The sequence below is a fragment of the Rhamphochromis longiceps genome, linkage group LG13, assembly GCF_057381845.1.
Source record: "Rhamphochromis longiceps isolate RC_006_pf linkage group LG13, R_longiceps_female_GT1.1, whole genome shotgun sequence".
Classification (NCBI taxonomy): domain Eukaryota; kingdom Metazoa; phylum Chordata; class Actinopteri; order Cichliformes; family Cichlidae; genus Rhamphochromis; species Rhamphochromis longiceps.
The window spans coordinates 24,899,121-25,021,016 of NC_140569.1; the positions used below are offsets into that span (position 1 = coordinate 24,899,121).

General features: G+C 41.1%; 2 protein-coding genes across 3 annotated transcripts; one reads left to right on the top strand and one right to left on the bottom strand.

Annotated features, from left to right (window-relative positions):
• Window positions 1-63,260: 63,260 nt before the first annotated feature.
• Window positions 63,261-107,767, top strand: LOC146655912 (phosphofurin acidic cluster sorting protein 2-like). 2 transcript variants are annotated; one of them, XM_085428648.1, is made up of 24 exons: window positions 63,261-63,573; window positions 80,967-81,054; window positions 88,354-88,443; window positions 89,155-89,280; window positions 90,928-91,085; window positions 92,390-92,486; window positions 92,666-92,746; window positions 93,086-93,145; window positions 94,558-94,709; window positions 95,825-95,918; window positions 96,790-96,873; window positions 98,461-98,627; window positions 98,788-98,920; window positions 99,047-99,151; window positions 99,407-99,513; window positions 100,630-100,784; window positions 100,869-100,979; window positions 102,176-102,278; window positions 104,182-104,224; window positions 104,329-104,371; window positions 104,581-104,719; window positions 104,857-105,080; window positions 105,820-105,933; window positions 106,045-107,767. In XM_085428648.1, exons 1-24 carry the CDS (start codon window positions 63,362-63,364, stop codon window positions 106,158-106,160), a joined length of 2,802 nt encoding a protein of 933 aa, XP_085284774.1. In that variant the 5' UTR covers window positions 63,261-63,361; the 3' UTR covers window positions 106,161-107,767. The 2 variants fall into 2 exon arrangements, with proteins under 2 accessions (XP_085284774.1, XP_085284775.1); XM_085428649.1 differs by having other exon boundaries at window positions 98,500-98,627.
• Window positions 107,768-108,851: 1,084 nt separating this feature from the next.
• mrpl2 (mitochondrial ribosomal protein L2) lies at window positions 108,852-111,421 on the bottom strand. The gene is made up of 8 exons (XM_085428650.1): window positions 111,312-111,421; window positions 110,887-110,977; window positions 110,621-110,792; window positions 109,808-109,949; window positions 109,613-109,728; window positions 109,421-109,531; window positions 109,247-109,320; window positions 108,852-109,164 (listed from the first exon to the last, which is right to left on the bottom strand). The coding sequence occupies exons 2-8, from the start codon at window positions 110,956-110,958 to the stop codon at window positions 108,955-108,957; spliced, it is 897 nt and encodes a 298-aa protein (XP_085284776.1). The 5' UTR covers window positions 110,959-110,977; window positions 111,312-111,421; the 3' UTR covers window positions 108,852-108,954.
• Window positions 111,422-121,896: the final 10,475 nt, after the last annotated feature.

Genomic DNA, 121,896 nt, shown 5'->3' on the forward strand with positions numbered 1-121,896 from the left:
TTAATATTCACAATAAAAATATTAGCCGAACATCATGAAGTCTGTATGTGTTTCATAGTGTCGAACAACCTTTGTACAGTTAAAGCCAGCAGTTACTACATGACGGAAACACCAACGTTATCTCTTTTATGTGTTTATACACAGGTCACGCTGATTACTGAACAAAAACCCAAAGATCAGATGTTAAACAGATTTATTTGCTCTCTCTCCTCCTTAAACATGTTTTTAATGTTAGTTATAATTCAGAATTGGCGACTGAAACACGTAGGACACATAAGAACATCAGGAAATAAAACATCGATAAATATAACCTCAGTAAAAGAAGTCAGCGGGGGTTACTACAGCTGTGTACCGGGGCCTGCGCTTTGTCGGTGGGATTGCTTGCGAGGCGAGCGGGTCTATCCCACGCTTTGCCGTGAGACTGGGCAGACATCTCCGAAATCATCGAAACACTTTTGCAAAGAGGCTGTATCTTGACAAACCGACCAGACACATGAAGATTAAACCACTACATTCTCGGCTAAAAAAATATTAAAACGGTATTTGGTAACACACAAACAGGGTTTTTCAAAGCTCAGTTCTGTTAGCTTCCACATGCCGGTTGTTGTGTGCTAGAAACAATGGCCACCAGGCCAAAGCAATGGTTTTGACTCGATCAGCGTTAACCCCGCCCCCTGAGTTTGATGGGTGAGGCTGACAGATAAAATTATTTCATGATGAGAGCCAGGCGTCAGGACTGCCAAAATGAAATAAATAAATATATCATTAAATAATTAATTAAATGTGTCAATAATTAATGAAATGTGTCAATAATTAATTAAAATGTGAAATACATAAATAATTAATTAAATGTGTCAATAATTAATTAATTACATGTGTCATAACTATTTATTTAATTAATTAATTCCAATTTTAATTAATTATTGCCACATTTAATTAATTATTTAATGGTGTATTTAATTAATTCATTATGGCAGTCCTGGCGTTCCATAACCCTGTGCCTCCATAAAATGAAGGTTATAACAGAAAATCTGTCGCGCTCTCTCTCTCCGTCTTTCACTCACACAGACACACCACCACCATCAACTTTGCTAAATTGCTAATGAAAACATTGATCAGGCAGCTGTGATTGAGCAGCAGTGTAAATCCAACTATTTTCACGGTTGTTGTGGTCGTGATAATTTTGTGATGCCACATCGAAAAGGCTCGGATGAGCTTTTTAAAGTTCTACAAGTTGTGCCTCCATCGCTTGTGTCCATATCACACGCTGCACAGCCGTGCTGCTCCGTCTTTTTCACCGACGTTTATGTGTTTGCGCGCGAGCAGTGTGAGCGGCTGTGGTGAGACCCTCACGAGCGATTGATGATCGGGAGCTGGTCGTGAGGTGTTAATCACTTCTCGTTACCCCACGTATACTACACGACGCACGATGAAGGCCAAAATCGGTCCGATCACTCAAAAATCGTCTCAAAATGGGCCTAAAACCGCACAGTGTGAGCCCAGCGTTAGAGCAGCAATGTTTGTTCCCCTCAGAGAAAGGGAAAAATGGGAAAAGGAAAACACCTGGCTGGAAAAAGTTAATATGGGCATGTGCAGTGAATATCAGCGCTATGTGGCCAGAAGTGTGATAATATAACTTATTTTGTGTAATAAACAACTGCAAGGATAGATGATTACAACAAATAGATGACTAATACATAAAAGTAATACATAGATGAATAATGATGATGAGTTAAGATGTGTAATCATGGGAACAAGCGGGTTTACAAACAGGAGCAGCTGATTAGCATTAGAAAAGCTGAAATAATACCTCAACTGAAGCCAATTGTACTAAATGCACTAAATGTGCACTGTTACAAGAATATTTTTCTTTCTATTGTTTTCTATTATTTTAAGTTAAGCAGGACAGAGTTCTTTTAAAGAAAGATTTACTTATATTCTCAAAAGTTAAGCATGACAGGCTTCTGTTTACAGTTTTTTACAGACGCTAGGACACATTTCTCAATACTTAGGTCACGTTTGCAAAACTCCTCACACAGTGAGCACAACAGAAGTCTATGTGGGCTAAACTGAGGACCAGTTATCATTGTTTTGGCACAAAATGCATTCAATGACTACATCTCTCAAATTTCATGAATTATCTTCTCACTCAGACACAACAACTGCCAAAAATCTTTGTACAGACAGGACATTTTGCATGTACTTACATACTGTTTTCAAAACTGTTAAACTTATGGCCAAAACAATAACACAATGCAAAACTTAAAAAGACAGCAAAATGCAACAGCAATATTTTATTGAAACATATTTTAAATCTAAAAATGCAGTTTAACCAGTCACAGCTCATTCTCATTGTAGATGAACATCTACACAGGTGTTACTCCTTCAATTTTACAACTCCTTCAATTCTGGCATGCCAGAAGATGCTTTCCTAGGTGTATTGCCCTAGATGACATGAGATGTGATATGGATGAGAACCTGTGGCCAAATGGAGGAGACCGAGTAGATTAGCATTACTATTGTATGTGTATCAGTGGATGGTGTGTATACAAATTCTTGTATTTTGGGATTTCTTAGTGCAAAAAAATAAAAATACAGAAACAAATATTACAGTTTTTCTCAAATGTTAAAACACAAAAGCCAATCCTGTAACCCAAATGACCAGTAGTCTAAACACATTTACTAAATGTAGCCACCATATTCCAGTACCATAAACACATGTCACATGAAGACACAATTCACAAAACACAACCCTCTGTACTCATAAATCTAAACACATTTTTCCTTGCTAAAACACATGTTGCAAAACAACTCTGCTCATATCCTCAAATGAAAGCCCATGTGATGCAAAATGCTTGCCACAGTCACCAATCTTTGAACACAGGGAACACACCTGGCGTCATTCACTACACACAATGACTCAAAATTGAAGACACTTGTTGCTAATGCTGTACCCACATGTAAAAGCAAGTTCAGAGTGCACAGTATGCTGAAGGTTCCAAACAAACACAATGGATGAAGGCAGAGTCAGGGGAAGAGGAATTTGATGCAGAGGAGGGAGAAGAGCTGGCCCTGGAAGAAGAGGAGCAGGCCAATGAGGAAGAGGAGTTCAAATGAGAGGAGGAAGAGGAGCGACCAACGAGGAAGAGGAGAAGGCCAACATGGGAGAGGAGAAGGTCCAGGAGGGAGAGCAAGACAACCTCGCACCATCATTACGGACGAGATGCGAGCAACAGCTCAGCGACATGATGCCGCACAGTGATTGTGGTGTGTGTGTGGTGTGAATAACGTAAATAAAAAAACTTCACACCCTGTTCATGTTTTCAAGATTACTGTTGTGTGCAATAGATTCTGTTTTTGCATTGAGTTGTGTTACAGTAGTGTACGTACATGCAGGATTTTCTATAGATTTATACTACTCATATGAAACTCACAAATCTAAATGCCTAATCCTCTGCAGAGATCTACGACGATCCGTTACTGTATAGCTTCTAAAATATGCATTGGCAGTTATGAAACAAAGAACCTTCTCACAAATTGAGCATTGTGTTTTCAATTGTTTTGCTGTAGTGTGTAATGCTGTGTATAGTGTTTACAGTTTTGACAGCTTCGAGCTGCTCTCTTGGTGTGGGAGTTTGAGTTTTGCAGTGGGAAGGTGTGGTTGTGTTTATGTAGCTTTAGAGAAGGGTGTTGTGTTTGGACATTGGGGGACCTGGTGGTAACGTTTGTGAAATGTGTTTTAGCATTTGAGAAAAACTGTAACGAATTCTGCATGATGTCTGATTCATTCCAGTAACATATATTGAAATTATAAACAGAGATGTGTCCTTGTTTCACACAAGAAAACACTGTGTAATGCTACATGTTGTTAGTGTTTTTTAGGTCATTGTTTTGTGGGTGACAAAGTGTGTTTGTCGGCTGTCAACCTTTGCTAGTGTTCTGGAAGAATGAGTTTATTTGAGACCTGAATGAAGTGTTTTGGTAGTTGTAGTGCATTTTGAATGTGAAATGAACTGCTTTGCCAAGCTGACGGTCAGTTAGGAGGATTGTGTGAAGAGTTTTGCAAAAGTGACCTAAGTATTGTGACATGTGTCCTAGCGGCTGTAAAAAACTGTAAGAAGGAGACCTGTTTTACTGTGTTAATGTTGTCATTTTGAGCTAAAAATAAATGGCTAAATTATCATTTGTTTCACATGTGTTCATATCACAAAGAATACACATCTACTTAAATCAAATTCAAGTCAAAGGGTTAAAAAAATAATTTCACACACAAAAAAAGAGCTAGAAAATTCACCACACTGGGAAGGGTGAAGACAACTGGGTCGCCCGGCCCTGGCCACGAGGTGTCCCTTATTTATTTTTCAGGGAGTTGGCAACCCTATCTACCTCAGTTCATTTATTTCTCACTGCCATTTATTCATTCAACATATACGCAATACAAATCACACACTCATAGCTAAAGCATGACAGCATAAAAGAAAAATAACCGATTTAGCATTCACACAACCTTTCCCCACATTCCCGCCATATAACCAATCTGGTCTTTAAGTCTGATGTCATTATGCATCCCTGAGAGTTAAAAAAATTCTTTCATCTGCAATAAAATGCTCTACCAGGTGTAGCAATTAAGTTTACAGTTTTTGCTCGTTGCTTGAACACTATAAACCCATGCTTAGACTAAAGTAACACAACTTGAAGCTTTTGTTACCATACCTCAAACACATGTACCCATACCTTAAACAAAAGTGCTGCTTTGCACTCTGGTTGCAATTATGCAACACACTTACTCCTTTATGCAACACACATGGTCCTGCATACTACACTCTATTTCATACATAAGACACTTCGTTCAAAAATGAAATTTCAGGGTGCCATTTGGAAAACACATGTATCCAAAATACAAAACACATCGGGTAATTGCAACCACTCAAATATACACCTGAAGGCACTTACTTGCAAAACTGAACACCAATTAGCCAACCACAAAAAGCCCTCAGTTTAGCCATTTCAAGAACTTTGCAAGCATGGATGGAGGGAGAGCAAGAGGAAGAGGAGGAGGAGGTCAAAGAGGCCATGCACGGACCCATATTTCTGATGATATAAGAGCAACTTTGGTGGACCATGTCATCAACCACGGCCTGACTATGAGGGAAGCTGGGCAGAGAGTCCACCCACATCTAAGCCGCTTCACAGTGGCATCTGTAATAAGAAATTCCGACTAGAAAACAGGTCTGTCTTCATCTCACTGCCTTCTACTCTACTCAGATGGTTTTCATAGTACTGTTCTACAGTTACCATATCAAGTGTACAGGGTATTGCAGGGTGCTAATGCTCCTTTTGCAGCCAAAGTGGTAGTTTCTGTGAAACATACCATGATTACTTATATTGAAGTACAGTGTTGTACAGTGGATGATACAGTATATACAGTAAAGTACTGTAAGAAAAATAAGCAAACCGATGACAATATGTGGTTGTATTTCTCTAGAATGACTCGAAGACCTTCTGGGGGAGGACGCCAACGCCTGTTCACACAACGGCAGGAACTTGCTGTTGTGGACCTAGTGAGGGCAGACAATGCCATCCGTCTCCACCAGCTACGACGGAAAATACTTGCAGACAGGCGAGTGTTCAGCAACATAGACCATGTGAGCATCACCACCATCAGACGCATCTTGGGAAAACACAGCATCACCATGAAGCAGCTCTACAGAGTCCCATTTGAGAGGAACAGTGACGGGGTCAAAGGACTTCGAGCTGAATATGTACCAATATGCCTTCTGAATGAACAATGGAAATCAAAGACTGCAGTGCTTTATATAAAGTAGACTAGTGTGTTCCCCCTGCTCTGTAAGTGTTTGCATATGATGCAAGTATGTGTCATTTTGTCAACAGAGTTACATTTTGACAAAGGAATGTTAGGTTTTGATAGCAGAGTTTAGGTTTTGAGAGTAGAGTTTCAATTTGGTGCAGATGTGAATGGTATATTTCCCAGTGTTGTGTCATGTTTACTTGTGTTTAGGGTTTTGGCACAATGAGCAAAGTTTTGCAAAATGTGTTCAGGCAACGGGCAAAAACTGTAAACACAGAGTAGTTTGGAAACTAGCTTAGGCTGTAAATGCTGTGACGTGTTGCCTGGTTTTCGTCCCTATGTAAAAAATAAACTAAGCTGAATCGCAAAGCTTACTTTCATCTGCAAAGCAGACTCTGGACCACCGAGAAACAGTCCAAGTCTTTATCTCTTCAGCCCCAGGTTAGAAGCTTCTGAAGCTTTGTCTGGTTCAGGAGTGGCTGAGTGATACTAAGAATGAGTCTGTCAGCCTCCTTCCTGGAGATGTCTGTGGGTGGTAGCTCTTAATGCCTCAGTCCTCTACTTGTGAAGCGCTCTCAAGTTAGGTCTTCCAGTCAAGGCTGGTTGTGCACGTTTTCCTACCACACTTTCCCCTTCCAGTAAACCTTTCAAAAATATGTTTCCAGCCAGAGTTTTCAGCAGTGACCTCCCAGTGACTGTAAAATACAGAGTTATTTCTTTCTGTATTTTAAATACTCATTTTCAATAAAAGGTTTTTTAAAGACACAATTTTTTACAATATTTTGAATTCTGAATGCAAAATGCTCTATTTGTAGACACTATATTAAACATTTGCAAGCCAGGTTTACAAATCTGAGTAATGAGTAAGAGGTTTAAAAAATAATAATAATAATAAAAACTTAAGAAGAACTTGAGTTGTAAACAGCCATCCCCCGCACTCCTTGAAGCTGGTAGATTTGAATTTTTTTTAAGAGGAAAGCAGATTGTGTATGTATTATTATGATGAGTTAAGAATGTCTGTTCATGAATGAAATGCCTTTTATTTAAGGCAGAAATTATTTGGCGCACCCACTGTGTGACAGCGTGAAGTGGCTGCTTAATTTAAACTGCAATAAGTTAGTAACCTGATTTTGAAACACTCAAAAAAGACAGGTTGAATTATATTTTTAGTATTAGTGAGTTACTGTCAGCTATTTTGCTAATGACTCCACGGTGGTTGATACGGGCAAAAAGATCCTTCAGGTTGATCCCAGACGGAAACAGGAAGGGCATCCAGCATAAAAATCTGACAGATCAAATATGTGGAGCTGCCTGCTGTTGCAACACCTTGTGAATAAATTGGCTCCAGTTTATTTTGATTAAGTTATTTAATATTTATACAATAATATAATCTTATTAATCATTTATATTTGAAGGTTATAATGATATCCAGATGTTTGCAGTTCTCGTAAGCACAACCTTAGATCACCTTTTTTAAAGAGTCAGACCCAAACCCTCATGTCGAGAAAGCATAGCTTCTACCTCATGTCTTTTTCATCCACCTAATGCAGGACGTGTGTTTTCACACACAGATCCAGGCCTTAAGGGGTGTTGCATTTTTAAGCGAGTGTGTTTGCACTTGCAGCGTGCAGTAAATGCAAATGAACGTGTGAGGCGGCACACCAACGTGAATGCGCCTTGTTTGTGCAAGCGTGAAAAAGTGCAGTCAAATAACTGATATCCAAGGAGATCTAAAGACAAATAGCTGCAAAGGTAGCAGCACTAGCATGACAAGTGTAGATAAGCGATTATGCGTTGGGTCTCTCAGTGAAGCAGGTGATCCCTCGGGCCCGCGGGCGGGGGGATTGGGGGGTGAGGCGTTTCAGCAGCATGGAGAGACCACGGGAACATCAAAAACGCAGCGAGCTACGCCTTCCGAGATCAATGATAGGGGTTACATCTACAGCTGTTCTCACAGGAGGTTTTGTTGCTAGAAGTGTGAAAAATGAATCACAGCACTGATGCGGTGTGTTCATTATGCCCACTTTTGATGTGGGAAAAATGAAATTCATTAGTAAACATGAGAAAAGGACCTGGGAGAGACTTGGGTCACCAAAAGAGCAGTTAAAAGTTCAAGGGGAATAGCTGATTAATTGCAGAGAACACTCATTGGTGTGGTTTGTGATTGAGAGTGTCAAAAGTAATTAAAGACTGTTTGTTAACATAACACAGAAGGTCTGTAGTTCTTTTTAGCTGCAGTACCTCACCGCCGCGTCCTGTTGATGAAGCCACAAATCTGCTGTCAGCATGACCGTACATCCTGTGTCCTCCCACTGCGACAAAACTTAAGGCTCACATGAATAATTTGTCCTTCTGGGAGCTGTCTTTTTAGCATAACTGACTCATCTATTCAGGCATGAAGCACAGTGCCAGTCCTAAGACTGCCACCAACACACAGTCCCAACTTTCTGCACATTTTTCTGGACGATTTTACACCAAATAAATTTCACAGAGAGAGTTTCTGCTGTTTTTTGCCGATCGCAGCTACATCAAACTGTCGGTGAAGATGCCACCCCCTGATGTATGAACAACTGAGCCATATCGGGATGAAAGTAAGATGTATGACACTCAGTTGGTTTCCATATGGCAGTGATGCTGGATAATTATGCCATAATTACCTTGAATGTTTGCACTCTGGACCATTTACCTCACCAGCTGTCATCGCGGAGGCATCTGCTGGATATCGCGGTGCACAGGGGCTCGCACCTTGGTCCTCTTTTGACCACCCAGAGAAACACGCTCATTAACCAACGCATTAAAGCCACCGGCAGCAGTGTCTCTACTAGAGATGGCACGATACCACTTTTTTATGTCCGATACCGATACCGATATCATAAATTTGGATATCTGCCGATACCGATATGAATCCGATATAGTGTTTTTTAATCAACAAAACTGTTTTTTAAAATATCTTGCTGCATTTTGCAAGTCTGCAAGTTCATACTCAAGTTTAAAACAACAACTACACTAAAGCTATTCTGTTATACCTGTATACAAAAAAAATATTTCATAGTTCAGCAATACTGATCAATCTAATAAACTTAGACCTACACCATCCTCCCTATTCTGGTATTTTAAAGAGTACTTAGCATAAATATTAAGCAACCTAACTAATAGGGTTCCAACTCCCAGCAACAACAAAAATAAATAAATAAAAAATAGGGAACCACCCCTCACGCTCCACCTCATGATGCTTAATCAACGTAATCAACCTTAATTTGATGCAGTGTGAAAAAAAATGCACAGAAATCAATTATTTTTCAAGAAATATTAAATAGATTCAACATCTTTCTTCAACAAAATTGCAGACTGCACAGATGGTACCTTCCCAAAGGAAAATGTACTATAGCTTACTAGGGTATATATATTAGACTTAATAGTCACTATATACAGTAATTGACTTCTATTCATTTTACATCAAATTAAAACTTTGGGTGTCAGATAATTATTTATTAAAAGCTAGACATTTTAAATGAGAATAAGAAAGAAAAGTATGTCTTTGTGCCCCCTTTTCCCAGTTAATGCCCTATCGGCCCCCCTGGCTAAACTTTGCTAGATCCGCCCCTGCACAGTTACCAGCCGTCAGCTACATAGAAAAAGATCCTGGTGTAGAAAGTAATATTAAATACATTCTAACAACAGCTTATCAAGCTTAAACGTGCTGCTGTTGTTCAGCCGCTGGTTTCCTCTGTCTGGTGCAAAGTGGACCAAAAACAAACAAGAGAGACTCGCGACAGAAAAGCCGATCAGCTGATCAGTTTCACGATTGAAGTAGCAGCCGGAGAGCGAGAGGCAGTCGCTTGTTAAGCTTAACGTGGGAATGCTTTACAAACATTCAGAGATGGACTTACACACTTGCTTTACTTCTCTCGGGGATAACTTTGTCGGAGATGAAATGCCAGGTTGCTAGCGAAGCTCCAAATGCTATCCAGACCACCGACAGGTCCCGCATGCCACAGCTGCTCTATCACGTGATGCATACTGCTCCGACGTTCTGAGGCGAGTTACGCGTGTTGCAAGTTTTGTGAGGTGCTTTCGTGATATTTAATGGATCGGATTACATTTTTTATTTTTCTCCGATATCCGATCCAGTAATTTAGGTCAGTATCGGACCGATACCGATACGTAATATCGGATCGGTCCATCTCTAGTCTCTACCTCCCTTTGTGGCCTATTTGTTCCTTCACTGCATTGTGCGCTCGATAAATGCCACATCTTCATGACTTAATTAGAGCTCCAGCCGCATTAAATCTCAGTGACTTCATCTTTAATAAGCAGCAGCTACTACTTCATCTGCCGAGCTCCTACTGCAGATAATCAACAAAAGATCATTTACATCACTGAACGTTAACGAGTTACGTCCTGTATTGTTGTTATTGTTGCTTTAACAAGTTTAAAGAAGCATCTTTTCACCTTGAGGCAGCTCTTCAGTGCCCCGCCGCCCTCTCTGCCGGTCAATGTCCCGCCTTACCAAGTGCCACTCATTTTGACAAGCTCTCTCTTATGAATGCATCTAGCCTGAGGCTGAGGTAAGTGCCATCAAACAAGGCACCACGGGGATTGTCTGTGAACACCGCTGATCTGCGGGAAGTGAAGCAATTCTGATATTCATGTGGCTTCTTAGCTCGGATTCCCACAGAGAGCACCGTGAAAAACAGTAAAGAGAGACTTGGGATTTATGTTTTGGCACACGGGGACATACTGTATATTTACTCAATACAGACTGTCAGCCTTAATTTTAAAAGTTGCTTGTCGCACCTGTAATGTGGCCTAAAAGAATGAATGTGTAGCTGTCTGACAGACAGAGAAATATTTACCGCCTTCTCCGCTTTCGGCTGCTGAATGATCTCGGAGGCCTTCCTGGCTTCGTATCTGACAAACACATCTGATTTGTGTTTTGAAGAGAGTGCCGTGTTCTGGGGGGACAGGTGTAATTAGTCTGGATCTCTGAGAAACCGGGTCTGCATTTTTCGTGTGCTCATTTTTTAAGAAGGTGGAAGACGTTGGATTTATTTCTTCTTGTCCTGCTTTGTAATGTGGAAGTGAGGTATTGCAAATCTGTTGGCCTGAAAATCACTTTGACCTATGAAATGTTCCTAATTTTCCTATGAAACACATTTTTGCACTCTTTGTTATAATCCAAAAAGAAATTACTACACGATCTTCTCATGTGAGGAACATTTGACACGATCAGCTACTCTTTCTGAGTAATGTGTTTGTCAATAAGTCACTCTCATCCCCCACTGGGCAAGAGCTTATTAGTGTTTTGTTTTTGAAATTTTATCAAAGAATCAGTGGGAATGAAGTGACATCTAGCCTTTTTGTGAAAGGCTCTCTCTGTTTGAAAGAGCTGACGCACTGCAAACAGCGTTTATGCGGCGGAAGAGTCTCATAATTGTTCTATTGATTCTCAGTTTGTGAGGCTTTACATATTTATGCAGTCCGCAACTGCACGCAGCTAATCGCTCAGGCTGGGAATCAAACTGCCAATCACAGCACTTGTGTATTGTGACTATCCTACACGTTGTTGCAGGAAACAGTCAATGTGCCACAGCAGGCGCAGGGCACGGCTAAAGAACTGCAGACAAACTCCTCTCTGTGCTCCCAGTGAAGCAGAGGGATGTGCAGAACAATATCATTTGATTTTCCCACAGTGCGGCTCGCAGGCACGTCAGACTGATTCTCCACACTCCCTGAAGATCAATACTCCACGGCTCCTCAAGCCATGTGACTCTATGTGTTATCCACCATACACCAAAACCTTCCTGTATCTTAGGGAAAAATTGTGGGGCACTGTTAGAAAACGTAGCTTCATACCACTAATGGCAAATGTCTGTAAGCTAAGTTTGAAGACAGAATGAGCATGAACCTATATTATGTTCCCAACTCCAACTCCAAGTGCTGAAAAAAGCAACCAAATATGTACAACTGCAAGTAAGAAAATAACTGCTGTCAAACACCAAAACAGGAGAATGTTGCATATAATTACATTCCCACCACATGCATGCAGAATTAGGTTATCATATAAAGCTGAAGCAAGAGAAAACAGCATATTTAAAGAGCATGCCCAAAGGCATTTGTCATTTTTCTTATTAGTAGGCTCATATCTTTTTTAATCAAAAACAGTGACAACACTACAGGAAGTCAAACAAGGCAGGAAATTCCTCCAAAAGGCAACTAACGCTATGATTTCTTAGACTTCTTTGTTATTATTCTTTTATAAACCCGTTTCTGGGGAATTTATTGAAACATGTAATAACACATGGAAATACAGCATATAAGGCAAGAACTGTCTGTACAAAGCTAAAGTCAATATTTCATGTGACCACCTTTATTCGCTAACACAGCCTGAACTCTCTTTCTTGTAATTTCTTTAAGTAATCGTCAGAAATATTCCCCAAGCTTGTTGAAGGACATTCAAAGCTCTTCTTTGGATGTTTCTTTCAAACTCTTCTAAGATGATCCCACTCTGCTTCAATAATGTTGATGTCTGGGCTCTAGGGAGGCCAGTCTATGATTGATAGTGTTTTTTTAGCCAGGTTTGTTTTTACAGTATTGAAATGAGATGAAACGAAAGATTTCAAATTTAGTTAATCACTTTTTTTCTGTTGTTCTGGTGTAATTTGGCATTCTCTTCCTTCAGAATGGCTTAATGGCAGTCACTCTTCAACTGAGACTACCTCTAATGAGGCTTTGGAAAGCAGTAGATGGAGAAGCATCTCAAAGGTCCCGTGTCAGGTCTTCCCTGGATTGTTTTCCTATTTCTTAAGGATATGACTTTCAGATACTGTTCAACTAGTGTAGTTGTTTTTTGCTCATCTCCTTCTTCTTTTATCCTTCACTTACCCAGTTTCCGTGGATTTTGCTGCACACAATGCCGAGATATGCTAAATGTTCACCTAATAGCTCTTTGGGAATAACCCTGCTGATGCAAAAATACTGTTTTATGTCTATTTGTGTTGTCTATTTTTATAGAATCAACTAAAGAAATAAGAACAAATCACGTTTTTATGGTAACAAAGTGCCAAAGGTAAAGATATAATTTAAAACTGTCTCTGTTTTGTGTAGACACAGCACTAACTCATCATTTGAGTTAGGTGTTTTTTATGGTTGAATTAGTCATAGGTAAATGTCAAGTGGCTTGAAAAAAAAAAACAGAAAATGTGAGACCCAAAATAATGAGAACGATGCTTTAAACAGAAAGAAACATTTAATTAAGTGATTTTACTAACATGAACTGACTGAGACAGTTTTGATTAGGATGCATTAAATCCAATCACCTTTACTTTCTGGCAGAAGACACTGTTCCAGATGTAATGGCATAAAAAGCAAAGAGTCAAGGTCAAAGGTACGGCTAGTAATCATTTTGACTTCATGTGCTAGACTTTGTAGAAAAAGAAAATTAGCCCAGAAAGAGTCATTGTCTGGGAGAAATGACCACAAAGGCCTTTATGCACTCAGTGGTTCCAGCAAAAATACAAAGAAATCCATAAGGTCCCATAATGTCAGATTTTAAAAGGAAAAAAAACTGTTGGTGGATATTCATTTTTCCACCACTCCCCACTGGCTCCATACATGGCTGCACACAGTGAACTTGGCATGGAGAAATTAGAGGATTAATGGTTGTATGTGGAAGCTGAAGGTTGTTCTGTAGAGCAGAGGTCAGAGTAAATTACATATAACATGCTGAATGAAAATGTGAGGGTATAATGAAGGAAATTGTAAGCCACACCTGAAATGAGATGAAGAAGAGGTTTGAAAGGTAATTATAGTTCATTAGAAACGTGCTTTTGGAGCAGAACTCTGACATTCCCCTTTAGGGGAAATTTCAGGGAGCGTTCAGAGGAGCGGCATGACTGGCTTTTGAAATGGTTTCTGTGGTTTTGCTTTTCTGGTTTAGCTTCCCCGGGGAATGAATTGAATGATGACATTTTATGTCTTGTTTGGTTGTTCTTAGACCTCTTCCGTTCTGCAGCAATAATGCTCCACTAAACATTGCACAAATTTGCTTTGCTTCTCATTAGGAATTTATGCACTACTAAGCACTGGCACGGTAATTTGACTGTGGAGAGAAAAAGTACTCGTCCTGCATTATCTGTACAACAAGCATCAATACGAGGATAACTCTGGACACCGTGGGCTACGAAATAACCACTTGTTGACAACTTAACCACAGGCGTGCACTTTAAATACTTCATTGTGACGGCATTAACGCTGGGAAATTATAACACATTTTGTGGTGCTCCAGTGAGATCGCTCATATTCCACTGGCTGTTGAAGGTTCATTCATCCGTTTGATTGCATTAAAACAAAACGTGTAACCAAATATAAAAAAGGCATTTATGGATTTGGAGGCTAAGAAACTGATCTTATTCTTCTGCTAAGCAGCTTTGCTTCTAAATAAAAAAGAAGAAGAAGAAGACTGCAGACTACAACAGGCAAAGATGCATTTAAAATCAAAAAATCTTTTAGGAGTAACATTAAGTATATTAGAGATTGTGGGATAGCAATGGGAGCATAAAGCAGTCTTTTATTTCACCTCTTTGGAAGGCTTTTCTTGGAAGCTGCAGCATCAGCAAGACTCTGCACATTAAAAAGGGACATAAAACAAATCCATTAAGCAGAAGAGCAGTCTGCCGAAAGAGAAAAAATATGAAGTTGATGCGAAATTTAAATATTAGAATCACACGCAGCAAAATCCACAGGGACAGGTTGTTTTCGAGTATCAAGCCCATTAAGAACAGACAGGATGATGAAAGAAACACAATCAAAGAAAAGAAAAACAACCTGACAAACTGGCACCGCTCCTTCCTCTAGGCTCTGACAATTATTCTGACCTGATTTCACTATTATTCTTGTGATGTGTAATAAACACTCTTCTCGGTAGTTTGTGTCTCACGAGTCAGGTTCGTCATGTTTTATATTCCACCGACGTGCTTTGTAGAAATCACACCTCAGCTGTGCTTGTCTGTAAAAGTTCCGGTCAGTACTGATGCCAAACTATCCAACATCAGCATTATTTCTGAATATCCTGTCAGTAACTGCAGGAAAAGATCTCAAGGTTCTTACTCCTAAAGCTGCACATTGTGGGACTTGTTCTTATTAACAAAGTTGAAGGTTGAGACTGCCTCATGAGGCATTTTGCTGTTAGGCAGACAGGTATGATTCCTTTTGTTTCCATAATTCGTCGAACAATGAGTATTGCTGCTGAGTATCAGCATGTTTAAATGCATGAAACCATTTTGTAGTAATTTATTCAAAAGAATGTATTAAAAAGAGGAAACATCAATTTCATTTTTTAATCCAGAAGAAAATCTGTAGCTGTAAGTGTCATCTTGTTAACAGGTAAAAAAGATTTGCACTAATATGCGTCAATGCATACATGATACAAATCCTTTAATACTACAAATACTAATGGTTTTATATGTAACAGATTTAACAATGATGACAAATGGTGACAAATTCACCCCAAGGTCAGACCATGCAAGGCTTAGAAAAACTGCAAAAAGCCCATGAGCTACATCTCAGACTCGTCTCAGACTCTACAGGCCTGTTAAATGCTAACATTCAACAGTACATTTACAAAATAACTGAGCAAGTATAGCTTTTTGGACAAGCAGGAGAAAGTTACCTTTACTCTAAGAACATGCTGGCACAGATTAGATTTGCCACGTTGCATCTGAACAAACCACAGGATTTCTGGAAAAACGTCCTTTAGGCAAACAAGACCAAAGTGGAGACGTTTGCCCCTAATACACAGTCCCATATTACAGAAAAGCTACATATTAGCCGCAAATCAGCACAGACTCCTCATACCAACTGTTAAGCACGGTGGTGGCTGGGTGATGATTTGGGCTTGTTTTCAGCCACAGGGCCTGAGCCATGAAGTCCTCTCTATACCAAATTATTCTGGAGTCAAATGTAAGACCGACTGTCTGACAGTTAAAGCTTAGCTGAAATTGGACTCAGTATCATGGCAAAGTGTGAAATCGACACAGATTTAAAAATTGCAGTAAGTTGCAGTAAGCTGCAGTACCAGCAGAGGGAGCAATTTTATTTCTGGCGTAGAAAGACCCTGGAATGTACTTCAAATATTCCTTGGTCACCAGCAACTTCTTGGTTCAAATATATTTGGATATATCTGGTACTGCAGCTTCTGCATGTGGAAAGGCAAAGTGTGAAATGGACATGGTGGACCGGCGTGTCCACAACACGTTTTGCCGTGATATCGCGTTGAATTGGATCATGAAAGAGGACACTGATCCCAAACACAGCAGCAAAGCAGAACGGCTAAAAATTTAAAAATTAAGGTGGTCAATGGCTCAGTCACAGTCCAGACCTCAACTTGATGGAAATGCTGGGACCTTAAGAGTGCAGTGTATGTGTAAACAAATGAAGTAAAACAACCCTGCAAAGAAGAGTGGGCCAAAATCACTCAACAACAATGTGAAAGACTGATAAACTCAGAGACAAAAGCATTACTTCAAGTCCTTTCTGCAAATGTGCTTCTAAATAAATCATGGGTCATGCTTAGTTTTTCACACTATGGTTCTGTGAAACTTTTTTCGCAAGACCGTATATATAAAGAATCGTGAAGAAGAGGACACAAGAGAAAACTAACCTTCAAAGAAAGAAATGAACAAACCAAAGGAGACATATACAGGGATGAATATTAGCAACAACAAGGGTCACTAGCATGGAAACAAGACTACTGACATTAACAGACATGACCAGCAAAATAACACATAACTAAATTCATCGCTAAAGAGACATATACACATACATGGATGGCGGGGACTTAATAATATTGTTAGGAATCAATCTCAAAATAAACGAATAAAGCAATATGGGCTCAAAATGTGGTCATAAATATTTTGTACTTGTAAAAAAGATTTGTGTGTGTAAAAAAGATTTGTGTGTGCGTAAAAAAGATTTGTGTGTGGACTTAGAAAAAAAAAACCCTGCAAGTTACAAGTACGGATTTTGACCCTATTTTTCTTCCTTTCATCTGATTGGTCAATGTCATGTCAATCACAAATGTAACAATCCAATCAGAGAGCAGATGGGTTTGGCTGTCGGAGGGGCACTTTTTTGAACTGCAGGTCCTTGAAGGGTGATACAGTTTGAAGCTGGAGGATCGCTATATAAATATCCGATAGCAGCTAGGTCCCCTTACTTTCAGCAGCTGTTGAAAGGATAAAGTTGTGGTATATCAGTGGTTAGAAATACCATTATTACTTTAGGATTAGTTTAACACAAAGTCAGGGCTGACCCAGGACCATTGCTGTGAGTCACAGTGCGCAGCATAAAAGTCCTTTCACATCGGACGCAGGATGTGCTGCTAATGCTAACTGCTAACTAAAAGCAAAGGATCCAGAATTTGTTACGCTGGCTGCTGGGCTCTGTGGGTTTTTGCAGCAGCTCTACCTGTACTAGATGCACCTGCTCCTTGTCTTTTCTATCTCTGACTTTATGTCCTCTACAAGAGTTTGTTTTTTTTGCTGGTTCTTCAAATGTTCAATAAAAACATGTATGCTAATTCATAACGAAGAAAGCTTTGTAACGAAGACTGTCATTTCCAAAACACTGCCCGCCCCCACCCCGCGGTCCGCAGCGCTGTTGAAAAGGCTGTGGAAGTCCCTGTATTAAACACGTAGACCTGTGACACAAAAATCACCAAACTCGGACGACCACAGACTGTTTTCCTTCGTGGTGATGAAGGAAAACGCTGGGTTGGCATGTAAAAGGGCATTTATTCCCTTCAAAGACCTGCAGTTAAAAAAAAGCGTCCCTCCGACAGCCAAACCCATCTGTTCTCTGATTGGATTGTTACATTTGTGATTGACATGACATTGACCAATCAGATGAAAGGAAGAAAAATAGGGTCAAAATCCGTACTTGTAACTTGCAGGGGTTTTTTTTTAAGTCCACATACAAATCTTTTTTACGCACACACAAATCTTTTTTACGCACACACAAATTCTTTTTACACATACAAATCTTTTTTACGCACACACAAATCTTTTTTACACATACAAATCTTTTTTACAAGTACAAAATATTTATGACCACGTTTTGTATGGGCAGAAATCTGTGCCATCAGAAACTGAATTTGAATAAGTTCAATTTGAATTTGAATTGCTCAGATTGAATCTGAATTGTAACTTGAATAAATGCTTTTGAAAACCGAATTTGAATTAGTCTAATTTGAAATTGAATTTATGGTTTGAAAATGATCATCACTAAATTGAAATTGAATTTTATACTTTGAAAATGAATTGATTTGCTTTGAAACTGCATTTTATCCTTTAAAAATTCAGCTCTCGAATAATTTCAGTTTCACTTCTCACCATTCAGTTTCAGTTCTACAATTCAATTTCAATTCCAAAATTCAGTTTTTTGGAACTTACATCCGGTTCCGGTTCAAGCGCAGATTAATAGAACTACGTTTTACTAGCGGACCGAAAGTGTTACCGACGGGAATCTACAGCGTCTTGAGCTGAATTAAGACTTCAGAAGTCATTCGTCATGTCGAATGACCAGCGGATAAACTCTCAGGTTGGTAATAAATGTACTACATGTATAAGAACAAGCGTCATGTTAAGAAATGATAGCCGTACAGTAACTTTTATGCTTATTGTAGCTGTTAGCTAAAAACGCTAATTTAGCGTAGTTTGCCCTGAATTCAGCTTTGACAACAAATATGATCGACTGTTTCTAGTAGAATTCCAAAGTTGTCATCTTGGACCCTCTCAGAGTACCCCCTCTGTATGCTTGCAGAGACCCCTACAGTAGGGAAACATGCAAAACGGTGTCCAAACCTTTGTATTTTAGCTTTATTTATGTCTTACACAGCATCCCAACTCTTTAGCTAACTTAATAACTTTAGCTAACGTGAATAGTTAGTCTAATTCATTAGTGCAGCATTACTGGATCACCTCTGTTTGAAGTGATATAATATGATATACAACTATCACTGTGTTTAACTACCATAATAATTCTACTTAATTAGATTTTTTTTTTTTTTAAAGCATACTGCTCCATTAATATGTTTGACAGGCTGAAGTTGTCGGGTCACCTCCTAAATCGACCATCTGTTACAGGTGTTTTGTGCCAGAAATGGATTGTCCACTGAAGACTGAAGATACTGAATCTCTACGCCTTGCCATCCATCCCTCTTGTGCCTTCATCTAGACAAGAGACAAACTTAACCACTCTCATATGCTCTGTACCTACATCACCTTCCCTGACAGTCGTAGCTTGGCTCATCTGAGGGTGAAATTATAAGAATGTGTTATTTTGCAAAGTGCTCTCTAGGGTTCCTAAATAAAATATGGCATTGAGGTCTTTTGAATTAATCCCTTCTTCTGAAATATAAGAACCTCTCCTGGTTTTAATGGCACTTTGGATTTCCTTACTTTCTATTCCACTCCCAACCCCAAATAGATGCTGACAAGCTGCCACAGTAACATGGAAGAGGGAAAGAAGTTGGAAAGGACTACTACAAATAAACCTAATGCCTAACAATGTAAAATAAGAACAATAATAAAGATAAGATGAAGTAACAAGTTTTTAGTTTTTTGTTTATTCCAAATGATCATCCAGATGTCTGTGACATGTGATGACAAACACCATAATGGAAGGCCTTAGTCATCACATGCTTAAACTCATATATTTTTGCATATGCTGAACAGGCAGTCAGACATGCTGTAACTGTGGGGTAGAAAACAGCATAAACACCATACAGCAGGGGTCTCAAACTCCAGTCCTCGAGGGCATGAAAAAGTTGCATGACACTGGCCCTTGAGGACTGGAGTTTGAGACCCCTGTCATATAGAATATGACAGGTGTGGTTGAACTGCATGAAGACTCTGAAGCTTCTCTTCTCTTCTGGCAGGACAGGAATGTGGCCTTGTCCTGTGAGCCACTGTAAGGATGTACTTAGAGTAGAACTGGACTGTCACCGGCCTCAGGCTCTTCACCCTTTTCAAAGACAAAGCAGTCATTTAGATAAAATATTAGATATTGTTTACCTGTAAATGCACAAAGTAAATTTAGAAATGTAATTATTGTTAAGAGTGAACAAGCACTGATAGTGTAATCTACAGCTGTGGCCAAACGTTTAGAGAATGAGAAGTGTTGTTTGCTTATTTACAAAGTTTGCTGTTTCAGTGATAGCTGTATATCATATTATATCACTTCAAACAGAGGTGACCCAGTAATGCTGCACTAATGAATTATACTAACTATTCACTTTAGCTAAAGTTATTAAGTTAGCTAAAGAGTTGGGATGCTGTGTAAGACATAAATAAAGCTAAAATACAAAGGTTTGGACACCGTTTTGCATGTTTCCCTACTGTAGGGGTCTCTGCAAGCATACGGGGGGGGGGGGGGGGGGGGGGGGGGTACTCTGAGAGGGTCCAAGATGACAACTTTGGAATTCTACTAGAAACAGTCGATCATATTTGTTGTCAAAGCTGAATTCAGGGCAAACTACGCTAAATTAGCGTTTTTAGCTAGCAGCTACAATAAGCATAAAAGTTACCGTACGGCTATCATTTGTTAACATGACGCTTGTTCTTATACATGTAGTACATTTATTACCAACCTGAGAGTTTATCCGCTGGTCATTCGACATGACGAATGACTTCTGAAGTCTTAATTCAGCTCAAGACGCTGTAGATTCCCGTCGGTAACACTTTCGGTCCGCTAGTAAAACGTAGTTCTATTAATCTGCGCTTGAACCGGAACCGGATGTAAGTTCCAAAAAACTGAATTTTGGAATTGAAATTGAATTGTAGAACTGAAACTGAATGGTGAGAAGTGAAACTGAAATTATTCGAGAGCTGAATTTTTAAAGGATAAAATGCAGTTTCAAAGCAAATCAATTCATTTTCAAAGTATAAAATTCAATTTCAATTTAGTGATGATCATTTTCAAACCATAAATTCAATTTCAAATTAGACTAATTCAAATTCGGTTTTCAAAAGCATTTATTCAAGTTACAATTCAGATTCAATCTGAGCAATTCAAATTCAAATTGAACTTATTCAAATTCAGTTTCTGATGGCACAGATTTCTGCCCATAGTTTTGAGCCCATAAAGCAATTTCAAAAATAAATATATTTTCCATCACTAGGACAGAAAGTCTCAGGAGAAACTCAAATTTAAATACATTAAAAACAGGAAACAAGGATGCCAACTGGAGATGGTGACAGATAATATCATCATTTCTCAGTGGTCAGAATGTAAACGGTGCTAGCATGATTAAGAAGATTTTCCTCAACCAGATGGAAGAAGAAAAAACTATGACACTCCATCTTGACTTGGTTAGACAGGAAAGCTGCCAATAGTGTACTCCAGTGGAACCAGTTTCCCATTTGGCATGTTTTTATTTATTTATTTATTATGAGGTTTTGGTGTTCTTACATATTTTGTATGCTTATAATGTTTCTGTGACATGCTCTTATTGGAAAATTGTTCAGAATTTTAAATCTCCTCTCCCTGATTCCTCAGTTAAAGGACTAAACAAGTAATAACTGCTCAGTCCGCTCCCATGATAGACCCGTGATTACCAGCCAGAGAGACTCTCACTAAAGCTGGAAACATTAGTATTCCTGGGAGGTGGGAAAACTGTATGGGGGACAATGGAAAAGTGACAAAAGAGAGAGAGGAGGGAGAAAAAGAACACGAGTGAGAGTGGAGCAGACATTATGGATAGAAATAATAAAGTGTGACTGGAATTATATGGAGATGTTTTGCAGTTCGGTGAGTGCCTGGCAAAGTTGCATAACAAGCAGCAGCAGTTGCAGCACGGGGCAAATGGAGCACAAAGAAGTCTGCAGCAGGGGTGTGTTATGGCAAAGAGAGCCACAGACCTATATGCAGTCGGTGGTCCCCATTTTAAGAACCTGCTCACAGTGGGAACGACCACAGTGAAGGAAATGCCAGTTGGTTCTATGGGTCAATAAACTTGGAGGCCACAGACTATTTAAAAGATCCACTTGTCAATTTAAAAAAAAAAAAAAGTTGTCCAGTTTTAGTTTTATCAAAATAAAAATAAATACATTTTGCTCAACTTTTGGATTTGATCCTTAAAAGTCTTTTTAGAATTTATGTCATCCCCTCTGTTTTTCATTCTTCAGTGAGGCCACTGTCCCTCCTATAGGATGACTATAAGATGCCCTCCCTGACAGTTACACAAAATGTGAGGCGTCACGGTAAGCAGCAGACTTCACAATAAAAGCATGCAAAAACATCAAGGAAAATTAAGACCATACAAAACACACAAACAATAAATAAATAGCATAAAAACAAAAATATTTCTCCCTGCATTAAGCATGCTATTGAAGCTAGCTGGTATACTTAAATGTAACACGATCTCCATTTGCAAAATAACTATAGCAATCCAGTACATGTCTAAATCGAATGGTAGATGGAAAACAGAACTTTTAGTCTAAATGTAGCATGTTGATTTTCTTAACCAAAGAGGTGTTTACCCTGGACAGGTCCTCAGTATTGATATTGATTGATATTTAGCATGAATCCCATTGTTAAATAAAACGATTTAGTTGCGCTGATATCAGTTAGTTGATTCTAGCTTTGTTAGTGTTAGTTGATATGATGGAGCAGCTAACACAGATGTGTTGAAATGACATTGAAGAGGCTCAGCTCATCACAGGGAGACAATGAGATCTCCCCCCTTGCAGTAAAATAGGTGGCTTACTTTTCAGCCATACCACACTTTCATACCGTTTGATTAATAACATCAAAGTTGAATGTGTGAAGTTACAGTGGAGAGATGCCCAGTTTAGAATTTGGGTGTTAAATAAGTAAGTCTGTACACAAGAAGGTTCTGCACTGAAATAAACCTTCAAACAGCTGGTCTGATGAGATGCTACTACACACAGTATATGACAATTGATTGAAGTATCACGCTTTAGCCAGCGACAGTAAATTCTGAGTGACCATGAAATGAAAAAGATTCACTATAAAAAAATGTTGAAGATGATTCAAAGATGAATCTTTTAGCATTGAAAGCTAACCGCAGTTTATGGCAGCAGCTCATGTGATTTGTTGAATGATCTCTCTCTATAACTTAGTTATATCGTCAACTTCTTTGCATAATATTACAAATACAGATTAAAGAACTACACCAGATGAAACGACTCCACTGCAGCAGTTCATATGCACTTATTAGGTTGGGTTGAGGGTGTACTCACACTAGGCTTGGTTGTCTTGTACCGTGCCTTGAATGATTGTCCCTCCTGTGCACTCCTCCTCTTGCACTCACACTGCGTTTAACATTCTGCGCCCAAGTACACTTCAATTTCTCTCAGCATCTCGACTCCTCTCTTGCACACACACTCACACACACGTACACACACTCACACTTTTTAAAAGTGCTCTTGCAGGGCATAAGGTTCATGATTTTATGCATTTAGAGGCTTAATTGGAGGGGGGGGGGGGGGGTAGTGACATGCTGTCCTCACCCATGCCTTATAGATTTGTTAATTACTTAATACAGCAATTTTCACAGAGTTCTGTGCTTGAGCGCAATTAGCAATTACGCTACATGCATACCATGCCCAGATGAATGGCCCGGGCTCACCTCGTCAAGCTTCCCAGGGCTTAGTATGCAGCGATCACATCAGCCACAGAAACCAAACTTCAGGCACGCTTTGGATCCTCTACTTTAATTACACAGTCTTAACACAGTTTGCACTGAAAAATAACTGCAAGTGACCATCTGGATGTTCACCTGCTGATGCATCCTATTTTTACCCATCTAAATCCTTTGTAAAGGTATGTTTTAAAGGTACTCTACGTAAAATCTTACAACTAGATACTAGCATAATCCTGGCTTTAGGACAAACATACTTTATTAAGCCAACAGAGGATGAAAACATTAAATTTAGCCTGTGTCTCGTAAAGCCCACAGCTGGCTTTACTGGCCGTCTACAGCTTTGCCTCAGATGGGTGTCCATGCCTATTTATTCTAGAGGAAGCTGTAAAACTTTGTTAAAGAAGCTGATACTAGTCGATGAGTCAGCGAAACTCACTTCTGTCCAATGACCACGATACTAAGCTGAGTTTTTGAAGATATCTGGAACTTTTCTGTCAGTGAAACTTTCTTTGGAGTGGATCTATGACTGTTTGACTCAAACATATTGAAAATAAACTCTCATATAATGAAGAATGTAATCAGACTGTTTCTCAGAGGGAAAGTTAGATTTTTAGGACACTTGGGTCTAACATAAGCTCTCATAATGTTCGCTTATAACCAGCTGTTGTTGTTGTTCGTTGTCAGCTCTCCAGATGCCAGATGGGAGAGTCACGTGTCTAATCTGCTTACAATAAGTCAATGCAACAATACATGTTTTCATGTTTTAAAGTTCTGACTTCAGGAGGTGAGGCTTGAGGTGAAAAGGAAGAGTATATGATGGAAATGTGGAAGGAGCAAGAGCAGTGATGGAGGAGCCAGATGAAGAGTCATAATAAGAAAGAGATGATGAAAATATACATGTATAAATTAGTACTGTCAGCGTTAATCTTGTTAAAATGACCTAAAATAACCCGTCAATGCGTTAGCGCCGTCCAGCCCCATGCACAGGGCGATCCACACTAACTCCCCAATGCAGTGATGGCATTAATGTCATTTAAACTACAGGGTGGGCCATTTATATGGATACTAGGGCTGCCACGATTTGTCGACTAGTCACGATTACGTCGACTATCAAAATCGTTGACGACTGATTTAATAGTCGACGCGTCGTTTGAAACTTTGTACGATCACAAAAGACGCAGGAATAAGTGGCAGGATTTAAGAGTGTAATAACGGACTGAAGCAGCTGTGTCCCAGAATTCATAGCGCGGCCCAGCGCAGTTTCCAACAATGGCGGCAGCTAGTTAGTTTTAATGTTACTCTTATTATTCTTTCTGGGTCACAAAATAAACGTTTAACATATTTTCAGGCGAGAATGTAGCTGTGTAAACCTCAAATATCTGCTCAGTTTATCAGGACACCACATATTTTCAAAAGCGCTCCGACGTTTTCGGAGACATCTGTTACCCACTAGCTCGTTAGCGAGCCGGGGGCTAGGCTCACTAGCGCCGTGAGAACACCGGACTCCCCGCAAATTGTTTTCAAACCCACCGCCGTCTTTCGCTACTCAGGTTAAATACACTCAACAAAAATATAAACGCAACACCTTTGTTACTGCTCCCATTCCCCATGGGATAGATGTAGAGACCTAAAATTCATTCCAGATACACAATATAACCATCCCTCCCAAACAGTGGTCACAAATCAGTCCAAATGTGTGGTAGTGGGCACATCTGCTATATTGAGATAATCCATCCCACCTCACAGGTGTGCCACATCAGGATGCTGATCTGACATCATGAGTAGTGCACAGGTGTACCTCAGACTGCCCACAACAAAAGGCCACCCTGGAATGTGCAGTTTTTTGCGCTATTGGGGGTCTGGGGACCCAGAACCGGTCAGTATCTGGTGTGACCACCATTTGCCTCATGCAGTGCAACACATCGTCGCATGGAGTCTATCAGATTGTCAATTGTGGCCTGTGGAATGTTGGTCCACTCCACTTCAATGGCTGTGCGAGGTTGTTGGATATTCGTGGGAACTGGTACACGCTGTCGTATACGCCGGTCAAGCACATCCCGAACATGCTCAATGGGTGACATGTCCGGTGAGTATGCTGGCCATGCAAGAACTGGGACATTCTCAGCTGCCATCTGCCCTGAACAATGTGAACCATGATTCATCCGTGAAGCGCACACCTCTCCAACGTGCCAGACGCCATCGGATGTGAGCATTTGCCCACACAAGTCTGTTACGGCGACGAACTGGAGTCAGGTCAAGACCCCGATGAGGACGACGGGCATGCAGTTGAGCGTCCCTGAGACGGTTTCTGACAGTTTGTGCAGAAATTGTTTGGTTGTGCAAACCAATTGTTCCAGCAGCTGTCTGGGTGGCTGGTCTCAGACGATCTTGGAGGTGAACCTGCTGGATGTGGAGGTCCTGGGCTGGTGTGGTTACACGAGGTCTGCGGTTGTGAGGCCGGTTGGATGTGCTGCCATATTCTCTGAAACGCCTGTGGAGACGGCTTATGGTTGAGAAATGAACATTCAATGCACGGGCGACAGATCTGGTTGACATTCCTGCTGTCAGCATGCCAGTTGCACGCTCCCTCATTGCTTGTGGCATCTGTGGCATTTTGCTGTGAGACAAAACTGCACATTCCAGGGTGGCCTTTTGTTGTGGGCAGTCTGAGGTACACCTGTGCACTACTCATGATGTCAGATCAGCATCCTGATGTGGCACACCTGTGAGGTGGGATGGATTATCTCAATATGGCAGATGTGCCCACTACCACACATTTGGACTGATTTGTGACCACTGTTTGGGAGGGATGGTTATATTGTGTATCTGGAATGAATTTTAGGTCTCTACGTCCATCCCATGGGGAATGGGAGCAAAAACAAAAGTGTTGCGTTTATATTTTTGTTCAGTGTATATATGAGTCACTTAGATAACTTAAAATGTTGTTGTTTGGCTTTTTTTTTTTAGTATTTTATTTGTTCCTGAGTAAATCAGTTTGTCTGAGATTAAAGTTATAGTTTTTACACAGCTGAATAAACGTCAAGCAGACAGCTGATTATCAGAAGTGTGAGATGCTCCAGAATATACTCCAGTGTCCTGTTATATTTTAGATAGCAAGGAGTTTATTAAACTTCACCGAAACAATCTGCAAATTTCATTAAAATTTAATAAACTATCATCTTGTCTTTATTTTTAGTTAGCACAGACCTTAAACACTTAAAGCTGTAAGCTAATGATAGTTATATAAGAGCAGATGCTGCTGGTGCAATAAGCTGTAGTTTTACGTCTAATGGATGATGATCTGATTAGTCGACTAATCGCAAAAATAATCGGTGACTAGTCGACTATCAAAATAATCGTTTGTGGCAGCCCTAATGGATACACGGTAATAACATGGGAATGGTTGGTGATATTAAAGTCTTGTTTGTGGCACATTAGTATATGTGAGGGGGCAAACTCCTCAAGATGGGTGGTGACCATGGTGGCCATTTAGAAGTCGGCCATCTTGGATACAACTTTTGTTTTTTCAATAGGAAGAGGGCCATGTGACACATCAAACTTATTGGTAATGTCACAAGAAAAACAATGGCGTGCTTGGTTTCAACGTAACTTTATTCTTTCATGAGTTATTTACAAGTTTCTGACCACTTATAAAATGTGTTCAATGTGCTGCCCATTGTGTTGGATTGTCAATGCAACCCTCTTCTTCCACTCTTCACACACTGATAGCAACACCGCAGGAGAAATGCCAGCACAGGCATCCAGTATCCGTAATTTCAGGTGCTGCACATCTCGTATCTTCACACCATAGACAATTGCCTTCAGATGACCCCAAAGATAAAAGTCTAAGGGGGTCAGATCGGGAGATCTTGGGGGCCATTCAACAGGCCCACGATGACCAATCCACTTTCCAGGAAACTGTTCATCTAGGAATGCTCGTACCTGGCACCCATAATGTGGTGGTGCACCATCTTCTGGAAAAACTCAGGGAACATGCCAGCTTCAGTGCATAAAGAGGGAAACACATCATCATGTAGCAATTTCAAATATCCAGTGGCCTTGAGGTTTCCATTGATGAAGAATGGACCCACTATCGTTGTACCTCATATACCACACCAAACCATTACTTTTGTTGTTCCAACAGTCTTGGAGGGATCCATCCAATGTGGGTTAGTGTCAGACCAATAGCGGTGGTTTTGTTTGTTAACTTCACCATTCACATAAAAGTTTGCCTCATCACTGAACTAAATCTTCTGCGTGAACTGAGGGTCCTGTTCCAATTTTTGTTTTGCCCATTCTGCAAATTCTGTGCGCCGATCTGGGTCGTCCGCGGTGAGATGCTGCAGTAGCTGAAGTTTGTAAGGGTGTTGTTTGTGAATAGCTAATATCCGCCGAAGGGATTTTTTTGTTTTGTTTTGTTTTGTTTTTCTCTTGCCTGTCCCGTTTGGCTCTTTTGCCATCAGAATTATTGTCTAAAGGCAAAGAAAGATGCCCAACGGATTTACTTTACCAAATGGACCACCCCAGCCTTGCCGTAATGGTCTATTTGAGTCACCTTTTATTGTTTATTTTATTTTATTTTCACTTGTTAAATAGACTGACTTGACTGGGGAAAAGAAAGGGGAGAAAGAAAGGGAAAGAAAAACAGCGGGGAAGAGGGACGGGGATAAAGGGCAAAAAACAAAAAACAACAAAATAAGCAGACAAAAAATGCATATATCAATCACCTGGATCACCTGTTGAAAAAGAAAAAAGAGAAAACAAGCAGAAGAAAAAAAAGAGCAACATAATAAACAACATCACGATGATCTATGGGAATGTAACAGTAAATACTAAATATTAAACATTATTGTGTAAGATCAACAGCGCACAGTGTGCTTTGAGGTAGGAGCCAAAAAGGGTGTAGTTTGTATGTGTGAGCACCCGTGTGTACACCTGTGAGCATGAGCGCGCTTGTATTTAAAAGGTTCCTTCATGTAATGATCTGCTAGAGGGTGTGGGGGGGGGGGCCACAGCCCCGTCCTCCAGGGCATGAAGCAGGTATGGAGGAGATCAAGACTCCAGACATCCAGAGGCCCCCAGAACACAAGAGACCAAGGAAGACCAACAGAGGGGCAGCCGCGCCACTGTCCCAGAAAGAGCTGAGGAGAGTCCCAGATGAGGGGTGAGCCGAAGGGATGTTCGACTAATGCCACTCTCCAGTGACATGTGGCGAGTGCTACACTGTGGGCTCTTGCTGAATGAAGCTAGGACAGCCACTGATGTTTCTTCATTAGTGACAGTTTTCTTGCGTCCACATTTTGGCAAATCCAACACTGAACCAGTTTCACGAAACTTAGGAAGCAGTTTGCTAACTGTAGCATGGGAGATGGGTGGTCTCGTAGGGTGTCTTGCATTGAAATCTGCTGCAATGACCCGGTTACTGCGTTCACCAGATATCAAAACAATTTTGATCCGCTCCTCACGTGTTAACCTCTTCGACATGTCAATGGCTGTGAACAAAGAGAAACTTGTAAATAACTCACGAAAGAATAAAGATATGTTAAAACCAAGCACACCATTGTTTTTCTTGTGACATTACCAATAAGTTTGATGTGTCACATGGCCCTCTTCCTATTGAAAAAACAAAAGTTGTATCCAAGATGGCCGACTTCTAAATGGCCACCATGGTCACCACCCATCTTGAGGAGTTTGCCCCCTCACATATACTAATGTGCCACAAACAGGACTTTAATATCACCAACCATTCCCATGTTATTACAGTGTATCCATATAAATGGCCCACCCTGTAGATTAACGCTCACAGTACTAGTATAAATGTTAACTGGTCATATCTAAAGAGCAATTTGATCTTCAAGATCTTCAAATTAAAAGTAGCTTATAGAGCGTACAAAGTATGTGGCTGGTCTTTATCCAGACATGACAACGCTGAACGACCACCTCAGTCACTGTGTTCAAGACGGTGGCTTCCAGTGCCTGCTCCTATGAATTTTAAATTGAGTAATTTTAAATTTATGAAAATGCATCAATCTGTTGGACGATGCAATTACACAATGTATATTTAAGAGTGCAATATTCTTTTTTCTTTTAAATAACCTCAAAAACTACTAAGTGTAACTTAAAATAGTATCTAGTTAAAATATCTGTGTCAGCATATGAAAGCAAAGTTATAACTTTAATTAGCAGCTGCTTAGCAACTATATTATGTCAGAGAATGTCATAAACCAGAGCCAGTGGGAATGCTTTTGTCATCACTACTCTTACCTGGTTTTACAGATTTGCCACATACTGCACCTTGTAAGATAACGGTGATGTAATCTGTGATCCGATTACTGTACATGCTCATGTTAGTTTCAGATATGTACCATAAAAGAAATCAACCCACTTGGAGCAACATTTCAATAAATTATTCAACTGCACATGCTATGTAGCAAGCTTTTTCCATCATTTTTTTCTTTTATCATCATTTTACCTGAGGCCTAGTTCAATTTTCAGGCACGCTGTCTGGTCTCTGAGGGGCTCTTCTGCCTCAAGGCTTTGCACACATCCCCTGTTAATTTCCTGTGTTAATCAAGGTGAAAAAAATCAACCGGCTACCAGACAGATAGATCCCAGCTAAACACCTCTTTTTGTTTCTTTCCCTTTTCTCCCCATAGTCACTGTCCTCTTCCTCTTCCTCCCTTTTTCTCATGTCAGTCCCTCCTTCATGTGAGAGACTTTTCCTTCTGATCTCATGGCTGCAGTTCTAGGCCCTGGGCACACTTGGCCACAGCGGTCTCTTGGGTCCCCTGTACTGTCAAACTCTCACTGAGCCTTTCTGCTTCTTATCCTCCTTCAACCCACCGCCGTTCAACAATGCTCATTTGAAGGAAGTTCATTCATTATGTAATGCTGTCTTAAATTATTTATCCTCCGCCGAGCTTCCATTAACATGCAGCGAGCTCATCCGTTTCCACTGTGTTCAACAGTGGTGATTTGTGTGGTTGCCACCTTAAATGCTAATAGTTGTCACGCAGTTTGTCATACAGCTCCCTGCAGACCAAATACAAGACTTACAATTCACACCATGTGTAAAATCGTTTTGAAGCTTTCCCCTTTCCTGTGTGTGAGTGTTTCAAGAGGTTTACTATGTGTGAGAGTCAAATAAATGCCAGCTTTTGCATCATAATCATTAACCCTTGTGTATTAATCACTTGTGCATTTAAAAAGCCTCTGTAGCCTCTTACGCTGGACACCCAGTTCTGTTATCTGCCCAAGTCCGCGGGTTTAAGCACTCTTCTGTGCAAGCCAATACTCTGTTTATAGGATGTGACCTTAAGTTTCTCTTTAGACTGCTGTCTGCTCATAATTTTTTGTGTTAGAGCAATTTGAGCCAAGTGATGTGGTTAAGTGTTGGATTCCCGCCAAGAAGTGGTCCTCTATTGATTTGAGTCTTTTATTGTACCATCAGTAGCCATTAGTTGGGGTTTTTTAACTGTGTTTTTATTATATTTCTTCATGAAATGGTTTCATCTAAAGATGCTGTGGAACTAGAACTAGAAATAACTCAGTTTTGTTGAAAGTTGGATTAAATGTTATTGTTTTTTGGTTGTTGTTTTGTTTTCAATAAGCTATCCTGTCAGCTGTACACACTTGGATCCTTTTCTTTTTTGTTAGTCCAAAGGCGCTGTGTGACCGAATTCAATGTGAGCACTGTTTAGTTTGCACATACAAATCGAGCGCTGTTATCCAGTGAGAAAGTTTACAAGGGTTGGAGTTACGTTTTGCTATTTTCTTTGTCGTAAAATCAATATAAAAATTGTCCCAAAAAGAAGTTAAAATTTGGCTTGAAGGAATGTGAGACTGTTTGATGTTGGGTTAAAGAAACAATAAAGAGAGAAAAGTGTTTTTCAGGTTTTTGTCTGATTTTCAGCTGAGTTTGATATTTTTTAGCGTCTCTGTCGTCTGTTGTCTTTTGTGTAAGGTTCCTTCTCGTGCTTTGTTGCACCATTTTCACCAAGTAAACTGTTTTTTTATCATCTGGCCTCTGTTTTCTTTTTTTCATCGTTCAAATATTCCTTTTAGTCGTGTCTTGCTGCAATTCCTTGCGTCTTCTCACTTGAGACATTTGGTCTTGACAAAGAAATGCACATTTTCTCATGTTTAAACGTTACCGCAGCAAATAAATATGCTGCTTTGAGCTGCCTATCAGGTCTTTGAAGAAGCCTATCTCAATGTCATTTCACTATAGAGGCATGAAGAAGCTGAATCCAACAGAGTTCAATGACATTAATAAAGATCTTATATAAAGAAAATTCTCAGCAAGCACATTAATGACTTAAGGTATTCCTATTATATATTGAGAACCTACCATATTTACTAACAAATAATGAGTGTTTTGTGGTCATGATAATAATTTCTAATGATCTAATCCCTGAGAAAATCAGACTACATGTTTTGTAAGGTTTGCATTTTGTATGCTTTTTTATGCTTTCTACAGAACTTCTTTACCCCAACACTAAAAAATATGTCTCCAATGTGACTTGTGCCTTTGTAAAGTCAGTAAGAGAAAAGTTTAGGATTAAAGCCCTCTGTGTAAAAGGGGTCAGGTGAAGAGTACAGCACCTGGGCCAGAATGAAAGCTAGAATGTCATGGGAGATTAAGCCCTTTTCTGTCAAGGTCTCTAGCCCAGAATACCACAGAGTGGGCCTGTCATGGAGTTACACAGTGTAGGCAGGAGGTGCTTTCGAATGCATATCTAGGGACCTCTATAGGTCAACACTTTGAGATTCAAGTTTCTCACTTTTAGTGAGGATCCAAAGGACCTTGAAGTGCTAAAAGCAAACACAGGCGTTTGGCTCTATGGCCTTGGGCAGGAGAAGCATGAGAATAACATATAGAGTCTGACAGCAGCCTGAAACTGTCTGATGGCGTGGGACATCCTGTACAGCACAAGAGCGCCCCTGGGGCCAAAACTAACAGTTTGACATGTTGCTCCAGCAGGAATTGATGTGCCCTGGAATGTGTGAAAACCCTTCCTGAACTGTCTGTTCTGGTGACCATAAGCAGGAGTGAGTCCTGGTCTGATTATGTTTGAGGGGAGTCTAAATCTTGGTCTACTTAAAAAGTTATCGCCAGATAAACTGCAGTACCACTTTTATTGTCAGTGAATCTATCCTGGCAAACCAGGAGGTCGTAAGCAGAGCAAACAATTTCTTACATTTTCTGTCTCTCTCACACACACAGTTTAAGTGCAATAATATCATATAACAATAACATTCATTTATAGATTTCCTTAGATTTGGTTCACTGATTGGCCTGCTGAAAATTACAACTTTCTGTTGGAGGTCACTAGTCATGGTTGCCTGGCACTTCCAAGGGGGTACTTTTGTTTTATTGTTATAAAGACATTATTAGTAGCATTACTGGTTTCAGCAAAAGTCCAGCGCCTCCTAGTGGCTGCTGGAAAAATGGCATGAAGGGTTGGGTTGAGATGGATTGTCACTAAAATTTTCGATTTTTGTCATTTAAGGTTCTTGTTCACTCCCACTTTCCCAGTGTTTACCTTTCAAACGTGAGTACAATTCTCAAGGACCTTAATGGTGGTTCTCGTTTTTTACTCATTAAGATAAAGGTAAGAGTACAGTGTGTTCCCTAGCCTTATCCAATGTTGGGATTATTACTGAAATAATAGCTAATTACTCATTACATTTTATAAAAGTAATGCTCTATGTAATTTAATCCTTCCAAAAAGTAATTCAATACACTGTTTGTTATATTAGTTTTCTGTTACACCACAATACAGCCTGTTCCAAGCCCTCACACAAATCTCTATCCCAATGCAGACATATACAAGATCTTTTAGTGTTTAAATTTTAAAGTTGAAAACTCACAAATTATTAACAGTGGAAATCATAGCTCCAATCCAACGAATGCTTTCTCCCCCTTTTTTTTTACCTGCTGAAAATTAGCCTTTGGTTTGGGGCTCAGCAGCAGCTTTCCCGTCCTGCTTTGTCTGCGGTTCTTTGCTACTAGCTTTGTGTTAGGATGCTGTCTCTGCAGATGCTCGCAAAGATTCAATTTCCTGTTACTGGAGAGGTGTTTCTAGCCTGGGCAAGATCTGTGCGTCACCTTTAGCTCTTCGTCCTTTTGTGCAATAAAAATGAATGTAAAGTCCATATCTACAGTCTTTAAAAGTTGTAAGGTTTCTGCTCCTTCCACGCAACGAGAAGCCCGCTGAATGTAGCACAAGTGAGCAGGGTAAAACATTAGATGGGTGATTAACCATAACTTACAATAATCTCAATTAACTGTAATGTGATAACTGAATTTTAGCATGGTAACGCTTTCCATTTTTACTTAACCCAAAAGTACCTTTACTGTGGAGTTTTTGGACTTGATTATCCTTTGAACTCAAGATTAATATCATATGTCAGATCATAAATAAAGTATTTTTGTCTTTTTCTATCAATTCTATCAAACTTGGTGTTCATCTGAACAATAGACTGGACTGGACTCATAACTCAGACGCCCTCTACAGGAAAGGGCAGAGCAGGCTGTACCTGCTGCGGAGACTCAGGTCGTTTGGAGTGGAGGGCCCACTCCTGAAGAAATTCTATGACTCTGTTGTGGCTTCTGCTATCTTTTATGGTGTGGTCTGCTGGGGCGGCAGCATCTCTGCTGGGGACAGGAAGAGACTGAACAGGGTGATCCGAAGGGCCAGCTCTGTTCTAGGATGCCCTCTGGACCCAGTGGAGGTGGTGAGTGACAGGAGAACGGCGGCTAAGCTGTCATCCCTGTTGGACAACATCTCCCACCCCATGCAGCAGACTGTGACAGCACTGAGCAGCTCCTTCAGTGGGAGACTGCGGCACCCACGGTGTGGGACGGAGAGATTTCGCAGGTCTTTCCTCCCCACTGCTGTCAGACTCCATAATAAAGACTTTAACTGATCAAGCACACACATCCATACATATGCAATAATACTAAGTGCAATAATCCTTTCTGTCATCGTTGTATTTTTACTCAGTTGTATATAGTATTTGTATTTGTATTCTATTTTTATCTTATTGTATATTTATTTTATTTTATTCTACTGTATATAGTATTTTATTTTATTCTATTCTGTACAGTTGTGTACTGTATTTATTCTTATTGTATTCTAATTTTTGCCTCATAACTTTTGCACTGTCCACTTCCTGCTGTGACAAAACAAATTTCCCACGTGTGGGACTAATAAAGGTTATCTTATCTTATCTTATCTTATCTTATCTTATCTTATCTAACATTTTACTCAGGAAATGAACCTCTCACTGAAGCATTACAGAATTATTAAAAACCATTATAAAATATGTATCTATATAGATTTTAAGTTACTGACTGACAAAGATGACATTTTTTAAAATGCCCAAGTTCCTTCAATGATTCAAAAAAGAAGGAAGTCAGAGATTGTCAAGAGGAATCAGCCGAGGGACATGAAGTCATTACTATTTTTCTGTAACTGGCAGTTCTGCATAGAATAAAAATAATGTAATATTTCAGAACCTTGTGGTGATTTCTATCAAAATATCAAAATACCTACCAAATTAGGTATCACAGAGCGTAGACAGGCCCCACTCCTACTGGATTCATCCATCAGTCAGTCCATTGTAGTGAGTTACTATGAAGACGTGCATGCGGGAAAGTGGCCAAAAGAATCCTTTCTTGCACATAAAATAGATGTCCTTAAAGGTCCCTGCAACATCTGAGAAAGACTTCTAAAAGCGCTGACCCCCGCAGTCATCGCAGGCACTTAAGAGCCGAGGTCACCTCTCTATATCAGAACAAAGTTGTCTGGCAGGCAGTGCCAAAAGTGAAATGGATTCCGAGTCCGTTTAATACCCAGCTTTGACTCCGCTTTGTCTATGATCTCTTCTGAGTGCCTTGAAGCCATGGGCCATCATCGCAGGGTGAATGCAAACTTTCAGATGACAGGGATGGATTTGGTATATCAGGAGAAAGCACTGAACGTTAAATTTGAAGACCTGTCTCATCTATCAATTCAAGATCGACATACGTGAGTTAACGATAGCACATCCCTCTTTTCCTCCTTTATGAAATACACCTCCGTTTTTCTTTTCTTTTTGTGATGTGTATGAGATATATCTGGAGGTGACTTTTTGGTGCAGAGAATAGTAGGGGGGATTCTTTTTTTCTTCTTTTGAGAAAATCAGGCAGCAGTTAAGAAACTCTATCCCTTTGATATGAGCCCAGGATAGACAGCTCTGAAGTAAAAGTAAGCTGCAAAGTATGGTAAAACTCCCAAGTAGTCGCAGAGTGCCAGGGAAAGAGAAGAGTTTGTTGAGGTCATTGTTAAACCCTGTAGTATAAGCTTCTCAACAATAGATTAAGTGGAGGAAGGGGGAAAAAACGCTTTACAGGCACAACACTTGGAAAACTGCACACACGGGGGAGAACTCTTGTTGTGCTTTAAAGTGCTAAAGATTTCACTGATCCCCATTTTCCGGACAGACGTGTTCAAAAACAAAAAAGAAAGAAGCAACTCTAGGCTGTTATTATGTCTTTCACAGATGGTGCCTATTGTTCGCTCCGCTCTTGCTAACAATGCGGCTATACAGATTATTCCAAACAGCATCACCAAATCACAAACTGTTTCCACCTCACCTTCTCTGTTTGCGCTCTCTCCACCTCCTGCCTCGCTCTCCTCATCACTGTAAACATGGCTTATTAAGGGTAGAGAGACGTTACATTTGAATAATTAACGCAAAACCCGTCTCCTTGCGTATTGTGTGTTTTGAAGGGTGTCTGTTTTGAAGTCTTAATCTACTGAGCCGCATTGTTGCAGAGTGAGCCGCCTGTATGTTGGCAGTGACTCGGTGTCAGTCAGTCAGTGTGAATTCTGCTGACTTTGTTCTCCTGGCGAGCATCAGAACAAGCAGGGGAGCGAGAAGATAGAGACCTCAGAACTTTGCACAAGCAGCCAGCCATACAAAATGGGGAAAGCAGTCTGCAGGACCTTGAGGGAAAGCCCTGATAAGAATTGTGTCTTATCATAAACCCCACAACTGAATTATTCATGTGCTGCAATTATATTCAATCTCTTATTTGATTCGCAGGAGAATGTGGGCGTGAAAGCATTTCTTTGAAGTTTGGAAATGTTGGCCGTTGGCTTGGGAAACAAGTTAACAAAAAAAACATTTTTGCATTAGCGGTGGATGCTGCTGTAGCCTGCTTTGATTACAAATGACAGCTGCCACTGATTGTCTCATATTCATTCAGGACGCGCTGTTTTTCTAAAACCAGCAGACAAAATGACAGATAGTGACAGATGGTTCAGGAGTTAAGTGATTTATTTTGTTGTATTATAAAAACACCAGCAAAACATGGCATCAGTGATGTTATCAGCTGTTGTGTGCATGTATTCATGAAGCTCAGTCTACATAGCTTTTAATGTAGTGTGCCGTTAAATGTATGACAGGTGTCTGTATACACATACACCCAGAAAAAAGCCACATGGGAGAAAAAAAGCCACATTTTATGACAAGTTCCCAAACTTTATTGCATTCACATAAGATAAATCCATTTGAGTGCATGTGATTATTTCATTCCTACATTTCACTCAATTGTGAGCAACATATATAGTTGGTAAAAAGTACGTCTTTCAGTGCTAATTTTCACATATGCATCAGGATATGATAAAAAATAATAATTTGGTTGCTATTAGGACTAAAAATCAAATGAATACAACCGCAGATGGACAACTACACATGATGGTTTTATTATTTATTTAAGAAAAACTAAGTAAAAATCCAGAGGCAGTCTATATTTCCATCCAATGATTCAGTAGTTTGTAGAACCACCTTCGGCAGCAATAACATGAAGTAATGGTGACTTCATCAGTCTCTCAGATCAACGTGGATTACATTTGGCCCACTCTTGAGGTTTGCAGGTGTTCATTTATGCACAGCTCTCTTAAGGTCCCATCACAGTATCTCAGTGAGATTAAGGTCTGGAATTTAATTGGGCCAGTCTAACGCCTTGGTTCTTTTCTTTTTCAGCCGTTATGTTATGCTGCTGTGCTTGGGATCATTGTTCTATGATTAATGACTGCAAGGTATCCAGGTCCTTTGGCTGTGAAACAAGCCCAAATTATCACCCCTCCACCACTGTGCTGACAGCTGATATGAATTATTTGTGCTGATATGTGGTGTTTTATTTTGTTTATTGCAACCAAACATCTCCACCTTGTTCTTATGTGTCAAGCGGATATTATTTGCAAACCTAAGTTGAGACAAGAGGCTATGTCCTCAGAACCTTCTAACCAAGTCTTACTTTTTCAGCATTTTTCTAATTGTACTGTCACAGGATCTAATATTTAACATGCTAAATAAGGCCTATAGAGTTTGAGATGGATCTCCCTGGGTTTTTGCAGCATTGTTTTAGCATTGCACAGTCTGACCTTGGGGGGAATTTGCTGGGATGTCCACTCCTGGGAAGATTGGCAGCTGTCTTGAATGTTTTCCACTTGTGAAAAATCTTTCTCACTGAAGAATGATGGACTTCAAATTGTTTGGAAATGGCCTTATAACCCTTCCCAGGTTGATGGGCAGCACCGGTTGCTTCTCTCTGATTTCATGGCAGATGTCCTGTCTATTAGGCTTTGAGCTTCCACACACCAGAACGCTGCAGACCAGCAAACTGCCAAAACTTCTGCTTTTATAGAGGTGCTCACACTCACACTGATAATCAGGGATTTAATTAGGAGCGCCTGGCTGTTACTTACCCTATTAATAGCTGTGAAAGCAGTAAGGGTGCACATAGTTTTTAATTAAACAGATATTTACACAGTGTAGAGTGCCATGTTTTGTTGTTATTAGGTTGAATTCACTTCATTTTAAGACTTGCTGAGAACCAAATGATTTTTTATGTATTTGATTTTATTAACATATGATATTCATATAAATATTTACGTATTTATTAATTCCTCATACATTAAAACTTAAATAAGAAATGAATTAAAGTGTACTTTTCTTTAAAGTGAAGAAGACTGATGGATGGATGAATATATATGGAGCTCAGCAGCAGCCATGAAGGGATTAAAAAACCCTGAAGATCACAGTTTACTACAGCATACAAAAATACAATTCATACATGTTATTCGTTTTACTATGACTAATTCATTCCCATTTTCAATTAACTTGCTTGCATGATGAATGCAGATGAGTGCACATACAGCTGATTCACCCTCACAGCCTGTTCCAAAATACAGTGGAGCCTGTCACGGTCGGATGGTCTTCCCGGACGACCTGCTTGTTTGTTTGTTTGTGTGTGTGTGTATGCCCTCCTCTCTTTCTCTCTCCCTCCCTACTCTGCGGGTCTGGCTGCCGAGGAACGGCGTCTCCGAGAGAGTGAGAAAGGCCGATCTCTGACCCGGAAGTGTAATCTTCGGCTCCAGCTGCCGCTAATCTTTCCTCACTAGACGGAGGTATTTAACGATGTGTCCAGACGGCAGTCGACGCTGGATTGTACTCGGAGCTCGGTAGCTAAGTGTGCGCGTGATCTTGTCACCCGCGTGGCCAGGCAAGCCTTCTCATCCATTGTTGTGTTTGCTCGACTTTCAGATTGGAGAAGTACGGGACGGAGGAGTGGAGTAAAGGATTCACTGGTGTTTTCGGGAGGAGGAGCTCACACGGAAGGAGCGCACACAGACCTCACGGGAAAACTCACCTTCACCACTTCTGGGAACTGAAAAAGAAAGGACAATTATTGGATATATTGATGTTTAAGGACTATCTTTCACGCACTTTAAATAAACGCACTGTCTGCTTCAACCCAGAGCTCCGCGCTTGAGTCCATACCTTCCATCAGCCGTGACAGAACAATCCAGCCAGCAATGGACTCAGCGGACTCTACCCCCCTCCAGCGCGAAATCGCGCTTCAGGCTGAACGATTGGAGCGACACGAGACAATGCTGCAGCATGTCGCCAAAGAGCAGTCCGCATTACTACAGGTGGTATCGGAGCTAAAAGGTATGCTACTCGCTACACCCAGGGCACCCGTTCAGCCACAAGGGGGCCCTGCGCAACCACAACCACCTATAGCCTTGCTTGACGAAGCGGCGGCGTCTCCCCTTCCGCCGTCTCCACCCCCGCCACGACGTGAACACGCGTTGCCGGTGCCTGAGAAATTCGGCGGGGACCTGGATAAATGTCGGGGGTTTTTGATTCAATGCTCCTTGATGTTTAGGCAGCAGACTCAAGCGTATGCTTCTGACATTACCAAAATCACCTTTATGGTCGAGCTACTGACGGGAAGGGCTCTGCAGTGGGCTCAAGCGGTGCTGAGCGCTCAGCCCTCTATCTCATACAGTAACTTCTTAAGCAAGTTTCGATGTGTATTTGATAAGGGGTCTAACCCAGACAGTGCTGCTCATCGTTTGTTTGCATTGAAACAGGGTCGGCGGACCGTGGCTGACTTCTCCGTGGATTTTTGGATCCTGTCCGAAGAAGCCGGCTGGGAGGAGAAGGCACTCCGAGGGGCCTTCTTGAACGGCTTGAATGAGAACATCAAACGTGAGTTGGCATCCAAAGAGCTACCTAAATCATTGAGTGCCTTGGTGAATTTGTGTATCAGTCTGGATGACCATATGCGAGAGTTTGGGAGGCGATCTGGAGATGGGTGGAGGTCAGCAGGGGGCGTGGGAATTCCCTCGCTGGAATGGAGGGAGGAGGAACCCGACTCTCCAGCTGATGAAGAGCAACCCATGCAATTGGGGCGGACTAGATTCAACCGGAGAAGAAGACGACTGGTGGGTGAGTGCTTTGAGTGCGGGAAGAGGGGGCATTTCGCGGATGCCTGCCCCTCTCGGTCAAAAGAGTCTGCCCGTCAGTAAAGGTGGGGATACTGACGGGTGCACCTGCAAGTTCGGTTCTCCACCTTAGCTGTCCCGCGAAATTACAGTTTCTTTCCTGCATTCACCCATGTAACGTTCTGATCGACTCTGGGGCCGAGCAGAGTTTTGTGGATGAGGCTCTGGCCTTCAAGATAGGTTTGCCAGTCGTCCCTCTCCCTGAAACGCTCGAGGTTTCGGCGCTTAATGGCAGCACACTAGCTTCTGTCTCTCACCGCACCCAAGAAATTACTCTCACCCTGTCCGGCAATCATACAGAGAGGATTCGCCTGTTTCTCCTCAAGGCGCCCCACACCCCCTTAGTTTTGTGTTTTCCCTGGCTTCAGCAGCATAACCCACATATAGACTGGGCTAGGGGGTGTATTACTGGGTGGAGCACGTATTGCCACGAGCAGTGTTTACGCTCTGCAGTGCCTGTCTGCGTGACTACTGATCCGGCCGGGCTGCCCACTCCACCCGATTTGTCTTCTGTACCGGCGGATTACCACGACCTGAGTCAGGTGTTTAGCAAGGACAGAGCCCAATCGCTGCCGCCCCATCGCCCGTATGACTGCGGAATAGACCTGCTCCCTGGTGCTCCCTTGCCCTCAAGCCGTCTCTATAACATCGCTAAGCCCGAGCGTGAGTCTATGGAGCGCTACATAACTGACTCCTTGGCTGTGGGCATCATTCGCCCATCCACTTCTCCACTGGGCGCTGGGTTTTTCTTTGTTGAAAAGAAGGACAAGACCCTACGCCCTTGCATAGATTTCCGGGGCCTGAATAAGATCACGGTCAAGAACAAATACCCTCTTCCTCTTCTGGTGTCAGCTTTTGAGCTCCTCCAGGGGGCCACCGTTTTCACCAAACTCGACCTCCGCAATGCCTATCATCTGGTTCGTATCCGTGAGGGGGACGAGTGGAAGACTGCTTTCAAAACCCACCTGGGCCACTTTGAGTATCTGGTGATGCCTTTTGGGCTTACAAACGCTCCCGCTGTGTTCCAGGCGTTGGTGAATGATGTTTTGCGAGATTTTCTTAACCGCTTTGTGTTTGTCTATCTTGATGACATCTTGATTTTCTCCAGGACCCAAACAGAGCATGTCAAGCACGTCAGGCTGGTGTTGCGGCGTCTGCTGGAGAATCGCCTGTTTTGCAAAGCTGAGAAGTGTGAGTTCCACGTTTCCTCTGTCTCTTTTCTGGGCTTTATCGTTGAACAGGGCCGATTGCGAGCGGATCCCGCGAAGATCAAGGCCGTTCTGGAGTGGCCGGTGCCCACGACCCGGAAGAAGTTGCAGAGTTTTCTTGGTTTCGCCAACTTTTACCGGCGCTTCATCCGGGACTTCAGTAAGGTAGCCTTGCCTCTCACTCAACTCACCTCACCCAAACAGTTTTTTCTGTGGTCTCCAGCAGCTCAGCAGGCCTTCGACCGTCTCAAACGCCTGTTCGTGTCGGCTCCCATTCTCGCCCAAGCTGATCTCGCCTTACCGTTCGTGGTGGAAGTGGATGCTTCGGATTCAGGGGTTGGGGCCATCCTCTCACAGCGCTTCGACGGTAAACTGCACCCCTGTGCCTTTTTCTCCCGTCGTCTCACCCAGGCGGAAAGGAACTACGACGTGGGCGACCGGGAGCTGTTGGCCATCAAGCTGGCGCTGGAGGAGTGGCGGCATTGGCTGGAAGGGAGCGAGCATCCAGTAGTGGTTTGGACCGACCACAAGAATCTCGTCTACCTCCAAGCGGCAAAGCGTCTGAACGCCCGACAGGCCAGGTGGGCGTTGTTTTTCACTCGGTTCACCCTGACCATTACCTACAGACCCGGGTCCAAGAACACGAAACCGGACGCCTTGTCACGCCAGTTCGCACCTGACGTCGACCCGGGGGAGAAAGAGAGGCCCATCCTGCCCGCCTCCTGCTTTGTGGGGGTTCTTACCTGGGAGATCGAAAGGGTGATCCGGGACGCCCAGCGACAGGAACCCGACCCCGGGACTGGTCCGGACGGCAGACTGTATGTTCCCTCGGCGGCCAGGTGTAAAGTTATCCAGTGGGGCCACGCCGCGAGGTTCGCCTGCCATCCGGGTAAGAACCGCACTGTCACTTTTTTGCAACGGTTGTTCTGGTGGCCATCTCTTTCTCAGGACGTCCGCGACTATGTGGCGGCATGCCCAGTGTGTGCTCGAAATAAGTCATCGAACTCCCCTCCATTGGGACTCCTCAGACCGCTGCCCGTCCCCGGCCGGCCATGGTCGCACATCGCTCTGGACTTCGTCACCGGCCTTCCGCCATCCTCTGGTAACACCGTAATACTCACGATTATTGACCGTTTCTCTAAGGCTGCCCATTTTGTTGCCCTTGCCAAACTCCCCACCGCACTGGAAACCGCCCGGCTCCTTACCCAGCACGTTTTTCGCCTTCACGGCATTCCGCAGGACATTGTCTCGGACCGTGGGCCCCAGTTCACCGCTCGGGTGTGGAGGCAGTTTTGTGCGGAGCTGGGAGCCCAGGTCAGTCTGTCTTCTGGTTTTCATCCGCAGACTAATGGACAGGCGGAGCGAGCTAACCAGGAGCTGGAGGCCTTGCTGCGCTGTGTCGTCTCCTCCAGCCAGTCCTCCTGGAGTGACCAGTTGGCATGGGTTGAATATGCCCATAACTCCAGCACGTCGGCTGCTACGGGGTTCTCTCCTTTCGAAGCCTCCTTGGGGTATCAGCCCCCGCTTCTCTCCATCTCCGAGGGCGAGGTGGCTGTGCCTTCCGTCCAACAACACATGAGACGCTGTCGACGGATCTGGAGGGCGACCAAGGCAGCTCTTCTGCGGACGTGCGGACGTAATAAGGAGCTCGCTGACCGTCGTCGCGTTCCTGCACCGGCCTATCGGGTGGGCCAGCAGGTATGGCTTTCCTCTAGGACTATTCCCCTGCGGACCGAGTCCAAGAAGCTGAGTCCCCGGTTTCTGGGCCCGTTTTCGGTGCAAGCTGTCCTGAACCCAGTTACGGTCCGGCTGGCCCTCCCGCGCAACATGAAGGTGCATAATGTGTTTCATGTTTCTCAACTTAGGCCGGTCCGGACCAGCCCGTTGTGCCCGCCTCCTGAGCCCCCGCCGCCCGCCCGGATGGTCGCTGGCGCCCCGGCTTATGACATTACTCGCATTATGGATGCCAGGCGGCGCGGTAGGGGTTTTCAGTTTCTGGTGGATTGGGCTGGGTACGGTCCGGAAGAGCGTTCTTGGGTGCCGCGGTCTGCGATCCTCGACCATGGTATGGTGAGGGAATTCCGCCGCCGGCACCCGGATAAGTTTCATGGGTCGCCCGGGGGCTCCCGTTAGAGGGGGGGTACTGTCACGGTCGGATGGTCTTCCCGGACGACCTGCTTGTTTGTTTGTTTGTGTGTGTGTGTATGCCCTCCTCTCTTTCTCTCTCCCTCCCTACTCTGCGGGTCTGGCTGCCGAGGAACGGCGTCTCCGAGAGAGTGAGAAAGGCCGATCTCTGACCCGGAAGTGTAATCTTCGGCTCCAGCTGCCGCTAATCTTTCCTCACTAGACGGAGGTATTTAACGATGTGTCCAGACGGCAGTCGACGCTGGATTGTACTCGGAGCTCGGTAGCTAAGTGTGCGCGTGATCTTGTCACCCGCGTGGCCAGGCAAGCCTTCTCATCCATTGTTGTGTTTGCTCGACTTTCAGATTGGAGAAGTACGGGACGGAGGAGTGGAGTAAAGGATTCACTGGTGTTTTCGGGAGGAGGAGCTCACACGGAAGGAGCGCACACAGACCTCACGGGAAAACTCACCTTCACCACTTCTGGGAACTGAAAAAGAAAGGACAATTATTGGATATATTGATGTTTAAGGACTATCTTTCACGCACTTTAAATAAACGCACTGTCTGCTTCAACCCAGAGCTCCGCGCTTGAGTCCATACCTTCCATCAGCCGTGACAGGAGCCAGGGGAAAGGGCTCTTTTAAATATTTGGAGTATACTATTTTTGTCATACATCTCTACTTTTTGCAGATCTTGGGGGGAAAAAGTCAGAAATAAAGTGCTCTACATTAAATAAAGTCTCTCCCCTTCCATTATCCAAGCCCTTCTGACATTGAAAGAGCAACAAAGCATCTGCTTTTCATTTGTATTCCTAATCTTATGATCCATATTCTTACTTGGGGCTTCATTTATAAATTAAGAGGCACCAGAAAACAGAGATGATGTTGTTATGGCAGGTCAGAAACGACAACAAGTCACAGGAATGCACTGAAAAATAAAATCTGCAGTGCCTGAAGAACAGGTGGAAAAAACAGACAAAAAAAACTGTCATCAAAAGCAAAATATTATTTATTTACATTTAGTAATCAGAGCATTCACAAATATCTCTCGAAGTCAGCGGGGGGGAGGCGTGAAGAAACAATTGTTTAGAACTTGTGGCAAGCCTCGACGGTGACAAAGCGAGAGAGCTGCTGTAGCTGTTTCTACAATCTGTATGATCCCAGTCGGCGCCTACCTCACAGACAAACACTGTGTTTCCTGTGGCTTCTTCACAACTGAGGACTCTCCATACCTTTTGATGTGATGCAGCAGGTGTTGAAAACGTGGAGTTTACTGCATTAGCAGTAACACAGCTTTGAGCGTGTGTAAAGAGGCTGCACTTTAACTCTTCCACCCGCAGTGATGACACTCGACGACCTCCTCTGTACCGTTAGCGACATTTTGACCACCATTAGAATAGTTTCGGGGTATTTCCGAGGGTAGCTACATAGGCAGAGACCGCCCTTACTGGCTTCAAGGGTTTCTCCAAGTAAGCTTTCAAGGGGCAAACAGTTAAAAAGAGATGCAGATCAATGACGCAATATCACACTGGACTGCAATTCATGCAAATTCATTGTGTGAATCTATAGCAGAAAATGCACTGATCGTCATTTTATCCCACTGATCTGATTAAAGTAAAAAAGTCCGACTTTGCTGCTTTCATTTATGAGACCAAGCTTGTTTATTCACACAGAGCTTGATGACGCTTTGAGATAAAGAAGATCAGTTACACTAGTTTATTCTGGATTTTAGCTTGTTGATTATGAGTATCATAATCTTACGTGTTAGGAAGGATTATGTATTAGACGCCCCTGAGCAGAAACCTGCCCAACGGTGCTCTGTAGTTCACGTATCAATTTGCTGTTTGCACTGATTTTTTTGTATCAATGTAAACAGCAATTTCTACTTATTAATATTCAGCTGGTATTATCTTATAAACAGAGCAGCAAAAGCCCTGATATCATTAAACTATCACATAGTACAAATACACACAGTAGGTCAGGCATTTTTTCTCATCTCATCTCAGAGGCTTCCTTTATGATGTTAAATGCATTTAATATTAAAGTGAGCTCAAGAAAACTCCTTTGATATTAGAATACTCTTACTGTCCAGCTTTAAATTTAATGTATTAATTTTGTTAAGGGTGCACAGCACAGCTATATTTTTGAGAGCGTACGTAGCCAGATTAACCTTCTTAGCTTGAGTGTTTTTTTTTTTTTTTTAATGACCCGTAAAAAGTGCATCAAAAGGTGCAAGGTCGTCACGCTGAATGCTCCATATTGTGCACATTTTCAGCAAAAGCAAACAAGGACATTCCAGTTTCTCTAACCCCCTCATCGCTTCCCTTTCCAAAGTGGAATAGGTGTTATGCTATGTAATAGTGTAGCAGCCATTACGCTGAGAGCTGGTATAGTCTGAGCCGTCATCTGTCCTCATGACACTCAGGTTATGAGCGTGTGCAGAGTCTGATTGCGCTCCTTAATATGCAGCTCCAGTGCACTGAATTCCTAGGAATGAGAAAACAAATGGAAAACCAAAATACCTGCCTCGCTGGGACAAGAAAAGATATGCACTGCAAATGCGAGATAAGATCACACATAGACAGCTGGAAGCCAAATACATAATATCCATAGGACTGTAAGGATCACATGTGCAGATTCAGCCTGCTAAAGCTGCGGAGGCAAAGCAGATTTACTTTGTTTATATCTTTGGCCTGAAGGGTGGAACTAAGACTCCCTCTGCGAGGGCCGGTCACAGCAGCACAGTATGGCATCATAGAGTGGAATGAGAAATAGCTGGAGAATTCAATGCATCTGCTGCGTGGTGATTTCAAATCGATTACTGAGTTCTGTAGGGGGAGTTATCCAATTGCTGAAAAGTCCCCAAACAACCCACTCCAGTCACATCTAATAACAGGCCATTTGTATTGATCCTGTATATGGAGGTTTTGTCACCGCCTTTGAAAATCCGAACTTATCTGACTCCATGTGGACAACGATAAAATGAAAAAGATTTTTTTTTTAAAGTTTGGAGAAACAGGAGCTATAGCATAGCATGTGGCAAAACTTACACACTCTGTTATACATGCTAGGCCCTTTAAGGGGAAAATATGCACACGAGGCCGTGGTTCGAGCTCTGCAAACAGGGACAAGCTTTGCTAAGCTTGTTACTATGCCTGTGTGAGGGACATGCACAAAGACTGACACACACACAGAGACGGTAAAAGGCTGTGTGCTCCGAAAGTCACTGTGCTGCATGGTCTGTTTATCTTTTACCAAGATGTTTCTCTTTGCTGAAACATTTTGGATTTTCAGCAGCCCCACTGCCACTCAATTTGGACTCTCAGAAATGTCAGCACTGAGAATTCTGCCAGTGTTGCACACGTTTGCTTCACCTGCACCGTGAGGTCTTTCATTTCTGTTGGGATTACACTTTGAAAGTAAAGATGGGCTAAATTGTTGTAATCGTGGGCCAACGGTAGTTTGAGGTATGCCCTTTTGAATTTACAATAATCATAAAAAAGCATTTAAAAGCATTTCTCATGGTGTTTGTTTGCCTTTTCAGCATATATGAGCAAGCAAATACTCGATCCTCTTTAAAAACCAAGCCATAGGATAAAGTTAATTTTCTAAATGACACATTAGACTGACACTGTGTAGTCATTTTCATAAATAAGTAAACAAATGAGCGAATCATTCAAACAGACAAAGCAACTGCATTAGATTAATCACAACGTCAAGCCATAAATTTGAGTCAGAAGTTGCAGATTCTGTGCCAGCAATTAGGCAGTGACAGATGAACCCTGTTTTAATTAAAGCGTTCGCGTGTCCGCTCCTTTCCTTTCAGTGGAGGCGTGCGGTGTTATATTGCCAAGATTTCAAGAGCTCTCTAAAGTATGGCTGTACGGCTGGGAGGGTTGGGGTTTTTTTTTAAACGAATCTTTGTACTGACAGAAAAATCTTGCATTAGATTCCAAATGACTACAGATTGTTCAGCCCCAGCAAATTCAGCCCAAGAGCAAAATGTTTGATGTGAGAAGAAACCCACACGTTCAATCCTGGATCTGCAGGTAACTCTTACTCCTGTTTCTGTCAGAGTCTATATGTCTACGATCAGAACGAGAGAGCACAGGTTTGAGGCCTCCAAAGAAGGTGGCACGTGAAAACTGAACATTAGAGCGAAATGAAAATTTGCCAAATACGTATAAGCAGCCCAAAATGTTTGAATAATGTCCTCAGATGGACAAATCAAATATAGAGTTGTTCGACTACATGAATGGTGCACAGGCAGGACAAGAAAATCCTCAAATACCATTCAGCCGATGAAAATTTGTATGAAGGAGAGGTTAAAAATTCCAGCAACTAATGTTGGAGACTGTTGAACAGTTGTGCAAAAGAATACGATCATTTTTCTCTGCAAAACATCTTTTGATCATATTGATCTTATATACAGTATATATAAATTGCCCAAAAGGCCTGAAAAGTAAATGATTGCCTTTACAGAAAAGTAAAAACCTTTTTCACAGGCTAAGTGATACTTCATGTGTAAAATCTTCAGACTGACCTTTTTAGCACAAACCTAATTAGGTATAAACTGAAATAACTGGGGATTTAAAACAAGGCTTTATAGTCAATGGGAGGTCTACACAAAGGGACCTCAGAAATTTCAAAATTACAGACTAATTGCCACATGGTGAACTGAGCCTCAGGCAGCCCTGAGGATCATGGGCCGCAGGGTAGCTCCCCAATTTGCCTCCTCAGTAACCCAGTCCCGACTGTAGAGTCAGTCACTTTGTTTTTATTGGATCCGTACTTCTGATTTGTGGACAAATACTCTTGACAAGTATACTCACCAGCCACTTTAGTAGGTACACCTGTTCAGCTGTTACTTAAGGCAAATACATAATCAGCCAATAAGGGGGCAGCAACTCAGTGCATTTAGGCATGTGGTCAAGAAAACCTGCTGAAGTTACAGTTCACAGGAGCTCACCACTATTGGACTATAGAAGATTGGAAAAAACATTACATGATCTGATGAGTCTTGATATGAGAATTTGGCATAAACAACATGAAAGCATGGATCAGTCCTGTCTTATATCAATGGTTTTCTCTGGTTGTGTTGTACTGATGTGGGTTTGTTTTTTTTTTCCATGGGACGCTTTTGTCTCCTTAGTACCAACTGAGCATCTTTTAAACACCACAGCCTGAATATTGTTGCTGACCATGTACATCCCTTTATAACCATGACATACACATCTTCTGATAGTTGCTTCGTGCAGGATAATGTGCCATGTCGCAAAGGAGCTGTTTATGTCCGACAAAATTTTCACGGATCGGCCTTTAAGGTGTCGTGGATAAATACAACAAAATAAAACCAGTAATGGTACCAAAAAAAACCAGGAGATTTATTCATAACACACAGGAAAAGACCCAGGGAAACTGAGTTAAATATAAAAACGATTAAAAAATAATAATAATGGATACTTTATTGATCCCCATGGGGAAATTACTTGTTTTTCTCTGCATTTGACCCATTCACTCAGTGAAGCAGTGGGCAGCCCACTAAGCAGGCGCCCGGGGAGCAGTGTGTAGGGACGGTACCTTGCTCAGGGGTACCTCAGGGTAGCCGTTAAGTGGATTCGAACCGCCGACCTTCCGATCATGGGGTGACCACTTTACCTACTGAGCTATCCCTGCCCAATATAACGATAAAACCCCTGAAAACCATACATTTCACATCGGAGTCTCAACTGTCGCGGCCCGGTACCAAACGACTCACGGACTGGTACCAGTCCATGGCCCGGGGGTTGGGGACCACTGCTCTACAACAAATCTCAATCCAATAGAGGACCTTTAGGTTGTGGTGGATCCAGAGACTCCCATCATGGATGCCTATGATGGCAAATTTACAGTAACAATGTGAAGCTATCAGTGTCTCCAGCACCTTGTTTATGCCATGAAGAATGAATGCAGTTCTGAAGGCATAAGGGAAGTCCAACCCCATACTAGCAAGGTGAAGCTAATGAAGTTGGTGGTGAGTCACAGCATTGGTGAAGCACTGGTAGAAGACATCACTATTTATGACCATCTTGAGAAAAAGTCTTTCTGCATTTCTAAGTTGAAGCTCACATAACCTCACAAAAAACTTTTCAACCTTTAAGAAACTGCTCTAATTACAAACCTTCATATAAAATAAATGCAAATGCAGTCTCAGTGACAGACATTTGGCCTCAAGTTCACACAAAGGAGTTCAATCAGCCAGTGGCTGCTCCGCAGGTCTGAGGCTTTCTCTTCAATAATAGATGATAGAAAGGTTCTGCTGGAGTGCTGGGAAGTGGGCTGGCAGATGGGGGTGTGCAGTATGGGGCTCAATAGGGGATGGTGTGTTGGTTTGTTAGATCCTATGGAAAGGTGCTGTGTATTTGATCTCATTCACACACACACACACACACACACGCAGAGAGGGGCAACAGTACAACACTAGTTCTTTGTTGCTGTCTTTTGTTTGTTTTTGGGGTTTTTTTGCTTTCTTAAATTATGTAATTTGAGGTCTTCCAACATTTTTACTGGATAAAAATGTATTTGTGATCTGCTCTGAAACTGTTTGAACAGCAGACATGCAATAATAAAACACTAGTATAGCATGTGGGGTCCGTGTATTTCACACAGCTCTCTATAAACTGTTGTTACTTCTGCTACACTTCACTTTAATTCCTATAATCTGGTGCTTTCATTCACAGGGTTCTTTTGTTTTGCCATATTTGGCTCGAACAAAAGAACAGAAAAGTTTTTATCTTCAGCACCTCTTACGTCTTAGTTTTCAACTTTCTGTATTGACAAAAATGACACAGCAAATTGTTCTAAATAGAAGTGATGCATGCAGGGACAAATCATTGGCTTTTATTTATTTATTTCTTCTTTTCCATCTATTCATTTACGGAGTGAAATATCTGAACAACTTAGAGATTGAATGAATACCCAGGCAATTCTGCACTGGCATTTCACTTTGTGTGGTTCATGGTCCTTGGAGAACGAATCACACAGGTTTTTGGTGATGCTCGGACTTTTCATAGTCAAAAGAGATTCTCAGTACACCGGATCATTATCAAAGCGTTGTCGTGTCTGAGCAAAAGGCAGCCTGTGGGGCTGAATTGAAGGCAGCACAAAAGTGCCAAACAGCAGCATTTCCTTCACAGGCCATTGGAGGATAGTTTTTAAAGCAGCTAAATCACCACAGACGTCCATCCTGAAACTTTACAGCAGAAATAAACGTGTTCACAGCCTGGTAGAAAAAAGTAAACCCCACCAGCAGGCGGCACAGGCACCCAGGTTTGTGAACACAATAACACAAGAAGGCAACGTAGAAGGCAACGTAGAAGGCCATAGATGTATCTACTAAAAATCTCAGAAAAGTTTAAATACCAGTGAAAAGGTCGAGTTTTCTAAAAATCTTCTTGAATAAGATAACTCGAGAAGATATAACCTAGGATTTTCAAATTGGTGCTATAAGCGTATCTATTAACAATCTTGGATTATTTAGAATCTTAGTGGTATCGACCTCTGAAGGAGATCAAAGGTCAAGTTTTCTTTAAATCTTGTGACTGTGATATTTCAAGAAAATTCACACCTTAAGTGTGTCTACTAGAAGGATGAGGGGTAGTACTGGCGGCCATTAGAATATCCACTATGTGATTAAGAACTTTCAGCTTTAATTTATTTAATAATTTTAATTATTAATGCAACTTGCTAACCAAACTAGCATGCTAGCTCTACGCTCTTTCTCCAAATATTGTCGTGTCTGATTTGATTAATTTGATTGATTTCAAATAAACCACTGGTGCAAACTAGCCCAAATTATTTATTGGCCAACTGATATTATCTGTATAGATATTAGCTATTTAGCTATCTTTGGTATCTTCATTTATAATGGCCAATGAATGAAAATGAAAACAGTCAAAGCAAACAGGTGAGAAACACAGCCATGAATGTTGATTTGCATTTTTCTCCAACAGAGGGAACTCTGCAGCTTCCTTGCTGGCACCACACAACAGCTAGCTGATCTGAGTAGAATCAAGCAGAGGAAAAGCAAGTAAAGACACAACTATGCATAACAAATGTTTGGGATATGTGCTTATATATGGGAATGTTGTGCTTTAAAAACACCAAATATCATTACCATATTAGTCTCAAAAATCCCTTATCATCCAGGCTCTAGTGCAGATCAAAAGGTCACAAAGTAATGGCTGCAGTCACAGTGGTTGCGTCTATCTTTTATGTGCCTTAGTACAGCCTCACAGGGCTGCTAGCATGACTGCAGACACTTAGTTCTGTTGAAATCATAGAATACATGTCAGCAGAAATCTTGGAGATATCAAAGAATTAATATCTGCTATACATAGGACTGCCTTTTTCAGAAAGCTCCATATTTTTGGACTTCCGCTTTGGGATGATTACCCAACTAGAAATATCAGGCTACTTATTTGACATGACCCCATTTACATTTGTGCATTATGCGACAGCTCCCAGGATATACAGAAGTCTAATCCCAGTTTATTCCCTTGTTGTTCCCCTGGTGGCTTGGATAATTCTCAGAGCAAGGACGAAAAAGAAGACGACACCAGCTCTGAGAATTATCCAAGTCGTCAGCTCTGATGAAGCCTGTATTGATTAAATAATTGGGGGATTTAAGGTGTTAATGGTTGCACGCATTTGTCAGATATTTGCTTTCTTATGTGACAGCGTGGTTAAATGGCATTTTGGGCGAATACCAGCTAAATGTACCAAACTGAATAAAGCCTTTAGTTTGTTTTTGCAGCTTTGTTGCTTTATCTGACATTTGACTCACTACCCATTATATTATTTGATAGGTGCATCTGTCAAACCATTCAGAATCTCCCACTTAGGAGATAAAGCCAAACAACCATTAACCATTTCTTATCCTCAAAGTATGGCCAGATAAATTCCCCATCTTCCCATCAGCTTTAGAACTGCAGTATGAAAGTTAATAACCGGAAAGTCATTGCTGGAATTCAGTGATATGTTTATGGTGATAAGGAGTTATGAAGATTGGTGTGAGAGGGTAAATGAGGTGACGGGAACTAAGCTGCTTTGTGACTACGCATTGGGCTGAGGAAGAAGCTGAGTCACTGAGGTGACAGTGTGTGGAAGAGATAATGAAAACTTCCGTAATATCTAAGAGGGAGAGAGAAGGACAATAAATCTGTAAGCTGTGACCCAAGATGTGATAACCCATTACCCACATAAAGATAACATCTGGTCCCCACACTCCTCCCTGGCATGAGATAACAGACCATTTTACATTTGAGTTTATTCTTTTCTAATCCCTCAGCATCGCCAGTAAAAGCCATCCTAGTAATCATCTGCACAGCCACACATAAACAAACTCCTAATCCTCTCCAACCCAGAACTTCTGAAAATTAATAAGGCTCGTTTAATGTGAGCGTTCAGGTCATTTTCGGTCATTTCAAACGGCTGGCGAACCGAGACGCTACTTCAAACCGGAGCTGACGTATCTCAAAGCAAATCTGGAAACCAAAACCTCACCTCCTCGTTGTTACTTTGACACCCTTTCCTCTGTATGTTTTGGTTAAAAAAAGTATAACTCTGGCTTAAAAAATACATTCTGATGAGTCCATTCAACATTTTGTGAGAATCTGAAATAGCTTTCTTTCTTTCGCAGCTCCCAACTCTGTACTTGCTTGCCTTATTTATACACTGCCTTCAGCAAGAACCTGAAGTTGAAGTCATTTTAAGCAGCAGTGTAGGTGCACACAGTAAAAACTCTGTCACAAGAAAAACATTCTTGAAGGTGAACTTTGCGAAAGTTTTGTTCCCTATTGTGAGCTTTTTATTTGTCAGAGCTAACCAAGTCAGCACAAAATAAATCGAGACGAGAACGGTTACCCTTGATGGGAGAAGAATCTAGCCTCCAGCTGGAAAGGCAGCAACCTTGCAGCTCCATTGTACCATGTGATGAATTTCGTGGGTGTCTCTATGAACAAATACACAACCTGTCATGATTAGGCTGTGTGCAGGCAGGATGAGGACCCAAACGCAAACTCAACTCAAAATACAGCTTTATTGCTGACAGAAGTTAAGGCGATACAAAATAATATGAAACAAAACTGGGAAGTCATAAAGGAACTGACTCACGAGGAACCACACGGAGGGGCGCACAGTCGTGAGGGAGAACACGACACTGAACTGAGGGAGTCGCGGACATAAATACACAGAGGGTTAACGAAGGAAGTGGGAGCACACGGGGAACACAGCTGACACAGATAATCGTAATGAGACAGGGCAGGAGTGAAGACAACATGACGCATACTGACGAGAGACTGTCAAAGTAAAACAGGAAGTACACGGAGGTTCAGACAGGAGGAGAGAGAGCACGGGGAGAACACAGACATAACGGGCTAGGGAAAACATGGAATAAAACACAAGGAGGGGAAACGAGGGCTCACAGATACATAGAGGGGCACACAGGGGGTAATCAAATAAGGAACATCTTAACAGAACAACCTACCAAGGCATAAATAAGGAAAAAATACAAAACACACGAAAACTAAGAATACTGGGCCAACCAGGACCATGACACAACCCACTCAAAATTGTACTGCTGAGGAGTTTTCAGTTCAGTTATGTGCAGGATTAACAGAATATGATTAAATAATAAATGCCTGGGACTCGTGCTTGACATACCCTGCTGCTTCAGATATTCTGTTTTCATATCTAGGTCAAACATCCCACTGAGAAGCTACCTAAGCTGTGGTTTCTGACAGATAGGGTTCTTTGATTTGTTTGGTCTGTTTGGTTCCTCCCTTTTCAGGTTTTTGCACTGTTCAACTTCCTGTCACAATATGTGCCAGTGCATGTGACTTCCAGATTAAACAACATACACAAAGAAAACCAGACTTTTTCTTATCAATTCCACAATAGCAACATATGCTGTCTTAAAATCGTATTCATGTTGTAGAAAAATAGAAAAAAATTCCACTTAATGTGATGCATGAAGTGCAGGGTTGCTTTAAAATTCTACTCAAGCCTGGGCAAAAATTAGCTTTGGGCACCATATATGTATTGACCACCTATACTCTCTTAGCATTATGTCTGTATTGTATTTCACCGGGGTTGAGTCGATGCTTCAAAATACCAAGGACCTGTCATTACTGTGAGGGTTGCCAGGGGAGTCGACCACTCCAGGAAGTCTTTGTGCACAGCCAAGAAATAGTTCCAGAACAAGAAACACTCAATAAAACTTTGTGTGGATTGAACCAACAGCAATAACATATAATGTGCAATGTCAAGTAAAAGCATTGCTTTGGCTGTGTGGTCCATTTTACTGTCTACTTTGACAGCTACAAGATATTTCTGCTGTTTATTTCCAGTTTTCTATGGCACACACCCTAAAACATATCTCTTATTTAAACATGTGCTTTTATTTTCCCTGGAGCTAATGTGGAGGCTTACAGGTCACACACCGAAGCACAGCTTCACTTTGACGGCGTTTAGTTTTGACAGGGGTCAGGGAAAATGCTCCCGACATTTAAGGCTCACCGACAAGATAAAGCAAGTACTGTTTTTCCGTTGTGGCCCTCGGGGTAGTGTTTGCAAAGTGATCCCTTCCCCATTTCTGTTCTGCTCTGTCTGTGAAATTCAGATATCCTAGTTTTTCCATGTTGCCTTAACCTGTCCACAGGCAGAGCGGTGAGAGACGTCAGTGACAGGTTAGGACAACAGTGAGGTCAAAGCATGGCCTGCTGACATTCAGAAGGTACTGCATGCTTCCTGTCACAGCTCAGTGCCTGCTGAAGGACAACGTGAAGCAAGGACAAGCAGTGCAATAACAGCTTTATCTGGTAACAAGGACCAACATATTCTCTCGGAAACAGTGGCACTTTTATTTCATTACTGGCAGCTTGGATAAAGGGATCATATTTACAGCATCTCATCAGGCTTAATCACAGATATTTTCTTCTTGTGCCCATCCATCCTTTCTCCACAGTTCAATAAGAATGGACACATGATCAACTATTCGTTTAATAACACAGCAGTGTTAGTTATCGTCCTCTCTGTTGCTAAAATCTTAAAGCGTGAGTTCTCTGACCTACAAAGCCATGAACAAGGCACTCGTAACTGAGGACTGAACCCAAGTCTCTCTGATGATTTGTGATTTGTACAAAGCAAAGTAAATGTCTGCTGGTACTTAGCTTCTTCTTCTTCTGCCACAGTGGATCATCTGTATCCACCTCATCCTGTTTCTAGCTTCCTTTTATCTCGCACCAACCCTCTGCATGTCCTCCTTCACTACATCCATAAATCTCCACTCTGGTCTCCTTTCCCCCTTCCCTGGCTCTATCTTCAGAATATCCACTACCCCTCCTCTCCACATATCTAAGCCATCTGAACCTTGCGTCTCTTGGATTGTCTCCAAACTGCTCAACCTGAGCTGTCCCTCTGATGTACTTGTTTCTAATCTCGTCCATCCTAGTCATTCCCATCTTCAGCTCTGCCGCCTCCAGCTTAGTTTCCTGTCTCTTTGTCAATAACAGCGTGTCCAAACCATGCATCTTAGCAGGACTCATTGCTGTCTTGTAAATCTTCCCTTTCACTCTTGCCTCAACCCACACCACCTTGCATGCATGCTCTTTTTCACCTCTCCTTTTTACTGCCCCCTTCTTTGGGTGCATTTAAGCTTATCCACTTTCACTACCTCTAATCCTCTGCATGTTCACCTTTTCACCTTAGTCCCTCTCATTCACACACATGTATCCTGTCTTATCTACGGTACTTACATTTATGCCTTTTCTCTGCAGAGCATACCTCCACCTCTCCAGGCTCTCTTCTACCCTCATTTTAGATCACAGTGTCATCTGCAAATTCCTTCCGGACCTCATCTGTCATCCTGTCCAACAGTAAATAAGTAGGGGCTCAAAGTTGTTGTCTTGAGTAGTTAGAAAATCCCCTTCCTTATTTTTCTTTCTCAAAATAAGCTGCAGTTGTATTTTCAAGGATTTTATGTCTTAAATCTTTCGCTGTACTTTTGAAATAAGGTTTCCATGCAGTTGCTCTTTTTTAGACATATCAGACAGGCCATTGAAGTGTGTAGTTCGGAATGCATACTTTAAACAACTACAATTGAAATGCCGCTGTTCTCGGGGGGAATGTGCAAGAAAAATACATTTATTCTGAGTAAGTTGCCATCCCAGCATCACAAAGAAACTCTGTCTGCCATCACAGAAAATAGTCATACTGCACAGAAATTGATCTCAGCTTTTTGAATTGAAGTCTATCTTTGGATGGGCACGATAAACAATGTGCAAAGACACAAAAACACACACATATAAACAACACTGGCTGTGTTAACCGCATGTCGGACAGAGGGAGCGGTATAGCCTCTGTTAGCATCGCAGTTTGCATAAGGCATTTCAGGACTTGTTTTTTTCAGGGTTTGCTTCTTCTCATCAGATGGCTTCAGGGAGTGTTGTGATAGGCAGATACCTTTTTTATTTAACAGTAAAAAATAGATGAAGTTTGTTTTTGTTTGTTTTTTGGGGGGGGGGGGGGGGTTGTGTGATTGCAGTGCAAGTTCAAAGGACCAAGGAAGAGCAATCAAATGTACCCCGGGGCTGCCATTTTAGATATCTGGGTTAAAAACATGGAAAACACGCGCTAGCAATTCCAGCTACGATTCAAATGCAGAAAAATAATCAAGCGAAGCTTAAAAGGACTCGTTAGGAAATGTTTTCTCTGCGAGGAACATGTCGGCAAGCCGGGAGTTTCCCCCTGTGCCTCTTGTTTTACCCTGGGAAATATAAATGCAAAATGCTTCCTTTCAACAAAGGTTCCCATCTGAGCATATTAAGAAGAAAGGAGGAAGGAGAGCGAGATGGCAGGTGCATTTCCTGCTTCCACTTAAATGGTAATCTTAATGGCTGCAGAACATTTCCCCATGTGTTGGCCATTGTCCAGAGTTGCCCTTTGTAAGGCTACCTGGCTTCAGACCTTCAAGGCCCTCACGTGAGATGCTGCAGGTCTTAAGCACTCCTACAGGGCTTTTTGTCTTGCCTGCTTGTCTATGCAGCCGATATTGATGCAAATGGATTTTGTAGCTCTCTGCTTTCTTGTCTTTTTAGGCTCTATTGTCCACAGTGGAAACACAATATGTGTTGGGAGGGGGGGGGGTCTGCTTGTGTATTCAGTGAAGCTACACTGGTAACCACTGAGAGACTTCATGTACTGCGAGTTTTGAAATGAGATTTAAAGCCGACACATGATGTCTCCCCTTATTTGCATATTAGTAAGATCCAGCAAGATCACGTTTTCATTTTCCCCTCGGCCAGCTCTCTTTGTTTATCATCTCCTACTATAACTCTGTTTCTTAAGTACACTGTTATCACTCTGAAGGAAAAAAATGGAGAAAAAAAATGACTTTATTCCACTCGAAATGTTAATGCGCCCTGCGTAAGGAGGGTTTCCATAAACAACCAGCACAAATGCATCTTGGCTAGATGGAATGGGAATGTCTCTGTTATTCATGTGCAAATACACAATAAATGTACCGAGTTGTTAGGAACCTCTATTCACAGATGCATTCTTGCCTTGGTTTATTTGTAAGATGATGAAGGGCTTGTGTTAAAGAATCTCATTTCACTCATAACCTCCAAATGGGATTTTCTTTTCAGTGATAAGTGGCAATATGAAGTATTGAATCTATCCCTTTTTTCGCTGGGTTGCAGTTTATTCACAACTGAAATTAAAATACATTTTTTGAGAGTATTTGAGACGTTCCAAAGATCTGTTTTGTAAATTTGATGCCATGTTCTCTTTTCCGAGGATGAGGATGCGTAACCCCTCAAAAAAAGCATCTACAATAGTGGTTTCATTACTGGATATCCATCTTTTATATATATATATATATATATATATATATATATATATATACATATTATTTTGAAGCTGTTTTACAATGGGGCAAAAACACAGTAAAAAAAGGGGGAAAAAAATTGGCATCACCCAAGGTCACATCTTTAAATCTTGGCTAATGTACCGATACAGCTTTTACTGTATATAATGGTACATACCGAGAGGGGAGGCAGATTTTAATGTTGTTGCAATACGTTTCCTAGCTACGTATAAGGTGACCTCTATAAATTTTACTTGGTGTTTGTTCACAGATCGACTGACCACGTTTCCCAGTAAACTCAATTCAGGATCTAAAGAAACAGCGATTCCTGTGATATACTCAATATAATTCAGAGGTCATACCAGAAGGGGCCACTTTTATACAGAGCCAGGTACAGTGTACAAAGAAATCAATATCTATACCACACCTAAAGCACATAGAAGAAAGTGAAGACAAAAGAGGTGTTTGTCAATTGTTATGTTCCAGTCTGACTCCCACATCGCTCTGGATTTATGCAAATCTGGTTTGAGGCTCTAACACTGTAAAAAAGGAAAATGCTTCTTTTCTTAATAAATGTAGAGGCTACTTTCCTCTTTCTTGTCGCTAATCCCTAAGCAAAGATCATAAGTGAAAGACAAGGCACAGCAACAAAGATCTTGGGAGCATATGGGAAATTAGAAGGGTGAAATGTAGATAATAATGTTAACGATGAAACATTCATTTGAGGTTCCTTTGAAGGATAATCAGTCAGTCACATACCTGCTCTACTGGGTTACACTCAGTCATAAGACTAGTCCAAATAAGTACCGTGAATAGCGTGACACTCCTAACTCCTACAGAGAGGTATTCACATCACATGCAGTCAGGCAGCTGGTTTTCAAAGAAGCATACTATAGTATGCTATAGTATGCTGCTAACGCTATAAGGACGTTCAACAGCCATTCAGCTGTATCACCTTGCGTTTTACCTGCTAAGACTAAATAACTCCTATTTTCATAAAGAAAAAAAAAAGATGGGAAATAGATTCAAAGTGGATTTTTGGAAATGTTGATTTAAATGAGCTTTGCCACTCAGGTTTAAATTCCTCTGGTGCTTTAGTTTATTTTTTTAGGGATTTTTTTTGTGTGTGTGTGTTTTTCTTCTTGCTGTTGACAGATTTCAGTCATATTTTCTCATTTGTTTTCAGACTCGATGGGCTTCAGTTTCATCCCCCTTACAGATGCTTGCAGCACACAAACTCAAACCAAGCACAGGATTCGTGATAATACCTGAGATCAATCAAAAATTCTGGAAATTGTACGTCAAGACGATGTAATCCAAGAAAATAATATCGTTAATGTGCTGGGATTGCAAAACCTTAATTAGATCAGCAGCTTATCTGCAGCTGTTAGTGTTTTGAAGTGTTATTAGTAGCGAGAGGTGTACAGAGAGCTCATGAAGACGAAAGAGATACGCTTTGGCTTTATCTGCTCTATACACTGTGTCAGGCCATGCGATAATGTTTTCAGCAGATTACAAATAGACAAGGTCTTTAAATTGGGCCCGACTACTCACCAAAGACCAATCACCGCGAGCCGACACCGGAGCCGGCTGTAATATGTGTGTGAAATGAGAACCATCACAGTAACGCTGTGCACAGCTTCCCTGATGAACGAGACCCCCTTTAAACTAATGTTAAATGGGCTGGCTTTGATAGAGCAGAAAGTTAACCCTTTTTTCCTCTGCAGACCTTTACACCGAGCACTTCAATGAAAGCACAGATAGCAAACTCGGTTAAAACCAACCTTTTTTTAAGATCCTTTCTGTTTTTAAACGGTACAAAACACCTCTGAAATGTGCAATTAAAATTAGAAAAGATGGAGCTCTTTTCATCTGTCTCTTTTGATTGTGTCCACTTAACATCTTTATATGCACAAACTATAAAGTGTGTAGGAAGGCAGATGCTGACTCTGCCTCCAGAGGCACAAACTCAAATAAACACTCTTTGCTGCAGGTATCATGCTGCTCCCACGCAGTATGTTGTGCTGCAAATGAATATCCATACTCTTCCGCAGCACCACGCCACTGCGCACCTCGGGGGTCAGCATATGGCTGGCAAGAATTTATTCTATGCCCCTCAGCGTGCCCTAAACACTTCTAATTAATGCACCAATATGGTCCAAATTTTGCTGCATACAGGCACCCACTTGTGAACAGATTGACAGTGCTAATATATTCTCTCTCTCTCTCTTCTGGAACAATAGCCACATTATCAGATTTGATTCATTTGCATTGTATAGCCAAACTGCAGTGAGATTGTTGGAGATATTTAGCTTACTTCCTATTAACCTCCTATTCATTAGACAGAAAAACAGCAACAACAACAAAACAAACTGCTGGCTCCCATTTCTTGGAGAGAGATACAAAGTTTCCTACAAGTCTTGATAACTTTACAAGTTTTTGCAAACACTAGGAAGAAAAGAAAAAAAAGACTGATGCCCTTGAAGTTCTAAATTTAAGCTGGAACATGTGTGACTGGAGCCTGCGCAGTGATTGAGGCGAGTGCTGTTTTTAGCTTCTAATGAAAGGCTTGTTCATTAAAAATGCCTGACTTTGATGGTGTGGAGGTGGTACGCAAACAATGTCACAAGTCTAGAACAATAGCTCACACACCTAAAAATAAAGATGTGCTTGGAAACATGCCTTTGCTTTTTATCACTCTGGAATTATGAAAGATGTGTGGTTTTTATTCAAGGAATAAATCAGTGTTACCTAAGAGACAACACGTTGTTCACTGCCTACAGTATAGTGGTGACGTCAGAGAGGTGCATTGCTATGTTCACTTTCCTGTCTTTGCTAAAGCCTGTCAGCTGTCAGTGCACTGCAGGATCTCTCCTTTCCCAGATAGTTGTTCTCCTGATATTAAAAGCGGAACAATTTCTTTAATTTTGAGGCCGTACGGCTGTCACTGATCAGGTGTTTATGTGACAGTCTAATGGCTGAGTATTGTAATTCTTGTTGCTGTAACTCAATAAAGGTGAGAGGCTTGGTAATAAAGTGTCAGACTGTCGTGTTGTGGAAACATCAGCAGTGTCACAGTGTCAGAATATATGCATCCACCCACTCACACTTATAGGAGGAGGAGGTTCAATCGAGAGAGCGAGACAAAAAGAAGAAGAGGAGAAAAAGGCGCAGCTTTCTTGTAATATTGATCCATAAATGCAGAAAGTGCGCCATCTATTGGGTGAATTTCAACTTGCAACCATAGCTTTTTAAAGTGTCCAGATTTTTGCTGGATGTAGAGCTATTTTCAAACACTAGGTGGCGATGCACTCATTCAGTAATGCATTTTTATACTAAATAGCTTACTAGTTTTCCTTCTTTTTATTCGGATTTCTATACGCACACTGCCTTAGGGTGGAAGATTAATTCTACACTGTTTTATTGTAATTGATCAGGATTTTGACATGTGAACCATAACATATTTGACACTGTTTTATGTTTGCTACCCTCAGTCGGAGATGTGTCTACTGTCAGGTGTGATAAGGTTAGGTTTGCAGGCAATAAAGAAGAAGTTCTTTCATTAAAAAAATTCACATTTGTTTATCTGTGCGAGCTCTGACAGTGACTCATTGTTGTAGTGAAAGACTGGAAAAAAACTCTATGAAAAGTAGTTAAAGCCAAGGTGAATACGCCAGCAATGATCGATCAGGAAATCCAGAATGACGTGTTAATATTACAAAAGACCACAGAATATTTCAAAATAGAGAAAGGTTTGACAAATGGAGTGTGTGTGTGTGTGTGTGTGTGTGTGTGTGTGTGTGTGTGTGTGTGTGTGTGTGTGTGTGTGTGTGTGTGTGTGTGTGTGTGTTTTCCCGGTGCTTTAAACAGGCTGTCACACTCGTTACCCAACCCTCCTGAGCATGTTATGTCAAGTCAGGTTTCTAGAGTCTTTAGTCACAGTTACACTCAATGCGTTTCCCAACAACTGCCTTATGAGAACAATAACTGAATCAGGTATCATGTACCAGGTGTTATTATGCAATAACTGACTCACGGTAAAGACTGATGATAAATCTTGAATAACATTTCAACAGTTATTTGAGGAGGAAAAAATATGCACCTGAAAGTGGGCAGATTTTGAATTAAAATTTGAGTACTGAAGATAACTGAAAAGATTTGGTTTGTGTCATTGACGCGCAGTGCTTTGATATTAGTAAACAATTTAAACACATTCACATGAAAATAAAAATAAAAAACAAACCTAATCAGTTTTGGTGGTATTTAGGCTGTCACCTGCTTAGATTCCGTAGATATTAAATGAGGTAAAAGGCTATTACCTAGCTGAATGTTTATTTTGATCTTTATTTTAACTCATTATTTGCACTTTTTTTGAAAATGTAAAAGAATAGATAAATAAAGGACAGTAACGAACTGGATTAAATGAAAGGATAAAAAGACTAAAAAGTCCAGGCTGAACTTTTAATGTAGGCCAGCACTTTTACCCAGCTAAATGGAAATACTAATTAAATTTCACCTAAAACAAGGCCAGAGATAGATTAGTATTTTTATGACGTGTATTTTTTTTAATGTATCTATCGTGTGTATGCTAAATTTCAGTTTAATAGTAAGCATGTCCCACCCTGGACGCAGCGACGTGCTCTATCAGTGGTAACAGGCCCCGCCCCGACTATCAGCATCTCCAGTCAGTGGGGAGCAGCTGGGAGTCAGTGTGGAGGAGCAGGAGCAGGTAGCAACGGAGTTCAGCGGCTCCCGCGTTCGTCCGACACTTAGCTAGGGCTGCTCCCCAAGCAGTGGTGGTGATGATGGCGGCGGCTGTAGAGAGAGGGGGCGTCCGTGCCGCTTTCCTGAACCCGAGCAGCGGTGGCGGTGGTGGACCAGCGCCGACGAGCCTCCCGACCGGAGCGTTGGCCGGGGCTGTGGTCCTAGGCTCGGGCTCCGGCAGCATGCCTGTGCCCATGAACCTTTTTGCGACTTGGGAGATAGACCGATCATCTCCAAGCTGCGTCCCGAGGTAACGTTAACATTGGCATGTTAGCGTGAAAATACCACAAATCACAATGTTTGCAAGCCTCCATAACGTTGAATAAATCTTTGGCTAACGTTTGCTTTAACAACGCCCTCGCTGAGTGGAACGTTAGGCAGGACGGACGAGTTGCCTCACATTTCCAAAACACTGTTGGGGAGCTAACTGTCAAGCTAACTAGCAAGGTGGCTAATGCTAAAGCTACCTAGCAAATGTTTTGAAGTTACTATAATGTTTTGTGCTAAATGCACATTTGTTTTGCCACGTTAAGGTGCAGTGCGCCAAAAGTACCAATGTTAAAATTTCCATTTGTATCTTAATAGCTTAGACGAATTAACAAGCCTGTAATAATTTATTAACACTCGGTGTTTTTAATGTATTTCGACCGTTATAACTGGCTAACAAAAGTTCAGCTAACCAGTTCATCTGTTAGACGGATTCTACTAGGTTTCCTTTATGTTCTTTTTATGGTGATGAAGCTTTGCACATAATAAATGTCCGGATAGGCCTGTAGTTGATTAGGTATAAGGAATGCTTGCCACCCAATAGCGGCATAACTATCTATAAATACAGTGGCATGGATGCCGTTCGTCTCATAAGCAACAGACATCCTTTTTATCCTTTTGCAGCCCTATGTGTCATGAGCTGCCTGACCAAACGAGCAGTTTTGCAGCTGCCTGGCGATTTGAAATTCCCAGAATTTTTAAGTTCTTATGCTGTGGGTTGTGTTGTGATTACGTCTCTATAGATCGGAGTCGACTACCCCGTTATAGACAGCAATAAACAATCACAAACAAAGCGACTCACAGTAATGACGAAACAGCGGATATGACAAGAAATTAAATACTTTTGATTGTTTAATGTTATTGTTTTCCTGTTGCGTTATCAGTTATCTGCGACACTTTGCGTTAGTATTCTTCAGCAGTGAGCAGGCATTGGTGCCACCTGACCAGAAACCTCTCGGGAGCTGTGGGCACATTAATCAGCTTTGACCTAGATCTGTTCCACTCATTGGGATAGAAGTGGGCTTGGAGGGGAGGGTTTCCTCTACAGTCAATGTGCCGTATGTGTGTATATGTGCCTGTGTCTCTATAGTGCCTGCATGAGCATGTATGTACGAACGGAATCATTGCATGTGGGAAAATTCCTGATCTTTCAGATCCCTGTGTGAATGTTGAATATTGTTCTGTTTGGCTGTGATGGTTCAAACGATTTAAAGCCAGCTTGAATGAGAATGAATCGTCTTTGAAGTGACAGCACTGCTTTTAGATTATACAGCTCCCTGCCCTTTTTCATTGTAGTCCTGTTTCTGAAAATGTGATTTCACTATTTATTTAGTTCCTGGACAGGCCACAGCAAATGCTGCACAGTGACTAATGCATGAGATTATTTTGGATAGTTGTATCTGTTAAGTTTTAAGACTGGATTGCAGAAAACAGCATGTTGTGCATTCATACAACATGCCATACTATGTACATTGATTTCCTACGTCTGTCATTACACTGTTCTCTGAAGTGGATGATGTACAAGGCACTGTATCCGAGATGAATATGGGTGAGGATCACAATGAATTATTAATGAGTTTTACAGTGAAGGTACACTGTTACTCGACCCACAGCTTTCTTGTTGATGAATGGGATACTTTGTTAGATCTGATATGTATGGAGAAGAACTTATTAGGCATATTAATTCATGACACAATTATTTATTCAGCCTGAAAAGCCTTATTGTAATTATTGTTATATGCGGTGGCTTTGAGGTATAGTGCTCACAGGCTATTCTGCTAGTGTAAGCTAGTGTGAAAAGTCCTGTATGAAGCCCAACCCAAGGCTTGTTTTGGGGATTCTGCCTTGGCATTCTTTCAGGGGCTGGGCCATGTTGTGTGCAGCTGTTTGCTCTTCAACTGGCCTTTAGCAAATGTGGGTGTCCAGCTAAGTGGCACGGTTTCAGATGAGGCCACGGGGCTGTTACCAGCTGAGTGTTTTTTATTGTGGTACTCCAAAACATCACGCACAGCTGTTGTTTTGTAATAATTACAACATGGTAAATAATCCTAAGCCCTTCAGCTCCATTGAAAGCCATGCTCAGGAAAGGATGTTTTTGTCAGAATGGAAAACATGTTGTTAGCTTTTATATGCTATTATATTAGCACAGATTTATGGTTTCTAACTGTGGAGCTGGATGAAACAAAATTCATATTTTAGAATCTTGCGCTTGTTAAATTCTGGGTATATCCAAATGCAAATAGAGTTTTATTGCAGTGCACCATACAGTATTCTGGCTCCTACCTGTTGGACGTAGTGTTGTGACAGCTCCATCCTTAACAGGCTTGTTGGAATAGTTAGAGAAGCATTGTTTTGATTCCAGCATTGCCATGCCTGCCAGTCTGCCACCCTCCAGTGAAATACAGCGTGCTGTTCATATTGCAGGTTATTTCTTATAAGCTGATAATTTTTCCCCTTGTTTTTCTTGTTTTTATTATTATTGCAGTGGAGGGGGGAAGTGCAGAAGTCTCACCTGTTTTCCCCTCTTAAAAGAATAGACAACTGCTTTGCTGATGTTTCAGATTTACCAAAGACAGCTGAGGGACATAATACCCACATTATTCATCTTCATGTAACCTGCTTACTGGACACATTTAAGTGTCTCATTGATATTTTGGGAAATTGTGCTGAATATAAAGTTATGCATGTAAAACTAAGCTTTTAAAAAACTGGGGTATTTTTGTACTAGAGTAGATTTAAAAATAATTTAGTCAGTGCTCTGCATGGTGGATGATGTGCTTTCTTAGCTGTTTTGACCCTAACAGTTTTGGTAGAGTGGTTTTATTTTTACCAATCCTTTCCCCTTTATTTAAGCATACGAGAATAATAAAGAGACAGGTGTAGCTGCGGTTACACAGCAGAACTAAAGAAGTTTAGTGGCCTGTTCAAAAATCCAGCTGAGCTGTCTACAGGCAAGAATTTGTTGAGGTAATGATGTGGTATTTGCAGGAATGGCACTAATGCGACGGTCAAAATATGGTCCTGTGTTTATCTTATTTTGATAAAGAATTTTCAGCAGGATGAGAGCATTGGCTTCTTGCCAAGTTCAAAATAGAGGACTTTTTCATAAACATCTGCACTGATAAAACCCTAAAAGAGCTGAAAATATACTACCTGAGACTAAACCAAGCCCAGACATTATTTGAAAAGTGGCACCTAGCTCAAATCTGTTGCAACATCATCTCTACACACGAACAAGCAGCGTGCTAATGTGTCCATAAAAGCTCTCCAACCTCCATTGTGTCCAAAGCTTTAGGTGCATTATGAAGCTATAACTAACTTACTTTCAAGCTGACAATTTGTCTGCTTTCAGAGTAAACATCATCCTCTTTGGGTTGCTAAATGGAAAATGTTTTGTAGATCTGAAAATGTTGGCGTGCCCTTGATTTTCTTTTTTAAATCCTCTGTGTATAAAGATCCCTCTATTACATTTCTCTGGACTCAGAGAAGTGAATACATCTCAGTTAGCTCGCAAGCTACGAAAAAACGTCTTCCTCTTCCCGTCTGATGTTTATCTCTGCTGAGTAGTGCGTCCTTCTTTCTGTCTGTGTGATTCATGTGAGTCCCAAGATGGCTTTACTCTCTCATGAGCGGCAGAGCCTTATCTTGATAGTAATTGAGTGTACTTTGCAGACTCTGGTCAGATGTTTGTATCTTCTGCCTCAATCTGTAGTGTATCAAACAGATTTGTGTTGTGTATGGCAGATATAGATGATAAACGAAAACAAACCCGGGCTCAAGTAGAGCAACGTTATTGTGTCATATTTGTTCTGGGTCAGCAGAGATGAAGCCATCAGCAAGACATTTTTTACTTATCCCTTATGCCTTTATGCTGTGATGCATAAGGGATATGTAAAAATATCCCTCATGCATAACTGTTAGCGTGCAGTTTCTAGTATCATCCATGGCCTTAATCTCTTAGATTTATTTTCGAGTTTTCTATAAATTCAGTGATTAACCCTTTGCTGAGACCATTAAATCTGGGTACAAGTAAAGAACGCCTGACTGTCAGATAATATGATCTAAATTCACCCTTTCACCTCCTCAATAAGTGTTTCATCTCAAGGCATGGGTATTGTTTCTCTTAGCAGGGGAGCTGCTGTAATCTGATTTCATAACAGGAAAAGAGGAGCTAGTAATCTCATGCTGCACACACACTGTCTGCTTAATCCTCTGCTTCCTTTTGGAATCATATACATCAGCCGCCTCCAGTGCCCTTCAGGATTGTGACACAGTCGCCACATCTGTTTGCACCATGTTTACAATCGTTGTTTGACACCTGATGCTAAATGTTCATATTTGATATGGTATTTTGAATGATGTAAATGAAGCAAGCTTTTAGGCTGAGGAATCATCCCCAAAGAGCATGTTGTTAATGCTCTGTTACAGAAGCAACATTTGACTTCATGGCATGATACTTGGCAAGATGCCCATGCAAAATATAAACAACTCAGAACAAAGGTGCATTTAGAGGGATGACAGCTCCATTTTTAAAGCAGATACTGAAAGTGACAATATTGCAAATGTAACTGGATCGTGACGTTTTTATTTTTCTTGTTAGAGAAATAAGAATCCATAATGTGGCTTTCTTTTAAGACATGTTTCATATTTTAGTCACATTAATAGTTAAACTAGTTCCCTTTTGTTTTATCATGTCTTCAAATAAGATTTCAACTTGGCTCCATGCTGTCCATGCTGTTCACACACTTTGCTGACAGAAGACCAATCAGCACCTTCACGCCCCTCTTTTTCGTGCTTACTCCCACTGCTTGATATGTGTCAAAATTCTCTTGGTTTCCTTCCCTGCTTTCCTGGAGGAGGAGGAATTTCCTTGGGAAACATTCCACATTCCTGGCAACTAGAGAGCTGCTGGTGCAACTGAAATCAGCCTCCTTCAGTCTGGTTTCAGTACCCTTCTCCCTTCCGTTGTTGACTAACAACCTGCTCTCTGGAACGGAGCCAGGATTTGAGCTGTGGATTGTCCACTCTATTGAAAAGTTTTGCTGAATTGGCCCTGAGCTTTATGGTGATCAGGCATGCACTGAATGCTCATGTTGAATGTCTCACAAAGGGAAGAAAGGTTTGTTTCCCCCTGCGTGGACCTCAGTATGGGAGCGAGGCCAGATTCTTCTGTGGGCGGATACTGGGGTCTCTGCTAGTGAAGAGATCCAGCTTCCTGAGCCAGCAAGCGAGGCGAGGAAAGTGTCCTCTGATACAGGGAGGATCCTGTCAAAATAAGCACACTGGGGACAGCGTCTCTCAACTCATATTTTCTCTCTTGTTCTTGCACTGTTTATTTCCCACCTCTCCCAGTGAGGCATTTCCTGAGCTGTATATGCCAGCAGCAACACAGACACCATTATTTCAGACACAAAACATTTATGATGTTGATGAATGAGAAAACATGACAGACCGTTTTAAAACATGAAGATTTGTCATCATGGCAGTCTGAAATCCTGTACTACATTTCTAGCAGAGTCTTCTCTTGTAAACAAACACAGACTGGCAGTGCAGTTATATTTATCCTTCGTCAAATCACTTTACCTTAACTGTCAGCCATACTCAAAGAACATTTCTTTCATCTTACTGAGTCTCATAAATAGAAGATTTTTTTTCCTTGTTTTGGCTAACAGCCCCAGAAAAGAATCAGCATCTTTGCCTTTTCTGTCTGGATGAGGACATAACAGTCCCTGGAGTGAGAAATCTCCGATAACATGGAGTTGGATGCCCTGCTTGCTTGCTCGTCTAATCACAGATTAAGGAGTCTGAACTGTCTGGATTCCAGTTTCTGTCCATGCGCCTTTGATCAGTTGACCCACACTGCAGTTGTGCCACCTTCTCTTTTTCTGTGCATTAAATTCAAGCAGCTTTATTTTAACAAAGAATTAAGTTAGATCTGCACTGAGGTGAAATTAAATTAAATATGAACACTTACTTGGTTAAGGACAAAAAATTGGATGTTACTGTTTTAAATCTAGGTGCCGCAAAGCATTGCACATGAGAATTTTGTATTACATAGTCTAAGATTAATGTTAAAAAGATGGATCGTTAACATAGATCCAACATCTCCCATCTTCATCTCACAAACTGCATTAATTAACGATTCACGGTATAAAAATGGGCATTTTTCATACTGCGTTCACATGCTTATCTGTGGTAATGGAAAAATGACTGTGCTTGTTACTTGGCAGCAAACAGCGTCAGCCTAATTGGCCTCACCTCTCTATTTTTACTCACCTTGCTATCACTGGTGTTAAAATTACTGCTGAACTGATAAAAAGGAAAAACATGATCTGTGTGCAGAATCTCTGAAGAAGCTGGAGCACGGATACAGTTACTCCATTAGTCATTTGGATGTATAAAATGGGGGGTGGGGTTGTGTCAGGTTTTTAATCACTTTAGGGGGGAAAGTGAACTATTTGCTGATGCTGACCGTTGTATAGTTGTTTGCACAATTCCCAGTTCAGTGTCCTGATCATTTTTCTTTCTTGAAAGTCTTGTCTACTTTGCAGAAAATGGTACGAGTCAGTGCAGGTTTGGAAGGGTGTTTTTGTCAGCTGAAGTCCTTCTAGCATCATTAGCAATGACAACAGGCAAACCTTGCTTCGTCAGGCAATATTTTCTACACTTGATTTATCATACTGCCATATCTGGTTCAGTTACCATAGAGCTCAATACAGACGCGAATCATCTGTAGAACCTGAATAAAGTCGATTTCTTCTTGTTTCTTTTCTTAGGAAGCTGAGGGTGTTTCTAAATTCCCAGATCATTAATGAGAGCAGACAGATTCGGTGTGGTGGATGCAAGAATTAAAGGGCAGACCTAATCCTGTCTGATGCTCAGCAGAGGCACCATATGTCAGTATTAAATATGTATAGGAAAGCTGCACTGATCCTTTAGATGAAATGTCAGCAATGCTTAAATGTAACTGAAAGATATCATCAAGTTCACTCAGTTTCAATGCCGTGTCCTTACATTGGAGATAGGAGCAGCCATGTACATCTTTGCTGGCTAGGTTTTACAGCTTTGAAAATTGATTCTGCTTATTCATATTCATATTAAAGGTGGTAGATTGTCAGACTGCATTAAACAGGACTAAGGACTTCAGATTTACTGTACAATATCATGAAAACTCAGCTGGGGTCTATTCTGACGTGGAGCAATGGATGTGTCAAAGCTCTCGGGGTCAACGCAGCGGTCTGGCTGGCTTTCCCTTGCCAGCCCTTTCATTGCACTTTCATCTTTTCACAATGCAGCCCATTCATCATGGCTTTTAAAGATGAATCATTGTTGTTTTTTTAAAAAGGCTTATATAAGCTCAGCATGCTATAAATCCAGTCTCCTACAGGCTGTGTACATTTTAATATATTCATGCTGTTTAATGCCATTCCAAACATTTCTTAGTATGTATGACGATACAATAAGATTTGCATTATACTTCTTTGTGGATGTGCACATGGACTGCTTTAGTCACGAGGAATCCATTGTCATCCTTATACTACTTTCTATTTGCCTTTGAGGGCACATGCTCACTTGGTGTCCTTGTTAGTATAGTAGCAGTCATGACAAATTGGAGGGGTACAGAAACCTTATGGAGCCTTGTGTACATTCACTGATCCACTCTAGCATCAGAAAGTGATACTTATATAATGAATAAAATGATATCCAGTAATATTGTGTTTTAAAATTATCAAACTATCTCTGCCAACAAATAACAGTCCCAGATTTAGAGGAAACTGACCTAATGTTAGCCCTGCCTTCTTTTTTTTAATTTAAATCCTCCATTGAGTTTTTTCAATATTTTGTTTCTTCTTTAAAAAATCAAAAACTTGAATTTTCCTGATCACTAGGCTGGACAGAAAGAGTGGAAGAAGGCTTCGCTACTAAGCTTTTGATCAAACCAATAGAACACTTGCAAAAGAATATTTCTAGCAGGAATACTATTCACCTTTAATAGGATTTTAAAATTTAGCCACAACATTGTCAGTGGCAGTTACCATTCACCCGTATCTATTGGAGTAGTGAATGAAGAGTCACATGGAAGCTACTGAATACAGCAGACAGGAACTTATAAACACTTTTATTAAAATAATCTATCATCAGTATCATCTGCATGCTAGCAAGATACTATCTTCCTTGTTATATTCTTTTGTGATGATGATGATCTGGTATCTTTGGATCTGATATTGCCTGTAGTCATGCCATGTTTGGTCTTGTCATGTCTTGCATTTCCTCTACAAACATCGGGTTGCTGACCTCACCAATATGTGTTCAGGGCAGAGACAAAAGAGCTGTTTACCACTGCAGAAACACAACAAAGGATGACAACTATTTACTGAGCTCCTGAAAATTACTGTCAGATCACTGAGGTGTGACTGCAACAGGGAGTTGTATTTTTAATTAGTATTAAAGAGGCTGGAGAGTTGAATAAGAAAGTAGCCTGAAAGATCCCAGTGGGAGTGTCTGCAACTGAAAGCTTTTGTTTCAAGGATTCTTACTTGCTGACTCACAAATCATGTTACTGGGTTGTGTTAACCCAGTTAAGGACCAGTTTGGTAATTTGGTAGATTTCCAGTACAACTGGGAAAAGTGCTTTCTCAGTTGGTTTACTGCGTGGTAAAATATAGGGCCAGGTTAGATGTAAGCATGCATTTCCTGTTGTCACTTAACAGCAAGCTTTGCATTTTTTGACTTGCCTCTAACGATGGTTTTCCCTTTAACCCATATTTATATCAGCCAGGAATATAAACTTGCTACCCATTATTTTCAGAGGAGTTTACCAGAACGTCCTCACAACAAGCACATACTGCTTAAACCTCTGATTTACACTTCTCAGACATAAATCTTTTTTCATCTGAGTATTTGAGGTAAAGAACTGAAGGCCTAACTCACCAAACTGAAATAAAATCTAGCACTGAGCTGCAGTGTACCACTCACTTGTAAAATTACCTAAAATTAATCCCGCAGTCATATTGTACCACTGCTCAGGATAGCCTCATGACCAAGAACTTCATAAAGACCTAATTACAGAGTGTTATGACCAATCCCTCCCCTACCTTTGTTTTTTTTAATCACATCTGCCAGGGTGCTTTCATACCTGACTGATGAAACCAATGGAAAGTCATGCATCAACTGGCTTTAGAAAGTAAATGTTCAATTCAGCAGTGACTTAAACTATGTATTGAATATGAATGCTTCCTAAATGGCAATATTTCTATTTTGCACAGTAGTAATTATAACCTGTACACTGTTTGTGGTTTGAATCTGTGTAAGATTTTTTTAAAGACGTATTTCCTGTCTCTTGGGGTTTTCCCAGTGGCCGTGTTCCTCCAAAAATCCAAGGAAGTTGTGCACTTAGCCATAGTTTGTCAAAATATGATTTATTGAAATAAACGGAGCATGCAGCCGGAGAAGAGAGAAACCAAAGACAGCACCCTGTTCGACAAGTCTTTGATGTTTCACTTGGAGCTTGATAAACATAGTCAGCTGATGTTACTGATAAGTTTAGGTTTGCTATTTTTATTTATAAAATTAAATGCAGAAAAGTTGATTTGTGTCCTTTAGCGAATTTCTTGCAAATTCCTTAAATCGTGCATATAGACTCAGTGCCTGTGAATCAACAGTTGCAATGCTATCAGCACTTCCTATAGTGGAGTATGCATCACAACTGAGCGGACCTTGCTTCAGAGTTGAACGTTGGCTTCATGTTATGTTAACAGTTTCCGAAATACATTAATGAGCAGTTCATAGAAAGATTGAGTTGTTTTAGTTTTCAGACTTATGGCTGTTATATGTTTTACTACCATAAAAACTGGGCAGTGGATTTAATCACAACAGGAGTTGACTTGTTCTCTGCAAGCTCAAGTATTTGATATTGAAAAGATTTGAGCATTTGATTGCATTGTAAGGATTCTGACTTAGTGAAGTAACCTCAGAGGGGTATACTCTGAAGGTCAAGACAGCCAGAATTACTTTGTGTTAGCTGGCTTGACAAAGCCTAAATTCTCAGTTGGAGATAACAGTTGTCAACTTTTCTGTTTAGCCAGGCTTTCTGCTTAGGGCCTTTGCACACTCACAAAAAAGGAGTTTCACAGATTATATGAGTCTTCTTACATGAAAAACGATCCCTGTGAGTGCACCAAGCTCCAATCAGGGATGTTCAGTTGAGCAGATGATGGTGATGATGATAAACGTGTGATTAAAATTCTATCAGGATCTTTAACATAATATAACGCAACACTGTTATAAATAAGATGAGATTAATTCTGCAGAAAAGTGTTTATCTTGGGATTTATGACACCGGGTGGTAAAATAAACATTTAAATTCAAGTTAATTATATTATGGCTGAGTGGACTCTTGGTGCTGTTCTTTATTTCTACAGTGACAGCTGCACATTAGAAGTCTGAAGCGTTAAACTGGATACATTTAAATATTATATATTACTGTCGCAGCGCCTAATAAAAGATGTGGGAAGCACTTCAGTTGGTTGGCAGATCAAATTAAAATTAGTGTTAATGAGGCAGTATTCATGGTGTGTGCTCTACGTTCTAGTAGTAGTTCCAGGGGTGTAAAAGATACTTAGCAGCCGATTAGAGTCAAGTGTAATTTGATCAATACATTGTCTGCATCACCATTTGTATACATGCATATTCCTGTGACAGTGCAACAAAAACAGTTTGCACTTCTCGCAGTGGTTTTAGAAAGGGCATCCATCCATCCAGCAGGAAAAAAATCTATAATTCACTTATAACATGTTGTGGATAAAAAAAGATATATGTTCTGCATAACTTAGCCAGGTAAAGAGAGCTGCTTTTGTGACACAGAAAACTCTTGACTTTAATCTTGACATAGCTCACTAAGTCATTAATCTCGCTTTGTAGTACACCCCTCTGTTAAGGGATAAGCTGCCATCTCTGTAATGTCTGACTCAGTTCTGGCCTTTTGACATTCAACAATGTGCTGGTATAAAAATGGACAGACAGCACGGTCCCCCAAAGTCTATGACTGCAGCTTTAAAACCTCTTTGGCACCATACACACCACTCTACGAAGAGACAGTCTTATCAAAGATATGTTTGCTTCCAATTTTATATTGTTATGGCCATGTGTGTTTTTCCTCACACAAATACTACAGAAATCAGGTTTTACCAGATTAATTGCTTCTCTTGTTCCCTTTGTCTGGTCAAAGCCTTTTCCTGCTCTGTCACTGTGACCATCAGAAGATTTCATTCAGGGAATTAAAGCCCAACCAGCATATGGCCATCTGGCACAAACAACTAGATATTTGGGGGCTAAAATAGCTTTTGCATGCAAGCCTAAGTGCAGGCTAAGCTCTCATGGCACATTCTACTTTTTGAACTTGTTTAAACTAATATATTTGGTCTCATGTATTAGTCCTCATCAATCATAATTTATATTTGTATTTAAAAAATACTCTAGCAACTTTCAAATGTCGTATCACACTTACGTTTGCCACTGCTTTGCAGCCTCTATTGCTTTGTCATATTTGTCTAAACTTTAACAAATGTGAAACAGAACTTTTAAGTGGGTGTGTTGGAGTTTAGATCAGCGAATGCAGGGCTTTGTTTTGTGCCTTTTCACTTTCGTTGCAGTTTGATTGAAAGATGATGAATAAAATATTAAAAAGACAGAGAACATAATTGGTTTGTGGCCCAGACAAACTCAGGAGTTCCATAAGTGAACCCTCTGATGAATAGACTTTTCCTTGTTTTTTGCTGTAAGTGAATGAAATATTAAGTAGAAGTAGCTTTTATACTAGTGTAACTTTTATTTGGGTTAAGTTATGCAACCAGATGTGAAAAAATTATAGTGTTGTTGAGGAACGCAGTGCTGTAGCTTTTCTCTTCAGGGACATGGACTGCAGAGAATTTTGCTTTTTGTCAGTCCCCCATGTATAAGCTGGTACCATATGCAGCCTTCTTAAGAATTTCATGCACTGCATTATGCTCAGCGGTGCTTTATTAGAATGAATGCAACTGCATTTACATCTCAGCAGAGAATACGTAAAATAATACGTTAAACCCACTAAAAGCATTCCCCCCCCCCCCCCCCCCCCCCCCCCCTTATCTGGAAGCCCCCCAGCACATATCCACCATAGACTGTTTTTTTCATTGAGCACTCTGTTACATCACTCATCCTCCATCTACCACTTCCCTCTGCTTTGTGCCACTGACAATTGCTGTGCAGTGATCCGAGGGCATGGAACTGGCAAAACATCAACTAGAATGCTGACCAAGGGATTACAGGATGAATTACAAAAGTGTGTTTTTGTTTAGGCAGCATATAGTTAAATTCAGAGGTTTTGTTTGCCTCCCTTTCAGCACCATGCACATTTGCACATTCATTTGTGTAAAGAAGCATGTCCATATTTGCACAATAAACCTTTTGATGGTCCTGTATATGTTTAGATCTTCTTCTTTTTTTTGGTCACTGGAAAAAAAACTGTCCAAATTAGAAAGCATTGAAGAGCTACGGGTGTTTGTCATTTCAACTGATACGAATGTGCATTGGAAAAACGTGAAGAAGCTGAAAACCCAGCTAGAGTCATCCTGCGCAAGCACCGTTATCAAAATAGGGCTTCTATTTTTCTTGGAATTTTGATTACTTTAGCTGCTGGCTCTTTAAAGGCTCTGAAATTTAGAAGTGTTCTTATCACCTGTGACATGCAAATACAGATATCCAGGAATAGTTTGGTGATAGTAACTGCATGTACTCCTAAGGGGCAGTACATGTTGGGCAACCAGTTTTCAAAGATGTTGATGTAGACAGAATGAACGCCCGTTCACGCCAGAAATACACTTAACTGATGTTGTGATGATGTATTTTTCTGTAGTAAGCTGATTGTTGTCAGCCTAACAGTGGAACTGCATACAGTGGAAATAATAAATACTTTCAGCCCCAAGATTTCCATTAGACATGCACTAATTCCAGTTTTTGTTTTTTTTATTTTGAGTGATTCAGTTTTTCTTTCTAAGATGGCATACTCAATCATTCCTGTAGCTTATCTTTAATTGACTGATGACTTAAGTTTAGTAACATTTATCCTTTGATGACTTGCACTCTAAATCGGCGAGTTGAACAGATTGTGTTTGAGTTTAAGCTAATGAATGTTGAACAACTTTACTGAGATTCTTGCAAAAAGAGAGGAGACTTTGGAATGAATTAAGTCTACGCAGATTTCTAAGAATGATCGAAATGAGGAATCGGATTACTGACCAATCATAAGGTGCATGTCCATTTCCAGTCTTGTGATGGGAAGCTAAGGTCCATGGGGTTCCAGTCTTGAGTTTTAGTTTCTTTTTTTTTAAATACCTTTTGAAGTCAGTGAAATATAGAGTGTATGTGACATAAGCAGTCTCCACACAGTCATATAATTTTACTAAAGTGTCAAACTCAAAGAGCTGACTCCAGAGGAACCTGTGTCAGGCCTCCTCGTGAAAGAAAGCCAGCCTGGCTGCAGAGAGTAGATAACAAAAAGAATTATTAGCGGTGCAGAATATGTGTTTGACTGACTGCTACTTTGCTGTCCACCTTTTAATCCACCTCTCAAAATTGATTTTCCTCTGATGTTCATACATCTCTTTGATAAGGGGTGAACCGAAATATTCAGTCTTTAGAGGTAGAGATGGATTGGCTTGACTATGACTCTGCAAATTCTGTTGTTATTTCCTTATTCTGGGACAGGTTGAAAGGATTATTCTTATACAAAACTGAACTTTTAAAACTTCAAATGTGTCTTTTACTTCTGTACCTTTATTTGTTATTAGCAGAGAGAAAAGATAAGATGATATGTAAACCCTTCCACAACCCACAATCACAGGGCTCTTATCTGGAACCAAATATTTGGCCACAACTGTTTGAGTGGACTGCCTGATAAGTTGTTTTGTTTGTCCAACACAGATAAAAGTGAAAGGATTCAAGTGTAGCTACAGACAGACCGTCTTTTACAACAGCAACTTCACAGTTTATTTTGCATCCGAGGAAAATTAGAAAAGATTGGTTAAACCTAAAACCAAATACAGCAAAGAGAAACATTTGATCTATAAGGTACATTTTTTTTGCCAGTTCACAGCGTCCATCTGTCTCATAAGAAGTGTTGATTATATTGATTTTTCTCATTGCAGTAATACAGTTTTAGTTCCATGGTTAGACCAGAAAAAATTGATGACTGGCAATAAACTACCAGAGAAATGAGGTTGTGTTTATAGTTGGCAAGGTTTGTTGTGTTTGCTATTTCAGCTACAGAGATTTCCATGCAAATCCTTTATCTTTCCTCTGCTTGTCTGAACAGTTCCTTGCTTGTCTGGATAGTTTTACTTGCTTAACACAAATGGAAACATTTGCCACCTCCATAGTTTTGATTTCCTTGATGATATCTGAACGTCTGCTTGATCTAAAAGGCGGAAATGGCCATGCAATCTAATGACCTTGCTCTACTTTAGAGGCAGAAAAGGTTAACAGTTAGTAATGGTGCAGTGAGTGACTTGGGCGCGCTAATGGACTTAGATGGAGAAGCATCATGCAGCTGAGTGATGACATACCAGCCGGGCTGAAGCAGCCAAAATTATACCAAAGCCACCACGCTCCAGCAGTTGTGACATCATTTTTGACGTGCCATTTGAAAGGAAGTCATTGGTGAACTTAAGCGTCCTGCTAGGATTTGTACAGTCTTTACGCATAGCACTATTTGAACTTAGCATTCTTAGTCCACTCTTCTCTGTTGAAGGTAAAAATGATGTGATGTATAGAGTTTGAATGCCAGGTCAAAACCGTGAGTTTCTTCTTGTGTTTCTTTAGCTGTTTCAGAACAGTTTGTGTGATGTGACAGGGCTCATTAGTCTACCAGTGAAGGTCACTGCTATGGTAGATACACGACAAATGTATAAATCCTTTCCTAACATTCAACTTTTATCAAATAACTGTCTGAGCAGGTGTCGATTCAACCTTCCAGTCATTTTGTAGGCTGTAATCCCCTCTCAAACTCAGCCTGTAAAGACCTTATAACCAGGATTCTAGCATAAATAAACTCAGTGTATCACAATGATAACTCAATCAGAAAAGCTTAGCAGGCAGTTTATTGGCTGAACCAGCACAAGCATTGAAATTGAAAAGAATTTCATGGACTCTTATCAACTGGGAAACAGAAAATATGTCACTTATCTTTCCTTTCCACTGCCTGTTCACAGAACTATTGAATTGGAGACTGTTTTATAAATTCTGCACTCACCCTGCCTTTCCTTATGGATTGATAACACTGTTTTGCTTTGGTCCCATTTGGCACAGACAGGCGTGCTATGATTCCACCCCAGGGTCTCTCTGGGAATGTGGGAATGTTGGGAAAGAAAAAAAAGGGAGGATTAATGCAACTTGTGAAGGGCTCCTGCAAGCCCCTATTTTTATCTTGAGCGTGTGCCAGTGTCTACTAAGTGGAAGGGAGACCACACACAAATAGCAGCCCCCCCCCTCTTCTGTTAAATCACACACTGTCACAATCTTTTCTGAAACTAGTTAAAATGTCCTTGAATCATTGTGTACTACTTATTTTACCACACTGATTAGTGTTTTTGTGCTACACCTGGTTTGTCACTGAAATCACAGTTTGAGTGGCAAAGTAAACTGGCTCTATGTAGGAGCACAGGGCCAGCCTGGCACCAGGCCACAACAGATGGCCATGAGTTTCACTTACAACACAACACACTGGCAGGCAGGAGTGGTGATAACACTTCTAATAATAATAATAAAAAATAAAAAAATTCCCAGTACCCTAGGTGACCCCCTTCAGCGCCTGAAGCTGTTTTGATTACATGTGAATCAGAGTCTGGAGAATGAGTGTGTGCGAGGAGAGATAGCTGTGATGGGATAGAGATGTTGTTAAACCATCAGCCCTACTTTCGGTCTCTCTCTCTCTCCTTGTGTCCTGACAGAGAGCTATGGCCGACTGATGAGTCATTCTCACAGGAAGGCAAGCTGAATCCGTGCATTACCTAGAAGATTTACCATTTAATTACTCCAACCTCAAATAGATTTGCAACTGTTATTCCAAGGCAGATGAGGTACTTTATGTAGCCAAGTGGACTGTCATCACTAAGTGGGCCTAGAGAGAGTCATCACAGGAACACTGAGTTCGTGACCTGTTCAGATATATTTTTTAATTCATAATTGAATGTGTATAAATATTTTGGGACACTTGGAAAAACCTCCCTTGGAATTTATTGGTCTTTATCTCATTTGAAGCCGTATAATAAATTATAGTGTTATTATACAATTTGTTCTTAAAATCTTATTTTAAACTGTTATTTTAATTGTTAAAGCTATCTTTGAGCCTTTAGCAGCAGTAAAGACACAAAAACAAAAAAAACAAACAGTGTTCGTCATCCTCCTGCATGGAATAATAAACAACCACTCCATTTTTGTCATCTGCAACACCGCATTTTTCTTTGTATTGAACAGTATGAGTCTTTGTGAATCATAGTCGTCTAGCAGGAAGTGCCTGGATGAAGTGAGTATAGCAAAGTGGCTCTTGAAAAAAAAATTGAGTGATTGATTTGTTTTTCTTTCTTGTCTGCATCTCTGGCTCAAGCTGATCACAATTTAATCCAACAGGGCTGGTGGGAAAAGTGGGTCAGGAGGAAGTTTAGTAAACTTGGCCTAAGAGTTGTTGACTTTTTTGTGGAGTATCTCACTGCAGAGGGAAGTTTCCTTGGGGGGGAGCTGGTGTGGGTGAAAGGAAGCAGAATTGTGAAATAGTTGTATAGCCGTGAAAGAGGAAAGGAATTTTGTGTGTGTGTTTGTGTGCATTTTCTTTGTGTGTGTTTGTGTGGGTTTTTTTTTCCTGATTAAACATTATGTGTTACTGTGTTCGATTGCTTCGTTGTATTTCACCCATCCTGGATCACAGCTTAACAGCTCCCACTTAAAAAAACCCCCAAAAAAACAAATTTTTCCTCATCTTATTTAATCATAAACACGGCAGTGAATCCCATAAGCCTCTCTGCTCAGCATTTTAATGTGTATTATCATGCTCAAACAGCATTTGCAGGCTTCACTAATGGTACTTTGTGGCTTGTCAAAGCATCTGTGCTATGCCATCTTTTAGAAGGAATTTGCCCATTAACCAGACAGTATGAATTGTAAAGCAGCAGTACTTTTGTGTATCATCTGTTTACAAAAAGGCCATAGATTTTTCCCTAAGGGGACACAAAGCTGAATAGAAGTAGCCTTGAACACTGAGATTCCTCATCAAGTAATGAAGGTGCTCTTGTACTTGTGCCTTTACTCGGGTCTTTTTCTCAACCTCTGTTGTTTTCTTTTCCACAGGCTTTGCACCCTCACACTGAAAAAGCTGGTCGTCCTCAAAGAACTGGATAAAGAGCTGAACTCTCTGTCTATAGCTGTCAAAATACAGGTGGGTGGGTTAATCTCCCTAGTGTGATTGGAATAACAGGCTCAGTTGTAAGATCGCGGTGTGTCACCATCTGGAGTCTGTGCTTCACTGCTTCCTCTTTACTTGATGCTGTTGAATGTAATTGCAAAGCCTAGACACTGAGAAGACAAGCTAGTAATCCTGCTGGTTGATTAAAAAGAAAAAACCTCCCTAGGTGAACAGGAAGCTGTGGTGAGTCACGTGCTCTCAGGTTCCTTAAATGGCAGACTGGCATTACCATGCTAAGCAGTAGCATTAGCACCTTAAGACGGATTGTGTATCTTTCATTGATTGCTTGTGCATGCACGCCTCGCCTAATCTCGGTGTTATTCGGTGTTATTCAACATTTCCGTTCAATATATTGTATGGAGGTTACTTTGTGTGTGATTTTAATGTCAGGTTTAAAAAAGCTGAGTGTTTTGGACAGTTTTTTTTAAACAAATTAATTCTCTGTCAAAACAACGACCCCTAAAATATATGAATATGAACAAGTGTTTGTTTGGTTTTTAGACCAAATTGCATCAACAGAGACCTCACTTAACATGATGAAGCCTGGGTTTACATGGAGATTAAAGTACAAAGTTGTACTGTCATGTTTTTTTTACTATTTCCAGTTAAATGTATGATTTATATATATATATATGTATGATTTATTTATTTATATATATATATATATATATATATATATATATATATATATATATATATATATATATATATATATATATATATATATATATATATATATATATATATATATATATATGGGGTGCAACGATACACAAAATTTTCGGTTCGGTTCGATACTTTGGTGTCACGGTTCGATATTTTTTCGATACAAAAAAATGTTCATGCATTTTTAATTTGTCATTTATTAAAATTATAAATATATATTTTAACTCAAAAGTACAGTTTTTAAATTTAACCCTAACCCTTGTGCGTGTTTTTTATTTTGACAGCGAATGCGCACCTGCGGACCACTTATGTGCACCCCTGGTTATTTAGCTCGTCATATTGCAGCCACAGAAATTCTTTTGTCCATGAAACCATAAAGCTGCACTTTCTTTTTGCCTTATAGTCTGATTTGTCATAACTTCTCCGTTTTGTGGTAAGCTTTTCTTTGGCTGTCACTTCTTCACCCTGACCTGTCTTATTTGGCTCAGCAGAACTGAAATGCTTTTACACACGCACTCACATAAGCTCAGCAATTCTCTGCACGATCAACCTCTCACATGTTTAAGCTTGCTGCGGGAGATTTCACTTGTCATGTTTGCATAGTAAGCTAACGATTAATAAGACGATGTCAGAGGAATTGGTGCGCAAATTATCATCACTCACAGATCAGTGCTGTCATTGCAAAGTGAAAGCAAAAAAACAAGCGCAAATTCAAACGCGACTTCAATATGTCACATATTGACAGTGGCTCACCGATGCCAATGACATAATTACCCAGCTACATTTCTGAAAGAATGCAAAAGCATTGACATATATTTTTCCTACAATAGCCCGACGGGCAGGGAAGAGATAGATTTTGGTAGCCCGACTGAAAAAAAATCGTCGGGCTAGCGATATTGCAAGCCCTGTATCTGATTGAGGAATCACTCATCTTTGGAAAAGAGAGTTTATTACAGAGAAATGTCTCTTTCCAAAATAAAAGCTATACTATCCGCTTCTTCTGGGCTATATTCTCAGCAGCATAAGGAGAATCATGTGCTAACAGCTGTCTAAATGACTCGGCTAAAGTTAGTATCATGCTTGCTTTTTTTTGTCTGCTTCCACTTGTCTTTGCACTACGATGATGTCGGCATAAATGTGCAGTCATATTCGTTGTGTTCCCACTAGTGCTTTCAGGTTAATCTCGTTGAAATGACCTTAACGCCACAACACGGCAAATCTCCGTTAACGAGCTACCGCCGATCGCCCCGTGCATGGGGCTAGACGGCCAACACGTTAACGAGCTAACTGCGCTAACACACTAGTTCACACCAATGTAATTGAGCATTGCATGGCACATCCAACATACTGTTTTACTTTAGTCCATGACTCGCTTACCTTCAGGGTCATACGTCACATGAAAACCAAAATAATTCCAAACGCCAGATCTGAATGAGGGTGGGGGAGGTCCATGTGTCTTGCTAGCTTGCCCTGCGCTCTTCCTTCTGACTATGCTGTCTGTGTTGAGCGCTCAGTGGATCTGCGCTCGACAGTGCAGCCTAGGCGGAGTAGTCGAACACAGATTCACTGAGCGCTCAACACAGACAGCATCGTCAGAAGGAAAATTGATAAAATAAATTACAAATGTTGTATTGTTCGATACATATGCGTACCGAACCGAAAGCACTGTATCGAACGGTTCAATATCGATACGAATATCGTTGCACCCCTAATATATATATATATATATATATAAATAAAAGACACTTTATTTTAAAAAAAAATCCACTCTTCGTTATTTGACCTTTTTTTTTTTTTTTAAATCCCATTCTCAAAAGTACCCCCCCCTTTTTTTTAATATATATGTATTTAATTGAAAATTTGTCTATGTAGTACTGGACTGGACAATTCTGTTCTAGAAGGAACAAATCATCCTCTCTTTACTGTCATCCTGAAGGAGAAAGAAAGCAACCACATGTGGCTTGATCCATGAGCTACACCGTCTCCAGAGCGTGAAATCTCTCCATTTCTGCTGAGCCGCCCGGAGGACAGCAGAGCGAAGCTCTGTTCACAATGGCTCTGGAACTGGAGCATTAAATGCAATTTCTAGCAGGTTTGGTTAGAGAGAACAGAGACATTGAGGGTATAAAAGAGACAGTCGGGGAGGATGACAGAGGAAAGGAACGGCTTTGTTTTCAGTCAGTAAATGACAAAGCTTCATTACTGCATGTCATCGGGTTGTCTCTGCAGCATGGTCCGTGGCCTTCTCTATTCTTTCTCTGGGCCTCATTAGGTTAAGTGGTCTGCATGCACGCACAGAGCTCATGTAAAGACATTTGGATCGTCTGCTTAAACTGAAGCAGAAAGAATGATGACGTTGCATTTTAGTCTGCAAAAAGTTGTTTTTGGTTTTTTTTCTGGCTCTTTTCAAGTAGCTACGTGTAATACATATTTTTCCATATGTTGCTTCTACGTATGTACTCCATGATCCCAAATTTTTTCCTGTCTTTTGTGTACAATTGACTGAGGCTGTGGGCAGGCCTCAGTGTCATCTGGATTATGATAGGAGAACATCATTCAATTCTCATTTTAGTGCAAGTTGTTGTCCAAAGCACTTCCATTTGCAGTATACTTAGATATGATCCAGTTATGTGTTTGTGCATGTTTGACTTACACTGTGTTGGGTAAAGGCAGAAGCCTCAAAACCTTTAAAATCTATTTAATACAATTTCACATTGAGCTCTCATCCCTACCCTTAATCCTTCTCATTACTGCAACAAAAAAAGGGATGGGGGTCCAATTAAGGGAATTGAAAATGTCTAAAAAGGAAACCTTGAGACTGTATAGTTGAACTTGTTTTCACAGGCTTGTAAAGCTTGGGAGAAGGTCTGTAACATAGCCCATCTGGCCCCAGAAAGACAGTCAAAGTGTGCAGCAGGGGAGCGAGGATGAGAGAAAGGGAGGGCCAAAGGACATTCAGTACAAGCTTTCCTTGCCAAGGCTCTGTATTGTTAATGCATGTCATGCAGTTTCAGAGTGTTCTGCTTTTGTGCCTTGATTCATTGTACTAGCCAGTAAGCATGAGGGTGCATATAAGGCCTTTTTATAGAGCTCAAGTTAGTGACAAGGTCAGACTTGGACAGAGATTTGACCTTAATGTTTTATATAAATATATCCATACTTAACAAAAGCTGCAGGTACTGTTGAGGCACTGGCAGCACGTTCCTCTCTGGAGCATATCGTGCCATTAGGTTAGATAGAAAAAGAAATGAATGATTGTTAAGAGTCAGCAACGGTTAACATCCTTAAACCCTCAGTCCTTTAAAGTTTTGTGTCTCACCTTCTGCTTTTTAAATGCACATTGTTCTCTATCGCCTTTTGTGAGTTAAGCTAGAACATTGCATTGTGTTCTTGCTGCATTGAGTTTTAAAGACATAGAAGTACTTAAACCAGTTCTGGATGTGGACACAGTGGAGTGCTTAACAATTATTTTATGAAGCTAAAAAAAGAAAAAGAGTTCTTGTACCCCGGGGCAATGTCATATTAAATATGTTAAACACTTACATAAGTGATTTTCCTACTGCCATCCCACATTGTGTCATAGAAAAATAGTTTATTACCCTTTATTTTCACATGATTGCTCAGTACTAGAAACATAGCAAAAGGCTTTAAGTGTGTATAATGCAATATATGTGTGTATGCATGTGTGTGTTGTGGTGATACATATCTGCACCATTATATTGCTAAAACTTTAAAACGATGAACGAACAGTCCGATCATCTAATTACTCTTTTTTTTCCTGGGTTGCCAGGGAAACAGTCAAAGTAGGTTCTTTGTAGAAACCTAGTTACTGCTGCTTGTACTAAAACCTTGGTACTTTCTCACTACTAACAGGTTGTGACTATGTGAGAGGATGTTTCCATAGTTCATCTGTTAAACTGTGAGTTTTAGGCTCAGCTCTATCTTCGCTGTTACAGCACCTGCAGATTCCTCTGTCAGTCTCTTACTCTATTCTTTCCCACTTGTGAACAAAACTCGTGAATTACTTTTACTACTTGACTTGAGGCAACTACTCTTTCCCAACATATGGCAGGCATTCCACCCTTTTGTAACTAAGGGCAGTGGTATCAGATCCGGAGGTGCTAATTGTCATTTCACCTGCTTTACAATCAGCTGCAAACTACTTCAGCGTCTACAGTGCCTATAAGTTTTATGCTTAAAAGCTGCAAATAGAATCTGTGACAAAGCTAGGTCTGGTTTAGCTTAATTTGTACAATTTGCCAAAGAATGTCTTGAAAAGGAAGCCACTTAATCACAAGGACATACAGACAGATCCACGCATTATCACTTAGAACAAGATTTTACAAGCCATCTCATCTGAAGTATATTGCAGTGTAAAGTGACCCCTCTGGTGTCTTGTGATGATTCCTCAGCACACATTCAACTATTTTATTTGGTATCTGTTACATGATTTGGCAGCTCTTGCAACAGTCAGATCCAATGTCGTACCCACTGCGTGGGACTATTCCATGAGTTTCTCTCCTGGGTATTAAGAGAGACACTGGATATCCTCACTACTCCATACTGCTCACCAAGTCTTATTTAATTCTATCATCAGATAGAGCACATACCTGAACTAAGCTTTGAGTGTTCATGACATTTTTGTAGCTGTCAATGGGATGACACAGCACTGCTACTCTGGCAAAACATCAGGAGCCAAAGGCTTGACATGCTATTTATTTCCTCATAATCACACTTTAGTTCCCAATTTTAAGTTTATAAGAGGGAGAAAAAGACGCTTAGTTGTGGAAATCTGTAATTTGGCAAGAAACACGAGAGGCTTTAATCCAAGGCATATCACAGAAATCTAAGGAACTGCTGAGGGCTGAGACAGGTCATCTGAGGACACGCTGTGTGTTGCTGTCTTTACAGTTACACTTAGGGAAGAGGCGGCGTTCAGCCTGTGCCATTTAAATCCCCCGAGAATGTTAGGTCACCATATCATTGTGCCAGAACCCAGTACTAGCTTAGGTGATGAGACTTTCTCAACCGGCTTAACAGACAATTCTCTACAAGAATAGAAAGCATTAGGTAATGAAGCTAATTTTTGTTTTGAGTAGTAGCTTGAATATCAGTGGAAGTAAAAAGTGTAATACAATAGCTGTGTGAATGTATTTATACTAATAACTTTCTTAGTGTTATGCTCTTAGTTCTGCGTGAACTAGAGATCGCACTCAAAGTATGATTAAGAATACTCACAGCTGTTTCCAATATGTTGAGTATAGCAGGCTTTTGATTAGAGAGTTACTGTTTTAAATATATTAGCACAAGCTATTTAACTTATCCTAGTAGAAGCAAAGGAGTTGAGGACTGTTTGTACTAGGCTACCACAAGGCGCGAATCTGCATAAATGTGTGAATGTGAAGGAGGCTGGTACTAAAATAGGGTATGCACACTCACTCACTGTTGTCTGCATTGATAACCGGTTAAGAAAAAACACAAAATATGTGATTTGTTGGGATTTTTTTTTTTGTTTTTTTACTTCATTGATTTTTGTGTCAAGGATTTTTAGTCAATTTATCAACCAAGTAGCATCTAATGATTTCATGTATGTGATTCTTTTCTTTTTTTTAACTGTTATTTGTTTGCCCTGATGAAAAGCAAACAAGCGCTTTCAGCCTTGGTATTGGATATCTGCCAGTACCAAGTACCTGTCCAATACCGGTGTTAAATAAAACACTGTGGTCCTTCACCTAATTTATTTGCAGAAGTCTCATTTCGGTTCATTGCGCCATTTATGGTCTTACTAGTTCCAATTCTGTATCCTCGCAGTTTCACTGTGGGTGCACGACTTCACATGTGCATTACTTATGTAGTGTAGCTGTAAAGCAACAGTCAAGTTGAGGACATGTCATGTTACAGAAAAAACAAAGCCTTCCAAACAAGTTAAACACTGACAGCAAAACAGACAGAAAAGACGTCGTCGTCATCAACAGAGCTTTTATCAACTCACATAACTGCTGTTGATCATAAACTATGCAAACAAATAAAGAAAAGCTGTTGCCTCCTACATGCTGTTAGCTCTCCTGCTAGGAACTTGTGCGCTGCTTCTAATGTGTGGCTGCAAACAAAAAACAAATTGAATGGTTTTGATCAGTCTGTTGTCAGCATTACCTGATATATATTTTTTGAGCCGGGATTGGACCACTAGTCCTTCCCAGTGTCACATTGGAACATCCCGGTCGTGATCGTCTCACCGGCCACGACTGTAACTCTAGCTGTGGTTTTAAGCAATGAAGAAGGGCTGCGAGGCAAAGCCCCCAGCACATGTCCACAGGAAAGCAGTGTTTAAATAGCTGTGCCGAACACTGACCAGGTGTTTCAAATTTCCACCAATTTCTCTCAGCTCCGGAAAGGATCCCCCGCAACACAGAACAGACAGTCGCGCCGCAAGAGGGCTTGGGAGTGTAACAGTTCCCAGTTTCAACAGCAAACACTGTCATTTTTATTTTTAGAACAGGCTTATGGTGTTTTCAAGTAAGAGTAAGTCACTCCTGGAAGTCCCTGGGTGTGATGAGTTTTTGTCTAGCATTTTTGTGACATTTTGCTTTGCTTTGTCTCCTACAGGGTTCTAAGCGTCTTCTGAGATCAAACGAGTATGTCCTCCCACCCAGTGGACTGATGGAGACAGATCTGGAGCTCACATTCTCACTGCAGGCAAGCGCTCTGACATTATACTGTGAATTCTCACACAAATATGGCGGTTACTTGAGGAGCAAGAGCGTGTGGAATCTGTTGTCTACCCCATTTATAGATCGAAGTTCTGCAGCATCTCCTGTGTTGTTCTCATTGACATTTTTAAGGCATTTGTAGACTGCAATAGTAGAATGCAGTTTACAGAGGTGAAAAAATTAAGTGAACGAGTTTTATAAAGTTGTATAAAAGATAAAAATGCACAAGTTCAGAAGAGTAAGAACTGGGTGAAAATACAGTGATGTTGAGTGAAGGCTTGATGCTGGTAAGATGGAGATGACATGTAAAGATCTGGGACAGTGTGACTTCCGAGGGAGGCAAGTACATCCTAAAAGGTTGAGAAAAAAGTGACGCATTTTTCTCATAAATGCATTTATGGGCTCTAGTTGTGAAAATTTAAATTCTTCAATGGCAGTCCAAGGAGCACAGTGGTTGGTAAAATACCAGATGTATCTGATGACTAATAATATGCCTGTTGCCACAGTATATACTGCGTTTGATGGCAGTTATCTGTGGGGCATCTAAACATTTGTCAGATCAGGATAAAATACTGCCTGGAAGTAAAAACAGTCAGAACTGTTTTATTTTATAAGTATGCAGCAAAAGCTCTTACGTTTTACAGGACATAATGAATTTATTATTTTGCTTGTCTTACTTGATTTGTCTTATTTTCAGTACCCCCATTTTCTGAAGCGGGATGCCAATAGGCTGCAGATTATGCTGCAGAGGAGGAAACGTTACAAGAACCGAACCATCCTGGGCTACAAGACTTTGGCTGTGGGAGTTATCAATATGGCAGAGGTACTGCACAGTGCCTTAACTAAGGCAGCTATTTCACTCACTTACTTTTGTTTCATTGTAAGCTGTTCTTGAGGAACATTTCATTTTGCTTGGAGCCTGCGATGGCATTCTTCTTTCACAGTGATTGACATGGCTATTTGCTTCTGTTTATCATGTCTTGGTTGCCAGAGAGAGAGGCCCTCCTGTGATGCACGTTTTTTTTTTTCTCAGATGACTCAGTCATCACACATATTGCCGTATGAGATTATGAACCATCTGGATCTGCCTTCATATGCACTTGTATAAAAACAGTGCAGTCAGGCATGCTGTGCAGAAACACCTGAGTGAGAGCTGGATGTTTGTTTGAAGTGGAATATTTTTTTTTTGTCTTGATTACAGTCCTTTAATGTGAGTACAGTGCTCAGCTGGATCCTGCACGTATCTTCGGCCATCAAACTGCTATATTTGACTTTCAAAACGGCCGTATTTGTTTTTCTGTTATCAGTGTTGATATCAGACGTTGAAACTTTGCTGCAGTCGTTCCACTGTATTCACTCTCTGCAAACAAGCAAAGATCACTGATCAATAACTGTCATCCCCTCAAAACTGTACAAAGCCGAGTGTGCTCCATGGTTGGGGTGTTTGTTTTGTTTTGGTTTGTTTTGGTTTTTTTGGTGGTGGTGGTGGTGGGGGGCGTCTTCAAGACTGCCATTAGGTTTAGACATAATTATTGAGTTCTACATTTATCTGTAGAAAGAAAAAGGTGACAGTTCTCATTACAACTCCTGATGTGCCTCTCCAAAGTTATTTTCCAGCAGGAGCCCCAGGACGGCAATTGATGGACAGACTAATGCATTATTGTATTTTAAAATACCACTCAGCTGTTGTGCTGTTGGTGCTTGCTGCAATGAAGCAACTCCCAGACCTCTATGAATAAAGCTAGATAGGCCATTATTGGATGCTGTTGGGTAATTGCGTTGTCATCTGCTGTGGCGTAAACCCTCTTGTGCCCTCATTCTGAAACTATCGAAGCATTGTGTAGGAGGAAGTCGCTTATTGGACTTTAAATGGAACATTCAAAGTGCACCCCTGTCAGCGTTTGAGCAAAATGAGCCCACTCTCTGTACAGCAATTCATCAAGTGAAATATTGAAAGCACCCCACAGATGGAGCTCGGAACGAAAGCTCATTCCTTCTCATCTGATTCAAAACAGTTTATGTAAACTGTGTTATTCTGTTTGTCTGGGTGATATGCACAAATTGGCTTGGCTCCTCTAGACATTCAGTTTTTGTGCTAATGAAGATTTATTTAGAGGTAGCATAGCTGTCTGCTTGTAGTCAGTTGGTGTAAAGCAGTGTGGCAGAAGCCATTTTGATCTCTGTGGGATCGTTATCTGCTCTGTAAAGAGACAAATTCTTCCATCCTGATTGTCTGCTGCGAAAAATGTTTGTATTTTCAATATTTGATCCCTCCTGCTCCAGCGTATGCATAGCAAGTATCGAAGTCATGAAGTCTCAGCAAAAACGTTAAAAAAAGAAAGGTATAAGGAACTTTTCAGTGAGGGACAAAAAAGGACTAAAGTGGGGGGTTTTATACCTCAATTTTCAGCCTGTCATTTGAATGGATTCTAAAAAATTATTCCTGGCCTCAATGTTGAACTATGTCCAGGTGATGCAACACCCAACAGACGGAGGACAGATTCTGGGTCTCCATAGCAACGTAAAGGAGGCGCCAGTGCGTGTGGCGGAGATCAGCGTGTACTCTCTTTCCAGCCAGCCCATCGACCACGAGGATGGTAGCGGCCAGGCTGGCCGCAAGACCAAAACCTCAGGTGGGCACAGCAATCTCTCACCTGCCTGTGTTGGGTCTGTTAGACAGGCCTGCACCCATGCTGCCCAGCCAAGTTCTGCTTGTAATTTTAGCCAGCTCACCCTACTCAGGCCTCTTTCTTCCCTCCTTCCACATGGCTCCTATTTCCCAACTGAGGACAGAATAAACTCTATTAATCCCAGGCTGTGCTGTGGCCAAGGATATGTTATTCTCTTTAGCTATGGTTGTAATGTTGATTTGAGAGTTGAACAGATGTAGGGCCTATTACCTTACACAACTCTAATTCTGGACTGAGGAGAAATACTGGGCCCTATTCGGACTCCGTGCTTTTATCCCGCTGTGCTGATCCGTCGCTGTTCTGGATGTTATTAGGGAGGCCGCTCTAACATAACAGATGAGCTCATGCACCAAGTATTAAACTGGTGTCACTCTGAGGGAAGAAAAGATGTTTGCCTTTCTCTCCTCTGCAGTGATCTTTAATAGCATCCATCCCACCTAGGAACGCAGAACAGGATGTTTGACGGGCAAAAGGAAGTCTGCATTAACATTTACCAAAAAAATAAAAAGTAAAGATATTCCATCACCTGATTTGCCCTCAGCTGTCAAACTAACAAACTGCCTCTTTAAAATGATGTCCAGTTCAGATGACACAGAATTTATTAACCATTAGACCTGAAAACTAAACAAAAAGAGCTTTTCCGTGCATTTTTGTATTCTCATATATTTTGCCCATTATTCTTGTCCTGTAGCCGAAACAGTCTACTATTAACAAACAGAAGAACATTAGGCAGAAAACTGAAAAACCTTCCCCGCACAAAATGTAAAACTGCCTTTGGCCTCACCCTGATATGTGTGAAAAATGGACTAAACATTTAATAACAGCCTGATTTACATCTTATTAGCATTATGCAGTTTGGTATGTGTAAGACATTATGCTTTGCACTGGCAGGGTAAGAAGAATATTTAGTGAAGAAAACCATGTTAAACATTAAGTTTAGGAGGTTTCACTTAATAAATTCCTGACCAGAACAATTTTTAGAACCAGAACCATTGTTTTATTAGATATTGCAGTCATCTTGGATTATTGTTTCACACTTTGTATCTCTGTCTTTTGAACTTTTAGAAAAGATGTGTCTTTTCAAAACTTTAAATTTTAACCTTTTTGGTGTAATGCTGCTAATGTTAGCCTAGATATATTCCTCTAGACTTATACCTCAATGTGTTTGTTTGTGTGTGTGTGTGTGTGTGTGTGTGTGTGTGTGTGTGTGTGTGTGTGTGTGTGTGTGTGTGGTTGGCGTACCTCAGACCGCTCCCCAGATATGGATAACTATTCTGAGGACGATGACGACAGCTATTCGTCAGAGCAAGAAGCCAGTGATGACGCAGTTCACGGCCAGGTTCGTGCCAGAGAATGTTTAGATCCAGACAAATGTATAGTACATACACCAAGAAATAAAATCTCCCATATAAACAAAAGAAGTCTACATCAAATTGTTATTCAGGAAGTAGAGAGGTTTTTTTTTCTTTGTTTATAAAAATATAAGAGAAATTGATTTTAATAATTTCTCTATTTCAGGATCTTTACGATGAGGACGACGAGGTCAGGAAGCCCAAGAAGGCCCGCAGGAAAATGATCCGAACCACTTCCATGACTAGGGTTAGTAGCTTTCTTTTCCACTGTATGCAGTTTTCCATGCTCAGCAGTCACTTTGTGAATAGCTTAAAACCTGTGTTTGCTTCTCTACAAGCTTTTAAGGGAAAGCACACACTGTGTTCCTTGTTCAGGCCATTAAGACAATGTGGACAGACGTGTAAATGAACCCAGTGAAGTGGCTAAAATGGCCTTTACATAGAACAGCTCTGAATATGTAATCCAGTGAACAGTTACCTGGAGTGGAGCTATCGTGCTTATTTAACTGTGACTTGGTATCCTTCTATTCTGTTAATCCTTCTCTCGTAACTGCATGTGGGGGTTTTTTCTGTTTTTCTGTTGCAGCAACCTAACTTTAAGCAGAAATTTGTGGCCTTGCTGAAGAGGTTCAAGGTGACCGATGAGGTGAGTTGCAAAAAAAAAAGGTAATTGCATTTGTTTGAACTGACACCGCATAAGAACATGTTCAATGTCAAAGCAAATGAGGGATACAGCATCCTCCTCGCTGTGCCCCCAGGAATTTCTGTCCTTCTCTTATGAAATCTTCTGGAGGTCAGCTGTGAAACTTGCATTTAGTAAATTACCCTCGAGGCAGGACGGAATAATCTCAGTATTGACTGTCTAAGCAGCATTCTGTTACATCACTGCTAATGTGCTCCTGACTAGAGGGCAATCACCAGTAGAGAAATCACTGCCACAACAGGGTTACAAGCATCATTACGCTGCATTACATTTCTCCTCACAGATGCACATTTCCATTAGCAGCGATTTATATCTGGAATCCATTAACCATCTTATTTTTTACTACTTAATGCAATACAAAATGTATTATTTAGATTTGCGCTCTTGTTATGAATAAATGTCTCTCAGCATAATGCCTTGTAATCAGGTCATCAGCAGGACATTGACAAATTGTATGCAGCAACCCCTACATGTCCATTAGTGCATAATCTGTGTTAAGCCCTTTGGATGAAAATATTATCCTTGAACTGTAAGAAATCTATAGGGAAAACCTGGAACATGCCTTGTTTCTCATCTTTCTTCCTCCTTGTGTTGCAAGCAATCCAATAACTATATCAGCGAGCATGTTTCGAAAAATCCTATTCATAAAAACAAGTTATGTGGGTTTTCAGACTGAATGGGGATTCGTTTATATGTGATCAAGATCTAAAAAGTTCTGTCTGAGATATTTAACCTAGTGCTGCTTTCACCAGCATTTTTGCCAGTGTGTGTGTGTGTGTGTGGGGGGGGGGTTGTTGGATGGTTCTGGAAGCTCCAGGTGGCCCGATGATCTTTTAATCACGTTCCCTGTCGCTAATCTCCTTCTTGTGGCTGCGGCTCTATAAATACATAGCCAGGAGGAGGAGAGGGGACAGACTGTGTTTGTCTGCTCCCTGCCAGCTCCTGCACTTATGGAGTGGCATTAATCACCTGATTAGTCCACAAGCCTGGCTGTGTGTAGTTCCTATGATATACATCTCCACTGTGCAGCTGGTAGAGCAAGGCTCAGCATCTTAGCACTTCGCTAACGCTCACTTTTTATTAGCTCTTCTTTGAACTAAGGCAGGACTGTGTATATATATATATATATATATATATATATATATATATATATATATATATATATATATTACATACAGATGTTTGTTTTACAGCTTTCACTATTCTCATTCATTCTTGAAGCTCCATTACTCCAGCTGTGAAAGTGATTAGTTTATGCACAGCGCCCAGTAACACCCTGCCCTTATTTAATCCATGGCCATAATTACAAATCCTTGATTACAGGATACTGATGATGTGTCTATCCTGTGTGGCAGGTCCTGGACTCTGACCCAGTAGACCAGACACAGGAGGTTGAGGAGGATCTGGACTTACTCTATGACAGTCTAGAGGTGTATAATCAGAGTGACAGTGGGCCAGAGATGGAGGACAATGAGAGTGTCCTGAGCACTCCTAAGCCCAAACTCAAGTATGTCTGTCTTTCATATTTTTTTTCCAGATAAAATGTTTATAGTTGAAAGTTTGTATGTGGTTATAGGGTGAACTGTTACATTTTAAAAATGTTAAATAATGATCGAAAAGTACGCATATACATTGTCGGGAAAAAGCGCCCATTCATTTTTATACTGTGATTTGATCTTGAACTTATTCTTCACCTTTAGCAGCAGTAACCATGACAGATACTTTGTGTCTGTAGGTCAGACCAGCATTCTTCTTCTGCAACCTGTTTTCAGTTCAGTAATATATTTCTAGGATGAGTGACTCTCTCTAGGTCATTCCACGTAGTAGTAGTTTCAGTAGCTCTGAATGGGTCACTCTGAAAAGCAGATATTGTTTGAAGCTGTTCTGTTGTAGATTTACTGCAGTGTTTAGGGTCATTGTCCTGCTGCAGTGTCCTTTATGATGCCCAGTCATTGAGATCATCCCTATTTATGAACAGATATGTTCACCATCTCCAAGGATTTGGCTGGGAACATGAGAGTACTGCTCGCTCATGTGGTACTGACCTGCCACATCCTAAGTCATATGCTGCTTTAGTATTTATGCTGTATAAAATAAGCCTTTAAGCTACATCCAAGACCATAAACTCATAAGGGAAGTGCTTGAGTTCAGAAATAAAGTGAGAAGTAGCATTGTTTCCCATTTGACTTGTATGCAATTGGATGCCTTTTGGTAACCGGAGAAGTTGCCCTCTGCAGGCTGTAATGAAGAACAAAGGGGTGAGGCTTGAACTGTGAACTGGAAGCTACATCAATTTAATAGTCGATGTTTACAGGGACGGTTTGACATCAACAGATTGACAATTTATATGTTATTGATTTATAAATATGCTTTGGGCTTTCGGACTATTGACTGCACGTAGCTTTGAAGGTTCATAGTTTTCTAAACTACACTGTAATTGTTTGACACCTGTAGTATGGACAAGAGCAATATGAATTTTGCTTTATTAGTTCAAAAATGTTTTTTTCTTACTTTGATGCCCATTTTACTACATCTTAAAGCAAACGTTTCGATCAATCCGAAGGCTTCCCCTACTTAAACTGTTTGTTCTTGTCTAATTCAAATATTTGCTCTTGCTTCTAGGCCGTTTTTTGAAGGGATGTCTCACTCCAGCTCGCAGACAGAAATTGGAAGCATCCACAGCCAAAAAAGTCAGCAGAGAGAGATGTCATGCCCTGTGAGTTGATTAGCACGAACTCTATGAACAGACCCCTTTGCCTTTGAGTTGCACTGTTTATCTATAAAGTTCTGCCTCGCAGTTATTTTAGACGTCCTTATAAACAGTGTTACGTAAAAGACTTTCCCCTGTATTGCCCCAGTGTTTAAATTCCTGGCAGCCCTCTGTTCATATTGTGGTTCAGGGATTCCCAAGGATACTAGAGAGAAGATATTCTTAGCATGTCCGCCATGTGGACCCTGGCAGAAAAGGACTGGGTCCTGCTGTCCTTCAGAATTTATAGGGTCTGACACAAAATGACCTTTTCACCACCATCACTGCACACAAATATGCTCCCATTTCTCAGAGAGAAGATTGGATGGAGCAATCCTGAACTCCTACTCAGAAATTTATGGCCCATCTGAACAACAAGAGAGACACGTTGAGTGTGATGGCGAGAGAGCGAGAGGTGTTTATATATATCAGGGAATCCATTTTGGCGTGTAATAAAATGGCCCAGAGCAATTCAGGCTACTACATTCTAGTCGAACTGCATAAACATGTCTTGCTGCCAGAATGTAAACTATTTAATCTAATATTTAAATAAATCACACTTTACAAGAGCCGTTCAAACAAGACGAGAATTAAAAACAGGAATGTGCCTCTTGCACTTCTGGGGTTTATATATATTTCACCAAGCAGTAGTGAAATGTACAGGCACTATAGGTGAGGTATTTATATATACTTACCCTGTAAAACTGGTCGGTTACAAATCTTGCATTTCATTAATTATGACATGAGCACTTCCATTTGGAGCTTTTATTTTCACCAGAAAGGTGAGCTTCATGGTTAAAATGATCTAATGTGTTGGCATGTGTGTTTTACCCCCCAGAGTGGAGACTTTCTCACTGTGGACAGATGTAAAGTACAAGGGGGGCGATATCAGGATGACAGTGTCACAGACACAACCATTGGGGTATGTTTTTGGAACAGTCATACATTTTTTTTGTTTTGTTTTTTTTATCCCACTTCTTTCTTTCTTTCTTTCTTTCCTTCTTTTTTTTTCTTTTACTTAATACCCTTGAGCATCCCTTTCTCACATTTTTCTTTTCCAACCCCCTACCCTCTCCACTTGAGTGCCCTTTTGCTCCCGTGGGTCTTAGTTGTTTTCCGGGAAAAAGAAAAGAGGGGAGGGAGCGTGCGAGGGCATGCAAACTAAACAGCATAGTCATCCATTATGGATCAGCAGAGCAGGCAAGGCAGCTTCATGCTGGATAAATCTTGACTGATGAGGATGGAAAGAGGGGTGTTTGTGTTTGTTTTTGTTCTTGTGCTGTCGGGTCGGTCTAACCTTGTTCATCGAGCTCCAGCCGCCCCTCTGAGCCACTCACCACCCCAATCCACTGAGTGAGTTCAAACTGAATATCTAAGCTGCAGGAGCAGTGTTTCCCCAGCCACCTGCTAAGAGACCATGACTTTTTTATCTCGTATGTCATGGTCGGCTTACACCATTATCTCAAACCTCAAAAAAATGAGCTCAGTTATTCACCAAGCCAGTATCTTTCTAGCTCCTCACCCTCCACCTCTGCTCTTTCAACTCTCGTCTTGGCAGCAGGAGGGCTACACACAAAACCACAGAAAGAGAAACTGATGCCGTTTGAATTGGAGATGCCATGCAATACCTGCGAGTGTTTAAAAAAGAAAAATTCAAAATCGGAAATATTCATTTTAAAGGTCTTGATCTTTTAATGTGCATATGGAAGTGTGTATGCAGGAATGATATGTTTGACTGTATGTTGGACATTTTGACACTCGCCTTTAATGTGTGGTTTGATCCAAACTTTGAAGTACTTTCTAATTGTGTGCTTTACTATGCAGACACATAGAAAAGCGTTACTGTAGACACACAAATAAAACGTTAGGTGAAAATTTTGGTTGCCAGGAGACAGTTGCTGGGAAGCTCATTGGCCCATGGAGTGCGTATGGAGCTTTTTTCTGACAGCAGCCGATTTGACATGAAACAGTTGATAAACAAAGCTTTAATTAGCAACACATGCTTACCTGCTCTCTTCACGTTGCAACGGCTGCTGGGAAAAAGCTCTGTTTCAACCAAATTGTAATGTGACAAATGGCTGGACTCAGCCCTGCAGGTTGAAACGTACTTTTGCATCTTTCTTCTGGATTTTTAAATTTTTTTTTTTTGGTCTTGTTTTTCAGTCTTTTAAGTATTTTAACTGAGCTCTGTAACTTACAGAAGAGACAAATTAGCTGTTATTTTCCATAGGCCTGGGATCATGGAGCCCTGGTTAATTTATTATTAATGCATGACTCCAGCTAATATTCGTTGTTAATAGAAATGAACTGTCATATTGTTTTATACAGTTTTGAAATGTTGAAAAAGACGTGACGTTAAATGCACTTGTGTTATTTGCACTTTATTTTTTGTTTTCCACTAATCTTGTGGTATGACTGAGTTAGATTTTCTCTCTCAAATTGATTGTCTTGAACATTTGCAAACCTGCAGTGCCTGTGTTTGATAAACATTAGCGTTGTCCTCTTACAGCCCTCTTGGCTCATCTTTGCTCCCCCCCTTTTGGTTCAGGAGCCAGAGACTGACGACAGCGGGCCAGGGCCTGGGGAGGTGAGCAGCTGGGATGTTAACATTGAACGGGTGCCCTGCTCCGTTGGCAAGCTCTGCAAGACTGAGTCCCAAAACCACATGTCTCCCAGGTAAAGTGCTGATGACTACATCTGGGAATAAGCATTCAGTATAGATCTAATGTTTGTCTACTTTAATTGTTAATTTGCTTTTCTTATAAACCGGATCATTAGGTTCTTTTTTTTCTTCCTGACTGTCATATATTTTATTCTTCGCTTGTTGTCGCCTCAGTAAAGTGGAAAACAAGCTGCAGAGACGACCTCGCAGCACCTCCATGAAAGACAGGCAGAATTCCAAGGCCCAAAGCGACAGGACCAGCAGCATGGAGTCTGAGTGCTCCCCAGACTCAAGACTCATAGCGCAGGTAGACAACGCATCCAGGATCGAGCATCAGACTCTGTTCTTTACACTTTTTTTTTTCTTTTCAGTCCAGTGGAAATGTGCTGACTTGTGTCATTGTCATACTTTGCGCTCCTAATTTGTGTCAAAGGTTCCAAGGAAGTCCGTCTATGACCAACTAAACCAGATTCTCATCTCTGACGAACGCTTACCAGAGAGCATCATTCTCATCAACACTACAGAGTGGCAAGGACAGGTCTGTTTTTCTATAAGTAGCATTGAATCATGAATTCCTTTACTTTCATTTGTTCATACATGCGATAGAACCACACGGATCATGCAGAACAGGGCTTATTTTTACCCATGCACACATTACAGTGTTGCAAAAAGAGGAAAATACAAAAAAAAATGTGTGTGTGCTTCCGAGTAGCATTTTTTTTTCTTTTTTCCAACCCTGCCTCTGGTATATCCATTAACTCATCGTGTCCCTCTCATGTGTGTTTCTGTGCAGTATGTAGCCGAGTTGCTCCATGAACAGAGCCAGCCCATTGTGTCAACCTGCTCTGCTGCAGATGTTCAGGCTGCCTTCAACACCATCGTTACTCGCATCCAGAGATTGTGAGTCACATACATGCATACATACACACGCATTGGCTGAATGACACAGCCCATCAGATGGCGTGATTTTTATTGTTTATTTATTTATTTATTTTTTTTATCTCATTATCTTGAGCCAATCTTCACCGAACTATATGTGTTTGATGGCTACTCACTAGATAATTCCAGGATGGTATTGCTCATGCTGCTAAAGCGCTCACTGTGCGTGAACCCATTCTATCAAAATACGGCCGTTTCCTCATGAAAAGCTTAAGTTCAGCTGCCTTCTCCGTTTCCTGGATCCACCTGCTCGGCTGTCATCTCCTCAGGATGTCATGTCAGTGGGAGACGAGGCTCTCTCGGTTTGCTGTACTGCTTCTGTCAAACATGTTTTTCTCCCTTATTCAGCTGAACTGCAACTTTTTAGCGCTTTAGACACCTGCTCCTCAGTCAACGCATTTACTCCAGCTGGGGCAACGTCACGCAGAGCCGCGCATGTCGCTGATGTTAACGTGCTTGCTCAGTGCTGTGCCACCGCTAACAGCATGATGTTTTCTGAGATGTTGTCACTTGGAGTAAACACAACTTTCTTGTCTTTTTAATACCAAATGTATCAACATTCTCTTCTGCTTTAATCTCTCTTGACATTACCTAGAAATTCTTTAAGATGATCCATTATATGTTACAGCATGTAAGTACTTTTAGGGTTTGATTGCTGCTTTAGAAAGAGCTTCGTGAAACTTGAAATTATTTGCGGGTTTAAGACTCTTTTGATGAATTTTTCCTGGCTAAACTGAATTTATTCTTCTTTCTTTTTTTTGTCGTTTAACTTAAAGATGGAATTGGTCTTTGGTTTATTATTGTAGGAGTAGGATCTAAAAAATGTTGTGCCATTTGCTCTAGAAAGGCTTGTAGATACTCGCAAGTACCTAATAAATTATAGCCTATGACGTATTTTGGCTTCCCAAAAAGGTAAGACCGGTTTTAAACCAGACGGATCTTATTGAGAAATAAATCTCTGCTTCAGACTTCTGTCACTTCTCTCACACTCATGCTCTGACCCATATTTCTAAGAAGTTGGATCTTAGTCTTCCTCTTAATTACTCATCTGTTGTCTCCATTTTTTATCCCTTGCAGCTGTAACTGTAATGCACAGACACCACCGACGATGAAGGTGGCGGTGGCGGGTGACCAGAGTTACCTCAGCACCATTCTGAGGTTTTTTGTGGAGCAGCTAGCCAACAAGACTCCTGACTGGCTGAGTTACATACGCTTCCTGGTGATCCCCATTGGTAATTCATTGATTTATACGAAATCCATACAGGCATATTCTGTACTTTTAGCATTTGTTTTATATATAAAAATCCTCTCCACAGGCTCTCATCCCCTGGCAAAGCACGTGGCTTCTTTTGACAGCCGGTTCAACAGCATCTTTATGGACACTGCGTGGAGGGAGCTGTTCTGCAGGACAGAACGGCCCGCCTCAGGTAGGACACGCAGCTCTGGTGTCTGCATTTCTTATGTGCAGCCAACTTGAAAGGGAAAGAAATTGGGTGGGAGCAGAGGTCAGGGGCTGATGAATTGGAGAAAGAGATTTCTTCCAATTGCAAAAGACAGCTACATCCTGTTTGAGATCATGGCATTATTCCGTCTTCCTTTAAACTGCCTGCTGCTGATTAAGAAGACCGCCAGACTGTCAGAAGTCTTATTCTCATTTTTACCCCGAAGCTTCTAACACATTGTAATATTAAAAACAGAGGTTGTTGTTTTTGAAAAGGCACATCATCATAACCTTTTTGGGTTTGTTTGTTTCAACTTTTTCCAACATCTCCAACGATTTTAGCTTTAAACCTCCCAGCTGTGTGCCAGTTGTAGCTAATTAGTCTGAAACAATAAAGTAGGAATCCGTAGGATTAATCCAAGCAGCCAAATCGAAGACATTTGCGTGTTTGATGTTTATTTTAGGATTTTCTTGTTAACTTTAAGCCTTGAATATATTTTTTTTACACTCTCACTATGTGAGAATGTTACATAAAATGGCTCACATAAATCCATGCTTAAGCCTCTATTCCAATCCAACTCCTCCATTATCACTTGTTCTGCCCAAACATGCCTGATAATCTTCACCCATCCTCACCTATTAATTCCCTCCCTTTAATCCCCAAAGGTGCAAGAGTCACAATGTTACACATGGTGTTAAATCATCTCAAAGCAGTTGGGTTGAACCAAAAAACAAAAAAGATCTAGAGCAGAGGTCTTTTATTCTTAACATAAGGTGTGATCCCGACACTGAAGGCAGTTTGTAATAGGACCGACTTTGAGTGTTCTCAGTCGATTAAGTGCCGAGAAGCTACAGGTCAAAATGAATTGATTAAAACTCAAGTCTATATTTCAAGTTGCCAAAAAAAATTGCGCCCCAAGATACGAGCGACCCCCACATGCATTTTGTTTGACATATAATTTATCCCGTGTGTCACACGGTCGACTTCACCCACATTTTAATCACATTTTACACTCAGCAGCCCCCATCTCCTTAATTCAGTGGAATGTGAATGATGAATGCACAGTCCCCTAGCACACCGCTCTATGTGAAAATTACCATTTGCATCAAATGTCAGCTTGTTAGCAAGACATAAAACAGGAGAGGCTTGTTGTTAACAATCTATCTCTTTGCTCCCTGAAGATAACATAGATGTAGCAGGACGAATCATTCAGTATCTGGCCGGTGCCAACGTGTCCCACCAGTTTCCCATCTCAGAAGCCATGCTCACCTACAAGCAGAAGAGGTAAAGTGACCGTGCTTATTGAAGTCGTGGCTTATTCATCCAATGTTTTCTGTATTTGAGCATGCATCTGTGCTTTTTTTGTGCTCTAAGCAAGTCTGTGTTGCAGTTATTCGTAACTGATAGTTCTGATGTTAATTTTCTTCTATGTTTCCAAAAAATGAATCATTGAACTAATGTTGCATTGACAGCCCATCATAAACTAGCACTTGTAGTGAATATCAGCTAAAACTGCATGAGGAACATAATTAGATGAATGTGCATGTAAGCATGCAGCTGCAAGAACATGCATTAAACACACAAAGCGAGCGTCAGCTCAGTTTCCACACTAAACTCACTTCTGTTTATTTTGACTTGAATGAAAGCAGGACTTGTAGGTTTTGTATGATTTGATAAAAATTTTAAAAAGTCCAGTCTAGGTGTCTCACAGTCACATCTGCAGACAGAGACAGTCCACTGCATTTCTCTGTGCATTTGCTTGTTTTCTTTCTGAGATTTGACCAAACCCTTCCCCCTTCTTTGTGAGAGTGGCTTCCTATTGGTCAGAAGGTACTAAATACAACACAGTTTTAACGCTGTTGCATTCCTTCTCCTCCCCTTTCCCCCCTTTTTGATTTGCATTCAAGGAAAAGAAGTTTGTATTTTGATTTTTACATCAGGTATCTAATTCAACTCGTGTTTCGTTTCCCCCCCCTTCCCTATTTTCCCTTCTCCATTTGGCTTGAGCTCCTCTTGCTGTGTCTTAACATTTCCCTTTTCACTTTCGATACTCACTGTAACTTCACTTGGCACTCTGTCCCAGCGTGTGTCTTTGGTTTGGTATGACTTTGATTCTTACTTTGTCCTCCGTGTTGTTGCTGTGACGATTTGCCTAACAACCTTAAAATAAATATTCACAGCGTGGATGGTTTGCTGACTTACAATATCTAACAGTATATATGTATATATGATGCTACACTTAAAACCGCTCCTTGTTTTATTATAGATGCGACTGTTACTGCAGGGCCAAAAGAACTCCATATCAGTCACAAGATCAGCTGTTTTGTCACCTAAACACTGTTTCACAACATTCTCAGATTATCTTTTAAAATCTATAAAATGTACCAAAAATGCTGATGATGTGAACAGAGACAACACAGTATAAGTTAAATTACATTCCCATTCGAAAAACTAAAACTGAACTCTTAATAACACTGCTAGTGTTCTGAATTGCAGTCCTGATGTAGTTGTTCGATAATGTTACTGGAATTCTGTGTAATGAAGCAAGGCATTAAAATGTTTGGGAAGTGTTGTCCTGCATATGCGTATGGGAGTGGGTACCAGCAGTGCTTCTTGTGTTGTTTGATGTTGCAGCAGACTATTTTTGTAAGCTCATTAAAGACTAAGGAAGAATCAGTGACTTGTTTTAAAAGTGTCACTGTTGGACACTTGCAGAACTATGGTGCTAACCGTTTGCACTCTGATCATGGGCCTGAGCGTGCCTCAAACTTTACGGGATGTTGACTGTCATCCTGTTTTTTGTTTGTTTGGATAGGCATGTAATCTTGGACATAAAGCAGCCACACAGTTACTGGACAGATCCAAAACAGTCGTGTATTTAAAAGCAGACACTTGTTGTTATCGTCCTGGTTGACAAGAGAGACCCCACCTCCCCGTCTTCTTCTGGTTGTAAGGAGCAGGTCCTCTCATTCATCTCATTGTATCGTGACTCCCCGAGATGATCCCATTCCACCCAAGCCAGTCATGTGCCATTTCCGCTGTGATGGGACATGGTGCAGGCCATGCCACAGCCATCTGCCCTCCAGGACCATTGAGTGTTCATGTGCACCTCTGGAGTGTTGAAAGTGTTTCAGACCCACCGTTGGTCAAACTCACAGATTCTTTTTGTTCTCGCTCTTTTTCACAGCCCTGATGAGGACTCCTGTCAGAAATTTGTGCCATTTATTGGGGTAAGAAACACATTTGTTTACCATGCAAACATGTCCTGCACTTTTTTTTAAATTCATTCTATATTGAATATTTTCTTTAACACTGGCTCTTATTTTTGTTACAGGTAGTGAAAGTTGGGATTGTGGAACAAAGCCTCTCGACCTCAGGTAAGAAAAGCACATTTTTAAAGATGTGTTATCAGTTTAGTGTCATTGGGATTTTACTCACAGGATACTGACCAGGAAAATAAAGAGAGAAGCCCTCTTTTCCTACTTAATTCAGTTATAGGAAGAGTTGGCATAATCTGGAAAGCATTAAATATTTTTTAGGCACAGTTTTCACTTACAGTGATTTTTTTCCCCCCCTAAATCTGCAGTGGACTCAGATGATGCCATGGGAGGCAACACAAGCATCTTGTCCTCCCCGACGCCTCCATCGGCCGGTCCGTATGGAAAGGAGATCGGGGGCACGCCCCCACAGTCCCCCTCTGTGTCCACCACCCTGTCTGGAGCTGGGTATGAAAAGCCCACGTCTCTTATTAAAACAACTACTCATAATTGCCCACATCACTGTAGCTTTCAGGGTAAACGGATGTGGAAATGAACAAACCACAAACAAACCAAAGCAAAGCCGTGTTTGTTTCCCTTTGTAGCTCTCCATGTTCGGGCAGTGAGGTGATGGGGCTGCAAGTGGACTACTGGACATGGCAAGGCCCCGAGAAGAAGAAAGAGGGCGAGAAGAGAGACATAGGACTGAAGAACACCCTGAAGAGTAACTTCCGTTCACTACAAGTCAGCCGCCTTCCCTGCGGCGGAGAACTCACTCCTCCACCCAGCATGGCTATGACTGTTGTTACTAAGGAGAAGAACAAAAAAGGTACACTTGGAGGAGTTGCACATAGAAGTTACTAAAAAATCTTTTTCAAATTTGTATTTTTGGTTTTATTTGCTTATTTTTCTCCACTCTTTGAAATTTTAGTCTCCACTCTCTTGTTGTAGTTACAATGAACAGTAAAAAAAACCAAAGCAGGCAGAACCAGATAGATTACCTCATTTATTCCACATTTTCTATTTCTTTCTCCAAATTATAGCCGTGATTACTGAAAATACAATTATATTGAGTCAGAGTCACATGTGCTGTACACAAAAAGATTGGCGGTTCAAGGAGGAAACACAAATCAGCCTCAGGGGGTCACAAGCCCAGATAAATGGGAGGGTTTTGTCAAGAAGGGCATCTGGACTGAAATTTATGCCAAGTGAAACATGTGGACACATCCACTGTGGCGAACTCTTGGGAAATAAGGGAGCAGCTGAACGTAGCTTTATTTGGGTGTGTTGTACCAGGAGGAGCTGATGTCAAATCAAGTTTGTGGTTTCCAGCAGAGATGTGAAGCAGGCTACAGAGGTCCAAATGTTGTAGTGTTCAGCGCTCTCTGATGCTGACTCAGGCGACATTGTTTGAGGCAGTTTATGAGGCTTCTCCCAGCAGGCTCTGTGCAAGTAATGCAGCAGCAGCATCCTCCATGACCTGTGAAACCAAACTTTGTGGATTTCTCATTATTAAAGTATTTTTTTAGCTCTTTTGTATATGACTTTGCTTCTTTCTCCCTTCCCAGTGATTTTTCTCAGCAAGAAGCCGAAGGAAAAAGAGCTGGACTCTAAGAGCCAAGTGATTGATGGTATCAGCAGGTTGATCTGCACAGCCAAGCACCAGCACACGATGCTGAGAGGTGAGAGCTGAGAGCCTCCACTGTTGGAGCTCCACTGCCACCTTGTGTTCATAATACAGCGTAGCCATCATGTTTTTCTCGTGCATTTAGCTCTGTCTTTTCTGCCCTTAGTAACTATTGACGGAGTGGAGTGGAATGACGTCAAGTTTTTCCAGCTCGCTGCCCAGTGGCCAACGCATGTCAAACACTTCCCGGTGGGAATCTTCGGTTACACAAAGCCCGTGTGACCCCGGCCGCCACCAGAATCTCTCGGCTCTACCCGACTCAGCGAGAGGCTGCAGAAAATTAGAAGAAAAACCGACATCCTCCTCGTTCCTCCCGGCAGTAATAGTTTTCCTGTGGAAATCTTACTGACTCACAGACTCACACGTTCAAGACAAAATTTCATGTTGATGTTTTTGATGTTGTTGGATGTTGCTGTTGTTTTCTTTTCTTTTTTTCTTTTTTACACACTACAAAACAGAACAAGTACTAATTTGTAATATTTGCGCTACCGCCTCGGAGGTATTTTGAGGTTTTTTGACAATTTGCCACATTTCGATAATGGCAGCTGTGTTTGCACTTTGTTTTTGTTAACATTTTATTATTTCTGTGAAATCCTACATTTATTGTTACTCTATAGACAATGGAGGAGTGTGATGGTGATGTGCAGTGGCGTGCGTGAGGTTGTTGGAGACCGTGTTTGTGTTTCGTTGTTGAAAGTTGGAATATTGCTGTGAATCTAGATGGAATCCTTTTAACTCACTGCTCAGTTTTCTTACTCGTCCCTTTACTTTCTCAGTAAGGTAAAGCTTTTATAGGAAGGAACAGAATGTTCTTTGCCTCGTTGCTTTGAAGCACACTGTATACCTAAAGCAAGTCAAAAAAAAAAAACCCAAGTCGAGCAATGTATTTGAAGGTAGCTATAATGAATGTAGCTATGACACATTTGTTACGTGTAAGCAGAATATCAGATCAGTTCATTGTTATTAATGCAGATGTTTTCCCTTTGCTGTTGGTGTACATGCAAACTGTACAGTAACAGCCACTTAGAAGCAGGGTAACTACTTATTTCCCCACAGCTGAAATGCCAAATTTAGTTGCGATTGCATGAGCTGTTGTGCTGTTTTTTATACTTTCCGCCTTTACATAATTCGACCTTCCAGGTGGAATTTCAGCATTTCTGTGGTTAAACGTGGTCGCCCCTGTGTTCAGCTTTACCTGAGCAGATCTGTCACAGACCTGCAGTAACTTAGCAAAAACTAGACTGTGCAGTGATGTGCCAAAGTCGAGTCCTTTTATTTTTTTAAACAGTCCAGTCACAGGAGTATCTTGGCCAGGCCTAACTTCATAGTATGTCAAAGTGAAAACTCAAATTGTATATGTGATGTGTTTGTGGTCCCTGCGGAGATCAGTATTACGATTTCTGAGACAAATTCACCAGTTAGCGCTCCACATTTAGCCAAATCTAAACATTTCTAAGTGATTACAATTGTGTAATCTGCAGCTTCACTGTGGTTGGATGTGCACGTTACTGAAAGGGTTCAGCATTGCATAAGGCTATGGAGGGAATATTACAAATGAGTCCGTCTGACTCGGAGGGAGGGGACAGCCAAGTGCTGACTCGCTTTGGAAATATGATTACAAGTGTATGGAGTCTTGCCTGACGTCCAAGTCACTGCCCCCCCCCCGTGTGTCTGTGTAGGTGTGCTCTATGTTCGATGGTACTTCCTGAGTAGTGTTACGTGAAACTTTTGCAATAGGAAACCTTTGGACAAAGGGCCTTCTCTATGAGGTTGTTGCTTTTTATAAAGTGAAGACTTAACAAGCTTTGATAGGCTGGCTTTTTTTTTTTTTAGCATTGTATATAAACATGTACAAGATATACTATTGTGAATCACAAACTCCCCTCCCTCTTCCACTAAATTGAAAGCACAAATAGTATACCTTTATTTCTTGACATAAATGCCAAATATATTTCCAGAACTCATAACTATGAAGTACAATGCAAACACTATTAGGTATGTTTTCCTCATATACATTTCCCTGATGCACTTTCATATGGGTTTACACACATTGTAGCTCAAATTGGGACATACTTTGGTTCTCAAGGTAAAGTGTTAGGTGTTACTTTTGGAATTTAAACCACTACCTGTAGTCAGGAGAAGGCTCTTGATTTCTTTTTTTTAACCATAGGGATGATGTGTTACATTGATGGCTTTAACTGCCATGTTTGGTCTGAAAACCCCATCATGGCTCATTTGTTACGTAACCTTTTTGCCACTAAATGTTGAGGTCTGTTTTACAGCTTCCACCGCACGTGTCTGCCTGTGACTTGTACAGTCAAGTTATTCCGTCTCCTGCTTTTTGAAGAGTTCACCCTCTTTCAAGTCAGGAGCGCAAACCGAACCTTAAATATTTCAGCATTAAGTATTAACAGCGGCAGAGTTATGTGAGGGGAATTTGTCATGCGGGTTAGCTTTTCATATACTAAATAACAAGTGTATTTCAATGTATGTAACCTCAAGACTTTTTTTTTTTGCCCAAAATCCAGAGGTAGCATGGGGGCATTAAACAAGGCTGGATCAATGAGCAGGCATGCTCACTTTGCCACCGTGATTTAGCACCGCAAACAAAAGAACACATCATCAGCGTTGATCCTTCTATTCCTGATCTAGCTAAAGTTACATCATGCCATCTCATTGCTCCGGTTACTTGAAATGCCACCCAGTGTCTTTGCACAAACCCTATTTTAAATGACATGACAGTATTTTTAAATTTACCACTAAAAAAAAAATCTTAAAAAAAATAAAAATATGGGTTACTTCTGCATGTTTTACTATAGATGTAAATATGTTTTGGATTTTTATATTGTTTCTTTCCATGCTCTCACAAGCAGTTGTGTTTAATAAAAATTTTTAATCTTCTGTACAAACGGCTCGTCTTTATTTAGATTTATTTCTCAGAACAACGTTAGATTTCATCCCAAGGGATCAAAGAAAAAAATCTACAATCCGCTAAACATGTCCAACATGTGCCGTGTTAGCTCGCTGAGACTGAGGGCAGGTTGATGTAGACCTTCATCGGAGGCAGCGGTTTAATCTTGCGCCCTGCCCAGCCTCCCTTCCTCTGCCACAAGCCGCTGGAAGGGCGGATGCCCAGCCAACGATTGCGCCCGGCTTTGCCGATGATCCGTTTATTGTGGTCGACGTTGGAGATGCGTCCCACTGTGACCATGCAAGTCTCCAGCACCTGTGTGTGTTTACGAGACAGCATTTAGCCAAACTGAACGTGTCTTTAACAGCGGCTGTAATCCTATTCCAGATTACTTCACCTGAACCTGCTGCTTTGAAGGAAGCTGAACGATTGCCGTTCCATTTACTTTACGAAGCAAAACGCCGCTCGTGCCTGAAAACCAAATGAAACACAGCGTTCACTTTAGTAGCTTTTCTGAGCAACCTCGCCTTCCAGCAGCTTACATAGTGAGGGATACAGTACAGTAGGTTACCTGCAGCCCGGATATACTCTGATCCCTTCCCAGGTCGTAACTCCAGGTTGTTCACCAGCGTCCCCACAGGAAGAGCCCCCAGCGGGTAAGCATCTCCCTCATTGGCCGAAACTGCAAAATTAAACAATTCTCATTAGATATACAGGTTACGAAGGCCGACGAACCTCCAACTGAAAAACTTGGATCCTGTACCTGCCATGCGTCCAATAACCCCAGATGTTTTAATGATGTCTCCAGCCTGCATGTTCTCTGTTGCAATGATCCATCTTTTTCGCTCACCTCCAGCTACCAGGGCGATATCAGCAGACCTGCACGCAGACAAACCCAGCTTAGTGTTTTCAGTACTTTGAGCGTACACATTAGACTCCGGGCAGTAAGTGGTCTCACCTGCACGGGTCGTATCGCACTTCAACAACCTTCTCCTCAAAAGGCTGGCCCTCTCTGTTGGCTTCATACCGTAGACGATGGAAGTCTACCCACCGGTATCTTTGTTTATGACCACCGCCAATGCCATGTGTACGTATTCTTCCTGTAGAAGGAAGTAGGGCGGCAAACGCTTGAAAGAAAGCCACAAGCCTTGAATTCTGAGGCTACACAGGAGTTCAAACTTTTACCTTGAGCACAATTTCATACTTTAACTATAGCACCAGGCAGGTTTCTATTAAAATGTGTTTTACAAAATGTAACAAAACCTTTCCTGTAGCAGACTGCTACAAAAAATAAAAAATCTGTTGAATCTAATCTGTTCTTTTGAAGACAAGTCTCTTTGGTGCATTCACACTACAGGCACTGACTCAAATGTGATTTTTTTTTGCAGTGTGACCTCAGTCTGAATTCACGTGACTTTCACTCCACTCTGAGTGTGAACCCCCTGCATCCACCGATGTCTGGGTATAGAGGGAGCAGGCATTAAGGGGCCATTTCACCATAAAAAGCTTTCTCTGTCCTCATTGATAAACTAGAAGATGTGCAGCATTTAAAAGCTGTACATCAGCATTTAAATGCCACCATAAACTCTGACTTCAGTGGCATCTTTTTGTTTTAAACACAGTGGCTACATAGTGTAGTGCTTTACATATTCGCAAAACAAGGGAAAGATCCCTGGTTCATTATGGAGAGGAGAAACAAACCCCTATGTGGCTGTATCTCAAAAACATCCTGTGAACATACAGCTATTTTTTTTTTACCACTGCACTTTACCTGTGTGATCTCTGCCTCCTGTCTTTTTCATTCCGATAGGCCTGATGGTGTACTTCTCCCTCTGCTTCCATCTGACCCTGTTCTGCTCCAGAGAGGCTGTGGTGAGGAAGCCTCTGCACTGGATCACCGCACTACTGGGCACCTGAGCTCCCAGCTTACTCCATGCAGCTGCCTGTCAACACCAAAAAGAGCCGCTCAGATTGTTCCTGATGTCATGTTTACTGTCTAAATATGGCTGACAGGACCAAGGCAGGAGGCGTTTTTACCTGAGAGGAGACCAATGCGGGCTGGGAGAGAGTCAGGGAGCGCAGGGCTCGAGTTAGACACGACAGCGCCATCACAACAAGGACCTGCAGACTGGTGAAGGGAGACACTGTGTTTAAAATCAAGTAAGTGCTAACATTTCTCCTGCTTTCGGCCCCGACTGTAGCTGACACAAATCGGTCACATAATCGATAGTTCGCCTGACTTTTATCGGTGGTTGCATATGTGCATCAGCTCTGCTTAGCATATCTTCAGTTACCAAATGACAAGCAAATGTGAACCACCGCTAGCTTAGCGTCTCTCTACAAAGACAGCTCCATCAGCTCAGTAACGTTTCTTTTCGGTTTTAATGAACAGATCTTATTTAACCCCTAGTCTGAGGTCAAGTGTGTGATATTACCGAACCTAACCGTAGCATTCGACTAACCTTTATATTTTAACTTATTTCATCCCGAGCGTCTCTTCTGCGTCCTTCGCAGTCCTGCACGCGATGTCGCGCAGTGATGACGTATGTATTGCTGTGTCCTGTCTGTCGAAGCGTCGAATGTGGTGGGTTGAGAAACGGATTGTTTTAGTGAATCAGCTGTTTAATCCTAATGGGCAGCTCATGTCCTACTCAGAATTCTTAAACACCTATAAATTTCCAGCCACACCCAAAGAATATGCCATATTATTTGATGCAATACCTACGGGTATTATAATGCTTTTTAAAGGTATTCAACCTTGCATATCATCTGTTTCTCTCCCCAACCCTTTAGATTCACACATAGGAAGAATCTGTCTAACAAACCACAGTAAAAGTAATAAGAATATCCGTGCTTTGTTCCAGACAGAATCTCTAACTATTCCACATGTGGTCTCTTATTGGAATTTCTTTGTCAGTGACATTAACTGGAAAAGAGTATGGACAATTCCTAACAAGTATCTGGTAACGAATAAAGTGAAGGAAGTCTCATTTAAAATATTGCATAAATTTTATCCTGCTAATCATTACATGACGAAGTTCAAAAGGGACATAAATGTGAACTGTGGATTTTGTGGAAGCCATCCTGAGACTGTGCAACACCTCTTCTGGATCTGTTCATACGCTAGAACATTTTGGAAAGACTTCAGTAGATTCATTGCTGGACATCTCTATAATGACTTTACTGTGAAATGGGAAAATGTTGTATTTTGTTTCTTTCGAAGGCAAAAAAAAGAAGATGTTTACTTTATAATAAACTTGTTAGTTATCTTAGCTAAATTTTATTTTCACAAATGCAAATACAGTAACAAAAAACCTAATTTTAAACATTACTATAATGATGTTTTATGTTACATAAAATTGATTAGTGGATCACTTAACAAAAAGGCTATGAAAACTATTACTATTTGTAGTAATTACAAATTATTTGAATGTTTGCAATTCTTTGTATTACACCCCCTGGGTGTTAATTTTGTTCTGATTGTGTACATGTTCTGTATACTGTTTCTTAATAAAGTTTAATATTTTGAAAAAAAAAAGCGTCGAATGTGTCGGGTAATCTCGGGGGCGTTTTTTTTTTTCTTAACTTTATTTAACAAACAATGAGTATACAACATACAAACAGATGAAGTATACAAAACAACAGAACATCAACACAAAAAGCCAAAGGTAAAAGAAAAAGGTAACAATTATAAGAATACACGCAAAAATTCACATACATATATTGTTTTGAGAGCCTTTTTGTTGGCGGAGTCTGATATTGATTGTATGTACATTTCCACATCCTTAAAATAATGACAGAAATATGGTGTTTTGTTAGTAAACTTACATTTATGGATAAAAAATTTAGCTAAAAGTATGAACAAATTTATCATAAAAAACATTTCTCATACTTCTTGGGGAACTTAAAGAAACAGAATAAAACATTTTCCCATCGTAAAGAAAACTCCCTTAAAATATGGACAATAACAAACCTGCTAAATTCCTTCCAGAATCTCTGTGTAAAAGAACAGTACCAAAAAAGATGTGTCACATTCTGGATGATCCCCACAGAAAGTACAATTAGTATTTATGTCCCTTTTAAATTTTACCATGTAGTGACTGGCTGGATAACATTTATGTAGAATTTTAAATGAGACTTCTTTCACCTTATTTACAATCAAATATTTATGGGGGACCATCCAGACTGTCTTCCACTTGATATCTGGAACATATCGGTTCCAATAAGATATTATATATGGGAGAGAGACGATATCTTCTTGGAATAAACTACGTATTCTCTTATTGCTGTTACCAAGTTCCTGTGAAAAGCAGATTTTTCCTATTGGTGACTCAGCTGGATCAGGGAGAGTGACTGAGGTAGATATTGAGCTGTCAGTGTTTTTATATAACATTAAAGTCCCTGAGGGTATGGCACCAAGCACCATTGAGAATTCCTGAACACTGATTGGAAAATTATATAGTGCAATAAAGTCGTTGTAAGTAAGTAAGTAGTTGTCCCTCTTTACTAACCAGCTGAGCCACCAATAGGATCCCATTTTGGACCCAAGTTTCCAGGAAAAGTGATTTATTTTTATATAAAATATCTCTGTTGTTCCAGATAAGATATTTGTGAGGTGAGAAGTTGTGTTTATAAATGAGGGTCCACGCTAAGAGGACCTGCTTATGGAAGGATGAAAGCTTTACAGGGAGTTTCTCAACATTGTATTTACAATTTAAAACAAAATTAAAGCCACCAAAACGAGAGAAAATATAATGTGGTATAAAGTTCCAGATAGAGGTAGGGTTTTTAAGAAAATGTTTAGCCCAATTAATTTTGAAAGTGTTATTTAAAGTAGAAAAGTCTAAGACGTTAAGTCCACCTGATTCGTACTTATTCATCACAACAGTTTTTCTAATATAATGCGTACGGTTTTTCCATATAAAATTAAAGAGCATACGGTCAATATCTTTACTAATTTTCTTATCCAGATGTAAGGAGAGAGCAGCATATGTTAATCGGGATAACCCTTCAGCTTTAGTAATTAACACTCTACCTTTCAAAGACAAGTCCCTTTGCAGCCACTGGTTGAACTTTTTTAGGGTTTTCTGTATAATTGGAGTGAAGTTTGAAGAGCATCTTGATTTTTGGTCTTTGGATATTAACAGTCCCAAGTATGTGACTTCTTGTTTAACAGAGATATTACAGATAGTATTTGCAGGGCAGTCTTTAATTGCTAGTAACTCACACTTTTTTAGATTTAGGCATAAACCAGAGGCCTCAGAGAAATCACTAATCACAGTAAGGGCTGGAGGGATTTGGTTTGCATTCTTCAAGAAGAGTGTGGTGTCATCGGCTAACTGGCTGATGACGAGCTCCTTATCAGCTATGGTGATTCCTTGTACAACACTGTTTGAAATATTAGTAGCAAGAATTTGTGTACAAAGTAAAAATAAATATGGTGAAATAGGACATCCTTGGCGAATAGCACGTTTCAGGTCAAATCTCGGGGTGGAGCCGTTAATCATTTTAATAGAACTATTGCCATGTGTGTATAAGGTTTTGACAGCTTTACAGAAAAACTTGCCAAAGCCAAATTTTTCCAAAGAGTGGAAAATAAATTGATGTTCAATCTCGGGGGCGTTTTTGTGAAGCACGTATCGAGGCTTGCTTTGATTACGTATGCAGTGACGTTCGAGGCCTCGCGGGCAGTCCGTACCACGTGACTGATTCAGGGACTGGTTCACCGGTTCGCGCCAGATTCGAAATAAAATGGGCAGAAAAACACAGCAGATTTCCCATCACACTGTGTTGTGGAATTGGATTTCGTACGTGTTACATAGTTACTTGAGCATTTCTTCTTCGATCGAACCAGCAAGGAAGAGATTTTTTATTTTATTTTATCTCTCCTAATAAAGTATGCACACAGTAATAAATATCACAAATGATAAGCATCATAATATAAATAAACAACACTACAGATCCTATAATCTGATTTCTGTCTTTTAGTTTATTAAAAAGTGAAGCACCAAACACTAGTTTGTGTCATTATCCAGATGTAGCATGATTACACAGGTACTAGGAGCGGGTTTTGATTATCGATTAAAATCGATTCTAGCTTGGATAACGTGATATCGATTCATTAAAACCCTGAATCGATTTTTAATATAAATATTACTACATTTCAACCACCACCAAACAACTGAAACAGTAAATGAGAGCAGGTACATGGATTCTGCACAAAGACGTAAACACAAAGCGTGGACCGCTGACGCATCAGAATCAGTGAGATGTCGCCTTTCTCACCAGACAGCAGGGACACGGTCGGGGCTGAAAGCCGACAGCTCACTGATTCTGTTCCGTCGGCGGGTCTGTGCTTCATGTTTACGCCTTTTTTGCGCTGATTCTGAAGCTGCAGGTTTTATTTCTCTTCAAACAATATATTGACCGAACCAGCAGTAAAAGGAGATCCAAACTACGCTTCACATAAACATCGTCATGAATTTCCTCTTACTTTTGCTGTTTTGCTTTCACCAGGATAAAATCACACTTCATGCACAGCTTTCTCTCTCACTCTCTCTCTCTCTCTCTCTCGCTCTCTCTCTCTCTCTCTCACTCTCACTCACACACACACACACACAGTATACTTCAAGACCAGTTTCCCGTCTAAAAATCTGTTTTCTGTGTTATTCGCTTGTTTGTTACGCATAAGACCTCCGTTCTTTACAGCGCTGTCAGCCGCTGTTTTTTCCATTTTAAATACTTCCGAAAAGAAAACCTAATTTCTGCCGTTCAATAGGCTACTAAAATAATTTAAACTTTTTAACATTATGCAAAATTGCAAAACGCTAAGGTGTGTCTCTAATAAAACCTCTGTAATTTGCTCTGCTTCAATTCAGCAGCATCAGGTAATGTTCATTTGTTGATTATTGGTTTTCTTTCGGTTTTGATCTACTGCTGAATATTTTTATAAAATAGTTTTTCTGTTTTAGCCTCAGCTATGTTGACACAAAGGCATCTGCTGTGATGCTTACACATTAGATAAAGTCTCGAAAGTGTCAGCTTTCTTTTTATAGTTATAAAAATATGCAAATGTACTGATCTATGATCTGAATTATACTATTGACTGACTGTCTGAGGCTAACAGTTACACAATCATACCAAAACTCCGTCCTGATAGTTTCCACTTTCTCTTTTGTATCACACATACTGAGACAATATTCGGGATAAATAACCATGAAAACTATTTATTTATTCCGTTTAGAGGTTTACACATCATTATAATCACAGAGCCCGCTTCACTTGAATTGTCCACTTGATGGCGCAGTAGAGCAAATGAATCATCACAACGCTTCGAACCATGAGTCGACCAATTGGGTGGAAAGCTTCAGCTCATCATGAGGCTTCATCTCACCATCACTAGACGTATGCCCCCAACTCCCCTTCAAAGTCTTTTTAACAGATAGTCGGAGGGTCCCCTTTGTACCAATTGTTATTTTACAGTTACAGCGAATAACTATTTCTAAAAGTTAATTCAATTTTATTTATATAGCGCCAAATCACAACATAAGTCGCCTCAAGGCGCTTCATAGATACAGAGAAAAACCCAACAATCATATGACCCCCTTGTGAGGGACCAAGCAGCCAAAGCAAAGAGGACACAAGCAAAAATATCTTCAAAAAGGGTTCTCTTTATTTTAACCCTCAAAAAGTCCAAAATTAACAAAATTCAAAACCATACTTAGCAGGCCCATAAAACAGGTCAACTAAATATAACTCTACAAAAAGTAATTTCCAAAACTTAAACAACAAAGTGAGACACAAACTGACCTAATTAAAAAGACACATGAGGGTAGCTTTTATAATGATTTGGCCAAACCATTTGAACACAATAGGGGGGAAAACAAAAACACACACTAATATTAACTAAGCACAGAATAACCTAACTAAGCCTAAAACACCCCTGCTCCTGGTAAGCCCATGGTTGGTCCTGCTGAGCAGGCATTTTGTCCCCAGAGTCCTCAGCCACGCCTTTTGCCCAGACAGGAAACAGCCACCGCCCAAACCCAGGTAACTCAAAGAAAGAGAAACATAATTAATATAACAAAACATTTTAGAAAAACCACACAATGCTACTATGTGCGCGCCTCATAATACCAGTGTTAGGTTTAACCAAATGATTAATGAAGAAAACTGCAAAGCAAACTAATAAAGTGAAAAATGGACTAATTTACCCCTGTGTGGCTGATGCCATCACACACACCCCCTCTTCAGGACTCTCGCTGGTACAGCGAGAGAGGAAGTCGGCGGTAACGTTGTTCTTCCCAGGAATGTGCTTGATGACAAACCGGAAAGGTTGCAGAGCAAGGTACCATCTTGTGATCCTTCCGTTCTTATCCTTCATCTTTTCCATCCACTGAAGTGCACTGTGATCCGTCTCCAGGGTGAATTCTCTTCCAAGAAGGTAGTACCTGAAGGAATCAAGGGCCCACTTGATTGCAAGGGCCTCCTTTTCCACTGTTGAATATCGAACCTCTCGGGAACAGCTTTCGGCTGATATAAGCAACAGGATGACGTTCTCCTTCCAAACCTTGAAGTAGCACTGCTCCCAGACCCCTATGAGATGCATCCGTTTGAAGGAAAAAGTGCTCATTAAAGTCTGGACTGTACAAAACTGGTTCGCTACTCAGTGATTGACTGATGTCCTTGAAAGCTGCTATAGCCTCCTCTGTCCAGTTAATCTGATTAGGACACTTGATGCCTATCAAGTCCGTTAGTAGAGCTGCCCTGGTGGAGAATCGTGGTATGAACCGACGATAAAAGCCTGCCATGCCCAAAAAGGATCTTAGTTGCTTCCTTGTCTGTGGGAGAGGACAAGACTCAATGGCTTGGATCTTACTGACCTGAGGCTTGATCACCCCATTCCCGATCACATGGCCCAGGTACGCAGTCTCAGCAGAGGCAAAAACACACTTAGAGGGGTTCACCGTCAACCCAGCAGTGCCAAGACGGTCGAAGACAGCATGCAGATGTTCCAAGTGTTCCTCCCATGTGGTGCTGTAGATGACAATATCATCAAGATATGCAGATGCAAAATCTGAGAAACCACATAGTACTTGGTCCATTAATCTCTGAAAGGTTGCTGGAGCCCCATGCAGCCCGAATGGCATCACTGTAAATTGGAAGAGACCCCAAGGTGTTCGAAAGGCAGTCAACTTCTTTGATCGCTCCGTTAGTGGCACCTGCCAATATCCCTTGCACAGGTCAAGTGTGGTCAAGTACTTTGCCTTCCCCAGCCGTTCCAGCAAATCATCAATGCGTGGTGTGGGGTATGAATCAAACAGTGATATTGAGTTTAGGTACCTGAAGTCTATACAGAACCTCATGCTTTCATCCTTCTTTGGCACCAGGACCACTGGATTACACCACTCACTCTTTGATGGCTCAATGATCCCCAAGGACAACATGAGGTCGATTTCCTTCTTCAGGGATATTAGCAGACGTTCAGGGATCCTGTAGCTCAAACGCTTTACTGCGACGCCCTCTTTAATGACAATGTCATGCTCAACAATATCTGTTCGGCCAGGATTCACTTGAAGCACCTCAGAGTTGCATGCAGCTCTCACCTGAAGCTGTTTATCATCTGGCAGATGACTAAGGTCAAAATCTACCACATCAGCAGAAGGCAAGTATTGCTCACCAACCTCTTCTTCCTCTGGCACACCCCTTATGAGCATCACCTCTGCTGTCTTTTCAGGGCGCTGCGCCCATTCCTTCAATAGATTTATGTGCAGAACCCTGTGCAGAACGTCTGGTGTCCTGGTGCAGCCACAACAACCTGGTGCTGAATGCCCAGAAGACAGTGGAGATTATTGTGGACTTCAGGAAGCACACAGCCCCACTCCCCCCCATCATCCTGACTGACACCCCCATCACCTCTGTGGACTCATTCCGCTTCCTGGGTACCACCATCACCCAGGACCTGAAGTGGGAGCCCACCATCACCTCCGTCATCAAGAAAGCCCAGCAGAGGATGTACTTCCTGAGGCAGCTGAAGAAATTCAACCTGCCAACACGGACGATGATGCAGTTCTACACTGCAATCATCGAGTCCATCCTCACCTCCTCCATCACTGTGTGGTACGCTGGAGCCACTATCAGGGACAAACAGAGACTGCAGCGTGTTGTGCGCTCTGCTGAGAAGGTGATTGGCTGCAGACTCCCATCTTTGCAGGACCTGTACACCTCCAGGACATTGCGGCGTGCAGCTCGGATCTCAGCTGACCCTTCTCACCCTGGACACAGTCTGTTTGACCTGCTGCCCTCAGGCAGGAGGCTCCGGTCCATTCGCACCAGAACCTCTCGCCATAAGAACAGTTTCTTCCCCTCTGCTGTTGGACTCATGAACAATAACCATATGACTGTACCCGCCACTAACACATGACCCTACGCTGTGTCACTGCATCATTCTATGTTTGGCACTGATCACCACCTGCACTCATGTATATATCTTTCAACGTAGCACTCTTAATTCTTATTCTCATGTATATATCTCATGTATATCTCATGCACATATCTTTCCACGAAGCACTTTTAATTCTTATCCCTACTTTTATTTTTTTCCATGTCTATTTAAGTGCTATTTATGACAGCATGTTTGCACTGAAGCACCGCAGCAATTTCCTAATGTTGTAAACCTGCTCAACATTTGGCAATAAACCCCATTCTGATTCTGATTCTGATTCTGGAGCGTGGCTTTCCAGGGATGAACACTTGGTAAGTAGTGGACCCCAATTTCTTCTGAACCTCAAAGGGCCCTTGCCACTTAGCCAATAGCTTGTTGTTGTCAGTGGGGAGGAGCACCAACACCTTTTGTCCAGGACTAAAAGACCTCTGACGAGCTGCTCGGTCATACCAAAACTTCTGCTTCTGCTGGATTTTGGTCATATTTGACTGAGCAAGCTCACTCATTTTCTGCAGTCGCTCCCTCATCTGCACAACATAGGAAACAATGTTAACAGAGTCCATCTTTTCCTTGCCTCCCTCCCAGATGTTTCTTAGCAGGGCTAGAGGTCCTTGTACCTCATACCCATACAAAAGTTCGAATGGAGAGAAACCAGTGGAGGCTTGTGGCACTTCCCTGTAGGCAAAGAGAAGATAAGGAAGCCACTGATCCCAATCAGCACCATTCTTATCTACCACCTTCCGGAGCATCTGCTTCAGAGTCTGATTGAACCGTTCTGTTAGCCCATCAGTCTGAGGATGGTATGGGGTGGTCCTCAGTCTTCTAATGCCCAGCAGCTTGTACACCTGTGTTAGATTTGTATTGTTGATTGTCATTTATGCTTAGAAATATTTACTTATATATGCTTAGAGTTTTGTAATTAGTTGTAGATTGGTAGAGGTTTTGATCCTTGATAGTCTGCAAACTTTGTGTGTATTAGACAGCACTTTGGGAGCATGAGAGGTCATACCGTGTCTTATTGTTTTATGGTAGGATTAACGTAGCTACGTCTGTTCTAGTCTAAGTGCTCTTTGTTTAGATGAACTGCAGGACTTCCTCACCGTGTTATCTAGGATGAACCATCTAGGGTGAGGGGGAGGCTACCCTCTTCCTGACCAAGGATGTTTGACCCTTTGATCAGCAACACACACACACACACACACACACACACACACACACACACACACACACACACACACACACACACACACACACAGGCAAGGTACTCTTTGTTTGTATGTAGACGTCATATGTTAATGAACCTATGCATATTCATGTAACCTCAATAAAAGGACAGTGTACGGGAGGACGGACGAGAGCAACTGGGTGCTCTGTCCGGTCTCTCCCGTGCACGAGTAACATGAAGAACTTTGCCTATTTGTGTCTTGCTTAGCAGTGTAATTATATTGTCTTCAACGTTCCAGCGGATGGGTTCAAGCTACAAACCTATCAACCTGTTTTAGTAAATTGGACATAAAGTTACTCCCCTGATCAGTCAGTATTTCCTGTGGGAACCCTACTCTTGCGAAGAGCTGTACAAGGCAGAAAGCTACTGATTTTGCCTTGATGGATTTCAGTGGGAAGACCTCTGGATATTTAGTTGCATAATCAGTGATTACAAGCATATAGCGATTCCCTGACTTATTCTTCTCAACGGGTCCAACAATATCCATTCCGAGGCGCTCAAATGGGGTACCAATAATAGGCAGTGGTTGGAGTGGAGCTTTGGAAGGGACTTTGGAGGATGTCATCTGGCACTGAGGACAGCTCTTACAGAAGTAGGCTACATCTCTATGGAGGCCAGGCCAGAAAAAATGTTGTTTAATACAAGCTGTGGTTTTGTGCTTACCAAGGTGGCCAGACCAGGGAATAGAGTGTCCCAAATTAAGTACGGTTTCTCTAACTTCTTGGGGGACCACTAGCTTCAGAAGTGAGCCCATCTGTTGGTAAAGTATGCCATTTTGCAAGACATAGTCACTTTTGTTAATGCCTGCCTCCTCTACTTGGTCCTTGTCTATTGCTCGCTGAAAACAGGAAGCTAAACTAGGATCAGTTTTTTGCAACTCTATTATATTGCCAGGAATTTGAAGTCCCAAAGGCAAGTCTGGGTCAGTATGCATTTCTGGGTGTACTATAGTATGCTGGAACTTCTCCTGTCTCCTCTGTCCGCGACTTTTCCGAGACTTCACAGGTGCAACTTCCCATTCCTCATTAAAAAATGGCAAGGCACTGAAAACTTCTGAGGTTTCACTAGATTTTTGAGCTTGGGCTCTAGTAACAGCCACATTGCATTGATGATTCTGGTCTGACTCCAACAAATCAAAAAGCACTGGAAAATCTCGTCCCAGAATAGCTGAATAAGGCAGGTTATCAACCACCCCAACATTTAAAAGGTATGTCTGTCCATTCACTTTAATGTACATATCAGCTGTTGAGTACATCTTCTCATCTCCATGCACACAACAAATGGGGATGGTGTCACTAACACGGACAATATTGGGGGGCACAAAATCTCTATGTATCAGTGTACGAGAACTGCCAGAATCAAGCAAAGCTCTTAAAGT

Bases quoted from the DNA above. Each gene is read 5' to 3' on its own strand.
- LOC146655912 (XM_085428648.1), top strand. From the start codon at position 63,362: ATGATGGCGGCGGCTGTAGAGAGAGGGGGCGTCCGTGCCGCTTTCCTG. The intron at 96,874-98,460 runs GTATGTTTTTGG...GTCCTCTTACAG, and splicing joins TCACAGACACAACCATTGGG to CCCTCTTGGCTCATCTTTGC. The intron at 102,279-104,181 runs GTAAAGTGACCG...TCTTTTTCACAG, and splicing joins CTCACCTACAAGCAGAAGAG to CCCTGATGAGGACTCCTGTC.
- mrpl2 (XM_085428650.1), bottom strand. From the start codon at position 110,958: ATGGCGCTGTCGTGTCTAACTCGAGCCCTGCGCTCCCTGACTCTCTCC. The intron at 109,532-109,612 runs GTACAGGATCCA...TTAATTTTGCAG, and splicing joins GGTTATTGGACGCATGGCAG to TTTCGGCCAATGAGGGAGAT. The intron at 109,321-109,420 runs GTAACCTACTGT...TTTGGTTTTCAG, and splicing joins AGAGTATATCCGGGCTGCAG to GCACGAGCGGCGTTTTGCTT.